Genomic DNA, 144,179 nt, shown 5'->3' with positions numbered 1-144,179 from the left:
AAGGATAACGATCTTTAATGGTGATTTTATTCAGACCTCGAAAATCCAGGCACGGACGAAGATCCTTAGTCTTCTTGGGCACAAAAAAGAGAGGGGCCCCAGCCGGAGACGACGATGGAACAATAAGACCACTCTGTATATTTTCGTCCAGATACTCCTTTAGAACTTCCCTTTCGGGTTCCGTGAGGGAGTACATCCTCCCAAAAGGAACAATTGTGCCGGGTTCTAATGGAATTGCACAATCATATTCTCGATGTGGAGGTAGCACAGGTTTTGACGGTTTTTGGAAAATATCCTGAAACTCCAAATAGTGGTCTGGGACCCCTTGGACCGTATTAATGGACATACCAGTGGCACCTTCAGTAGCTAAGGATCTTTTCGGAGACCAATACTTGTCGGAAGTAAAACAGTTCTCGTGACAAAATTGCGAAGACAAAGAGACTGTCCGGGTAACCCAATTTATATATGGGTTATGTCTAATGAGCCACGGAATTCCAAGAATGATGGTATGGTTAGGGGACGTAATAAGATCGAAGGAGATGTGTTCTTGATGGTTTCCCACCTGTAGACTTAACATCAGGGTAGTGGTGTCTACAGGACCAGAGGATATCAAAGATCCATCCACAGTGTGTACCTGTTCGGGTACTTCTTTTGCTTGAGTAGGAACTAGGTTAGCAGCAGCCCATGTCTTGTCCATGTATATACCACTAGCACCACAGTCTAGTAATGCCATAGTCTTTTCTTGACGACCGTCAGGAAGTTGTAACAGGACAGGAAAGATGAACAAGGCAGTTGTATTGTCATTAAAGGAGCTGATGGAAGGTATAGCTGTAGATCCCGTCCCCTCCCTTCTTACAGGGGACGGGAGGTGGCGTTTCCCGAAGGTCTGGACGGACGTACTGGACAGGTACGGAGTATGTGACCAGCAGAACCACAATACAGGCACAACCCTCTCTTGCGTCTGTCTTCTCGTTCACTAGCAGAGAGCGGACCTCGGGTAGTATCCACCTGCATGGGTTCCCCTTCGATGTCTCTAGCAGGAGTGCGAGGTTCCTCGGAACGCTGTAGGTATGCACGGGAGCTACTTGGTTGGGTAAACCCTCTACTCCTTTTCTTTTCCGATCTCCGTTCCTGAAGACGATATTCGATGGACAGTGCTTGATCCATCAGGCCACGAAGATCTTCCGCTCTGGTAGAATGCACTAGTTCATCCTTTATTTCTTCTTTGAGTCCTCTACGAAATAATGTTACCAGAGTACGTTCCACCCAAGTGGTCTCTGCCGCCAGCTGACGAAAACGGGTTATATATTGCAGGACGTCTTGGGAGCCTTGTTGGATGTCGCACAAGGCTTCTTCAGCGGAGGCTTCCAATCCAGGACGGCCAAACATTTGTTTGAAGCGACTCACAAAGGCGGAATAGTCTGACAATACAGGGTCGTCGGAGGACACCATCGGGGTTGCCCAGGCCAAGGCTGGGCCGGATAAGGCACTGATAAGATAACCCACCTTGGTCCTGTCGTGGGAGAATTGAGTAGGTCGGAAGGCGAAATACACCGTTAAAGCATCCAAGAACTCGCGAAGCTTGGTTGGTTCACCAGAGAAACAAGGGGTAGAAGCGGAGATTGTCGGAACATCACTGGTGCGGAGGGCCAAAGCCTGTCGTAACGCAGCATTTTCATTACGTAGTTGTTGCAACTCCTGGGCTTGTTGCTGAATCGTGGTTAACAGAGATTGCTCCGGATCTGCAGCAGCCGCCACTGTATTATCCAATGTGTTTGAGGACGTCGGAATGGTTAGGCGCTGCAATCTGTCACGACTCACGTGCTGCTTGCGCCTGGAATTTGCAGATCTGGTGGCGTGAATCTTCAATGTTCGGCTTTGGCCCAAAAAGGGGCGACTCTTTCTGGTAGCCACGGTGCTGTAGGCAATGGAGACACCAAGAACAGACCGTGCCCTTCAGAAAGTAGCGCCAGAGGGAAAAACCCCTTCCAAGGGGAAAAACCTCCAAACAGGAAAAGTCCTGGAGAAAAACAAGAACAACAAACAGGAATCCAAAAGGAGCAAAAATCAGAAAATACAGAATGCTGAGTCCAAAACCAAAAGGCAAGGAAATCAGGAGCGAAGACACCAACTGAGCAGAAAGTGTTGCAGCGCAAGGAAAGAGAAAAAACACAGCCCTTATATACCAACAAACAGGAAGTGACCCACAGGAAATTAAAAGGACACCATCTTAGATAGGGAAACAATATATAGAACAGAATAGTAGAGGAACCATAGAGAATAGGGAACAAGGAATGCTGGGAAAGCACAGGAATCTGGGAAGGAGGAAAAGACATAAAGAAAGGCACACAACAGACTGCAAACAGAAGAAAGGACAAAGAAACGAAGAAAAACAGGTAAGAGGGTTCAGAGACCCCTGGGACAGTGAAAGGCAGAAGGAAGAACGAGGCCCCAAGCAAATCTGGGGCCTCGAAACGCGCAGGAGAGGCTGGGGGCGCGCCGCGTCTTAATAACGCGGTGCGCGGCCCGAGCCGAACGCCCGGTCGAAGTCGAGCTCTCGGCTCGCGCCGCACCGCGCGGCGCGACACTTCTGTGGGTCGGTGTGAGTCTCGTGCATAGGGGCGTTCGGTGTCTGCTTCTGGTGCTCTCTGTCTTTGTTAGCCTAGTTTTGTTGCAAAGGATTGTGGGGTGTGTCTGTGAGTGTTTTATGGTGTTGTGTATGTGTGTCAGGTGTGTGGGTTTCTAGCTTATTCAATGTGTGTACTTCTTGCTGTTAGGTCCACTTGCCGCCCGTGGCGGTCGGCACCGCCAATGGTCATTCGACTTCCACTGTCCGCCAAGATGATTTGTGCATCATTATTTGGAGGGTGGGATGTGGGTGTGCTCAGCGGTGGTGGGGTGGAAGGTCCAGCATTTCATTATATGGCGGGTTTCTATTCACTGCCAACGGCAGTCTTCTGTTCACTGCTGCCACGGTGGTCGGCAGTGTTCACCGCCGTGTTCAAAATGACTGCCCTCGTCTTTAAAAAAACATATCTCTGCTTCCCAACATTGGATATTTGTTGCTTTGCTGTCATTTTAAAGATAGAACTATTTCCCATTTTCATAACTTGGTGTCAGATTTTTATTTTGTGCTGTGCTTTACTTATTTACTGTTTTGTTTATATTAAATGATTTACACCCATTTCCCCTAAATTAAGCCTGACTGCTTGTTGGTCAAGCTACCTAGAGTTAAGTAAGGATTAATTTATTGAAACCTTGAGTGGACTAATGGCAAATTGTGGCCTATCGCTAAGTGTATACACCTACCTGCCCTTACCAGTAATCCACTTTCCAAAATGTAAAAAAAACTAGAAGAGAAGTATAGTATAATCTAAGGAACAAACTAGAAGAGCAAGTCATCCCCTTACTCACAGTACATTTTGGATGCTCCGTGCCAAAACAATGAAATCTCAGAAAACAAATATCAAAATTGCTAATTGAGCCATCTTAGCTGCTTGCAAGAGCAGATCAATTCACCAGCTGGTCACATCTTGGACAGCTGAAGACTCACTCAACACCAATGAGCACCAATCAATGACAACTTTTTGATGGATAATGAGTTACTGAAACAATGTCATTTCAATAAAAGATACTTTTATACTGATCAAGACCCATTCTATCACTAGACCTCCATCTGATCTGTGCCTACGGTACATAGTCAAACCATATGGACCTCCCCCCCAAAAAACTCAAAATGTCCTCCTTAAGCTATGGGATGTACAGAGTTGATGAGTCTGACATTTTAAACTGCATACCAAACAAAAGGAAAATTCCTTGAGAAAGAGAATTAAAACTGCAGCCGTCACACACAAATATCTATTTCCTGATATCAAATAATCACCTCTCTAATATACAGACTGTTTCCTTTTCTAGAAGAAAGACAGATGGTAAATTCCATTAGTATGGCTGCCCCCCTTAATCTGTCATCAATATTTGGTATTCCAGATCATCAACTGTATCACCAACTGCTGACTGACAATGGCATCAAAGGAACCAGTCTGAATGTGAAAAAGATCTAGCATGCAAAAGGAACCCAAAACATCATGTTTATCTTGTTCTGCACACCATTGTTTAGTAACTTAGTAGGGTGTTGCAGGAAAGGACCTCATCAACATTGGGAACAAGGAGGAGGTCCATGGGGAGCCTTATCATCTCCTGCTTAATGATACATCAGCCTTAAAGGTAAGTCATTTGTATACATGCAGAGCAATCAGGGGAGTAATTTGAATCAGTACCAGGGTTACAAAGGGTCCCTCACCCACTGTTTCATCCGTGGGATCCTTCATTATGTGGACACTCACTCTGATTCTACAATGCCTTAAAAACTGAACCAATGGTGGGTAAAGCTTTAAAAAATGAGACCATTTAGGCAAATCACCTGATTCGCTAAATTGCATTTCATGTTCCATCTACCGTGGTTATAGACATAAAGACACTACTAACTGCCTATTTTGCCAAGCCTTAAACATCACCTTTGCTGTGGAATATTAACTCCCTGGATCAAAGTCTGAAGAAGAAAAATTATCACCCAATTAGACCTATTAAAATTGGGGTCTTTGGTTGGCAGTCAGGTTACCCCTGTCCAAGCAAGGACCCTCACTTTAGCAATTTATAAAGTATTTGTACCAACACACAGTAATACATTAAAACTCTGCAAAACGGACAACACACCAGTTTGGAAAAATAGTAAATATTTATCTAAATCAAACAAGACCAAAATTACAATAATTCAACAAACACAAGTCAGGATATGAATTTTAAAAATAATAAGGGTCTTCGGTCATCATTATGACCCTGATGGTAAATTCCACTTACCGCCATGCTAACGGCTGCCAACTTACTACTGGGGCCACGGATATCCGTTCACCATATTATGACACACATACACCAATCTGAAAGAATTCAGCCACAGACAAAAATCCGCCAGGTCAGTGATAAACTGGCGGTATCAAAACCCACAGCGTTACGCCAACAAAACAGCGCCCACCCCATTATGACCCACAAATCACCACGGCGGATATTCAACGGCGGTAAAACATTGGTGGTACATACCGCTGCACACAGAATGGGCGCCCACATACAAAACAACACTACATTGGACAATTCAAACAATACACATCTGACACCCATACATACACCACAACTCTCGTTTTCCTACCTCCCTCCCTTGTGTGCTAGGCAGCTGTATTCACAGTCGGCGTCTTCGCCGGTGTTGGTGTTCGTGGTGGAGCATAACGTAGAAGATCATCAGGAATACTTGCAGTTCCAGTTTCATGCGGTGTGGTTCTTCTCTGTGTCTCCAATGGTGAGTCCTTTCACTTCTGTGCTGTGTTTCCGCCAGGCTTTTGATGGTGTTAGTACAGCCCCGGAAAAGGTGGCGGTTTGACAGGACATAATATGGTGGGTGGTACTTTGTCTTCCGTCTGGCTGTAGGCAGCTACTGCCGTGGTGACTGTTGCTTCCGCCCTGACTGTCGATGTGGTACGTTGGCTGTCTTTCAGAGATATCACCACCATGGTCATTAATTGGCAGTAGTTACCGCCAACCTATTAGTGGTATTACCACCACTTCATCACCGACCGCCAGGGGTGTAATGAGGGTCTCGATTCTTAGAAAACAATGAGAATGCTGTTGTTATGCAAAGTACCTGGCTAGCATCAGAAATAAAGCCGCACGGGTGAGTGTGCATTGGAAAAGGGTAGCGATGTGTCGATTCCTTATGCACAAGTGAGGCAGTGCATCGTTTCCTTCTCCAGTCAGGTTGTTGTTGCGTTGATTTTCTCCCTCGTAAGAAAGCGATGCATTGATTTCTAGATGCAGCACATCGGATCGACGCAGAGTTGGGTTGACTTGGATGCACAAGGACAATGCGTGAAAAATCTGGTCGCATGGTATCAGAAAACCAGCGCTGTATGGAGTTCCTGTCATTATCAGCCTCCATAAGCAGGTGTTGCGTGTCTTTTCTCCAGCGATGCGTCGATCTCAAAGCCACAATGCAGATGGAGCGTCAATTTCAGCCGCGAAGCAGGCGGCGCATCATTTAACAGCTGTGTTGCGGATGGTGCATTGAACATTTCCCTGCATGGCATTCTGTGTGTGGATTTTCAGTTCTTGTCTGCCAGCTTCACCTTTCAAGGGCTCAGGGATTGGATAGGGCAACACTTGGCTGGGCAGAAGTCTCAGCAGAGTGTCCAGGTGAGGCAGGGGAAGTATTTGTTGGTCGTGAGACTTCAACAACAGGAGGCAAGCTGAGTTCAAGCTCTTGGAGATTCTTCTCAAGCTGTAATGCGCAACAAAGTCCAGTCTTTGCCCCCTTTCACAGCAGAAGCAGCAACTGAAGGACAGCCCAACAAAGCACAGTCACAGGTAGGGGCAGCACTTCTCCTCAGCTCTTCTCCTTGGCAGAGGTTCCTCTTGATTCCAGAAGTGATCTTGAAGAAATATAAAGTCTGGGGTTTAGGGTCCACTACTTATACCCCTTTCTGCCTTTGAAATAGGCAAACTTCAAAGGAAAGTCTATCTTGCTTGTAAGATCCTGCCTTTCCCAGGCAAGGCCCCAGACACACACCAGGGGGTTGGAGTGACCACTCCTCCCCTCCCTCCCAGCACAGATGGATTATCAGGATATACAGGCTACACCCCAGCTCTCTGTGTCACTGTCTAGATGAGAGGTGCAAACAGCCCAGCTGTCAAACTGACCCAGACAGGGAATCCAGAAACAGGCAGAGTCACAGAATGGTTTAAGCAAGAACTTACTTTCTAAAAGTGGCATTTTCAAACACTCAATCTAAAAACAAACTTAACTAAAAAATGCATTTTTAAATTGTGAGTTCAGAGACCCTAAACTCAAAATTTCTATCTGCTCCCAAATATAATTTGCACTTTAATTATATTTAAATGCAGACCCCATGTTAAGCTATGAGAGAGATAGGCTTTGCACAGTGAAAACTACATTTTTAAGTATTTCACTGTTAGGACATGTAAAACACATTAATATATGTCCTGCTTTACATGTACACTGCACCCTGCCCATGGGGTTACCGAGGGCCTACTTTAGAGGTACCTTACATGTATGAAAAGGAAAGGTTTATGCCTGGCAAGTGGATATGATTGCCAAGTCGAATTGGCAGTTTAAAACTGCACACGCAGACACTGTAGTGGCAGGTCTGAGCCATGTTTACAGGGCTAAACATGTGGGTGGCACAACCAGTGCTGCAGGCCCACTAGCATCATTTTATTTATAGGCCCTGGGCACCTCCAGTAGGGTCTTACTAGTAAATCAAATATGCCAATCATGGAAAGCCAATCACACATACTTTTTACATAGGAGCACTTGCACTTTAGCATGGGTAGCAGTGATAAAGTGCCCAGAGTAACAAAAACAGCAAAAACAGAGTCCAGCACACATCAACAACCTGGGAAACAGAGGCAAAAAGTTAGGGGAGACCACGCCATGGATGTCCCCCCAGCTGAAAGTGGGGAGCAATTACCCAACCTCATGGGAGGGCTCATCACTATGGCGGAAGAATCTGGACAGACCGTCAGCATTGGCATGTTCTGTGCAAGGGCGGTGTTCCACCGTAAACTCCATCCCCTGCAGGGAAATGGACCACCTCAACAGTTTTGAATTCTCACCCCTTACCTGCATTAACCATCTGAGGGCCCTGTGGTTGGTCTAATCCCAGAAGTGAGTCCCAAACAAGTAGGGTCTTAGCTTCTTCAGCACCCAGACCACAGCAAAAGCTTCACACTCTATTGCACTCCACCTACGTTCGCTGGGAAGTAACCTCCTGCTAATGAACGCTGCAGGTTGATCTAGGCCCTCTTCATTAAGCTGTGAGAGTACTGCTCCTATACCATGCTCTGAGGCATCTGTTTGCACAACAAATTCCTTGGAGTAGTCAGGTGCCTGCAATGGGTGTTGCTGTGGCACACTCACAGCAACACTCATTGCACGCCCCTTCCATGCAAAGGGCTCCGTGTGAAGAGGCTGTATTTACAAGGTGGTGTCTAGCCACAAAAAGTGACTTAGGGGGTCATTACAACACTGGCAGTAAATGCCGCTTACCGCCGTGCAGAAGACCGCCAACACACCACCACGTCTGCGGAATTCCGCCACAGCTATCACGACCCAGACCTCAGAATCTGCCAAAATCCAGACACCCACACAAGTCCGCCACACCAAAGGTCAGTGATAAACTATTGATAACAAAACCCACACCGTCACGCCAACAGGAATACGCCCACACTATCACGACCCACGAATCCACGCGGCGGTCTTTCAACACACCGCCGCGCTCAAAATACACACACATTTACAAAACAGTACCGCATTGGACAATTCCAAATATGCACACCTGATACACATACACACAACACTCCCACACACTCAATACAATATAAAACACACACCCACATCACCCACAAACCCTTACGACCAGAAATTTAGACGAAGGCCAAAGAGACAGCACAGCAAAGACAACCACACCATACAGAGGTACACAACACCATCACACATACACATCCACGCACAAAACACCACACCCCCCTAAAAATCAACCCACACATCACAACACACACCACCTCACAAATCACCCACATCACCCCATGGCACCGCAAAGACACCCCAGGTTTTCTGAGGAGGAGCTCAGGGCCATGGTGGAGGAAATCATCCGGGTAGAGCCACAGCTATTCAGATCACAGGTGCAGCACACCACAATAGCTAGGAAGATGGAGCTATGGCGCAGAATCGTGGACAGGGTCAACGCAGTGGGACAGCACCCAAGAACATGGGATGACATCAGGAAGAGGTGGAATGACCTACGGGGAAGGTATGTTTCGTAGTCTCAAGACACCACATCGCGGTTCAGAGGACTGGCGGCAGACCCCTATCTCCTCCCCCACAACTAACAACATGGGAGGTGCAGGTCTTGGCTATACTGCATCCTGAGGGCCTTGCAGGAGTAGCTGGAGGAATGGACTCTGGTAAGTCAAATAATTCACTACTTCATCCCCCACCCTACCAGCATGTTATCACATACCCCCACCATCACCCTCACCCCATCACTCCAACTCCTCACATATGTCCCACTATCACAATCCACCCATGCCAACACCAAGCCCTGCATGCAACACCAAAGCATGGACACCCATCACCAATGCATGGCCACCTCACATACCCACACACACCCCTAAACAATTATCACACAAGGTCCTACACAAGAATGCAAGCACTGGAGTACAGGGTCACCCACCCATTGCACACCATGGCACACACAGATGCAATAATTATGCCTGTACACCCCTTCAGGAGCCCTACCCAACGTCACCGGACAGGAGGTTCCAGACATGTCCACTCCCCCCACAGAAGAGGCCCACAGTGATGACAGCAGCTCTGCCCAACAGGATCTAGATGACCAGCCCGGCCCATCTGGGACCTCAGGACAGTCGGTTCCCCTCACACTGGCACAAGCCACAACAGAGCCTCCCCCCTCTGGAAACACCAGCACAGCACCCACCCAGCGGGCCCATACCTCTGTCCCCAGGACACATCAAGCAGCAGTGTGTCCTCCGCTACAGGGAACCCAGGCTAACCCACCACCCCAAGAACAGCTGGGACCTGGGGGCAGTGGCAGTGGGCACACGGTTCAGGGGACAGAGGCCCAGGAACACAGGGGAACTGGGAGGGCTGTTGTGCGACAGGGGGAGGACAGGCCCAGGGAACCCACTCTCCACGAGGCCCTCTCCAACATCATGGGAGCCTACCACAATTCCCAGGAGACAATGGCAACGGTACTGGCCAAGATTCAGGAGACCCAGTGGCTGCAGGAGGAGCAGTATTTGGGGTTCAGTGAGGAACTCAAAACCATCAATACCACCATGGGCACCATTGTAGGGGTGCTGAAGGAACTCGTGAAGACCAGGAGGGACACTGTGACACAGCAAGGGGCCCCTGACACTAGCCTGGACGATGAACTGGCCACCACTTCCACCGGCGCTAGTGGACAGGAGGCACCGCCAAGGACCACGACACCAGCACCCCACCCCCTGCAGATGGAGAACCACCCCGCAAGCGGTCCCTGAGATCCAGGACAAAGACAGAGAACAATGCCAAGACCCCCGCCAAGAAATGAGACAACCCTGATTGTCATCCTTTTGTCCCACTTTGTCACCCTGTCCATCCATCAACTTCCCCAGCTCCTCTTCCTATGCCCCTTTGGACAATGCACCTGTGATACTAATAGACTGGACTCTGCCATGGACATTCCTCCACCATCAACCCTGACAATTTTACAACCCCCTCCACTATTTAGCACTTAAATAAACACCCTTAAATCACAAAACTATCTGGAGTCAGTCTGTGCTTTCGAAAATGTGTATTTGCAATAACTGAGGAAAAATGCAATATCCATTGTATTGTCAACATACCTATGTCACACAGCTCTAGTCCATGAGGAAACAAAGCAGATGACACACAGTGGGACCCACATCTGTGAAATCGAAAGGGAAAGTGACAACTCAGGGTCCATACACTGGGTGAAAGTGACAGATAGATGAGAGGTAGAACAAGTGTATCAGATGTAGCAGGCAGTGATGTCTTCTTACCTGTGTCTCACTGGAAGTATTGATGAATCACTGTGTTTCTTTTGTCAATATCCTCTTCTTCTGCTTCCTCGTCTTCACTGTCCACAGGCTCCACAGCTGCCACAAGACCTCCATCTGGACCATCCTCCTGCAGAAAAGGCACCTGTCGTCGCAAAGCCAAGTTTTGAAGCATACAGCAAGCCACAATGATCTGGCACACCTTCTTTGGTGAGTAGAATAGGGAACCACCTGTCAGATGGAGGCACCTGAACCTGGCCATCAGGAGGCCGAAGGTCCTCTCTATAACCCTCCTAGTTCTCCCATGGGCCTCATTGTAACGTTCCTCTGCCCTTGTCCTGGGATTTCTCACTGGGGTCAGTAGCAATGACAGGTTGGGGTAGCCAGAGTCACCTGCAAATGTCGAGGGACAACTGTTAGACACACACTAACCCTTAGGGACAACCCCAGACCCAGACACCTAGTCACACTGTATAAGGGTCCATGTCCTCACCTAATAGCCCCACACCCAGCCTCTGGAGTTTCTCCATCACATAAGGGATGCTGCTATTCCTCAGAATGTAAGCCTCTTGCACTGAGCCAGGAAATGTGGCATTCACATGGGAGATGTACTGGTCGGCCAAACACACCATCTGCACATTCATAGAATGGTAACTCTTCTGGTTTCTGTGCACCTGTTCACTCCTGCGGGGGGGACCAAGGCCACATATGTCCCATCAATGGCACCAATGATGTTGGGGATATGTCTTAGGGCATAGAAGTCACCTTTCACTGTAGGCAAATCCTCCACCTGAGGGAAAACAATGTAGCTGCGCATGTGTTTCAGCAGGGCAGACAACACTCTGGACAACACGTTGGAGAACATACGCTGGGACATCCCTGATGCTATGGCCACTGTCGTCTGAAAAGACCCACTTGTCAGGAAATGGAGTACTGACAGCACCTGCACTAGAGGGGGAATACCTGTGGGGTGGCGGATAGCTGACATCAGGTCCGGCTCAAACTGGGCACACAGTTCATGGATTGTGGCACGGTCCAGTCTGTAGGTGACAATTACATGTCGCTCTTCCATTGTCAACAGGTCCACCAGTGGTCTGTACACTGGAGGATGCCGCCATCTCCTCACCTGCCCCAGCGGACGTGCTCTATGGAGGAGAACAGCGAGCAGAGGGTCAGCCAACACTGAGGTACGAAAACACAACTTTATTGCACACACTTTTCAATCCGCTATGTCCCTGTCTTAATGTGTATGCAAGGCCTAGATAGGTGTGATGCATTTAAAAATAATGTCATGTGGCCCCCTGAAATGGCGGCTGCCTGACCTGTAATCTGGGACAAGGGTATATGAGGTAACTGCGCTGGCGTTGTACACTGTCGCGGTAGGCGGTCTAAGACCGCGGCGTAATCCTGTATTGGTTAACATTGGACCATATGGGTCCCAGAAGCCAATGATGATTTACTCCGGCGGTGACGGTAAGCACCGCCGCGGACGTGACCGCCATTTTCTATCTGTTCACTCACTTGATACCTGATCTTTGACAGGAGAGGACCTACACTGCAAGCGCTGCTGTGACCTCAGTCTGGAAGAGATAATGGCTCATGTGTCTGGGGAAAGGGCCCCTGCCTTCACCACGGAGGAGTTGGAGAAACTAGTGGATAGGGTCCTCCCCCAGTACACGCTACTCTACGGTACTCCAGACAAACAGGTAAGTACACTGTGAGCTTGCTGTATGGGCAATGCCTGTGTGGAGTGGTGTGGATGGAAGATAGTGGGGAGAATGAGGCGTGCATGAAACAACAGTGTGTGCATATGTGTCATGGCAAGGGTAGGAACGCGGGCCAATGACTGTGACGGTCCGGACGGTTATATCTTCTCCTTTTCCTCTGTACTATTCCTGTAGGTCAGCGCCCACCAGAAGAAGGATATTTGGCGTGCCATTGCCAAAGAAGTCCGGACCCTGGGGGACCACCACAGACGGAGCACCCACTCCCAGAAAAGATGGGAGGACATTTGCCACTGGAGCAAGAAGACGGATGGCCTCCCAACGTGGGAGGGGTGCCCGTCGCACTATGACCTCCCCTGATGTTCTGGATTCTGGCGGTGGCGTACCCGTAGTTGGATGGGCACTTGAGAGCATCACAGCAGCCACAAGGGGGTGAGTACACTCTCATTCAGCTGAATCAGCGCGCATTACGAGGTGTCTGGGTGGGGGGGGTGGGCTGTGGTTTCCCCTAGGCCAGGGAGAGTTTAATAGGCAAGGTACCTTCGTAAGGCAGGCTATGTGGCACCAAATCCCACCAGTGTTCAGAGCAAACTACACCTAGTCAGGCTCGTGTGACTTCCATGTGTGCAGCAATCGGGCATAGGCCTTGTAACCCATGTCCCTGTGAATAATTAGGGAACTCTAAGTGCACAGCATAGTGCAGAGGTCTTCTGTGTCTGTAGTGTCCGCCAACAGTAGCGGTATTGTATGCACTCAACATGTCTTTCTTCTGTCTTTCCCCCCTTTTTTTGGTCTCCCTGTTATTGTGTGCAATAGCATCGTCAGGCAGAGGAGCAGTGGCACCAGAGCAGGAGGGAGCGGCATCCCACATGGCCCTGGAGGGCGAGACAACGGAGTCTAAAGGCACTGAAGTGGGACGGAGGGTGAGGGGAGCTCCACGGCGGGGACAGGAGCTGAGACCAGCAACACAGACTCCTCCTCTGATGGGAGCTCCCTTGCGGTGATGGGCCCCTCTGTGCCCCCCACATCTACAGGTACAGCCGCCACTCCCCCTACCAGGAGCGCCCTTCCAGCAGCCCCTCAGTGTGTGCCCCGTGGCCGCTCACCCATGGGGGTGGGCATCTCCTTCGCCCCAGGCACCTCAGCCCCTGCCAGCCCTGCTGGCCTCAGTGAGGAGGCCATTGACCTCCTCAGATCCCTCACTGTTGGGCAGTCTACCATTCTGAATGCCATCCAGGGTGTAGAGAGGCAGTTGCAACAGACCAATGCATACCTGGAGGGATTCATTCTGGTCAGGCAGCCCAACAGTGAGCTTTTGAGACTCTGGCCTCAGCACTGATGGCAGCCATTGTCCCTGTGTGCAGCCTCCCCCCTCCAACTTCCTCCACCCAGACCCAAACCCCTGTACCTAAGCCTATCCCAAGCACACCATCAGACCAGCATGCACACACCTCAACACACAAGGGAAGCTCTGGCAAACATAAGCACCACACATCCCACAGGCACTCACACAAGCATCATACTCATGCAGACATTCCAACTGCCAGTGCCTCCACTGTGTCCCCCTCCTCCACGTCTCCCTCCTCCCTCCCTGTCACGTCTCCACTCATACCTGCATGCTCTACATCTTCATCCACTACGTCCATCACCAGCACACCCATCACCACACACCACTCACTTGCACTCACCACCCCCACTACATTTTACACATCCTCTGTGTCTTCTCCCAGTGTGTCTGTGAGCCCACCTCCCAAGGTACACAAACGCAGTCACACACCCACCCAACAACCATCCACCTCACAACAGCCTCTAGCCCATGCACCTTCACCCAAAGTAAGCAAACGTACACCTCCTACAACCACTACCTCTTCCTCCACTCCCAAACCCCCTCCATCGACCTGTCCCAGTGTGTCTAAAAAACTTTTCCTGTCCAACCTTGACCTCTTCCCCTCATCTCCCCTTCAGTCCCCTAAAGCACTCCTTTCCAGGTCCCAACCCAGCACCTCAGCCACCACATCAGAGGGAACAGTGGTGCCAGCAGTAACCGGCTTCTGGAGTGCGCCAAGCAGCAGGGCAGCCAGTGTGCCAAGGAGCCAGACCATGGACAGTACCCCACCTCAGAAGCATAAGAAGTTGGTCACTGCCCGGAGGGAGAAAGGCAAAACACATGCCACCAAGGGCTCTCCCAGGACTACAGTTGGGAGTGGGAAAACAGCTGCTCCACCATCCAGGGTGGGGAAGGGGCACAGAAAGAAAGGGAAGTCGCCCCCAACCTGCACGGCGGACAAGACCGCCACCAGCACTGCTGCCAAGGACACCGCCGCCACCAGCACCGCTGCCCAGGACACCGCCGCCACTAGCACCGCTGCCCAGGACACCGCCGCCAGCGGCACCGCTGCCAAGGACACCGCCGCCAGCGGCACCACTGCCAAGGACACCGCCGCCAGCAGCATGCTCACTGAGCCACCCACCAGCACCGCAGGCCAAAGAGCACAGCAAGCACCGCCACTACTGAGGCCGCCACGAGCAGGATGAAGCACTCTGGGCACAAAGCCCCCTCCAGAACCAGTGGAGAAAGGCATCCACTACCTCAGTCCTTGGCAGGATGAAGCACTCTGGGCACAAAGCCCCCTCCAGAACCAGTGGAGAAAGGCATCCACTCCCTCTGTCCTTGGCAGGATGAAGCACTCTGGGCACAAAGCCCCCTCCAGAGCCAGTGGAGACTGTTATCCACTTGAGATACTGTGGCTTTTCACTCCCCAGGATAAAGCAGTGGGCAAACCACCCACTGGAGAGACTTGAGAGACTGTGGCTTTGCACTCCCCAGGATAAAGGCCCTCATTCTGACCCTAGCGGTTTGAAACCGCTAGGGCAGAGGGGCGCGGAAGCACCGCCAACAGGCTGGCGGTGCTTCATGGGCAATTCTGACCGCGGCGGTAAAGCCACGGTCAGAAAAGGGCAACCGGCGGTTTCCCGCCGGTTTACCCCTGGCCCAGGGAATCCTCCATGGCGGCGCTGCTTGCAGCGCCGCCATTGGGATTCCAACCCCCTTCCCGCCAGCCTGTTACTGCCGATTTACACCGCCAGGAAGAGGCTGGCGGGAACGGGTGTTGTGGGGCCCCTGGGGGCCCCTGCACTGCCCATGCCACTGGCATAGGCAGTGCAGGGGCCCCCTAACAGGGCCCCATAATGATTTTCAGTGTCTGCTTTGCAGACACTGAAAATCGCGATGGGTGCAACTGCACCCGTCGTACCCCTGCAAATCCGCCGGCTCCATTCGGAGCCGGCTTCCTCTTTGCAGGGGTTTTCCCTCTGGGCCGGCGGGCGATCTTCTTGAGATCGCCCGCCGGCTCAGCGGGAAAGCTAGAATCACCGCGGCGGTCATTTGACTGCGGTGTTTGGGCGGTTTCCGCCCGCCACCCGCCGGGGTCGGAATGACCCCCAAAGTGTCGTAGTTTGGACTCTTGCTCTGAGTAAGACTGCTGGTCTCAGGATGACAGTACTTTCCTTTGTAGGTGACTAAGGGGGTCATTCTGACCCTGGCGGTCATGGTCCACCAGGGCCAACGACCGCGGGAGCACCGCCAACAGGCTGGTGGTGCTCCCATGGGCATTCTGACCGCGGCGGTACAGCCGCGGTCAGAAACGGAAAACCGGCGGTGTCCCGCCGGTTTCCCGCTGCCCTGGGGAATCCTCCATGGCGGCGCTGCAGGCAGCGCCGCCATGGGGATTCCGACCCCCTTACCGCCAGCCTGGTTCTGGCGGTTTTGACCGCCAGAACCTGGCTGGCGGTAACGGGTGTCGTGGGGCCCCCTAACAGGGCCCCACTAAGATTTTCAGTGTCTGCATAGCAGACACTGAAAATCGCGACGGGTGCAACTGCACCCGTCGCACCCTTCCCACTCCGCCGGCTCCATTCGGAGCCGGCTTCCTCGTGGGATGGGGTTTCCCGCTGGGCGGGCGGGCGGCCTTCTGGCGGTCGCCCGCCCGCCCAGCAGGAAACTCAGAATAACCGCGGCGGTCTTTTGACCACGCTGCGGTATTGTGGCGGTTCCCGTTTGGCTGGCGGCGCCCGCTGCCAGCCAAACTCAGAATGACCCCCTAAGTCTCTTCCTACAACTAGTTGTAACTGTTGTCCAAACCTTACCGGCTCACTAGCAGTACCTCACCAGAAACACAATAGTAAAAGATGATTTGTAGCAGTCACTTACGCATGGACTCAAAGTAAGATATCTCAGGGTTGTCGTGGTTAAACGGAAATTACCCTTTTCTCACAGATTTATTATGTCTCATACAAACAAAGGTAATAACACAGATGCAGTGAAATTATAATAGTTTTTATTCAACATAACCGCAATTTGTGATAAGTTGCATGAACTGAAATGATTAGGATAATGAATATACCAAGCAACAGTATTGTGAAGAAGAGAGTCATTGTTATAAAGACCCCCACCATTGTGAAATATACAAAAGAAATATATGTATATGTGTAAGATGGAATATGCCCTAATACCCTAAGAAGAATAGGTCTAACCTCCTACCTAAAAGGAGAGCTGGGTTCGGTAAACCTAATCTGCCAAAGCCGTGTCCATGAGAGGAGCCCCCCCAAACCTCGTTACCTTGGAATGAGGTCTCTATCTCAGACTCCGCAGGGACACGAAGACTGGGTCAGCGTCAAGATGACTGCAGCATCGGTATCAGCGATGGTGGCGATGCCCTCTGGTCGGAATCCCTCTGATTATCTGTCTAAAGTGTGTTGCATTTATACAGATCTACAAGGTCCCCTGACATAAGTGTTATTCATAACAATAGATAACAGGCATGCTTGGGACGGCAATTAATATCAACAGTCCCTCGAAAGTATAGAGAGGGAAAATCTCTAAGTGTGAATACCTACTGTATGTTTGTCTTTCGTGCTTGATGTTGACGCCTTGGCGCAGTGACACTGATAATAGAACCCATAACAAGTGGCCTAACTATAAACAAGGCCGCCATCTTAAAGGAAATAAATAATTAAATGGACTAAGACAGAGCAATCTAAGTAGGTTAAAAGTCACTGGGTGACGGGGGCTCGAGTTTACAAGCCTACGGCTAAGCTAACTCTTGTTATCCCGTTAAAACAAACTAGGATTCACTACACCCGCCCCATTGCCGTAACAGGTATGATGAAGGTAAAGTAATCCAAATGCTAAAAAAGCTGCCACTGAACAAAAAGCCAAAAAAACGAAAACTCAAGCTAAAAAATTTACTAAATGACAAAACAATTGCTATGTGTTAAAATTCGTTTTCAAAAAACATACAGAGATGTTAATATCAACCATGACAAGTACAGCAAACTTTTAGTATAATCGCTTATTTTAGAACCGGGAACTGGTAAGCCAATTCATCAAATTATGTGCTATATGCAGGATCTTGAAGAATGTCATCGAAGTCACCATTTAAGGATCTTAAAAACGAGTCAACATCTTCTGAAGTAAAATCGAGAGCTGGACGGACAAACGGATCTACAGAGCAGAAGTGAGCCACATTCGGTGTATCGACACTCGCCGCAGCGCCCTCATTCATATCAGATCTTATAACAGAAAGTTCAGGGGTGGCCTCGCGGAGCAACCTCAGTCTCAAGGGGCATGACTGTGAATGAACCCTCATCGGGGACAACAGCAGTTCGTGGTCCACAGGAGATGTCGGAGCAACAGCAAGACAGACCATAGGCAGATGTTCAAAGAGGCAGCATATGCAGCGGAAGACCGGCTGTACACACCAGAGTAGCGGCCGGAATGACAACGACTAGTCAAATTCCAGTTCCACCAGCAAAGGTGTACCGAAGATCCGAACCATGCGTTCACGGCACAGTGGGGTTGACGGGAGCGGCTCCATTGCACTGTGTTGCTGGAAAGAAACAACCACTGCGAATCAGAAGAAATAGCAGTAGTAGTCTGCCAATTAAAGCCAAAATAATTGGAAAGCCACCAAACACACTAGAAAAGAGAGAATGGATGGCTGATGGGATGACTCCGAAGACAGTCTGGAAGATGAACACGAAACCATACCCGACAGCCTTAAAGAAATGCACAATCCCAGTGGTGCTTGAAGCATTGAATATTCTCGATACCAGCTCTCCAAAGTGGTTGGAGAAATCGGTATTTAAAAGGGATTGTATCTCGGCTGATGATCTCGCAATCTGGAGAGCATACGTCTCTTTTGCAGATGTCAAGGCGACCTGTTTCTGAAACAATAGCGCCTTTAGTCTACTCAACTTGTCATAGTTCACATTAATAGTATCTATGTGGAGCCACATTTCAGACACTTGTATCTCTTGTGTGGGGGGAAACAAAACATGTTCACAACACGTAACGACCTTGGTGACTGAAATTGCGTAGGCAACTCCATGTCGCAAGCCGCAACAGCTTTGATCATTCAGTAAAACATAACTTCCATTGGAAAGTACATGAAATACTGGACGAATCAAGGGGACGGGAGTACCCTTCAGAAAACAGGCCAAATTCGCAACCCCCGCATTGCAAAGACCATGAAGGGACACCTGTTTGCATATCATAGAATGACGAACAGCAGTCTCACATTCACTTCCGCTATGAAAGACCTCCTGTTCACTGTTCATACATCTGTAGTCAAAGGGCAACTCCCACTCTTCCTTAATAAAGATATCTCCCAGCTGCTCATATCGTTCCACTGCAAGATGTTTCAGGCAGCTCGAGAAACGAAAGGTTGAAATCGGTAAATTAATAATGCCGTGCAAAAGCCAGATAGTTGAAGGACTCTCTGCTACCGTGAAGGGCAACTTATCTAATTTCTCTACTTGAAGCAAGGCAAAACGAGCCTCCCTTTTAGCCATTGTCTCTTGTTCCCTGGAAAAATTAAAAGCAGCGAATAGTTCACTCCCATTAATGTATTTCCATGGAATGTGGCCACTTTTCAGTGTCTGTAATGTCCAACCCAGCTGCATGATGGAACGCAGCTGCGTTTGCCCATGATATAACCGGGACAAGTCAGTCTGAGTGATATCAATAGCAGATGACACTATATTAGATAGTGAATAAATCCTGTTGGACAGCGTGTTCATGCCATTATCGACAACAGCTAATGTTTTTTCCAAATTCTGTTTATCTAGTTGCCTTAAACGTGCAGCAGCCTCAATCTGGGAAAGTTTCCAAATTTCATTATAAATAGCATATAAAAACCGTTTCGAGCGATGTTTCCTAGGACCCAACAGAAAATCCTGTAAGTCTATACTGTCAGAAAGAGTTTTCAGGTGTTGCTTAAACGCTGTTAGCGCGTTTGTCTGCACCCATTGCTGGCACAGCTTACCCACACTGTATGTTGTAATTATACCTGTATGTTGGCCTGATAAAAAGCGAGGGTCAGGCCTGTGAATGGAAAAAAACCCTGAAGAGTTAAAAAAACGCTTACTACACTTATCAGTGTCGGAGGGCCAAACCAACCACCCGCCGGGACGGGAAAGTGAAGAATTATAGGTACCAGTCGTAACCATTGCATCTAGCCTGTCTTCTGAGACATTGAGAAATTGTTGCCAATCTTTAAACTTTGTCGGAGTAAGGATACTGGGCGTGTTCAGGTCTTTAATTTTCGCTAGCCCCAGACATGACGTCTGCTCAATAGTGTCATTCAAAAAGATCATTTGCACAGGAATCAGGCAAGCTCGAAACAAAGCCTCCCTACCCTGTATCTGCCAATCTTGTGTCCCCCATACACTTTTCAAATCAACAGTATCTTTCCAATATTCGTAACCCTCAATCGAGAGCCGGGAAACAAAGGGATCTGAATAAATCAGCTTCGTGTCTGTTAGCAGCAGTTTTCTAATTTGTGCCGGAGGTAATTTAAAATAATACGACTCTGCCTTTCTTGTATCATGCCCAGAAAAGTATGTACATTTTTTGCTGTAAAACTTCGGACTCCCCCCCTGTGGTGTCGAACAATGTTCCCATTGTGTATAATTCAAGAGAGGCCTATATCTAGTTGCACGGTGTAGGTAGTGATGTCCCCAATTGTTATAGCAGAACATTTCCCCATAATTCATTGTATAATCATATACATTATCACTTCCAAAAGTGGAATAGTCCTTCATTTCAGTTAGCATTGAATCAACTGTTTGGACATCCCAATCATCAGAGACAACATTAGGTGTAATAACATCAGACATTGAAATTTTGAACACGTATGGTATTTGAATTATCTCTGTAGGCCCATATATATCGAACGGAACTTTGTCCCACACATTCCCATCAGTAATTGGTATAGCTGAAATGTTGACTGGGGACAAATCACGTTGGACCTTATGTGAAGAATGATGTGGTTTTAAAATTTCATCAACAGGCTCTACAGAGGAGCGATCAGCGATATAGTGACCATTAATTAGTAAAAAGAAAACAGTCACAAAACCAATCCATAAAAATAATGCAATAAATGTCAAACAGAACCAGAGATAGTTCCATGGATATATCAAATAGTTCTCCTTAAGCCATTGATAGAATTTGCTACATCTCGAAATTTTGTCAGACTTAGTTGAGGATCAATCTGAAGAAAAATCATCAATGTCTACAAAATAGCCAGAGGAAGTCTCTGCAAACACAGGACCCGTCGAATTCTCATCCATTGCTCGTGGAAGTTCTTGATAGACAGCGTCATTCGCCATGGAAGTGTTCATGTAAAACACAGCCAAATCCTGAAGCGGGATGTTCTCCGAAGTTGTCACAGGAACCAACAAAAGTGAATTTTCCGCCCTCCCCATGTTCGAGGAAGTGTTTGGAACAACAGTTGACATAGTAGCATAGTCAGAAGTAGCGATATTCATCCTACTATGTAGATGGATGTCCTGTTGGGTAGTGAGAGGGGATGGGGAACTACCCAAGGGACCTCCTGGTCTACTGTGAAGAATCGGCCACATGGTGTAATTTGATGTCATCAATGGAGATGAATCTGTTAGATTTGGAACCAGACAATGGTGGAAGGATGACAGTCCTGGTGCCTTTTATCCCCAAGACCGGTACAGGTGCCCTGTACGATGGACCAAACTCCTTTTTCACAGCGATCTTCTCACGAGCCAGATCCCCAACGTTAGGAATCCAGCCAGTCGAAGTTTTCGCCAATTCCCTTATTCCCAAGGTGGCAGCACTTGTAGATGATTTATCATCACGGAATTGTTGAAGCTCCTGTAAAACAGCGAGACGTTCTTTTATGTCAAATGGTATTTCTGCTGCCACCATACCAGGAGCATCAAGATCGGGGACATACATAGGTGTCCCAAAGAGTACCTCATATGGAGACCTTCCCCCCAAGGACCGTCTTGGCAGATTATTCAGTGCTCTCTGGACCCCATATAGGTGATGTAACCAACTGCAGCCTGAACCTAATACTCGAGCTGTTAAGGACTGCTTTAGATCACGATTCCGCCTCTCCATGACCGAATTTCCCTCGGGATGGTATGGTGAGGAGTAATGGAGCTCAACACCCATCGTTCTCATGGAGTCCCTGAAAGCTTTAGAGGCAAATGCAGGGCCCTGGTCCGAATGGAATGCTGCAACCGCATATGTACCGATAAAGATCAGCAAATTGTTTATAACAGTCCGGGCGTCAGCCGACCGCTGTCGTCATACCCACAGGAATCTAGAACAGGAATCTACAGCCACTAAAATGTATTTATAAGCACCATCAGGCTGCAAGGGACCACAATGGTCCAGGTACACACAATGGAGTGGCTTGTCTGACACTAAGAGAGATGTCTGCCGAGGGCGTTTGATATTCGAGCCCTTAATCTGCTGACAAATGTCACAGCAAAGGACATACTGTTTAATCCGTCTGCATAGACCAGGCCACCAGTACCGTTGTTGTAGAATGGCGATAGTGGCCTGTATACCAGCATGTGCAGACGCGACACCCTCATGTGCAGCTGTTATCAGCTCTAATCTTTGGTCTTCATTGGGGATCACTCGATCACCTACCTCTGGAATTGTTGCAAAAGCAACATTCTGTGCACTGATATGATAAGTATAGTTCGTAGGGTATCCTTTCGAAAGGGTCTCGCCTGCAGCCGAAGCTTTAACGGCAATCAGTATTTCATTATCCAACCTCGTCCGGGAACGAGTCACTGCAGCCACAGAAGCCGTAGCTACTGACGCTTTGGCCGCTTCATCAGCCAATGTATTGCCGGCAACGTGTATTCCTACACGTTGGTGTCCTAATGTATGAACTACATGGACACATGGTAGCTTCTCTTTAAGATCAGCCACCCTTCCCCACAACATTTTTTGTTTAATGGTGTTCCCTTTAGAATCTCTAAACCCGTTCAGTTTCCAATGATTGAGATAATCATTGTATGACTGGACGCAGTAATATGAATCGCAGACTATCAAAGTCTGGGTTCCTTGCTCAGTATGTTCGAGCGCTAGAAGAAGAGCCTTAAGTTCGGCCAACTGGGCAGTGCAGTCCCCTAAGGTCTGCGTGTAGGTATTGTGAGGATGGAAAACTCCGCCTTCCATCGTCCCGCACACGGCTGCGCAAGCCGTCGAGTATTGATGTTTAGTACCTACAGCCGGTTGTGCCGACCCGTCAGTATAAATGATGGTATTATAACTGTCTATTGGCAAGATATGTAGAGGAGCGGGGTACTCCTGTTCATACTGGAGAAATTCTTGTGTCTGAAGTCTTGGATCAAACACATAGGGGGTCATTCTGATCCCGGGCCTGGCTGGAACCGCCAGAATACCGCTGCGTGGTCAAAAGACCGCCCCGGGTATTCTGGGTTTCCCGCTGGGCTGGACATGGCAGACACTGAAAATCTTGGTGGTGCCCCCAGGGGCCCCACGGCACCCCATACCGCCATCCTGTGCCTGGCGGCCAAAACCGCCAGGAACAGGATGGCAGTATGGGGGTCGGAATCCCCATGGCGGCGCAGTACACCGCCGGTTTTCCGTTTCTGACCGTGGCTGTACCGCCGCGGTGAGAATGCCCAAGGGAGCACCGCCAGCCTGTTGGCAGTGCTCCCGCGGTCGTTGGCCCTGGCGGATTTTACCGCCAGGGTCAGAATGACCCCCATAATCAACATCAGTGGCGGTCAGAGACGTTGCCCATTGAATCCAACGTGGATGTAATGCCTTAGCGTTTGGAACGCTCGCTTTAGTGACAGCCTCTAGGGTTGGCACCGGGGAGACAACAATAATTTGTTTCCCTTTTGCAAATGGCCTCTCCTTTATGACGGCCATCTGAACTGCTGTCAGAATCTTTTCTGTAGGTGCAAAACGTTTCTCAGCATTGGAGTATAATTGTGATTTGTATGCTATCGGCACCGTGTCATCCTCATTAAAGGTGACATAGGTAAACCCAAGGGCTCCAGCAATTATTCTGATGACCAAATTTGTTTTATTGTCCTGTGTGTATAAGTGTCTAGCTTCTAGCATGTCCCGTTGTATGTCCCTAAGGATGTGTGTGTGTTCAATCGTCCATCTTCTGCTGGAAAAGTTGGGCTGAATTAAGTCATAAAGTGGTTTGATGCGTTCTGCATAGTCTGGAATGTATGTTCTGCCAAAATTAAAGAAACCCAGTAATGACTGTAATTTCTTAAGTGTGTTTGGAGGCTGTAGCTGAGCACACTTTTCTAGGAAGTGCGGGGCCAGGCTCTTCCCCTCGTTTTATGGCTCATATCCCAGGAACAATAGACTAAGAAAGGCTATCTTGCTTTTCTTAAAATTAAATTTATAACTGAGGTCTGCAAATCCCAAAATGATCCGATCGACCCTCGCAAGATGAACGTCGAGGGCGTCGTCAGTGAGGTAGATATCATCCACAAAGGACAATGCATCGGATATAGGTGATGTAACCAACTGCAGCCTGAACCTAATACTCGAGCTGTTAAGGACTGCTTTAGATCACGATTCCGCCTCTCCATGACCGAATTTCCCTCGGGATGGTATGGTGAGGAGTAATGGAGCTCAACACCCATCGTTCTCATGGTGTCCCTGAAAGCTTTAGAGGCAAATGCAGGGCCCTGGTCCGAATGGAATGCTGCAACCGCATATGTACCGATAAAGATCAGCAAATCTTTTATAACAGTCCGGGCGTCAGCCGACCGCTGTGGTCATACCCACAGGAATCTAGAACAGGAATCTACAGCCACTAAAATGTATTTATAAGCACCATCAGGCTGCAAGGGACCACAATGGTCCAGGTGCACACAATGGAGTGGCTTGTCTGACACTAAGAGAGATGTCTGCCGAGGGCGTTTGATATTCCAGCCCTTAATCTGCTGACAAATGTCACAGCAAAGGACATACTGTTTAATCCGTCTGCATAGACCAGGCCACCAGTACCGTTGTTGTAGAATGGTGATAGTGGCCTGTATACCAGCATGTGCAGACCCGACACCCTCATGTGCAACTGTTATCAGCTCTAATCTTTGGTCTTCATTGGGGATCACTCGATCACCTACCTCTGGAATTGTTGCAAAAGCAACATTCTGTGCACTGATATGATAAGTATAGTTCGTAGGGTATCCTTTCGGAAGGGTCTCGCCTGCAGCCGAAGCTTTAACGGCAATCAGTATTTCATTATCCAACCTCGTACGGGAACGAGTCACTGCAGCCACAGAAGCCGTAGCTACTGACGCTTTGGCCGCTTCATCAGCCAATGTATTGCCGGCAACGTGTATTCCTACACGTTGGTGTCCTAATGTATGAACTACATAGACACATGGTAGCTTCTCTTTAAGATCAGCCACCCTTCCCCACAACATTTTTTGTTTAATGGTGTTCCCTTTAGAATCTCTAAACCCGTTCAGTTTCCAATGATTGAGATAATCATTGTATGACTGGACGCAGTAATATGAATCGCAGACTATCAAAGTCTGGGTTCCTTGCTCATTATGTTCGACCGCTAGAAGAAGAGCCTTAAGTTCGGCCAACTGGGCTGTGCAGTCCCCTAAGGTCTGCGTGTAGGTATTGTGAGGATGGAAAACTCCGCCTTCCATCGTCCCGCACACGGCTGCGCAAGCCGCCGAGAATTGATGTTTAGTACCTACAGCCGGTTGTGCCGACCCGTCAGTATAAATGATGGTATTATAACTGTCTATTGGCAAGATATGTAGAGAAGCGGGGTACTCCTGTTCATACTGGAGAAATTCTTGTGTCTGAAGTCTTGGATCAAACACATAGGGGGTCATTATGACCCCGGCCGGCGGCGGAAGCCGCCGGCCTGGCTGAAACCGCCAGAATACCGCTGCGCGGTCAAAAGACCGCCGCGGGTATTCTGGGTTTCTCACTGGGCTGGCGGGTGACCGCCCGCCAGCCCAGCGGGAAACACCCTTCCATGAGGATGTCGGCTCCGAATGGAGCCGGCGGAGTGGAAGGGGTGCGACACCCCATACCGCCATCCTGTGCCTGGCGGCCAAAACCGCCAGGAACAGGATGGCGGTATGGGGGTCGGAATCCCCATGGCGGCGCAGCAAGCTGCGCCGCCATCGAGGATTCCCCAGGGCAGCGGAAAACCGGCGGTACACCGCCGGTTTTCCGTTTCTGACCGCGGCTGTACCGCCGCGGTCAGAATGCCCAAGGGAGCCCAGCCAGCCTGTTGGCGGTGCTCCCGCGGTCGTTGGCCCTGGCGGATTTTACCACCAGGGTCAGAATGACCCCCATAATCAACATCAGTGGCGGTCAGAGACGTTGCCCATTGAATCCAACGTGGATGTAATGCCTTAGCGTTTGGAACGCTCGCTTTAGTGACAGCCTCTAGGGCCGGCACCGGGGAGAAAACAATAATTTGTTTCCCTTTTGCAAGTGGCCTCTCCTTTATGACGGCCATCTGAACTGCTGTCAGAATCTTTTCTGTAGGTGCAAAACGTTTCTCAGCATTGGAGTATAAGTGTGATTTGTATGCTATCGGCACCGTGTCATCCTCATTAAAGGTGACATAGGTAAACCCAAGGGCTCCAGCAATTATTCTGATGACCAAATTTGTTTTATTGTCCCGTGTGTATAAGTGTCTAGCTTCTAGCATGTCCCGTTGTATGTCCCTAAGGATGTGTGTGTGTTCAATCGTCCATCTTCTGCTGGAAAAGTTGGGCTGAATTAAGTCATAAAGTGGTTTGATGCGTTCTGCATAGTCTGGAATGTATGTTCTGCCAAAATTAAAGAAACCCAGTAATGACTGTAATTTCTTAAGTGTGTTTGGAGGCTGTAGCTGAGCACACTTTTCTAGGAAGTGCGGGGCCAGGCTCTTCCCCTCGTTTTATAGCTCATATCCCAGGAACAATACACTAAGAAAGGCTATCTTGCTTTTCTTAAAATTAAATTTATAACCGAGGTCTGCAAATCCCAAAATGATCCGATCGACCCTCGCAAGATGAACGTCGAGGGCGTCGTCAGTGAGGTAGATATCATCCACATAGGACAATGCATCGGAATCAAGCTCGTCCAAAATTTATGTTACACGGGCTGAAAACAGTCCTGGGCTATTTTTATAGCCCTGGGGTAAACAACAAAAGCGTTTCTGAGAGCCAAATGAAAATGCACTTAGGTCCCGACTTTCATGTGCTAAATTCTGGCAGAAAAAACCCATTAGATATATCCAATGTAGTTTTATATTTCTTACGCACTATATTGTTTATCAGTGCTATGCTGTGTGAATTTTGAATAGCATATGTGCGAGTATGACTATTTAAATGTCTATAATCAACCACTATTCTATATGAATGATCTGGTTTCGCAACGGGAAATAATGGATTATTCATGGCCGATGTACAGGGCTCAATCACTCCTTGATATTCAAGTTGTGACAGGATCTCTGTCACCGGAGCCTTTGCTTCATGCTTAACAGGGTATTGTGGCTGGGGGTGGGGAGTAGACCTAACGGGAATAACATGACAAGGAGAGTCCTTGTCCCACCCTACATGATTACGGTATAATGCAGGTGCCTGCGCTAAAGCCCATTCAGCAGCATAGGCTCTTTTGTCTGCCTCCGGAACAAGATCGGAGAAAGAAGGCAAAATGACATCTTCCCCATGCGGGAGCTTGCGGACATGTTCAGGTGGCCAGTCTCTCTCGGCCAACAGGATATCACTAGTAAGTTCATCCCAAAATATTACACTAATAATGCGTTCCACGTCTCCCTCTATCTGAATTGTTAAATCATAAACCCGATCGGGTGGGAGAACGCGGCCATCCGCCGTCCTAACCGCGATGTAATCGCTAGTTGCTGTCGCATCCAGATGATCTTTCAGACTCTGGCGACATATCGTGACCTCTGCCGCACTGTCCAACAGAGTCACGGCCCACTTCTTGTTCCTCAACAGTGTTCTCAATACTACTGGCATTTTTTACTGTGAGTGCTGCCACTTTCTTCTTTTTAAATTGTGGCTTTTGCTGAATAGTCTTTTCTTCTTTTTTAATGGTAGACTGCAGCGAGTCTTTTTTTTTCTTTCACATATTCCGGACGTCGATCTTGACGGCCCCCTCTCTCGCAACGTTTATCTGGTGCGTCCTGAAAGGAACGAGAAGGACGTGAATCAGTATATCTGTCTGGAGTTCTAATGTTATCCCTATTTCTGAGATTATACCTCCTTTCGGAGTACTCCGGATGTGGAGAATCAGCTCTTTTATTTCTCCTGTCTTTGAAATCTTTTTGTTTATTCCAGCACTTTTTACAGCCCTCTTGTGCTTGTTTTGTACCTTCCTTATGGGCGGTACTCGGTATGTCCAATTTTTTAGGTTTGGCTCCCAAGCCATCCCGTCCTATACTAGTATAGGTATCGGAAATTATTTTCGGTAGCTGTCTCTCTTGTTCCATATTTGGAGTTTCCCGGAGACGCTGGCGAATTGCCAGTGCCACCGCTTCCCCTTTATTATTACTTAGTATTATCGAGGAGACGGCGTCAAAGTTACGCATCAATTTCATCCCCAGATCCAGGGCCGGTGCATCCCCATGCTCATTTTGTATTTGTTTTAACACTTCCGGTAAATTGGCAAGTGTAGGGGTACCATGTGTGGTAGTATAAACGGCAGCGAAGACTGTACCCCATGTGGCACATTCATCCACCGAGGGAACCATCCCGAACGGCAAGCACATAGTGAGCAGTCTATGTTTTTCCTGTGGCCCCATATGGGGGAACACAGCTTCCAGCTGATTTGTTTTCTGGGTAATCCAGAACGGTATTTTTTCCCGTTCCGTGGGCACTTTACCCATAATAGTATGCACTGTTTGTGGATTAATCCCAGTAGCCAATTGATATCCACCAGCTACTGGTGGTGCTGGACGCGCTGGTGTAGTGTTCAATGTTCGCATTACGAACTGAACCAAACGTCTATATAAAGCCACTAATTCATTATATAATATGCGTAAATCTACGATCGGCATAGTTTGTATGCCCGGGTGAGGTGTATATGTGGCAAACATGGGCCATGTAGGCCCTTCATTACTTAAAGGACCTAGTCTCACCCGTCGTAGTACATGCGGTAGGGCGACATCAAACCAGTTCTGATGCTCTTGATATGTGAGTGATATTTCATGATACTGGTATGCTTTGTATCTTACGGGTACGTTCGCAATGTCATAAGTGTGAAATGTGTGCGTTCGGTGGTCAGCCTCAGGAAAGGTGACCCAACTGTAAAAAGTCTCTGTTTGGTATGCTTCAGTCGCTTCTATAATCATAGAAACTTCCCCGCCCTCTTCTGTAAGGCCATTTGCTAATAAATGTTGTGTAAGTGCATGTCTAGCATTTGCAGGAATGTCTATGGTATTAGCCATAGTTGTTTAGAGAAACGGAACACCAAAATAGGGGAAGTTTTTTCCTTTTGTGAGTTCGAGCTCGAACAACCTACAGCTTAATTAGGTGTTACCTGTTCAGCTGAGGAGGATTCTCCCAAAGACCACGGACGTCTTCGTATAATGGTACTGAGGGTACCTGTTGTCTGTGAGACAGTGATAGTCAGGGTATCCGTAAATCAGTGCCTAAACACCATCGTTAGTGGCGCCATGTCGTAGTTTGGACTCTTGCTCTGAGCAAGACTGCTGGTCTCAGGATGACAGTACTTTCGTTTGTAGGTGACTAAGGGGCTCATTCTGAGCCCGGCGGGCGGCGGGAGCCCCCCGCCTGGAGGGAGCCGCCAAATGACCGCACCGCGGTCAAAAGACCGCGGCGACCATTGAGACATTTCCTCTGGGCCGGCGGGCGCTCTCCAAAAGAGCGCCCGCCGGCCCAAAGGAAATGCCCCTGCAACGAGGACGCCGGCTCAGAATTGAGCCGGCGTAGTTGCAGGGGTGCGACGGGTGCAGTTTGCACCCGTCGCGTATTTCAGTGTCTGCATTGCAGGCACTGAAATACACAGTGGGGCCCTCTTACGGGGGCCCCTCGGTACCCCCTACCGCCATCCTGTTCCTGGCGGGCGAACCGCCAGGAACAGGATGGCGGTAGGGGGTGTCAGAATCCCCCATGGCGGCGCAGCAAGCTGCGCCGCCATGGGGGATTCCAAGGGCAGCGGAAAACCGGCGGGAGACCGCCGGTTTTCCTTGTCTGACCGCGGCCGAACCGCCGCGGTCAGAATGCCCTGCGGGGCACCGCCGGTCTGTCGGCGGTGCTCCCGCCGACCCTGGCCCCGGCGGTCTGAGACCGCCGGGGTCAGAATGACCCCCAATGTCTCTTCCTACAACTAGTTGTAACTGTTGTCCAAACCTTACCGGCTCACTAGCAGTACCTCACCAGAAACACAATAGTAAAAGGTGATTTGTAGCAGTCGCTTATGCATGGACTCAAAGTAAGATATCTCAGGGTTGTCGTGGTTAAACGGAAATTACCCTTTTCTCACAGATTTATTATGTCTCATACAAACAATGGTAATAACACAGATGCAGTGAAATTATAATAGTTTTTATTCAACATAACCACAATTTGTGATAAGTTGCATGAACTGCAATGATTAGGATAATGAATATACCAAGCAACAGTATTGTGAAGAAGAGAGTCATTGTTATAAAGACCCCCACCATTGTGCAATATACAAAAGAAATATATGTATATGTATAAGATGGAATATGCCCTAATACCCTAAGAAGAATAGGTCTAACCTCCTACCTAAAAGGAGAGCTGGGTTCGTTAAACCTAATCTGCCAAAGCCGTGTCCATGAGAGGAGCCCCCCAAACCTCGTTACCTTGGAATGAGGTCTCTATCTCAGACTCCGCAGGGACACGAAGACTGGGTCAGCGTCAAGATGACTGCAGCATCGGTATCAGCGATGGTGGCGATGCCCTCTGGTCGGAATCCCTCTGATTATTTGTCTAAAGTGTGTTGTATTTATACAGATCTACAAGGTCCCCTGACATAAGTGTTATTCATAACAATAGATAACAGGCATGCTTGGGACGGCAATTAATATCAACAGTCCCTCGAAAGTATAGAGAGGGAAAATCCCTAAGTGTGAATACCTACTATATGATTGTCTTTCGTGCTTGATCTTGACGCCTTGGCGCAGTGATACTGATAATAGAACCCATAACAAGTGGCCTAACTATAAACAAGGCCGCCATCTTAAAGTAAAAAAATAATTAAATGGACTAAGACAGAGCAAGCTAAGTAGGTTAAAAGTCACTGGGTGACGGGGCACGAGTTTACAAGCCTACGGCTAAGCTAACTCTTGTTATCCTGTTAAAACAAACTAGGATTCACTACAAAAGCAGTGGGCAAACCACCCACTGGAGAGACTTGAGAGACTGTGGCTTTGCACTCCCCAGGATAAAGCAGTGGGCAAACCACCCACTGGAGAGACTTGAGAGACTGTGGCTTTGCACTCCCCAGGATAAAGCAGTGGGCAAACCACCCACTGTAGAGATTTGAGAGACTGTGGCTTTTCACTGCCCAGGATACAGCAGTGGGCATGGAGCCCCCGTGTGGATCTGGCGTTGTGCACTCATCTGGCTGAGGTGCCCCCCCCTTCCCTTCCCCCTGAGGTGCCTGTTGTATTTCTATCTGATGCCCCTGCAGAGTTCTCTCCGTTTTGATCGGGTATCTTGTGTGGGCTTCGCCCATGCATTTTGGGCCCAGTGGTCCACGGACTATAAATGGTGCAGTACCTGGACTTGTATTCTTGGTGTATATATTTGGTAATAGTGTATATATATTTTTGAGTACTGGATTTTTATTGATTAGAATCGTTACAATCATTTCCTTTTGTCTTTGCATTCTTCCAGGGGTTTAGGGGGTGTAACTGTAATGTATCAACATGTATTTGTGTATGTTGTAGTGGGTGAGGGTGGGGGTGGGGGGTTGCGTGTTGCATGTGTGTGGGTTACTCTCTTTTCCCTCCCCTGTGTAGTAGGTGCAGTACTCACCGTGGTCTTTGCCGCCGGCGTTCGTGCTCCTGGTAGAGGAGCAGGAAGACAAAGGCAGGTAGAATATGGAGTTCTGGCTCCATGGCTTCCTGGTTCCTCGTGGGGTGTGTAGAGGTGAGCGTTTTCCCTTCCAAGTCCTGTTTCCACCGTGTTTTTGTTCACAGTAAATCCGCCCCGGAAAATGTGGCGGATTGGCCTGTTGTAATACTGTGGGCGGTACATTGTCTTCCGCCTGTCTGTTGGCAGTTACCGCTGCGGTGTTTGTACCGCCGTGGCGATCGAAGTGTTAAAGTGGCTGTCTTTGTTGGCGGTTTCCGCCATGGTCGTGATTCAATTTTTTTACTGCCGGCCTGTTGGCGGTTTTACCGCCGCTTTAACACTGACCGCCAGGGTTGTAATGAGGGCCTTAAAGCCACCTTGTCAACACAGCGCTAGGGGCTCATAAATATGCCCCTAACTTAGTTAACTTTTTTGACGTGCAACTGTACTAGCCTATTTGTGCGTCATTTCTTGCAAAGGAGGATCTATGATCGGAAGCAACGAAAACATTAGTAATTCACTCTTGTTGCCCAAAATATGTGGACACAGTTTTTCTGTGCAGGTAGCAACTCTATGGAAATATCGTCCATTTACGGAAATACATTTTCCAGTTCTTCCTGTTTCTAAGTGGCCCAGGATGTGTTCTTTTTCACCAAATAAAACTTCATTAAGACTCGAATGGTGCTAGATCCAAAATGCACATCATTATATGGAATGCATGAAGAGCTTAACGTAACTCAGGTTTAATACATTTTATTTTAGATTCCCAAACGTGAGACCCGAGGCAAGTGATGCTCAATCAATCATGGTAACAAGAATCAAGTTTTCATAAACTGATACATTTGAACATTTGCCTGTGTTGGTATGAATGAATGTAATATTTACTACTTTGAAGAATCGAATCTATTCCCTTACTGATATTCTGAAACCCAAACTGATTTCATGCCCACAGTGCAGAGAAAAGCTTAAAGTGCAGTCTTCATCGAGCTGATGCTGCCGATTACCGACTCACCTGAGTTTAGAAATAAAAGATGTCAGACTATGAGCTTTGTCCTTTGCTGGCTGATTTTCTTCCTACTATTACATTGATTGCTTTTTGGTTTCCCTGTAAGTGGGATCCTGTGAAATTTGGCCACTTCGCTACACCCACGTTAAAAATCATGTTTTTCCGAACTAGCATCTTTTGACTTGCACTGGTGAAGACGATGGAGCGAAAGGAAAGAAATGCTCACCCAACTTTGAATCAGAACATGATTGCATTTCAAAGTAGACAATTACAGGGAATGTTCAGGCAAGAGGTGGTAATTCAAAGACAAGATCTTTCCCAGGCACTGGCTGCATCGAGACTTAAGCACTTTCTCTGTAATTGAGGTCCCTGCCTCTACAAATCCTTAAGATATTATTTTCTGTTCAGTATAAAGACCACACTTGGATTCTGTGGAATGAAAAAAGAGGCCGCACACCTTTGAGCTTTATTAATATCTGCTCAGAACGGAATGCAGTAAAGCAACAACCTGCATTGTCAATAGGTCCTATAAAGATTAATGGGTAACCTGCAAAGCAACAAGGACTTTGAGTGATTTCAAGGATTCCAAAGACTGAAAAAATCGATTTCACGGAAAATGTCCTTGCTCATTTAACTGATTCCATTTGACATCTAGTAAGCCAGGAAGCAGCAGTGGATCAGAAAATGTGTTTAATAGATTTTGTTTACTATTATAAGCTGTGTCACACGACAAATCATAACTGCGTTTGTAGTTTTGCATGTAAAAAGCTTCGTCCATGGAGGCGAATGTCAACGAGAAAGGTGTAATCACTTTCAACTATTCAGCCTTTCCCAGTCTTCCGTATTCTGCTTAAATGTTACTGGCACCTGGAACAAGTTTACTGTGGTTAATTTTACTATACACTCTGGTTATATTTAAGAGCACTAAGGGGCATATTTATACTCTGCACTGAATTAGCGTAATTTTTTTTACTCTGATTCGGTGCAAAACTAACTCCATATTTATACTTTGGCGCTAGACCCGTGAAGCACCAAATTTATGGAGTTAAAGTCATTTTTTGGAAGTGGAGACCTACCTTGCTTTAATGATATGCAAGGTAGGCGTTCCCGTGCAAAAAAAGGACTCTATGGCCTTATTGCCATATTTATACTCCTGTGCAAAAATGGTGCACGGGAGGGAGGAGGGCTCAAAAAAATGTTGCAAAGCTTGCTTTTCCCCATTTTTTAAAGCCTGGGTCAGGGCAGGCATTAGGGGACCTGTGGGCCTATTTCCATGGTGGAACACCATGGAGTAAGCCCACAAGTGCCCTCCCCAGGGACACCCACACCAGAGGGACAGTGGAGGATGAGGGACCCCATCCCAGGTAATTACAGGTAAGTATTTAATTTAATTTTTTTAAGTGCCATAGGGGGCCTGAAATGGGCCCTCATACATGGCACAGGGTGCATTGGTCATTCCCAGGGGACCCTAGTCCCCTGTGCTGGCCATTGGGGTGGTGGGCATGACTCCTGTCTTTTCTAAGACAGGAGCCATGTGGTATGGATGGTTTTGCATCAGAAAATGACTCTAGGCAGGTTAGAGTCTTTTTTTTTACTCTAACCTGCCTAACATAATTTTTTGGTGCAAAACACCCTTCTCCCATACCACCAGCCCCACCTGACTAACATAATTATTTTTTTCTACACTAGCCTACCCTCTGCACTGGCTTGCACCATTTCATAATTATGCTGCCCGGCTGGTGCACAGAAAATGGTGCAAGCTGGTGCAAAGGGTAGGCTAGTGTAAAAACAAAAAATGACGTTATCATTTAAACCAACCACAAAGAATTTATAGCAATGCATAATTGTGTACCTTCATTCAGAATACATTTAAATGTATTTCTTTAATTTCACTCCGGTCAGGCTTTGCCAGTCACTCAGTGATAGTGGCTCTTTTTATAGGTGCACTTAATGAAATAATTATCTTTAGTGGGTAACTGTATGTATATGTATGCAGTATGAAACTGTTTTTAGATTATGGCTCGGACAAAGTGCGTAATCTTTTCATTCTTAAAAGTTTCACTGACCTCGGACCCTCTAATAGCTTCATTCACTTCTCGTCATTTGGGATCTCACACTCTAAGAGATCTATGCTCCTCCAAGGAGAATATTCTAAGTCCATACAGCTGACCCAGGTAGTTTATTTTGATTCAATGTAATTGTGCTTCAATATCATCTTTGCAGGAAGATCACTGAAAACTTGTCAATCTGTTACTGTCCAAAGATTTATCTTCAGATTATTCATGCAAGTATCTTTATGGCATACCGCTCCCTGTAAATCTAATGCATTATCATCAACTAGCTGTGCTGCCCCTGAGATTAACCCCAAACCTAGAAAGGAATTCATCCCTCCTGTATGTCTAAACTAGAGATACAGTAAACTGAGTTTAAAAGGGGGGCAGGGATGCTGGTCCCACTGGCACGAAAAGGACCCCAAACTTTCACGAGCTCCCAAATCTTCAGGGTGGCCTGTTCAGCCCAACATCAAAGAATTTCTGTGAGATGTGGGAATCCCAGGGGCCCACTCAGTTCATTCTGCAGGTGGCCTTTTTATTATGCGTTACACCACTGGGTGCAGTTACAGTCGCTATTTATCAGTGAATTAATTTTGATTTTGGTCTCTGTTGGAAATTGGGTTTTTGGTTGGCAGTCAGGTTGCCCTCTGTCCAAGCAAGAACCCTCACTCTACTCAGGGTAAGTCACACACAATCCAAAATCAGCCTGTGCCCACCCTCTGGTAGCTTGGCACGAGCAGTCAGGCTTAACTTAGAAGGCAATGTGTAAAGCATTTGTGCAATAAATCATACAATACCATAATATAACACCACAAAAATACACCAAACAGTGTTTAGAAAAATATATAATATTTATCTGGGTATTTGCAGGTCAAAACGATCAAAGTTGCAATATGAATTGGTAAAGATATCACTGAAAAGTGATATAAAGGGGGTGATTCTAACCCTGACGGGCGGCGGAGGCCGCCAGCCAGAGTTCCCCCCTCCAGAACACCGCTCCGTGGTCATAAGACCGCTGCGGTGATTCTGGGTTTTCCACTGGGCTGGCGGGCGACCGCCAAAAGGCCGCCCACCAGCCCAGTGGAAAACACCCTTCCCACGAGGACGCCGGCTCCGAATGGAGCCGGCGGAGTGGGAAGGTGCGACGGGTGCAGCTGCACCCGTCGCGAATTTCAGTGTCTGCTGAGCAGACACTGAAATTCATTGTGGGGCCCTCTTACGGGGGCCCCTGCAGTGCCCATGCCATTGGCATGGGCACTGCAGGAGCCCCCAGGGGCCCCACGACACCCCATACCGCCATCCTGTTCCTGGCGGGAGAACCGCCAGGAACAGGATGGCGGTATGGGGTGTCAGAATCCCCATGGCGGCGCAGCGAGCTGCGCCGCAATGGAGGATTCATTTGGGCAGTGGAAAACCGGCGGGAGACCGCCGGTTTTCCACTTCTGACCGCGGCCAAACCGCCGCGGTCAGAATGCCCTGCGGGGCACCGCCAGCCTGTTGGCCGTGCTCCCGCCAACCCTGGACCGCCGGAGTCAGAATGACCCCCAAAGTGTCTTAAGTCTTTAAAAAGCAAACAAAGTCTCTTTCCAGCACAAAGTACCTGGTTTCTGGTGGAAAATCTCCGCAGAGGGCCGCAGAAGAGAAGATGCGTGGAAAAATGGTGTGTGCATCGGTTACGCCCCTTCACACACAGACTTGCATCGTTATTTTTCAGGCGGGGAGACGTGCGTCGTTCTACAGGAGGAAAAATGGTGTGTGCGTCGGTTGCGCCCCTTCACACACGGACTTGCGTCGTTATTTTTCACTCGGGGAAGACGTGCGTTGTTTTTCGGCACGCGTACCGTCTCCTTCTATGGGTTGTGGGTATTACCAGATGTCCCGGGTCTGTGCGTGGATTCTCCTGCTTGTTTTCCGGCTGCGCGTCGTTCCGCGGGTCTGTGCGTCGGAATTTCACTCTCACGGCAGGCGTCGCGTCGATTTCTCCTTGGAAGTCGGGCGGCGTTGTCCTTGCGAGGCCGTGCGTCAAAGTTTCGGTCGTCCCGAAGGCGTCGCGTCGATCAGCGTCGGTGTGCGGCGTTTTTCTTGCCGCGGAACAAGCTGTGCGTCGAAAATTTCGGCGCACAAAGCGTCCAAGTGAAAAAGAGAAGTCTTTTTGGTCCTGAGACTTCAGGGAACAGGAGGCAAGCTCTAACCAAGCCCTTGGAAAGCACTTTTACAGCCAGACAAGAGTTCAGCAAGGCAGCAGGCCAACAGCAAGGCAGCAGTCCTTTGTAGAAAAGCAGACAGGTGAGTCCTTTGAGCAGCCAGGCAGTTCTTCTTGGCAGGATGTAGTTTCTGGTTCAGGTTTCTTCTCCAGCAAGTGTCTAATGAGGTAGGGCAGAGGCCCTGTTTTATACTAAGTTGTGCCTTTGAAGTGGGGGTGACTTCAAAGAGTGTCTAAGAAATGCACCAAGCCCCCTTTCAGTTCAATCCTGTCTGCCAGAGTCCCAGTAGGGGGTGTGGCAGTCCTTTGTGTGAGGGCAGGTCCTCCACCCTCCCAGCCCAGGAAGACCCATTCAAAATGCAGATGTATGCAAGTGAGGCTGAGTACCCTGTGTTTGGGGTGTGTCTGAGTGAATGCACAAGGAGCTGTCAACTAAACCTAGCCAGACGTGGATTGAAGGGCACAGAAAGATTTAAGTGCAAAGAAATGGTCACTTTCTAAAAGTGGCATTTCTAGAATAGTAATATTAAATCCACTTCACCAGTCAGCAGGATTTTATATTACCATTCTGGCCATACTAAATATGACCTTCCTACTCCTTTCAGCAGCTGCCACTTCAACAGTGTATGAGGGCAGCCCCAATGTTTGCTTATGAAGGGAGCAGGCCTCACAGTAGTGTAAAAACGAATTTAGGAGTTTTACACTACCAGGACATATAACTACACAGGTACATGTCCTGCCTTTTACCCACACAGCACCCTGCTATAGGGGTTACCTAGGGCACACATTAGGGGTGACATATGTAGAAAAAGGGGAGTTCTAGACTTGGCAAGTATTTTGAAATGCCAAGTCGAAGTGGCAGTGAAACTGCACACACAGGCCTTGCAATGGCAGGCCTGAGACAAGGTTAAGGGGCTACTGAAGTGGGTGGCACAACCAGTGCTGCAGGCCCACTAGTAGCATTTAATCTACAGGCCCTAGGCACATATAGTGCACTTGACTAGGGACTTATAAGTAAATTAAATAGCCAATCATGGATAAACCAATCAATAGTACAATTTACACAGAGAGCATATGCACTTTAGCACTGGTTAGCAGTGGTAAAGTGCCCAGAGGTCAAAAGCCAACAACAACAGGTCAGAAAAAATAGGAGGAAGGAGGCAAAAAGTTTGGGTATGACCCTGTCAAAAAGCCAGGTACAACAGTCTCATTGACCATTATCTTTAAAATGACACATTTCTTTACTGATCATCAATATGGCTGCTGTTTTTTGTTTGCCAGACACTGTGCAACTGCACTCTTGGTAAAGTGCAAACAATTACAGTTCAACTAGAGTCTATGCAACAAGTGATCTTTGAGGAGTGCATAACAGGCTGTGAGCTTTCCAGATTTTATGCAAGATCAGCATCTCATGTTATGATTCCCTACATGTTTACGTTTTTATTAGATGCACGCATTAAAACTTTTTTTTCCCATAATCTAAAAGGAAATCCAACCATGTTCTTGAAAACTGCAGTCCAACAATTGAGGCATTCCAAAACTATAACACCCTGCTCCTCCAGGAGGAATTCATACTTTCTTGATTCTGCATTCTAGATCTAATATAAAAAGATTTTTTGGGATCATAAAGCTAGTGCTTCGCAAAAACCCGGTACTTTCAACAGTAACGCATCTTTTTGTAATGTATCAATGAACTTGTCAGAAATGCCTTTCTGTTTCTTAAAGTTGCTTTTATGACTGCGTCGAAATTTCAAATAGAAAGGGACACTTTAGTTTGGAAGGGTTGCAATTTAATATGCTAATTGCATTGACTCCAATTGCGTTGCAAACCGTTGATCAGTTAGCAACCATGATTGAAGTGGTAATTTATTTACCAATGTGATGCCCCCATTGGAATTGGCAACGGTGACAGAGGAGGTGTGCTCTCCCATGCAGGCCTCCTTCTTTTTGATCACAGCCAATCACAGTGGTTTGCAAATTGTGACCTGTGCAATATATATTTATTCAGGAGATTGTTTTGTAAATCTTTGTGAGTGGAAAATATTCAGTCCAATATATTAGTTCATTGTAAACTACATTCCCATTCATAAACCAGTGAGGATGCAAACTCAACATTCCTCATTTGTGAATAGTAATAGGACAAACAATGTCAATGGCATTTCTCTCCAGAATCTATTATTATAGATTCAGTTGTTTTCAAGTCCATTTGCATTTTCACTTACAATGGTGGTTCTTTTGTGTTGTCAGGTGTTGGCTTCGTCCAGTGTTCCCTATAGGGTTCCAAACATGTGACTATAAATGAGATCATCTTGAGTCACTGATTACTTTCACTTGTGCTCTAGGATGGGAAAGACTCATGATTTGAAAATCAGGATCAACATTTGGTGCTTGTATGCATGGGAGAGAAGTTTCTTATTCACCAGATGGCTGCCACTGATCAATGATCAAGCCTAGTGTTTCAGCTTCAGATGAGAAAATAACTGCTTCGCTATATACAGCATCAAGAAATATGTCTTTGAAAGAAGGGTGGGGAATAATTATGGATTACATATTAATACTGTTTCAGCCATCTCAATGTGGTTTCTATTTGTGGTTTGCAATGGGAGATGAACTAGGATTATCCCTAGCGTTTGATTTGTTTTTGCATTATGTGGTTTTTGACATTAGTAGTTGGGTACTCTCAATAACATTTGTTATGTTTTGCATGAAAGGGTTGTTAGTTATTATCAGTCTTCATGATCTTAAATGTGCAGCGGGTAAAAAGAGGACATTCTGCTAACAGGGGAGTCATGTTAAACCCACAAACTATCCCCTTATATGTGAACCACAGTTTTCAGTGTATTGTTTGTTTTTACATTGTTTCATAGTAAAAGGAGTTTTCATAGTTCTTGCTCTTCTAAATAAAGCAAGAACGGGATTATTACAGTCGCACTGTGTCTTTAATGTGAAATGTCCTAAACAATGCACTGGGAGCAATGCGGACGTTTTACCACACAATCGTAACCACGATTGCCGGAACGACTGCCTTTTTCTCTGCCTTAACCACACATGTGCTGAACTATGCATATGCGTGGTTAAAGCAGAGAAAAAGGCAAAGTGGATAAGGAGAGGACACCGTCAGGTAAGTGGGGTTGGTGTTAGTTTGTAGAGGTGGGGGTGGATAAAGGGCTTAGCATGGGCAGGTTGTGCCATTTTGTTTTAGGAGCAGGTAGGGGGTGTGTGGGATTTTTTTTAAGGATTGAGATTAGGGTGAGGGATTGTGCAGGGTGGGGTAGTTTTTAGGGGTGGGATGAATAAAGGGATTCAGGTGGGGTGGTGGGTTGTTATACTTTAGGGACGGGGTGGGTTTTAAAAAAATATTTTTTTAGGGTTGATCGGGAGAGGGGGCAGTCAGGTAAGTGGGGCTGGGACAGGGTTGGGGGTAGTTTTTGGGGTGGGGAGGATTAAGGGCTTAGGGTGGGGTGGTTGGGGTAATTGTGTTTCTACGGTGGGTGGGGGGGTCGAGGTAGTTTTGTTTTTAGGGTGGGTGGGGGTCGGTTGTTTTTAGGGCAGATGGGGAAGTTGGGGAAGGTTTTAGGGCTCAGGGTGGGTGGGGGTGTGTCATGGTAGTTCAGTTTTTAGGGGAGAGGTGGGGGTTTGGGGTAGTTTTATTTTTAGGACAGGTGGGGGGTCTGGTAGTTTAATTATTAGAGGTGGGGTACATTTGGGCCTTGGGCGGGTGGGGGATTGGCATGATAGAACCACTTAGGCAATACTTTTTCAGTGAAACAAATATTGTGCACTTCAAAGGCAAGAACTCATTTAAGAGCTACAGCCAGTACTACATTATATGACTGGTAGAATTTTCAAAAAAAGAAGAAAATTGTTTCAAAGAGGATTAATACTTTCTTCTGTTTTTTTTACAGTATTATTTCTAACATTCCACTATTTAGTCAGGCGCATGCTGATGAAAGAATTAATTTATCCTGCCAGCATGTGAACCTCCAATATTTGGATCAGACAGCTGACTCGAAAGTTCTGAACCATGCTTCTAGAACGTCTCTGATATAATTGTACTACAAAGCAACAATGCTGAATACAATAATCTCATAAAGCGATACATTTATCATGTATATTAATCATCCGTGCAATAGTAGGGTAATCTGTCCAAACAGTCAACGCTATAAACTAGAATTACCTATGTATAAAGTATAGTTAATCAGAAATGTTTCCCCAAACTTCAATATGGTCTGATTACTTACTGGTGATCTTCATAACTTTGATTCCTCCTTATTCATCGCATTACTCACCACTGCCAAACCTGTTTGTATTTTCATTACTGCTCTTTCCCACTATGGGTTCAGAAACTGAAAGCACATGAGTGAAACAACACTGGCACCAATTCTGTTCTCACCCTCTGAGGTATTTGGACTTGGTGATGGAGGTAGTAGTCAGAATCATACTATCTCAAATCATTGACATTATACCATAAACAGTAATAAACACCATAAACAATTTACCTCTAAATCAAACTCCAAACCAAACAAAGTTTCAAAGCTTTAATACAATCTCAATATCAATGTCACATCAATGGTGTACAAGACTAAGGCCCTGCTGCCCCCCAGAACCCCACCTGCCATATTGAACATTCCTCTGGGCCAGAGGGCGGAATCATTGTTTCCACCCGCCAGCCCAGAGGAATGCCTGGCCAGGACATTGACGGCGGCTTCACATGGAGCCACAGCCAGTGCCTCTGTGCTGCGGGTGCAGCTGCACCCTTAGTGCAGATCACTGCCCGTAAATCAGGCTGAGACCTGCACGATGGGGCACAACACAGGGGCCCCTGCACTACCCATGCCAAGTGCATGGGCAGTGCAGGGGCCAACAGGGGTGCCCCGGTGCACCCCTTCTGCCAGCCTTTCCCTGGCAGGGAAACCCGCCAGAGAAAGACTGGAGGCTGAAGGATCATTATTCTCGGTGGGGCAGCACCGCTGCCCTGTCGGATGATGATGCCGACCACCGCCAGGCTGCCTGACGGAGGGTTCATTAAGTGGCGGTGTGGGCCGCCATGCCGGCTGGCAGGATTTCCCACCACCGCCGGCATGGAGGCCCACACCGCCGTGTTCACAATGACAGCCTAAGTTGTAAACAACATGAAACCCATAGGCTGACCAAAACGTCTGAAAAGATTCAACCTAGTATACTATATTACCAGAATTCAAAGTAGATGATGGTGACATAAGTAAATCATCAAAATACAGTTTCAACAAATAATTTCAGAGCTAGGCCATTCTTTATACTAACCAAAATTGGGACTTGCATGTGTGGGAACGGATTAACACATGAAGGCAAAAGCTCAAATAAAAGAACACAATATAATTTGGAAAACATCTAACTAGGGTAACTAAACATAAAAATATTCTGGTGTAAGTGACTAAGCTAAAAAAGGAAGCAAGAAACCACAAACCGTCACATCTCTCCTCATGGAACAGCAGACAGTGTTGATTCATCAAGACAGAGCGGTCACCATCTTCCGGCGACGGTACACTGCAGCATCCGGATGGTGCAGAACATGCGCTTCGCATTGAACAGATCAGCAGTTCAGAATTTCTGGACTGATCTCAAGAAGGTTCAGGGGGGAACTGACTTCAATTCCAAAGTTCTTCACTAATTAAAATAACCAAAACCCATTCAATTGTTTTTTCCGGTGGGCATATGCTGGGTGCCAGTTTCAGCACCCAATCACCTTAGATGGCACCACCAATTTCTGATACATTCAGGAATTCTCTCAGAAATAGTCCATTGTTTCTACTGTGAATTAATACAGTTCCACCAAACTATCACATTTTCTAATGATTTGTAACTTACAGTTCCTTTCACACGATCCATAATAAACTAAACTAATATTCTTTCACAAACTTTATGAATCTTCCTGTGAAATTCAGCAGTTAGAAATATTGATAAATTCACTAAACTTAAAACATGTTCTTTTCCTGCAGTACCATAGAACATTAAACATTTCATTTGCTGCCTAGAAAAATAATTCAGGTCAGAGAGGACAGAATAGACCAAGAATTTTTCCATTGCTGCTTACAAAATGAATTTTCAGGCCAAGTTAAGAGTGCCTAAATACACATTAATACATTTACTACACTAATAAACCTTTTGCACACTTTAAATTCAAACCAAATCTGCAAAGCAAATTAGTTAAAATATTATTCATGTTATGTCAAAGCAATTTAAAATGTGTACTTATTTTTCAAACACATGATTCATTATACAATCCAGGTATTTCAATGTGTGTTTAGTTATCATTCATTTAATACGCAAAATACATTTTATTTTTATTATTTCTAATTAAAGATAATACTTTCATTATTGATATTTATTTATAAGTCACTCAAAACACAAATGCATGTTTTCATATTAAATATGATGTCAAACATATGACTGGAAAGCACAAATGTCCACCACATTTAAAACATGCACATTTTCATTTCTGCATTATTTTCTGTGTTAAGCTTTTAAAACTGCAGATTTATCAGCTGCCGTATGCTACTTTTATGCCACTAATTTATTAATAAAACTTGATCTCTCTCATTCCCTTGTCTGATGGTAATCTATGCCATCACAAAGGAATTATTCTCATTTACAACGAGAGAAGCCAAAACCTTTTAGTTTGATAACCCATTGTCCTAGGTTTGCTATAATTGTCAATTCTCTTCATCTTCTGATAATACCTGTTTCTCATATTCTCCATTTCCATTTCTTCCCTTCTCTCTTTTTTCTTTGCTTTTTGTTTTCTCCAGGAATTGCAAGCTTTGTTAAATCCAAGGCACATGCCATGCATACTATCACAATCAATAATAGTTGCAGTACCATTTTCAGAGAACCATTTCAAAAGTTACCAAACTCGAATCCCACCTTCAAAATTCTTCACCTATTGTTTCCCAAACATTTGCCTCTTTTAAGTCATTTAAGCTGATTTTCAGACTTGTCAGATTAGATAAGTATCTCCTTATGTCTTTGCTGTTATTTGGAATGTACATGCAATTGTGTTGTGATTTCAAAACTCTGCAGACTCTGCCCTCTTTCGCTGAAAGAATGTCTAATGCAAGGTGATTCTAATAAATCATAGACTTTGCTGCAGCCATTTCTGTGTCCGTTAAGAGCATTGCACCTGAAAAATCTGGTGACATCTTATCTACAATTGTTGTTAACTTATCTTTATGTCATTCAAGATCACTCCCACTGATGAAAAAATAACTCCAAAAATATTTCCTATAGACTCTGAACCACCTTCTCCTCTTCTAAATCTCATTTTAGGTCTGTCAATCCCTTCAGGATTGTCAATGTTGCCCATGTGGTAAAGTTTTGGGAAACCACTCCCAAATAGCATGTACCTTAGCTGCCTTTTGGCAATTTGTAATAAGCGTTCTCACCACAGATGTGATAAACACCAGGTTCAGCAGGTTCTTGTCCATTCAGCATAAAATCCCATACACTCTTGAACAGGAACACATGTTTGCATTCACTCGGTCCTACAAACACATTGTCAGCTTTTGATTGCAGCCTATATATACATAGCTTTCCTTCTTGTCAATCTAAAGCTACGTATCCTTGTGTATCAGGTGTGTTGTGAAATGATTTTTTTCTTACTAACTACCCCCTTACCTATCCTTTTTTCATTGCCTTTCTTCTATCATCTACCTGATTAATTAACTCCTTTTCTACCTGTGTGAGAATACATGTCAGGTTATTCCTGTGTGCATCTGCTGTGCCAAAAGTCAGTGTAGACTCAAAGAAATATCCTACTATATCTATGTTTCTAGCCTTTGCATTGCTGCTCAAATGCTGATTAGTGAGAACAAAAGAAAAAACTACATTGTAGTTTGAGTACAAATACTAAAGTACTCCTGGTTGTACAAACGTGTTAATAATAGACTGCAACTAATCCTATAAGTTAGTGGTAAGCTATGATAAGTGATTCCTTCTTGTACTGACGAAGGAATGTGTGTACAAACATAAAAATCATGCACATTCATCGTATCCACATACACATAAACATAAAGCAAGCTATTATATACATTGGAAGATAAATCTCCCTTTGTGTCATCTAAATGAAGCAGTTACTCATCTTTATAAAACTTATCCTGCTCGGATGTTATCATTCTCAGCACTGGAGTTAGTGTACTTTGCACCTCTCCTTTCACTGAAAAACTCATTCCTGCAGTCAGTAAAATGCATACAATCATGAATACTACAATCAAACCAACAGACACATATTTACACCTACCGTGTTTACCCAGTCCAGGATTCATGGCTTCTGTAGACTCAAAGAGGAAAGAAAAAGAAAAATATTAAAAAGCAAGCAAAAATCAAAACAACATTTTATTTTCAAGGTATCTTGCATTATTTACAACAGTTCACAATCTTTTAGAAACTTCTTGAGCTTAGCAAAATTCATCAAAAATCAGTTCAAATGTTACACAGTTTAATGAACACTCATTGTTATTTTCATAGTGCAATGTCTTTGCTGATCAATTGGCCAGGTTATTTCAAAGTTCAGTTGAAATGCAATTTCAAGTTCCAAAATGTTCTCACAGTCAAAACAAATGACCATCAAAACTTGTCCATTCGTTCATTTGTGCCAAAAGAGATCTATTCAGGTGAAGAGTATCTGCGACTTGGCACTCTTTTTCTTTTCATTCTCCTAAGAACTGTCAGGAATCAATTGATTTTGACCTTGACTTGATTAGCCTGCACTTATATCTATTTGTAGGCTGCTTACATGCTTTTCTGCAACTTTATCTGTTCTTTTATCTGCTCTTTCATCTGTATGCAGACCACTTGTGCCTTCATCACTTTGCATATTTTCTACTTCAGCCACTGGTTCTGTCCTAACAGCTTGGTCAAGTCGAACAGCTTCTTCATCTGCATTCTCTCTTGCAGGATCAGACTCTGTGTTTTCAAGAGGACACAGGACTTTCTGCGTTTGGCTTTGGTGAATCCAGTTTGGAAGACCAGTACACTTTACATCTGTCGTCATCACCAAGATGATATGAAAAGTGCCTTTCCATCTGGCTCCAGGCAGGTCTTTCTCACATGCTTTTTCCCTACAACCCAGTTTTCAAGCTGTGACATTGTTCTTCGGTTGGTTGAACTGTTGCTGCTTCAACCTGATGAGACAAAAAAGTGAACCACATTAGCTAGAACTTTGCAATAATAAAGCACTAAGTCAGATGTTATGTTCACAAGTTCATTTGCAGGTACTTCTGGCAGTCTCATTGTACGACCCTCCAGGACTTTATGAGGAGACAGTCCTGTCTTCCTGTCAGCTGTGCTGCACCTGCTCATCATGACAAGTGGCAATGCATCAGGCTATTTCAATGCTGAGGTACCAACCTTTCCCATTCAGGCTTTCAGTGTTCAATTCATCTGCTCCACCAATCCAGAAGCCTCTGGTTTTTAGCTGTAGTACAATGTTTGCTCAATGTGCAGTGCTGCACACAACAACTTTATGAGTTCATTATTAATATGAGCTCCTCGATCTGATTCCAAAGAAGTTTGGAATCCATAACGTGGTTTAAGTTCTCTAAGCAGCATCTTAGCTACAGTGAGACTATCATTCCCACATGTTGGATACGCTTCTACCCACTAGCAGAACACATACACAATGAACAATACATACTTCAATCAATTGCAAGCAGGCATCTCAATGAAATTGAGTTGCATTCTGTTAAATGACGACCTGATCTACTTATGTGGCTCAAATTAACTACTGTGCATTTCCTTACATTCATTTCTTGGCACATAACACATCTGTGACAAACTGCTTCTCCAACCAATCTAAATCTGGAGTTGTACCATATCTGTTTGAGTGTGTGAATCATTGCATCTCTCCAAGATGAACCTGACCATGATAATACCTAGCCACGAGTTCAACAAACAGTCTGGCAACATGACTGTCCCTTCATTTAAAATACAGACATCGTATCCCTGTCTTTGTGCACAACCTGCTTAAATCCAACCTCTGTGTTCTTCCTTTGCTGCTTCTTCCTGCAACCTCTTAATTTCATCCCAGGTATCAACCACTGACAACAAGAACGTTTGGTTTGTCTCACTGGTGTCACTTTCATTACTTCACTCTTCATAGAAGGTGACACAATGAAGTGCACAATATCTGTCAATTTGGTCAGCATAGACATTACCCTATAGTGCATCGTCATCCAATCTTACATATGCAGTGCATTTTACAACTGTGATCTTCCCAGGTAACTATAGAGCATTTACCAAATCATGAATTATTTCACCATTTTGAATGGGTGATCCAGATGAGGTCATGAAACCTCTCTGGTGCCATAACTGCCCAAAGTCATGCACAGCTCCAAATCCATATTGACTATCTCTGAATATTGTCACTTTGAGCTGCTCAGACATGCAGCATGCTCTTGTAAAAACAACCAATTTGGCTACTTGGGCAGAAAGAAAATCTTGAAGCCTTAAAGCTTTGACAACTCCTGCCAGGGTGCAAACTGCATAACCTGCTCCTAGAGTACCTTTGATGTCTCTTAAACAGAAGCTATGAACAAAAGCAACATGGTCATTCTCCTCTGAAGGTGACATTAAGGCAGTCATATTTCATTTCATTAACATCAACTGTGTCATCAACATTTACAGGCATTAATGTGGTGAGTTTCAAAGTTGAACACCTCTTAATTACAACATTGAGAGACCCAAGAATTAATAAATTATAATGAGTAAGTTGGGAAATAGTCAAATAATGGGTCTTCGACCTGGTCAAGAGTATTTCTACTGAGTGTGGGACAAAGACAGTTAAGGGATGTCCCATCACAATGCCATCACATTGACTGATGCTCACACAAGCAGAAGCCATGACTTTTAGACAGCCGGGCAAAACAGCAGCGACAGGATCCAATGTGGTGTAAAAAATATGCCACTGGCCTGTTCATTCCTTTGTGTGACTGCATCAAAACAGAAAGAGCGCAACCATCATGTTCATGACAAAACAGTGCAAAACATTTCATATAATCAGGCATTCCCAAAGCTGGAGCTCTGCAAAAGCTCTCTCTCAACTCAGTGAAAGCTTTCATGCACTCTTCATTGAGAGGGATTGGATCTGTGATTTTCTTGTGTGTTAATTTCTTCAACGGTTTGGAAATTACTGAAAAATGTGGGATCCATTGGTGATAACAGCTCAGCAAGCCCAAAAACATTTTAACATCACTCTGTGTAAGTCGGGGATTCATTTGCATAATTGCTGCAACTCGTTCTCGAGACACTTTCCTTGCACCGTTCTCAATTTGGTGACCCCAATACTTTACTTCTGTCTGGCAATACTGTAACTTTTCAGGGGAACGGTATGGTGTCTTGCCTGCAAGCTTCACATGTATTGGACGCAACCATCAAGTCATCAATATACTGCAGTAAAGCAGACTGACATAGGATGTTCAAAGACTCTAAATTCTTCTTCTGGATCTGATTAAAAATGGACGGTGATTCCAAAAACCCCTGTGGAATACCACACCATGAATACACACCGTTGACAAATCGGAAACAAAAGAGGAACTGTCTATCCTCCTGCAATAGAACTGAGAAAAATGCTTGTGACAAATCAATAAATGTAAACCATTCTGCTTCACATGGAATCTAAATAAAATTATTGGTGTATTTAGCACTACAGGTGAACAATATACTACAATTTTGTTCACTTTTCTCAAATCCTGAACTATGCGATATTTCCCATTTGGTAGACCCACGATTGGTACATAAACTGCCCATTAATTCTTTTAACACACCCTGCTCAACAAAGTGCAATTACTGGGGTTATACCTACAATCACTTCTGGGATCCTGTGATACTCCGGTGTTTTATGGAAAACTGCATTTGGCTTTACTGTCACTTTGACTAGATCAACAGCTCCAATAAGTCAAATGTTCAGAGAAATCCCAAACTCTCATTGTTACTGTCTCTTGCAATTCATCAGGCAAATCTTTAAGTGTCATGACAGGAAACACGTAATGAGCGGATACATCTCATCAGCTTGACTGAACGTTTCATCATCGCTATTGATTTGAATTTCTATTCCTTCTTGTGTACAAGTAATGGAACATTTTAATTTGCACAGCAAGGGGCATTTTTATGAAAAGACACGCAACTGCGCTGGCACAGTTGTGCGTCATTTTCCTTAACGCGAGATAGCATTATTCCTTAGTGACATCTTTGCACCATATTAAAGAAATGACGTAGGTTGGGATTAAGGAATGGTTGGTGTAAAAAAAAGGTGCTAGCAGCTGTCCAATGCAGTAAGGAAGAATTACGTTAAAGCTGTAAAAATGGTGCAACACCGTTTTGCGGCATGTTCACATGTTGCAAAAGGGGTAATGTCACTTCAGCACCGCAATAGCGTCAAAATAAAACACAAAAGCAGGTAAGAGTGAAATTGCAACAGAAGATGGTGTCAACAGGCCAGGAGAGACCCCAGGGAGACCTCAAACACCCAAGTACCAGCCAGGAGGGTACAGAAAAATTACAGGAGAAGGAGAAAAGAAAGGGCAAATGTCCCTTTAGTGACGAGAAGCATTAGATCCTGGTCAGTGAGGTGACGGAGCGCCAGCATCAACTATTTGTCACCTCCAAATTGTCAGTTGGGGAGAGATGCAATACGGCAGCAAATAATGTACAAAATAAACAGTGTCGCTGAGGTGAAGACAACTGTCACTGAGGTCAAGATTGCAAGGACTAAGCAGAAATTTACCAGGAACAGTAAGGCAGCACTGCAGACTGGAGGTAGAAGTCCTGCACCACAGGAGGACCTGGATGAGCTGGAGAAGATGGTTGCAGCAGTCATCCCAGAGGAGCTGGTCACTGGAATTGCAGGACATGACAGCGCAGACTTCCAGGAACCACCACAAATGCAGGGTAAGTTGCAGAGGGTGATATCTGGAACTCCACTAATAGCAGAAGGGGGAGCCACATAGCACACACTCAATGCATGCTAAAATGCTAAAGGGTTCAATCCGAACACACAGGGTCTGAGTCAAGACGTACCGTCCTTACCCAAGCCACATATGTCTGATGCTTTAGGAGTGCTATGCACACCAACATATACACAACATCAACATGGGCCAATCACTATGGCTATACTGCACCATGTAAGTATGCATCACATTGCCTGGTAGGCATGTGCAAATAGTGTGGCTGTTTCTGTGCCATCACAACACCCATTGCATATAGTCAAAGCCCCTGTACCGACATAACATAGACATCAGACACTACGATGGAAGTCAATACCACCCCAGGTCGGGTGTCAGGGTGGTGGATCACACCAAAATGCTTCTCTACCTCAATGTCACATTGCCTTTACTCAGGAGTCCAGCATCTTGTGGCACACATTGAAATGTCATCTCCCTCAAAATTGCTTGTATATATGCAGGAAGGGACATCTCCCTGCACATGAACAAATCACCACTTCAAGGCAGCCACCCTGTCATCATGCTGCAACAATGCCTGTGTTGGATGCAGAGATCACTAATCTGGGCAGGTGCAGGGGGAATTGCAGGGCTGTACTATATGCAGGTAAATATGGCACATCACTGCGTATTGAAACTGCTGCAGTGTACTGCAACATCTTGCGGCTGCCCAGAGCCATGCCAAATGAGAAAATATCTGCCCTAAAGCTTGCAACCTGTGGAACACACCCCATACAGGCTGAACACACAACACTACACACACAACCGTATGCATCACATGGGACTGGCCACAGAATAAATGCATACAACACATTGTGCATGTATGTGAACATCATGTGTGGCTGCAATCTCACCATTTGACAAGTTAGAAGGCTAGATCAAAAAGAAAAGGATGGTGTGTGCTGCTGTGCAAAATTATGCAGCATTACGCACTGTTGTGTTAAAAAAGGCAGGGATGCACCATATATATTAGAATAGGCTGCTGCCCTGTATACCTCGCTGTGCAAGTGGTAATCAGATGTTGTGCACCAGTGCAGCCACCCTTGCGCCATAGTGCAAGGGTGTCTGCATTGAGGGGGAGAATGTTTCTGTGCAGAAGGTATCACAATTCAGCACAACAACAACCTGAAAGTGTGATTTACTCTCAGTCTGTGTGCTGCATAATGCAGTACACATAGTAAAAGCAAGAAATACAGTACAAATGTAAGCATTACTCTGGGATCTTGACATGCAAAATGCACCCCTGGGCTGGTGTCAGTTATTGGTCCAATGTCCAGAATACAAATAGTCAAAAATCTGAGGCAGTGACAAAATGCAATGGGTGTTGCTGTGGTACACCCACTGTAATACCCATTACACACACCTTCCACTCAAAGTGTTGGGTGTGATGGTGTCATGTGTACAAGGTGGAATCACAGCACATAAAGTAGCTACATGCCACCTAGTACATGTGGGGCAGGGTATTGTGCTACCTGAGCCTCACCAAAAGAAACACTGAGGTGGCATTTGGGGCACCTACATATGGCACAAAATGCCTAGGGGCAAATTTATGACCACCAAGCACCACCGGAGCATCACATTTTGTGATGCTCCACTGGTGCAATATCCTGTGGCGTATTTACCAGGTGGTGTTAGGCCACTTTTTGTGCATTAATACCATCCTGTAAATACAGACCCTTCACACATATCAATTTGTGTGGAAGAGGCATGCAATGGGTGTTGCTATGGGCGTGCTCAGCCTCCTGTGCACATGCATCCGGCCCTTGACAATGGAATGCGTTAATGCAGTGAGAGCAGTGGTGAATGGGTTTATTGAGCATGGACCTAGCCTCTTCATGATTGCTACTGAGAAGAACTATGCACACTCCTCAGCAGAGAGACACATGCACAATTGTGGTCATACAGACCTGTATATCACATTTTCCTCTACAGTACTTGATGTCTGCTTTTCCCTCTGATGTACAGAGCTTGGGTGCTTACACATTTGGGACATGTGACAATATTTGGTGTTCTTAGTGGTTTCCTTAGGCAGCTTTTTGGGCTTGTATCCCTGTTGTGACTTCAATAATGGAAACATCCCAAGGTACAGATGATTTTTTCTCTTACAGCCTCCTGTCATGGTGGCATGCTATGGGCAAATATCATAGTATGCTACTGCCCAGCATGACTGAGTTATGTACTGACCTGCCCACCCTCTCTGTACATATGTGAAATGTTGCAATGTAGACATTGATGTGTTGTACAGTCAGTGTTGGTCTATTTGTGTCCCTTCTCCATGTATTCCAGCACTACTAGCAAGGCATGTATTGTCACCTACATTGTCCTCATTCTTTAAGCTGCTTGTACTTTGTACACAACTTCTACAGCAACATTGTCTGGTCATAAATGGACGTGGTGCAACATGTGATTTGTGTAAATGGAAGATGTACACATCTCATTCTACTTGATAGTTACGGTTCCATTGATGGTATTTGTGAGATAACATGAGTTCCACACACACACAGGACATTACTCCTGCCACAGCACTTGTGTTGTCTCCATTTCACCTCCCATGTTGTATTTGCAAGTATCTGTGGATGCCTCGAAGCTATCCATCTACAACCTGCATTGAACATGGGTATGCATTTCTTCCAGCATGCCACAACCTAGGTCACTCTTACTATGACTGAATAATATTGAGGTGTGAAACCATCTCAGTGCTGTACAGTTCATTTGCCATTTGCTACATATATGGCTAGGTCTACTCACACTGAGATTGGTGTTGTGTCTCAGATATGTTTGAACAATGCTGAACATAGTAGCACATCCCAAAGCTGATTGCGATGTTGGAGGCCACAACATGTATGGGACAATTTGCTACTGTTGCTTTCATGCACTTGTTCTGTCATTTTAGAGACAATGAGTGGTGTGTAATGCTTTGTGCTATGTGATGTATTTATACACAGCATACTAGGTATACATGCATACCTGTCAAGAAATGTTGATACTGGCAAACCTGTTGCATACTTAGGACATACACCCATACATCAGTCTTCACATGTTTGCCTGGATTTGCTCTACTCATGTGTCAAGACAGGAGATAATATGTGCCAAGTGTACACCTCTTGTACATAGTGAATATTAGACACTCTAACTAAATTCGACCCAGTGATAAATGTAGTGGTGCATTGTTCCAATAAATCCATCGATTGTGATTATGGGTCATGTGTTTGGACAATGATTCTGCACCCATAGCTGATAATTTAGTCAGACAACTTATTGCGCAATCCACAGCTAACGTGTGTGTGTGTGCCATATGTGAGGTAAAGTCCACCATTTGCCAGGGTTGTGCCCAATGACAGTGCCAGGACACAATCCCATGGGTACACTGTGCAGTCTCAGCATCGAACATTGGTTACAATCCCTGGACATTTACTGAAGGAATTGTGTTCCACCCTTGTCACACATATACCATGCAGGCAAAGCTACTGTCACCATGAGTTGTGACAGTGTTCTGTTCTACAGTAAATAAAGAGAGAAAATAACCCATGGAATTACAAATTCATTCACCTTTTTAAAATCCTGAACTATCCTGAGCTTTCCATGTTGCTTCTCTAATCCCATAATCAATGAGTTGCAGGGACTCCTGATTATCTCTCTTAGTATCCCTTTTTGTATCATATCCTCAATTATTTGTGATATCCCTGCTCTTACTTCATGAGTCATTTGGGAAGGTGCTGTTCTTGGCTTGATATTTATTCTGACTGATGCAACTCCTTTGATTAATCCAATCTATTTTCCAGTAAAATTTCATACTTATGTATCCTCTTTTAAATTTGGAGGTAAGTCTTTTGGTGTCATGAATGGATAGAGCCCTACTGCTTCATGCTGAGCAGTTTAAAATCATCAACCTCATCATGAGTTTGAATTTCGACTCCAGGAGCCACCTAACAGATTCACAAGACCTGAATCACAAATAACAAACTGATGATTTTCTACAAAGGAACCTATTTTACAAGAGCATCTTATGAAATTGGATTTGTAATCTACTTGTGACTCCTGCAACTTGTATCTTCTTTCCCAAGAGGGGTATGCCTGGGACTGCTGCTGCTCTCACAGTGAAGGAGTAGCTCATGTGTTAATAAGAAAAGACACTTGATGGCCATTTACCTCACCTTCAACAAATGTTCCTCTCTGGTCTACCCCTAAAACTGCTCTAAGTACGTATTCTGCCTCCTCTCTCAGACTTCGTTACTGTGACGTGCCTGAATCCAAGCTTTCATCATCAAACATAGGAAATTGTTGAATTTCTTCTTGATTTTGTACTTGGAGCAATCAATGTGGGTTCAGTCTAGTTATACCCATATTTTGTGAACCATAGGTGCTTGTGGAACATTAATGATTTGTAATGATTTTACCTGCATTTGCTGCACATTCACATTTCTATTTTATTTACTCCCTGCATTTGATTATTGTTTACTCTATCTCAATTGAGCCTCCAGTCATGCTTCTAATGAGCCACCCTGTTACAAAGATGACAAGGAGTCATTTTCTTCAATATAGTTGTACCAACACCTGTATTTGGATTAATCAGAGTTTTTCAACCTCTGCCCTGAGATACAACCATGCCTCCCTGAACATTTTCATTCCTGTTTGAAATCCAGCTACTTGCATTCCATTTGAAACATTAGGCCTGCAGGAGGAAATTATGACCTCCCTCTCCTATTCAGAATTGAAATCACTGTTCAAACGTATTACAAGTTCTGTTAGTAAGCAGAGAGAATTTATGTGTTGTGAGAGAAAACAAGGTTACATGTCATAATTAGGGAGAGTGGTCTGAAAGTTGCTCAGAAGTATTTGATTTGGAATTTAGATCATGGTCTCTGCCCCTTTATGACCTTATTTCGAATGAATCTGCTTCCATTAAATGATTTAATTGCAAATGGAAAAATGGGGAAACATTGTCAATTTTGTGATCTTGGATGTTAATCGTGTACTATTTCTTTGCCCTGCTCTGCTGCCTCTGCGTCATCAATATTTATGTCCAATGTTTTACAGAACAAGATACATTTTGTTGAGATAGCGCAAGAGTCTCTCCTTTTTCTAAGAATAAAGTAGTTAACAGGAGAATTTTTACATTTTAAGGGATTTATATTAATGTACTTTTGTTGCTAGGAGGGGAGATCCTATGTTTACAATTAGCTAAGGTAATGGCATGAGAACCTCTAAATGTTTTAAGGGTTTTATAAATGTACACTAATGGACATGTGTTTGCTGTTAGGAGGGTGGTTTCCAATGTTTACATCCAGGGTGTGTTGCTGGTCTAGTGGGGGCTTATTATGGGAAGAATCTGGGTATGAGAGTTCCTCTTCCAAGAATGCTGCATTTGCATGAGATCTTTTAAGGCATTCTGAATTTATATTATTGTACCTTTTGCTGCAAGGAGGGGGAGTTCACATGTCTACATTTATTAAAGGTAATTACTTTTAAATTGTAAGGGATTTATGATTGTATAAAAATTGACATTTGGTTGCTGTTAGGAGTGGGGATGCTTAGGTTTATTTCATGGGAATGTGTACAGTATATACAGCACCTTCCATGGTGCATTTTAATTTTTTCTGTGTCCCATGTGTCCATTTTATCTAGGATTCTAATTGTTATGTTTATTCAGGAGTTTTAAATAGTGGATCACCCCACGACCACCGCTGCCAACGTAAACCCCAACGCACCCAACCACACCAACCCCCTGAGTGCCTAGACAAACACCAACGATGAGGAAACCACCAAGACCATGAGCACATCCACTCCGGTTCACCCGCCGACCCCTGCTCTTACCATGTCTTCTATGAAGCTAGCCAAATCATCGCTCCACAGCTCCGTACCATCATCAACAGCTCCTTTGAGACAGGCACCTTCCTGGAAAGCTAAAGACACGCCTAAGTCAACACCCTGCTCAAAAAACCCAAGGCCGACCCCAAAGACCTCAAGAATTACTGACCCATCTCCCTACTCCCCTTCCCAGCAAAGGGCATTGAGAAGATAGTCAACAGCCAACTGTCTCATTTCCTTGAGGACAACAACCTACTCGGCATCTTCCAATCCGGCTTCTGCAAGAACCACAGCACCGAGACCGCTCTCATCGATGCTACCGACGACATCAGGATCAGGCTCGACAAAGATGAAACGGTGGCCCTCATCCTCCTTGACCTCCCAGCAGCCTTCGACACCGTCTGTCACCACACACTTCGCAGACGCCTCCACGACGCTGGAATCTGCCACAAGGCCCTGGACTGGATCACATCCTTCCTCTCCGGCAGAACCCGGAGAGTCTGCCTCCCTCCGTTCCTGTCAAAAGCCACCAAGACCATCTGCGGTGTACCCCAAGGATCCTCTCTCAGCCCCACCCTTTTTAACATATACATGGCGCCGCTCGCCAACATCGTCCGAGCCCACAGCATTAACATCGTCTCCTACGCGGATGACTCACAACTGATACTCTCACTCACGAAGGACTCCGCCACTGCCAAGACCAACCTCTACAACAGACTTCACACTATCGCCAACTGAATGGAGACAAGCCACCTCAAACTGAACTTGGATAAGACCGAGATCGTCATCTTCGGCTCCCACAAGTCAGCATGGGATGACTCCTGGTGGCCTGCCATTCTAGGAGCCGCTCGAACTCCCATCAACCCATGCACGCAACCCCGGCTTCATACTGGACTCAACGCGGACCATGACCCAGCAAGTCAACGCCACCTCATCCTCATGTTCCAACACCCTCTGCATACTTCGCAAGACCTTCAGATGGATCCCCATTGAAACCAGAAGAACGGTCACCCACGCTTTCATTAGCAGTAGACTGGACTACGGCAATGCATTCTACGCAGGAAGCTCCGGAGAAAACTTCAGCACATTCAGAACGCCTCAGCATGACTCATCCTTAACCTCCCTTGCCACAAACACACCTCAGCCCACCTCAGAGACCTCTACTGGCTACCCGTTAAAATAAGGATCATCTTCAAACTCCTGATCCACGCTCACACGGCTCTCCACGACCCCTGCCCTGCCTACCTCAACGAGCATCTCAACTTCCATGTCCCAACACACCAGCTCCGCTCCGCCAACCTCACCCTCAACACCGTCCCCCGCAGCCACCATACCACAGCCGGCGGCAGATCCTTCTCCCACCTTGTTGCCAAGACCTGGAACCCCCTTCCTGTCAACCTACGTCTGACCCAGGACCTTCTGACCTTCAGGAAGCTTCTCAACACCTGGCTTTTCAAGCAGTAGCACCCCCCCAGCACCTTGAGACCCTATTGAGTGAGTAGCATTCTTAACAAATGATTGATTGATTGATGGGAGGTTGGTTTTATGATTTACTTATTATGATGATTTATAGTAGGTGTTATTCATGTTATGATCATTCAACTTTTAAGTATGGCTTTGTTTCAAACCATGATAAACATTTAATCAAATTGAATCGAACCAGTAACACCTTTTACTGTACCAACATTTACCCTAAAAAACTGATTCTAAGATCCTCTTTGTGACAACTTCGCTGGCATCAACATAAACCTTTCCATTAGTTTACACTCTTCATTTCCTTCTCATCACCGCAATACTTCACATATTTCAGAACTTCATCCCAAAATTTTGTCTGCCAACAAATTCACATTCTGCTGCATGCGCTGACTTCAGGTCCCAATCCTAGCAAAAACTGTGGAATATTTGTAGGTTCAAAATGTGTTTGATCCAAATGCTGTTGAAATGCCTTCAACAATCTTTCATAATAATGATTTACAGACTCCTTCACTTCCTGCTGAATTTGTTGCCTGTGTAATAGGATCTCTAGCTGGTTCTGCATCTGGCCATCGACCAGCTATTTCACATTCAACCCACAAGTCATTTGGAACAACAACCTCAAAATATGTATTCAGATCAACCCATAGTGCGATCGAAATCATGACAAATCTCCTAACCTGTGTGTACCACTGCATTGGATTTTCTTTCAGCCTTGGAATATTGTTCATAACTGATGCAAGGTCTCCTCTAGTCCAAGGTACAGGAACATAACCTCCACCTAGTACTTCTCTCAAAGGGTAAGCAGTAGTCCCTTTGTTCTCATCAGTATCTGCAGTTAGTTTTCTTTTTCCCTCAGCTCCTGTCTGTTTCTTTTTCTTGTCATGTTTCTGTAACCATTCCCTTTCTAATTTATCACATTCACTCCATTTCTGTACGCATCTTATTAATTCAGTGAGATGAATTTGCATCCATGAAGAATGTATATTATGAATTGATTCATCATCCAATTGTATCCTAAAACTTCTCTGTACTGGAACACTTTTTAAAATGTTGACATCATATCTATTTTGCCAATTCAGTTAATCTGTCATGAATAATTGCAGCTTTGCCCATTATGGGGGTTATTCTAACTTTGGAGGAGTGTTAATCCGTCCCAAAAGTGACGGTAAAGTGACGGATATACCACCAGCCGTATTACGAGTTCCATAGGATATAATGGACTCGTAATACGGCTGGTGGTAAATCCGTCACTTTTCCGTCACTTTTGGTACGGATTAACACCTCCTCCAAAGTTAGAATAACCCCCTATGTCTTTACTTGAATAAATCAAACCTTTCCCTTGAAACTGACATACATGATCAAGATACAAACTTCCTCTAATTATTTCTTATAATTCAATATTAGTCAATGCTCTTTGCATCTCTGCACCTGTACTAGTGCTCGGTTTTTCTGCATTTTCTGCTTCTGCACCCTCCCTTACAGCTACCTCAAACCATGGGGGGAAAACCACTTCACCTACCAAATCTGTTTCACTCTGTAATTGCTGTGTTGTTAAAACAAGTCACCTTTCTTCTACTAATGGTTGTAATCTTTGTGGTGGCTTACACTCAACAATCTGTGAATTTTGATTTGTCCCATTGACGATGTACCTCCAGTAGCTTCTTGAACTACTGTACCTGACATACAGACAATCTGTGCAGGCACCTCTGGAATCATAATTATTCCAGGAAGTGGTGCAGGAATCTTTATCACAGAAGATAGTTTGTGATGTTCCCAACTGTGCTGGAACAATTGTAATTGCTTGAGAGATACAGGCTGCATTGTAACAGACTGTGCTACGAGCAACTGTGACAGAGCTGATTGTGCAACCATTGGTTGTACCATCTGCATTGAGCCAGTAACCTGGGAAGCATTAAGATCTACACAAGCTGTATATACTGTCAATTGTGCTCCAACATTTGAATGTGGTCCCACAAAAGGTGATGGACGTGTAGCTAATAATTTATCTAAAATAGCCTCACCTAAATCAGATTCAGAATCAGATTTGGTCTCATCTCCAGTTCCTTTTTACCCTCTAATCTTTTCCTTTTTGGGTGTTGCACATTTGAACTTATTTATCGCCTTTTTCAATTGACATCATGGGATAGAATCGTATTCCCTCTAATCTACTCTTTCTCCCACTCTGATATTGATTACTCCATACTGCTTCTGCATAATTTTTCAATACTCTTTTTGTTCATCTTGGGTATCTTTCTCTCTCTCTATTTCGAGCAATTTTCTCACAAGTACCAAGTGCTCCAAAATGTGTAGGTCTAGGTGGTGGCTTCATTTTACAAAGTTTTTCTCACAATTTCTCAATAATTCTCAAATTAAATGTACACCATTGTATAAAGCTAAATGTATCTTCTTTCCAGTGATCTTGCATCATTGACAAAGCCAAACATATGTATGTAATCCTTCCTCAACCATCATATGGTATGTGGAAAGGAGGTACTTCCCCACCCTCCCTTAATGGAATTGTCACATCACCTCTTTATGATTTCAATTTAATTTCAACAGATAAATAGCAATCAAATTACAACATCTCAATGTTTTGAAACTATTCTGTATATGTCAAAATTCAGAATTCCTTTCTTCAAATCACAATGCAGTTTGGCAATTCAACCAACCAATGATTGCACAATTCTTGACATAAATCAACCAATCACAGTGTAGCGTTTACTCCAACCAACCAATACCAGCACAGCACAATCTGATGCTGAACTCACTCCTTGAAGCGGCTCACCCTCCTTTAAAAATGTTTCTATACAAAGCTTCAATTCTAATAACTATGCAAAACAGAATAATGCCAGACTTTGCTTCTTCTGAAGAAAATGATAGAGCAAATGAACAATCAAAACTTTATGGTTTTTACACCCTCTGATTTTCCAACCACAAGTCTTTTCAACTCACAGGGATAAGTTATCGACCTGCGGGAAATTACCTAATCAATGTTGCGTCACCTTTGCTCATCAGGTTTCACAAGCACTGATCAATTTTAGTACAACCCCAACAGTTTTATTACATAATTTTCTATTTCTTTAGTCGACAACATATCATGACTTGAACTTCACCTAGTAGACAAGAATACCATAAATCCATATACCTTTATCTCTATCCCGGTACCTTACACTACTTCTTAGTCCAATAACCTTTCTATCGTCTTCAATAAAAGTGCATAAGCATCAAGAATTCAATTAAAACATCACTAAGCAATTGTCATGTAATTCACAGGTTTTATTAATCATTAGTTCATCAAATCTCTATTTTCAGATCATGTTATTTTCCAAGCCGAGGAGTGTCCTAACTAGAGGGGCAGAGGGCCATATAAAATGGCCAAATGGATGGTTAAGTGAATAGCAAAAGCACGTCTATGACTAGCTATAAAAAGGGGCATTCCCAATCTATGAGGGCCTGTAGGGTGATCTATCAGGCCAGTCTAAAAGCATCAACAGTAGCTTGGGAGGAACACATGTGGGTTGATTTGTTAGACTCTGCTGTGAACAAGGACCAGAAGAAGTTCTGATCCATAGCCAGCAAGAGCGAAGGAAAGTCAGGACAACTTGCAGCATCATCTATCTTGTGAGTGGGTTGTGCATTTTATCCTACATCTGAGGGACCTCATGGGAGCGAGTACACCTGTAGCGTGAAGAACCAAACCCATCTCACAATAACATTTTCCCACCAGGAAACCCAACATGCAGTGGTTTTGTTTAAATCTGGGACAACCCCGGGGCTTAACAAAATGCCTGCTGATATTTTTAAAGCAGATCCTGAGGTTTGGGTCCCATACATCAATATGGCCTCAAATATCATTGCGGCAGCAGGAGCAATCCCCCCTCATGGAAAGGAGCAAAGAGTGTGCCAATTTTTAAGACAGGGGACCATGGTATGCCCGCTAACTATCGTCCGGAAAGTTTAATATCATTATTTGTAAGCAGGTCTTTGAGTGCCTCTTAGGATGATGTGAGAACAAACCGATAATGTTAGACCTCCAGGATGGGTTCAGGTACAAGGTCAGTGCCATTGACCAGGTCTTTATGTTCCTTTTGATTAACTGGAAGGCAGATGACCTAGCCAAGGGCAACCTATTTGAGGTATTCATTGATTTACATGCTTCATTTGACCTGGTGCCCAGGAGGAAACTGCAGGATGTAATCTCTGGGCTGGGGATTTTACTGGACCTCTTACATATAGTCTGATTATTGCATGAGGAGAATTCTGCCAAATGATGGTGTGGAGTTAAAGGAGAACTAACAGATGCATTTTTAGTTAACCAAGGAGTTAGGCAGGGCTGAGTTCTTGCCCCACCCTCTTCCTCCTTTACATTAACAATTGTATTGCTTTTTGACTAATTGTGCTAATGATTCCCCCTTGTTGGCAGTAGCAGAAATTCCAGCCCTCCTCTTTGCGGATGACACGCCTATGTTGTCTGAAACTAGAGGGGGTCTGCAGAGGCTGATTGATAGCTTCAACTAGTTTTGCAGGTGTTTTGGTCTTGAGATAAACACCTCAAAGGCAAGTAAGGCAAGTGGGGTCAGAAGTGCTTGTAAGGGTCCAGGAATTTCATTACCTGGGTATCAGGCTAGATGATTCAGGATCATGGGACCTACACATTCAAAAAAAGTACTCTAATTGTCAAGCGGCGTGCGGGAACCATACATCCATGGTCCCCTGTACACCTAGCAGTGGAAATATATAAGGCCCAAGCAAGGAGGACAGCCCCTTTTGGGGCAGAATTATGGGGGCATTGTAATATTAACACCGTGAGCGTAGGTGAAAACAATATTATTAGAAGCTTGGCAATCTTAGGGAAGGGCATTTCGCTTGTCTAGCTTTGTCTGGACCGGGGGATTCAGGAAATTTTATCTTTGGTGATGTTACAACCCCTATTGTATTGGATTAGGATTTGGGGCACTTATGAACTGTGCCTCTTAACAGAGGGGTGCAGGATATCATTTCACCAACAGTGGGAGGAACATCAAATGGCTGGGTACACTGAAAAAGGGCTGGTGTGTGTTGGGCCTGGATAAAGTCTACATAGACCCACAATCCATCAAGAGAGGGAATGTTGCCTTAGTCAAAAAGACGATGGAAGAGAGGAATTCCTGGATTTTATTTGCCCTGTATGAGCACAGTCACTATATCTCCAATTTAGGTATGGCTCACTTCCTTTGGACTCCTTTACCACTAGTTAGAGGGAGATGATCCAGGGATCCGACCATTGTCTGCACTGTGAGAATGTATAAAAAAGTGATGAGCACTTCCCATTTTTTTGCCTACTGTATGCAAAACCTAGGTCTAAATGGAGCGTGCCTATGTAGAGGATATTGAGATTACCAACTAGAGGTGAAACATATAGGGGATGTAAAGGTGAAACCACTTCAATTGTAGTTGTGGTTGTTTCTACATTTCTCCATCAAGCTTGGCTGATTAGATGCATAATGCAAAACATCTTCTGACATCATATTCAAATGATCTACTCAGTTTTGTACTCGTAAGGGGAGGTGCTTGCAAATGGTCAATGAACTATGAGCTTATGTATGTTTTCCCTCGTTTAACTCATGAATCAATTTGTATTATTTTTATTGTTGTGATTTAATGATTTAGGGCCAGATTTAGGAAACTGTTTGCGACTCGCAAATGGCAAAATTTGCCGTTTGCGAGTCGCAAATCGCAGTTTCCTATTCAGAAATGCATTTTGCGAGTCGGGACCGACTCGCAAAATGCATTTCCGACTCGCAAATAGGAAGGGGTGTTCCCTTCCTATTTGCGAGTCTGAGTGGGATGCAGTACCATTTGCGACCGCGTACGCGGTCGCAAATCGTATCGCAGTTACCATTCACTTCAAGTGGATGGTAACCAACTCGCAAATTGGAAGGGGTCCCCATGGACCCCAAACATTTTTTTCAAGGCAGGTAGTGGTCCAAGGGACCACTGCCTGCCCTGAAAAAAAAACGAAACTAAAGGTTTCGTTTTTTTTTTTAAGTGCAGCTCGTTTTCCTTTAAGGAAAACGGGCTCCACTTAAAAAAAAAAAAAACTGCTTTATTTAAAGCAGTCACGAACACGGAGGTCTGCTGACTACAGCAGGCCTCCATGTTTGCGAGTGCCTTGACTCGCTATGGGGCCGCAATTTGCGACCCACCTCATGAATATTCATGTGGTGGGTCATTGCGACCCCATAGCGAGTCGCAGTCGGTGTCTGAGACACCGTACTGCATAACATTTTGCGAGTTGCAAATATCGAGTCGCTATGACTCGCTATTTGCAAGTCGCAAAATGTTTCGTTTCTACATCTGGCCCTTATTTATTTGTTGTCGTGTTTAATGTAATGCTTTTATGAGTGGATTTCTGACGATGAAACAAAATGTTTTAAACTCTCAGATAATAAGTAAAAAAATAAAGATTTATTTTTAAATCAGTACAAATTACAGAGGGGCCGAAAACATGTCGCAAGAAAATCTAAGAGATGTCTTTGCGTCATTTTGTATGGCACCTTTGATGCCTGCTCAGAGCAGGTGTTAAAAGTGGGCTTCCATTATTTATAATTGGCCGCTATGTACTCTGCAGGAGTAGCGCCAATTTGATGGTGCTACTCCTGCAGAGTACATCAATACCATCATGAAAAATTATGCTATTGCCCCCTACCCTGAGCCATGGTGCACCATGTTTTAAATACAGTGCACACATGTTGGTGGTAGGGGGGCTGTAAAGGGTGCAAGAAAAGTTTTCTTAAATATGCCCCAAAACTTTTAACACTACACTATCTAGCTAGATTGCCATCCGTACTGAGTTTCTGAAAGAGGGAATAGTAATGTACGTTTTAGTTACAAGCACATTTCATCATTTCCATTCTCATACATCTTCACATTAGAAGTCTCTTCATAAAATGTAAATGTGCATTGTAAATGTGACTTAGGCATAAATAATTTGTTAAAAATGAGAAAGAAGTATTTTTTTCAGTGTTTTGTGAGAACCACAGATCCACCCGCAGATTCACACCCAGGGCCACCATGAACCCTGCAAATGGATCCACAGATCTCGGAAAATGTAAAAAAATCACTATTTATGCATTTTTTTACAACTTATTTACAGGTAAGACATATTTATATGATCCTTCTGGGGTCAGGGAACACCTACCCTGACCCCATCACGTACATTGCCTCTCACATTTTAGCCCTGGGGACTATTCCCTGATAATTCAAAATGGTGGTTGCAGCGGTTCCCGGGACTGAAATGGGGGATGTAATCATGTAGGTGTCACGGTAGAAGTTCCCTGACCCCAGGGGGTTGATAGAAATGCATTGAAATTGTAGACAATTCTGTGAAAATGTGTAAAAAGTATTTTTGGTAACGTTTTCTGAGATCTGCAGATACATCAGTGGGGATCAGCAGGCCTCCAGAGTAAATCTGTAGGTGGATCCGCAGGTTTCAGAAAATGTAAAAGAATATGTAAATACTGGCTCACACTTAGGCATCCATAGAGACACTCTAATACTCAGTCACAGACACAGTCATACTCACTGTAACAGCCAGGCACACACTCTCATATCCATCCTCACAGTCAGACAACCACTTTCACACCCAGTCTTACACTACCCACACCTTTCACACCCAGTCTGACATTCTAATACACCCTCTTACACCCAGATAGACACTCTCACACCCACTCTCACATCCATGCAGACCTCTCACACACACTCTCATACAACACAGACTCTCACACCCATATAGACATTATCACGCTCGGAAAAACACTGTCACACCAACAGAGACTCTCTTACAATCATACAGACACTCTCATACTCACTCTCACTCCAAGACAAACACTCTCACATCCATTCTCATAATCAAGACAGACATTCTCACACTCCCTCTCACTCCAACACAGGCACTCTCACACCAACTCTCACGTGTAGACAGATGCTGTCACAGCCACTCTCACACACAGACAGACACTGTTACACCAGACTGAAATCCATACAGACACTCTCACACCGAGTCTTATGCCCAGACACTCTCAAACCCGCTCTCACAACCGGACAAGACACTCTCCCACCCACTTATGGCAGTGTCTGTGATTGAGTGTGAGACACCCAGACAGACACTCTCCTACCCACACTCACACACACAGACAGATGTTCCACCCAGACTGAGATCCATACAGGCACTTTGACATCAGGATCACACCAAGACAGACACTGTCACTCCCATTCTAACACCCAGAATCTCTCATACACACTCTCACAGCCAGACAGACATTCTCACTCCCAAACAGATGCTCTTTCTCCCACTCTGACATGTATACAGAAATTCTCACACACACTCTCACTCAGAGAGACACTCTCACAACCACTCTCATACCAAGACCGATACTCTCACACCCACTACCATATCTATACAGACACTCTCATACCCACTCTCATACCCTGACACTTTAACACCCACTGTCACAGCAACACATATACTTCCACCCTCACTGTCACAATCAAGACAGACACTCTCACACCCACTCCCACATCCAAACAGACACTGTAACATCCAGACTGAGATTCATATAGGCACTCTCACACACAGTCTCACACCCAGACAGACACTATCACTGGCTCAGACCTGCCACTGCTGTGTCTGTGGGTGTAGTTTTAAACTGCCAATTTGACATGGCAAGTGTACCTACTTGCCAAGCCCAGACCTTCCCTTTTTATACATGTAAGGCACCCCTAAGGTAGGCCCTAGGTAGTCTCATAGGGCAGGGTGCAGTGTATATTAAAGGTGAGACATGTACTGATGTGTTTTACATGTCCTAGTGGTGAAATGTTGCCAAATGCATTTTTCACTGTTGCAAGGCCTGCCTTTTAATAGCTTTTAAGTGTGGTTCCTCGTTGGGAACAGATAGAAATGTGGAGTTTGGTGTCCCTGAACTCACAATTTAAAAATACACCTTTTGGTAAAGTTGTTTTTAAAGTGTCAGTTTGAAAATGACACTTTAAGAAAGTGGGCATTTTCTTGCTTCAACCATTCTGTGACTCTGCTTTTTAGTGGATTCCCTGTCTGGGTCAGACTGACAGTTGGGCTGTTTGTGAATCCCCTCTAGACAGTGAGACAAAGGGGGCTGGGGTGCAGCCTGCATATCCTGAAGGGCTTTCTGAGCTAGGAGGGAGGAGTGGTCGTTTACACCTAAATGGGCTGTGCTTGCCCTCACACAATGCAGTGTCTAACCCCCTGGTGTGTGCCTGGGGCCAGGCCTGGGCAGGGCAGGATCCTGTGAACAACAGAGACTTTCCTTTGAAGTTTGCCTACTTCAAAGGCAGAAAGGGGTATAAGTAGTGGACCCAAAACACCAGATTTTTAGGTTACTTCTGGAATCAAGAGGAATCTCTGCCAAGGAGAAGAGCTGAAGAGCTGGAGGAGGAGTACTGCCCCTTTGCTTGTCTCTGTGATTTGCTGGGCTGTCCAGCAGTTGCTGCTTCTGCCTGAAACAGGACAAAGACTGGACTTTATTGTGCATTGCTTCTTGAGAAGAATCACCATGGGCTTGAACTGAGCTTGCCTCCTGTTTTGAAGTCTCAGGGCCATCAAAGACTTCCCCCGGACTCTCTGCTGAGACTCCTGCCCTTGCCAAGTGGTGCCCTGTCTAGTCTTTCGTCCCTTCAGAGGTGAAGTTGGCAGAACAAGGACTGATATCCATGCACAGAATGCCACAAATTGACGCACCATCTGCAACAAAGCTGACAAACAACGTGCTACTTGCTTCGCTTCAAAAATCGATGCTCCACCTGCATCGCGGCTGGGAGATCAACGCATTGCAGATGGAGAGACAAAGCAACACCCGCTTGCTGCTGTTGATAACGATGCAAACCCCATGCAGCGCGGTTTTCTAACACTGTGCAATCAAATTTCTCACGCATCGTCCCTGGGCATCAAAGTAATCGTAAACCTGCACGGATCCGAGGTACGCCGTCTGGAAATCAACAGATGTGAGGGAGAAAAATTACGCATTGCTGACCCAACCAGAGAAGAAACGACGCACAGCCTCACTTGCAAGGAAGGAATCAACGCATCGCTGACTTTTCCGATGCATGCTAGCCCGTGCAGCTTTATTTTTGACGCATACTTTGTGTGAAATCAACATTTCCATTGTTTTCAATGGAGTAAGGGGGTCATTCTGACCTCGGCGGTAAAAGGCCCTTACCGCCGGTCAGAAGTCCGCCATTCTACCGCCGCGGTAAACCGCCACGGTCATTCTGACCACCAACTGTGAAACCGCCAAAAACCCGACATCCACGGAAGGCCGCCTCATCAGTGGGCAGCGGAAAACTGGAGATGACCAAACCTCCACCGCCACGCCAACACAAACACGCCCATGCCATTCTGACCCACGAATCCACGCAGTGGTCTTTCAACCGCGGTATTCCATTGGCGGTACACACCGCCGCGCTCAAAATACACACACAGCTCCAAAACACAGCCACATTGGACAATTTGAAATACACACACCTGATACACATACAAACACCACTCCCACACATCCAATCAACTATAAAACACACACCCACATCACCCACAAACCCCCACTAGTTGGAAATCGGAGAGAAGGCGATAGAGAGAGAGCGAGCGAGCACAGCAATCGAAAACCCCAACACACACAGGAACCCAACATCATCACCCACACCACATCTACGCACACATCACCACAAACACCACCCCACACCTCATCCACACCACCCCATGGCACCCCAAAGACACCCCAGGTTCTCGGACCAAGAACTCAGGGTCATGGTGGAGGAAATTATAAGGGTTGAGCCCCAGCTCTTCGGCACACAGGTGCAGCACACCACTATAGCAAGGAAGGCTGAGCTATGGCAAAGGATCGTAGACAGGGTCAACGCTGTGGGACAGCATCCCAGAAATCGGGAAGATATCCGAAAGCGATGGAACGACCTACGGGGGAAGGTGCGCTCGATGGTGTCGCGACACAACATCCCTGTGCAGAAGACTGGCGGCGGACCCCCACCCACTCCACCCCAATTCACAGCATGGGAGCAAGAGGTAGTAAACATCCTGCATCCTGATGGCCTCGCTGGAGTACACGGAGGAATGGACTCTGGTAAGTCGAATCTCAACTACTTCACCCCCCCCAACCACCAGCATGCCAACTCCCACCCCCACCCTCACCCCTAATCTCAACCCCCCAGCACACAACCTCCCTGCCAATGTCTCACCAGCACAACCCACCCTAAACAACACCAACCCCTGAATGCCAGCACAAACCATAGACAGCCACCACCAAAGCATGACCATTGCACATACCCATACACCCCCCCCCCCCACCACCCTCACAACACCTCCCACAAGGGAATGCCAGCACTGGGGGACAAGGGCACTCAAAATGCACACCATGGCACACACAGAAACAATAACCATACTCTTTTACCCCTGCAGGGCCCGAACGCCAACACACCGCCACGGAGGGTCCAGATTTGTCCAGTCCACCCCCAGAACAGGCCCCCAGTGGACAGCAGCTCTGTCGACCTAGAACCTGATGACCAGCCCGGACCATCGGGGACCTCTGGACAGTCGGTTCCCCACACACAGACACAGGCCACAGCAGACCCAACCCCCTCTGGGAACACCAGCACAGCTCCCACCCAGCGGGCCCATGCCTCTGTCTCCAGGACGCGTTATTCAGTGGTGTGTCTGCCACTACAGGGCACCCAGGCTGACCCAACACCCCAACAACAACAGGGACCTGGGGGCAGTGGTAGTGGGCACACCGTCCAGGGGACAGAGGCCTGGGGAAACAGGGCAACTGGGAGGGCTGCTGTGCGACAGGGGGGGGGGGAGGACAGGCCCAGGGAACCGACTCTCCAAGAGGCCCTCACCACCATCATGGGAGCATACCATCACTCCCAGGAGACGATACTGGCCAGGTTCATCGAGATCCAGGCACAGCAGGAGGAACGGTACATGGGGTTCAGCAATGAACTCAGGAACATCGGTACCGCTATGGGGACCATAGTCCAGGCCCTCAACCGGATAGAAACCACATTGCGGGACCATGTGGCACCACAAAGGGCCCCTGTCACTAGCCAGGACCAGGAACAGCCTACCACCTCCGCCGGCGCTAGTGGACAGGAGGCCCCACCACAACGACAGGCCACCAGAACCCCACCTCCTGCTGAAGAACAACCACCCCGCAAGAGGAACCTGAGATCTCACAGGAAGACAGAGTAGGATGCCAAGACCCCCACCAGCATAAGATACCCCCTGATGTCATCCTACTGTCCCACATTGTCACCCTGTCCAACCTTGAACTGCCCCTGCTCCATCCTTCCACAGGCATATGGACAATGCACCTGTGAAACTGAGAACTGGACTCTGCCATGGACATAACTCCACCCTCACCCATCACGTTCTAATATCATGTACCAATATCTAGCACTAAAAATAAATCACTCATTGCACTGAAATCATTCAGGAGTCAGCCTGTATTATTTACAAATGTATAACACATTACTGATCAATAATGTTCAGTTAATTTTGTGATGACAACATACCGATGTCAATAAGCATTAGTCCATGGGCTAACCAAGCTGAAGTCATGCAGTGGGTCATACAGCACTGAAAAGGGAAGGGAAAATCAAACATCAGTTTAAAAGAACTGGGGGGAAATACACAAAGTAAAGATGCAGGGGGCTTTCAGCAAATGTTAAATGGCGTGGGTGATTCTTACCTGTGTGCTACTGAAAATACTGTTGTATAACTCTGTCCCTGTTGTCTGGGTCGTCCTCTTCGTCTTCCTCCTCTTCACTCTCCACAGGCTCCACAGCTGCTACAACACCACCATCTGGACCATCCTCCTGCAGGAAAGGCACCTGACGTCGCAATGCCAGATTGTGAAGCATACAGCAGGCCACGATGATCTGGCACACCTTCTTTGGTGAGTACATCAGGGATCCCCCTGTCATATGCAGGCACCTAAACCTGGCCTTCAAGAGGCCAAAGGTTCTTTCTATGATCCTCCTAGTTCGCCCATGGGCCTCATTGTACCGTTCCTCTGCCCTGGTCCGGGGATTCCTCACTGGGGTCAATAGCCAAGGCAGGTTGGGGTAACCAGAGTCACCTATTAGCCACACACGTTGTCTCTGTAGCTGTTCCATCACATAAGGGATGCTGCTATTACGCATAACATACGCGTCATGCACTGACCCAGGGAACTTGGCATTTACATGGGAGATGTACTGGTCAGCCAAACAGACCACCTGGACATTCATAGAATGGTAACTTTTCCTGTTTCTGTACACCTGCTCATCGTCTTTTGGGGGTACGAAAGCCACATGGGTCCCATCAATGGCACCAATGATGTTGGGGATATGTCCAAGGGCATAGAAATCACCCTTCACAGTGTGCCAAATCAACCTCCTCAGGGAAAACAATGTAGCTCCGCATGTGTTTCGTCAGGGCAGACAACACTCTGGACAAAATCTTTGAAAACATAGGCTGAGATATTCCAGATGACATGGCCACTGTTGTCTGGAATGAGCCACTTGCCAAAAAATGGAGGACTGACAGAACCTGCACTAGAGGGGGAATTCCTGTGGGTTGGCGGATGGGGGACATCAGGGCTGGCTCCAGCTGGGCACACAGTTCATGTATAGTGGCTCGGTCAAGTCGGTATCTTAGTATGATATGGCGTTCTTCCATTGTCGACAGGTCCGCCAGCGGTCGGCACACGCAAGGATTCATCCTTCTCCTCACAAGTCCCAGCGGACGGTGCCTAGGAAGGACAACATGGAGCACAGAGTCAAGCAAATCACAGGTACGTTCACCACAGCTTGCATAGCACACGATTATCTATGTATTGAAAGGCGTGTATGTGTGGCAATGCAAGGCCTAGGCCTGTGTGACGCAGTGCAAATTATGCCATGTGGGCCCTTGAAATGGCGGCTGCCTGACCTGTGAAGTGGGACAATGGGATGTGAGGTCAATGCGCTGGCGTGGCACACCGTGGCGGTCGAAGACCGCTATATGAAGCTGCATTGGTTAACATTGAAGCCTATGGGTTTAGGAGCCAATGACGAGGTGCGCCGGCGGGCGCGGTACGCACCGCCGCGGTACGCACCGCCGCGGGCGTGACCGCCATTTTCTATCTGATTAATCACTCGAGACCTGATCATCCACAGGAGAGGACCTATACTGCAAGTGCTGCTGTGACCTCGGTCTGGAAGAGACAATGGCTGCTGCGACTGGGGAAAGGGCCCCTGCCTACACGTCTGAAGAGTTGGAGAAACTAGTGGATGGGGTCCTCCCCCAGTATGCGTTACTCTACGTCCTCCAGACCAACAGGTAAGTACACTGGGTGCACATGGAATGGGCTATGCCTGTGTTGAGTGGGGTGGATGTAAGATGGTGGGGAGCGAATGAGGAGTGCAACGCACGACAGATGAGAGCATGTGCCACATGGCAAAGTTGGGGAGGGGGGGCAATCACATCTAACATGCAGATAAATGAAGAATTTTCCTTTCCCACCCTGTACATGTCAAATAGGTCAGCGCCCATCAGAAAGTCGACATTTGGCGTGCCATCGCCAAGGAAGTCCGGGCCCTGGGGATCCACATCAGACGGGGCACCCACTGCCGCAAGAGGTGGGAGGACATCCGCCGCGGGACCAGGAAGACTGCCGAGTCACTGCTGGGGATGGCCTCCCAACCTAGGAGGGGTGCCAGTCATACCCTGACCCACCTGATTTCTCGGATCCTGGCGGTGGCCTACCCTGATTTGGATGGGCGCTTGAGGACATCACAGCAGACACAAGGGGGTGAGTATCAGCACATTCTGCTATCTTTATGCGCAGTGGGGCGTCTGGGTGTGGAGGAGGGTTGTGGGTGACATTAGGCCAGGGCGTTTTCTGTAGTGCAGTCCTCTCCTTTAGGCATGGCCCTGTGCCCCCGCCCCCCACCTCTGTAGGGTGCCGAGTACAGCTATCCATGGTCCTGCATCATCCATGTGTGTATTTGTTGTGCATAGACCTGTAGGCCTGGTCACAAGTACTGAGTAGTATACCCCGATTGCGCAGCGTAGTGCATGAGGCTCCTGTGTCTGTCCTCTCCGCCAACGGTGTTGACATTGCATGCACTCAACCTGTTTTATTATTTCTCCCCCCACCCTTTTTCTTGTTCATCTTGTGCATGTGTGCATTAGCATCATCAGGCGGAGGAGATTTGGCATCGGAGCACGAGGCAGCTGCAAGTCACAAGGCCCCGGTGGGCCGTGGTACAGACACCGAGGGCACCAGTGATCCGGAGGGCGAGGGGAGCACCACAACGGGGACCGGTGGTGACACCAGCGACACCGACACGTCCTCGGATGGGAGCTCCCTAGCGGTGGCGGCAACATCCGGGCCCCCCGCCTCTACAGGTACAGCCGCCACCCAGCGCACCAGCCCCGCCCTCCCAGCAGCCCCTCAGCCTACGCTCCGTGCCTGCTCGCCCAAGAAGGCGGGCATCTCCTTCGCCCCAGGCACCTCAGGCCCTGCCCCCGTCACCCCTGCCGCCCTCAGTGAGGAGGTCATTGACCTCCTTCAGACCATCATTGTTGGGCAGACTACCCTTTTGGATGCCATCCAGGGGGTAGAAAGGGAGGTGCATCGGAGCAATGCCTACCTGGAGGGCATTCATTCGGGTCAGGCTGCCCATCAACGATCGTTCAATGCTCTGGCCTCAGCACTGACGGCAGCCATTGTCCCTGTTTCCAGCCTCCCTCTTCTAACTGCCTCCACCCTGTCTCTGTCTCCTGTTCCTCTGCCTATCCCATCCACACCATCAGACCAGCCTGCACACACGTCAACACCCAAGGTCAGCTCATCCAGATACAAGCACCACAGATCCCACAAACACTCACCCAAGCAACATCCAGATGCAGACATGCCAACAGTCACTACCACCTCTGTGTCCCCCTCCTCCTCGTCTCCCTCCTCCCTCCCTGTGACGTCTACTCTCACACCTGCATGCACACCACCATCAGCCAGTGCTTCCATCACCAGCACACCCTCCAGTACAGTCCGCACACGTGCAGTCACCACCCCCACTGCCATTTACACGTCCCCTGTGTCCTCTCCCACTGTGTCTGTCACCTCCTCTTCCAAGACACACAAACGCAGGCAGCCACCCACCCAACAGCCATCCACCTCACGACAGCCTACGTCACAATCACCTGCACCCAAAGACAGCACACCTGACTCTCCTACAACCACATCCTCTTCCTCCACTCCCATCACCACTACTCCCACCCTTTACCTTGGTCCTAAAAAAGTTTACCTCTCCAATCTTAACCTCTTTCCCTCCCCTGACCCACCCCCTCCATCTGCTAAGAGTCCCAAGAGCACCTCAGCCACCACCAGCCCAGCTTCGAGTGTCACTGTGGTGCATGGGTTCTGGAGTCCACCCTTTGGCTGCAGTGACACTTCTATCAGCAGCAAGGGGACAGCCAGCCCCCCCCCCCAGGCAAGAGGACCCGGAAACTCAAGGGCCGCCGTGAGAGGACTGACACGGCTGCCCCCAAGGACCAGAGTTCGGCCACTTCACCTTCCACAACATCCAGGGGAGGCAAGGGCCAGAGAGCCTCTTCTAAGGAGAGAAAGGGCAGCAGGGCGGAGAAGTCAGCCAGCAGGAGCGCGGAGCAGGAGGGCCCCACAAGCCCCATCCCGGCTGTAAGGGAGGACACCAAAGGGCCCAGGACTCCGTCACCGAAGGGACCTGCGACTGCACGGTCGGAGGGCGACTGAGCAGGGAGTCCAGGCCAGGTCTGGCTCCCTTGAATTACTGGACAAGCACCGCTGAACAGGGCCCCGCCGTGCAGAAGAGCACCGCTGAACAGGGCCCCGCCGTGCAGAAGAGCACCGCTGAACAGGGCCCTGCCGCGCAGAAGAGCACCGCTGAACAGGGCCCCGCCGCGCAGAAGAGCACCGCTGAACAGGGCCCCGCCGCGCAGAAGAGCACCGCTGAACAGGGCCCCGCCGCGCAGAAGAGCACCGCTGAACAGGGCCCCGCCGCGCAGAAGAGCACCGCTCCGCTGGGCCCCGCCGTCTCAAGCACCGCTCCGCTGGGCCCCACCGTCTCAAGCAACGCTCCGCTGGGCCCTTCCTGTCAAGCACCGTTCCGCTGGGCCCCGCCGCCTCAAGCACCGCTCCGCTGGGCCCTTCCTGTCAAGCACCGCTCCGCTGGGCCCCGCCGTCTCAAGCACCACTCCGCTGGGCCCCTCCTGTCAAGCACCACTCCGCTGAGCCCTTCCTGTCAAGCACCGCTCCGCTGGGCCCCGCTGTCTCAAGCACCGCTCCGCTGGGCCCTTCCTGTCAAGCACCGCTCCGCTGGGCCCCGCCGTCTCAAGCACCGCTCCGCTGGGCCCTTCCTGTCAAGCACCGCTCCGCTGGGCCTTCATCTCAAGCACCGCTCCGCTGGGCCCCGCCGTCTCAAGCACCGCTCCGCTGGGCCCTTCCTGTCAAGCACCGCTCCGCTGGGCCCTTCCTGTCAAGCACCGCTCCGCTGGGTCCTTCCTGTCAAGCACCGCTCTGCTGGGCCCCGCCGTCTCAAGCACCGCTCCGCTGGGCCCCGCCGTCTCAAGCCCCGCTCCGCTGGGCCCCGCCGTCTCAAGCACCGCTCCGCTGGGCCCCGCCGTCTCAAGCACCACTGGCACAATGATAGTGCCGGATCTGTGTCGAGCTACTGTTCACGGTTCACTGTGCCCACCATGCCTCCTCCTTGACCGGTGGAGACTGTTATCCACCTGATGGACTGTGGCTTTGCACTCCCCAGGAATGGTCCAGTGGGCAAGCCACCCACTGTAGAGACTTGAGAGACTGTGGCTTTGCACTCCCCAGGATGGCACAGTGGGCAAGCCACCCACTGTAGAGACTTGAGAGACTGTGGCTTTGCACTCCCAGGATGGCACAGTGGGCATGGTGGCCCCTTCGTGGATCTGGCGTCGTGGACTCGTGGCTGTGGTGCCCCTCCCTTCCCTTCCCTTCCCCCTGAGGTGCCTGTAGTTTTGTCATCAGATGCCCCTGCAGTGTTCTCTCCAAAGGACTCAGGTCTCCTGTGTGGGCTTTGCCCTTGTGTTGATACACTTTGGCCCACGGACACTTGGAATTTCGTTATATGTGCAGGACTAATTGCCTCGGTTTATCAATTGCACTAAATATTGAATTGATTTTTTAACATTTTTATTGCTATTTGACCATGACTTATCAGAGGCTATTTTTTAAATAAATTTTGATTCACAATTTAATTATGTCTTTGCATTTTTCACGGGGGTTTGGGTGGTGTCACTGTGACTTGTTGCTCTGCATTGATGTGTACATAGTTTGGGGGGGGGTGGGGTCGCATATGTGTGTACAGTAACCTTTCCTCCTCCCCCCTCCCCTGTGTCGTAGGTGCAGTACTCACCGTTGTCGTCTGCGCCGGCGTTCGTACTCGTGGTAGATGAGCAGGTAGACGAGAGCAGGTAGGATGTTTAATTCGGGTTCCATGCTGTCCTCCTTCCTCGTGGAGTGCGTAGAGGTGAGCGTTTTCCCGTTCGTAGTCTGTTTCCGCTGTGTTTTTATCGGCGGTGCTCCCGCCCCGGAAAAAGTGGCAGATTGGTGAGTTGTGATAGTGTGGGCGGTACATTGTCTGCCGCCTGTCTGTTGGCGGTGACCACTGCGCTGTTTGTTTGTACCGCCGTGGCGGGCGGAGTGTTAATGTGGCGGGCTGTGTTGGCGGTTCCCGCCAGTGTCAGAATTCCATTTTTTGGACCGCCGGCCTGTTGGCGGGTTGGCCGCCGCTTTATCACCGACCGCCAGGGTTAGAATCACCCCCTAAGACTCTTATTCTATTGAAAATTCCTATCTTGACTTGTATATGTTGGATTTTTGTCAGTTTGGTCTTGTTTGATTTAGATAAATATTACCTATTTTTCTAAACTCTTGTGTGTCCATTTTGTAGTGTTTTCACTGTATCATTGTGTGTGTTGGTACAAACACTTTACACATTGCCTCTGAGGTAAGCATTTCTGCTTGTGCCAAGCTACCAAGGGGGTTAGTAGCGGTTAAAAAAGTGTGTTTTTTCGTTACCCTGACTAGAGTCAGGGTCCTTGCTTGGACATGGGGTAACCTGAATGTCAACCAAAGACCCCATTTCTAACACATTCCCACACTCACAGACATCACACCCACTTACACAACCAGACATTCTAATACCCACTTTCACACCCATACAGAAAGTCTCACACCTACTCCCAGATCCAGAGAGACACTCTCACACACACTCTCACAATCTGACAAAATCTGACACACCAACTTTTACACTCAGACACAGCCCTTCACACCCACTCTTGCAACCAGACATACAATCTCACATCCAATTTCATGCGCAGAGACACTCTCATACTCACTGCCACACCAGATACTCTGACACTTTCTCTCATATTCAGAGACACTTGCTCATGCACTCTCTTAAACGCACACAGACATTCTGACACTCACTCTCATGCTAAGAGGAACACTCTTACACCCACTCACATACCCAGATGCATACTCTTATAGCCATTCTCATATTCAGTCATACACTGCCATGCAAACTCACACACACACGGAGGTACTCATTCAGAGTAGGGTAGCAGTGACCTGCTTTGTCGGTGCCACATTTTTTAATGGGAAAGGCTTGAGGGGCAAAAATGTGGGTAGTAATACATATGAAGGGGTCAGGGTAGGAGTTACTTCGCCAAAGAGTTTGAAATAATTGTGGCACATTATGAATAAAAGGGCAAGAGAATGTCAAAATTGTTTTTTTTTTGTTTTCATGATCCACGTATTTGAATGTTTTTTTTTTTTTAAATGAAGTATTTAAAACCAAATGAATATGTGTATGGTAAAAGGATTGTCTCTGAGAAGAGCCTTTGTGTTTATGATATGTAGGTGATTAGAGGGGGCCAGCATAGACATGAGAGGAAAGGAAATGAATGGTCTTTCCTTTCCTTTCATGTCTCTGAAAGTATTTCTGCTGCCCACTAGACACCAGGGATTTTTTTGTGTGTGAAATAAACATGAGGGGAGCGGCCCCTTGGGCAAGGGCCACTTCCCAGGGGGGCAAATACCTTTTAAGACCTTTCTGCCCCCAGATCGGCCTAATATAATTAGGCCAATCTGCCCCCAGAGGGTCAGAAAACCCTCTAGAAACCAGGGATTTTTTTTTACTTTTATGTTTAGGAAGTGACCCCTTCAGCAAGCGTTGCTGCCTGGGGGGCCAAATGGTTTATAGGGCATTTCTGCTCCGGGGGGGAGGGGGGCAGAAACCACTAGACACCAGGGACTTTTTTTTTAAATGAACATAAGGGGAGCAGCCCCTTGGGCAAGGGCCACTCCCCAGGGGGGCAAATCATTTTTAGGCCACTTTTACCCCCCCCAGGGGCAGATCGGCCTAATACAATTAGGCCGATCTGCCCCCAAAAAGGGCAGAAAACTCCCTAGACACCAGGGATTTTTTTTTCTTTTATAGAGTGACCCCTTCAGCAAGGGTCACTCCCAGGGGGGCCAAATTGTTTCTAGGCCATTTCTGCACCCCCAGGGGGCAGAAACCACTGGACACCCGGGATTGGTGTGTGTGTGTATGTGTGTATTTTGTTTGGGGGTGCTGCCCCTTGGGCAAGGGCTGCTCCCCATGGGGGAACATTACTGTTGGCCAAATGGGGCAGATCAGCCTATTTTTGGAAGGCCCATCTGCCCCAAGGGGGACAGAAAGCCCACCAGAAACCAGGGAAGGTTTTTTTTTATAAAATAAGAGGGTGGGGTATGGCCATACCCCCACCCCAAATAAATGGGGCCACATTTGTTCTGCCCACCAGTGGGCAGATGAGGCAATTACCCCTGATCCACACTCCGGGGGGGTAGAAAGTCTACTAGATGGCATAGAATTTAAAAAGAAAATAGTGGGGTGGTGGCTACCAACCAGTATGGGCCTGGTCATGCCCCCACCCCAACTGAAGGGGGGTAACAGTCTTTCAGCTCTCCCTCCGCACAATAAAACATTTTAGCCCACGGCAAACAAGAAGACATTTGATTGTTTTGGGTTTTGGTTTTACATTTGGGCAATGAGAGCTTGGTCACTCTCAAAATCATCCAACTTTGAATGGTGAGGGCTGTACTTTTTTGACTTTGGGATGCTGCCATGTAGAAAAATCCGCAAGACTCATACACATCTGAAAACTAAACATCTGGTTGATTCCAGGGTGGTGTGCTTCACATGCACCCCGCACCATTTTCTTACCCACAATGCCCTGCAAACCTCCAACTTTGCTGAAAATCACACATTTTTCCCACATTTTTGTGATGGAACCTTCCGGAATCCACAAAATTCATACCACCCAACATTGTCCCATCTATACCGATAAAACTTCTGCTGCACTTGTCAGCCTAAAAGTGTATTTTTTTCAAACTACCCTCTTGGACCCACTTTGGTTCCCCCTCAATTTCAACATGTTTTTGGCTCTTCCCTGTCACAGGCACTTGGCCCACCTACACAAGTGGGGTATCATTTTTACTGGGAAACTAAGGGGAACGTTGGGTGGTAGGAAACTGTGTCCCTGTGCGGTGATCCCACACAGAAATGTGGGAAAAGTGATTTTATAGCTAAATTTGAGGTTTGCTGAGGACTCTGGGTAAGAAATCATTGGGGGATCTATGCTAGTCACACCTCCCTGTACTCCCCCGGGTGTCTAGTTTTCAGAAATGTCTGGGTCTGGTAGGTTTCCCTAGATTGCTGCTGAGCCCAGGGCCAAAAACGCAGGTTGAGCACCCCAAAATAGGTAGTATTGTATTGGATAATTTTGATGTGCTGGGCCTACCCACACAAGTGAGGTATCATTTTTATCAGGAGACTTGGGGGAACGCTGGGTGGAAGGAAATATGTGGCTCCTCTCAGATTCCAGAACTTCCTGTCACTGAAATATGAGGAGAAAGTGTTTTTTTAGCCAAATTTTGAGGTTTGCAAAGGATTTTGGGTAACAAAACCGGGTGAGAGCCTCACAAGTCACCCCATCTTGGATTTCCTTGGATGTCTAGTTTTAAAAAATGTGCAGGTTTGCTAGGTTTCCCTAGGTGCCGGCTGAGCTAGAGGCCAAAATCTACAGCTAGGCACTTTGCAAAAAACACATCAGATTTCAATGTAAAAATGTGATGTGTCCATGTTGCTTTTCCTGTCGGGAGCATCAGGCCTACCCATGCAAGTGAGGTACCATTTTTATCGGGAGACTTGGGAGAACACAAAGGGGGTCATTCCGACCCTGGCGGTAAATACCGCCAGGGCCGGGGTCCGCGGGAGCACCGCCAACAGGCTGGCGGTGCTCCTTTGGGCATTCTGACCGCGGCGGTACAGCCGCGGCCAGAAACGGAAAGTCGGCGGTGTACCGCCGACTTTCCGCTGCCCAGGGGAATCCTCCATGGCGGCGCAGCTGGCTGCGCCGCCATGGGGGATTCTGACCCCCTCACCGCCATCCTGTTACTGCCGGTTTCGACCGCCAGGAACAGGATGGCGGTGAGGGGTGTCGTGGGGCCCCTGGGGGCCCCTGCCAATGGCATGGGCACTGCAGGGGCCCCTGTAAGAGGGCCCCACTTTGAATTTCAGTGTCTGCTCCCACTGCAACCGTCGCACACCTTCCACTTCCCCGGCTCCATTTGGAGCCGGCTTCATCGTAGAAGGGTGTTTCCCACTGGGCTGGCGGGCGGCCTTTTGGCGGTCGCCCGCCAGCCCAGTGAGAAACCCAGAATGACCGCCGCTGTCTTTTGACCGCGGTACGGTCTTCTGGCGGTTCCCGCTTGGCGGGCGGCTCCCGCCGCCCGCCAAGCTCAGAATGACCCCCTAAGTGTTATTGCCCCTTGTCTTTCTCTTCATTTTTCCCTCCAAATGTAAGACAGTGTATAAAAAAGAGGTGTAATTGAGAAATGGGCACCCCGGAATTCAGAGATGTGCAAATAACCACTGCTTCTCAACACCTTATCTTGTGCCCATTTTGGAAATACAAAGGTTTTCTTGATACCTATTTTTCACTCTTTATATTTCAGCAAATGAATTGCTGTATACCCGGTATAGAATGAAAACCCATTGCAAAGTGCAGCTCATTTTTTGGCTCTGGGTACCTAGGGTTCTTGATGAACCGACAAGAGTCCAGCAGAAGTAACAGTATATTGCTTTACAAAATCTGACATTGCAGGAAAAAGTTACAGAGTAAAACGTAGAGAATTTTTTTTTGTTGTTGTTTTTTTTTACCTCAATTTCAATATTTGTTTCTTTCAGTTGTTATTTTCTGGAGGAAACACTTGTAGGATCTACACAAATTACCAGTTGCTGAATTCAGAATTTTGTCTACTTTTCAGAAATGTTAAGGTTTCTGGGATCCAGCATTGGTTTCACACCCCTTTCTGTCACTGACTGGAAGGAGGCTGAAAGCACAAAAAAATCCTAAAAATGGGGTATGTCCCAGTAAAATGCCAAAATTGGTTTGGTTTTCTGAATCAAGTCTGCCTGTTCACGAAAGCTGGGAAGCTGGTGATTTTAGCACAGCAAACCCTTTGTTGATGCCATTTTCAGGGGAAAAAAACACAGGCTTTCTTCTGCAGCCCTTTTTCCCATTTCAAAAACAAAAAATCACTGTATTTTGGCTAATTTCTTGTTCTCCTTCAGGAGAACACACAAAGGGCCTGATTACAACTTTGGAAGAAGGTGTTAATCCGTCCCAAAAGGGACGGATATACCACCAGCCATATTACGAGTCCATTATATCCTATGGAACTCGTAATACGGCTGGTGGTATATCCGTCACATTTGGGACGGATTAACACCTCCTCCAAAGTTGTAATCATGCCCCAAGTCTGGGTACCTCTAGAATCCCTCGGATCTTAGATAAAAATGATGAAAATTTGGTGTGGGCAAAAAGTTATGAGGGCCTAAGCGCGAACTGCCCCAAATAGCCAAAAAAGGCTTGGCACCTGAGGGGGAAAAGGCCTGGCAGCGAAGTGGTTAAACATGCACTTGCAGACTGCTATTCTTACTTATATATTCAGTGTCCCACCCATACTTCATCTGATATTTTTATTAAGAAAAGAATAGAGCCACTGAAACAGCACTGCAGGAGCTGAGAAGGCTGCTCATGGACTCATACACACACCCATGCAGCAGTTATGTTTCCAATAGTATTTGAGTTAGTTACACACACAGTCGGAGATGCACCAAATACTGATACACCCTAGTCTCCCATCCACATAAGTACTACTTTAAACATGGCTCAGGCCTACTACTGAAGACCCAGAGTATGCAATTTTACTGTCAGGAGGCCTTGCCATTAGAAAGGTTGCTTGCTAATCCTTAAACTGTTGTTTTACTGGTGAAAGTTCAGTACTCAGGTAAGCTGTAAGTGGCCCATACATAAGGGATTTTTGTAGTTAAAGGACAAAACATGTCCTTTTAAATTTCACTGATTAAGACATGCACTTGCAGACTCCCATGCACACTTAAATATGAAGAGTCCAACTGACACTGCAACCTATACCTAATAACAAAAGGATGGAACCACTGACACAGCCAATCTGAGAGTGAGATGCCGGCTTATAAAGTCATGCACAAACTCTGACAGTAGTTATTTAGCCAGCAGTATCAGAGCCAGTTGTACAGAGAGTTACATACTATTGTACTCACAACAGAGCCCAATCTGTGGCGTAGTCCTATAGTCGCTGAGCTAGGGTGAGCAATAGGTTTTCCATGTCTAGTATGTGCCATAGTTTGTGCAACCAGGCAGTGTGTTGTAGAGGTGTACCGGTGCCCCAGAGGGTGGTTATCACCTGATTCACTGCACCAAATGCTAGAGCCAGTAGTTTGCCTCAGCTGAAATTTTGGTGAAACGTGCGGGGTTTGGCAGTCCTAAAATTATGTATGCCGGGAACCATGGGATAGAGATAGTAAAGGCTTTCACAATTACATCTAGTACCTTGGACCAAAAACAGGAAAGTTTGGGATAATGCCATAATAAATTGAGGAGGGTACCAATATTCCTGCACCCTCGATAACACTCTTTGGAGCTATGGGGGTTTCTGGCTCCAAGCCAGGAAGGGGTTACATACCAGTATGATATTATCTTATCTGCTGTCTCCCTGCTAGAGGCATTGGAACCCGTGTGTAGTGCTCTGTAGTATATGTCAGACCATTCATTGTCGGACAGTGTTTTACCAATTTCTTTCTCCCAGCTTCTTTGCCCTGGCGTGCAGGTGTTTTTTTTTGCGGTTGCGAGGAGTGAGTATAGCTCAGAAATCAAGTGGCTGTCGGATGAATTTGAATAAGCCATTTTCAAAAGGCATCAGGGCCCTTTCGGCATGAGGTCTAATCGAGGGGTGGAGCACCCAGTGGCAAAATTGAAGGTATTGGGCCTGTCTGTTTCTGCTGATCTATAGTCCTGCCATAGCTGGTCAAAGGGGATCATCCGTTGTGTGCCGAACAGGCAGGCAAAGCACTTACAGCCACCCACCCGCCAAAGCCGGAAGTAGGTAGCATCCAGCCCTGGAGTAAACTCCAGATTGCCCAGAACTGGTGTCAAAGGGGAGGGGAAAGTTGCTAGGCCTGCTCTCTCCGCCAGATTGTCCCACATTTGAAAGATAGCGTTCTTTACTGGTGAGGAGTAAAGTCCCCAAGCTCTGTGCTTTTTGGGAAGCCACGGCTCCTTTCAAATGTGGGAGCCCACCACAGACTGATCCATGAGGGGTCTGCTCCTCTGTACCAGGAATCGAAGTTGTGACAGGAGGGAAGGAACCGTGAGACCTGCTTTGTGTGTGGATCAATAGATGAGGTGCCGGTGTAGGTGCAGTCATCGCTGCCCCAGATGAAGCAATTGATATCTGCCTGTATGGCCCCTGTGGCCTTTTTTGGTGGGGTCAGTGGAAGAGTATGGAAGAGGGAGAGGGCGTGCAGGAGAGTGGTCATTCTAATGGCTGCAATTCTGCTAAACCAAGAGAGCCCGAAGCGCTCTCATGAGCAGGTATCCAATCGGACCTGTCTAGCAAGAATGCTGCAATTAAGGGAGATTGTTTTAGAAATGTAGCCACCCAGTTGAATCCCAAGGTAGGGTATATATGAGGAGGCAATTCAAACAGAAAGCGGGTCTTAATGGCAGCCTCTGTTTAAGCAGAGGAGAAGAGGTTCAGGATAAGCGATTTTCGCATATTGACTTTAAAGCCGGAGTAGGTGCTAAACGCATGGAGCTTTGTCGGCATATGGGTTAATTAGAGGTTAATTCACCCCAAACGGGATTCACCCTGATGTCAGGATGCGCATGGATGTGTTGGGCAAGAGGCTCCATATGTAGGGCAAGGAGAAGAGGGGACAAGGGGCAGCCCTGTTTCGTCCCCTCCTATTAGGGAATGGTAGGGAGGATAGTCCATTACCGCTCACTGTGGCCCTCGGGGAGCTATATATGCTGGAGACCCAGCCACAGAACCATGGGCCAAAGCTGAAGGCCTCTAAAGTCGGGTGCAGATAGGGCTAACTGAATCTATAAAAAGCCTTCCCTGCATCTATGTAGAGAAGGAGAGCTTCTTTCTGGGAATGGGTAACTTTATCCATGAGGTCGTAAAGTGGTCTAGTATTGTCTCCACAGTGACGTGATGGTATGAATCCTGCCTGGTTGGGGGAAATCAGCCCCAGCATAAGTGGGTTGAGGTGGTGGTTCAAAATACCGGTAATAAGAGTCAAAATGCCACTGCCGTCACATTAGAAGCCGCCAGGCTGGAGATTCTTATCTCCGGCCCAGTGGCTGCTGCGGCCATAGCGGTCGGTGTGGTATATGTAGCGGTATGTACCACCAGCCTGTTGGCAGTACCACCGCCACATTATCTCCGACCACCGGGGTCATAATGACCCCCATAATGTTTACAAGGGAGGTATTCCCCCACTAGAAGGCCCACGGGGATGGTGCAGTGAAATCTACAAGATTCCACTGCATCATTCCAGCTTCATTCTTAACCCTCTGCTCAGGGCAGGCGTTAAGGTGACACTAGGCTGTTTTCAGTGGGCCCCCTTAGCATTGCTGGACTAGCATCAACATTTTACACGCTAGTCCAGCAAAGTGCCACCACTGCATCAGAAATTCTGATGCAGCTGTGCTAACGAGCTCCATTGTGTACTGTACTGTAAATACAGCTCTCCCATGGTGCCATTAGGGGGGGCACAGGGGGTGCAAGCAAACTTGCGCATCGTGATCGATGTGCCAGCTTGTTGTAAATGAGGCCCCATATATACTTAAATATCTGGTGGGATACTCATAGAGGTACTGATACACAAAGTCAGATATGCACCAAATAATAACACAGCCTGATCAGCTATCCACACAAGTACTATTTTATACATGGCTTAGGCCTACTACTGTAGAATATGTAGTTTTACTATCAGTTGGGCTTGCCATTAGAAAGGCTGCTTATCAGTCCTTAAATTGTCATGTTAGTGGTGAAAGTTCAGTTCTCAGGTAGGCTGTAGGTAGGGCATAAAGCAGGGAGCTTCATATTTAAAAGATAAAACCTGTCTTTCTAAGTTTCACTGAGTTAGATGTGCAGGTATAGACTCATGATTACTTATATATGCAGTGTCCAACTCACACTACAACTCATATAGATAGTAAGAAAAGGGTGGAGCCACTAGCACATCCAGTCAGACACTGAGAGAGATGCTTATACATGCTTATACACACCCAAACTTATGTTCCCATTAGTATTGGAGCCAGTTAAACACACAGTTACATAACCCTGTGGGTACCATATTTACTCAACCATTTGGCGACACACCCATAAAGGGACTCATACACTCACTCAGATATGTAGCCAGGTACTGCCACAACCAACCCACACATACAGATAACTATTTCTTTAAACATGGGTTAGGCCTACTACTGTTGACTCTAAGATGAGATGCATATTTATACTTGGCTTGCAGCATCTCAGCATCCAAAATTTTGACACCTAAACACCATATTTATACCTTGACGCTAGATCTGTCTGGCATCAAAATATTGGGGTTTGCGTCATATTGAGGATGTGGCAAACTACATTGTGCTAATTAGATGCAAGGTAGGCATTCCCGTCCACAATATCACGCTAACCCCCTACTGCCTTATTTATTCTCTGGGGCAAAAAATGACGTGCCCGGAGTAGACAGACCAAAATGATGGTGCTGACCAGGGATAGGGGACCTGTCAACCCATTTTTATGGCTAAGGCCCATGGAATGAGCCCACAGCTGCCCATCCCAAGCCCCAGGAACACCCCCACCTACACCAGAGGGACGCCACAGGATGGGGGACCCCCATCTTGGGTAAGTATAGGTGAGTATAAAACAATGTTTCTGCGCTATTGGGGGCCCATTAGATGGGGCCCTCTGCCTGGCACTGGGTATGATGGCCTTCCCAGGGGACGCTGGTCCCCTAGGCTGACCGTTGGGGTGATGGGAATAACTCCTGTCTTTACTAAGAAAGGAGTCATGTTTGGATGGTAGTGTGTCAGAAAATGACGCTAGGCTGGTTAGCGGCATATTTATCAGTGAGTTAGACATGCATTTGCAGACTCTTATGCTCCTGTATATATGCAACACCTCATCCATCCTGCAACTGTTATACCCATTAGCAAAAGGAATGAGCTAATGACACATCCAGTCAGACAGTGAGAGGGCTCTTTCATGGACTCACCCAGACGGCAGTTATGTTTTCACCAGTATTCCAGGCAGTTGTACACACAATTACATACGCTTGTATTTACCATATTTACTTAAACATATGGTGGGGTACTCATAGAGGTAGTGATACTCTCTGTCAGATATGTAGCAAAGTACTGACACAATCTACAAACCCATCTAGGCAAGAAGTCCTTTAAACAAAGCTCAAGTCTATTACTACAGAGCCTGAATGAACAGTTGTACTGCTAGCTCGAATTGTCATTAAAAATCCATTTGGCAAGCCTTAAAGTCTACGTTTATTTCAAATATCTCATCCTTCACCTAGCCAGTGAGTGACACACATATAGTTGGCAGTAGACACACTGACACACCTAATTATTTCTAGTATGTAATAAATTACCATTTTTGTGGAACTAAATAGTTTTTTTATTTAATGAAAACAAAAATATCTGAATGTCTGATAGGACACAAAGCGGAAAGACACAGAGGAAACAATACTATCTAATTTAAATTGCCAGTAAAAAGACAAATACCGTGGAAAACGTGGAAAGGAAAAAAAATACAGCTGGTAAGTGTACTAAGATTTTTAAGTATGTTACAAATTGCAAACTGAAACAAATGTGTCCATTGAGTGTAATAGTTGTGAATCAAATGATAAACAAAAAGGACTGCATATTGCTAAAAGTAGAAAATGTGATAAGGAAAGGAAAGAGTTGACCTGGAAACAAAAACAGATTAAGGCTATAAGACTAAAAAAAATTCACATCAGAGAAATACACATTTTTGTGAAAAAGAAGTATAAAACAAGAACTGCTATAGTTAAACAAAAGCAACTAATTTAGAGTATAATGGACACAGCTTTAGTTCTTAAAAGGAAACTTTTTATCTTAAAATTGAACAGAATGAAGACACTAGAGAAAACAGTACTATGCATGAGGAAAAGAACTTTAAGGAAAAGGCTTATTCACAAAAGTAATTGTTGTAAAGTTTGAAAGGTGAATGGATACACACATCTAGCATAGAACCATTTTTTATGATGAAAGCTACAAACAAGAGAACACATTAGTTGACACAAGTGGTTGTTGCTATGAAGTGAAGGATGGTACCGCATAGAAAAAGAAGAGATAGTTAATAGGAATGTAGAACAAGTAATAGCTGAGGAAATACAATAAAGGCATAAACAAGCTCATGTCTACAAGTGGAAGTGTAGCAGTATTTGTACTGCCCATCAGGAATCTATTTATCAATTCAAAACTTTCCTAAGAGAATTTTTATAGGGAAGACTCAAACAGAAAATTAAAATGCTTCAAGAATTAGATGCATCCAAGGTTAGAAAATACACTAAATTAAAAAGTTATTAATTGGCATGTCTTTCGAAGAAAGTGTGTAGAAGCACATTTCAACACTTTATAATGTTAGCTGTGCATCATTCGAAAATTCTCAATTTAGTTAGGAGACTTTATTATGTAAAGACTCCAGCTTTACGTTTCGGATACAAAACCTTAGTATGTTTGTATTTGTTGTCCCTGTACTCACTACAGAAACCAAATTTGTAATGTAGTTGTATTTTCTAAACGTGGACAAGAAAATGATGAATGACAGCAATTTACTGCATATCTATTTGTAGAAGAACATTTTCATTTAGAAACAAATGAAATAATATTTAACTATTGTTATGACAAATTAGAAAAAAATAAAATGCCAGCTAGAGCAATTCATGATTGATTAGAATTGGTAACAATGCCACAAGAACTTGAGCATTTAAATGTGTATGAATTAATTCTACTACAAATTGTTCATTCATTTCAAGCAATCATTCAAATGGAGCCAAAGACGAGGAAGCTGCCACCAACAGAACTCCAGAAAGGACCTAAAGGAAGTGTTGCACATTTACTCTTAGATTTTAAAAAGAAATGTTGCCTCTGTGGGTGTTGAGAAAGATATAGAACAACCACTCATTATTCTAGTGAATGACGTGCCTACAAAAGTAAACAAAAACAGGCAAGTGATCGATGATCTGAATAAAGTTTAAAAAAAAGCCACACTATACTTGAAGGAAAATAAGGGGCAGATTTAAGAAAAGTGGTTCTGCACTTAGTAAAGCACCACTTTTCTTGCACCCCTTAGCACCTCCCTAGTGCCACATTTAACATACAGCGCATCATGGTGCCAGTTAAGGAACTAGCATCAATATTTTTTAAACTAATTTAGCACTTTTCAGGAATAGCGTAAAAAATGTTGACGCTAATCCTGCAAAGCTCCTAGAGGCCCATCAAAAACAATGGGAGAATTCTTTTGACACCTGCTCTGAGCAGGCATTAAAAATGCTGATAAAAATGACGCAAAGAAATCTCTTAGATTTTCTTTATGCCATTTTATTGGCTCCCTTAATGGGGAAATGTATCCCCTAGCATACATTATGCCTGTCACTGGCATAATGTGGTGCAAGAGGTTACAAAGTGACACAAGGCAAGCATTGCACCACTTTGTAAATATGGTCCTGCGTTTTTGGACATCTAACACCACATTAGAGTTAAAAAATGACACTAGTATGTCAGTCGATGGCCCTAGGTCGTCTTAAATCTGGTCCAATGTTTTTTACAAAAATGTTGACTATTGATCTATTTCAAATAAAAACAAGCTAGAGGAGCTCCAGTGAGTGTGTGGGAAAAAAGTTTAGATGCTCGCTGTTTTCCTCAGCTATTTCCCACAGTACTAGTTGGCCACTACAATGAGCGATGTGTATAAATGCCAGCAGCTGAATACAGGCCAACAAGACTCTATTCAGAGGACCATAGGTTTTGATGATGTATTCCCTATAAACTCCATCTGTTATTTGAGAGTGACTTGGCAAGACTCTCTTATGCTGTGAACCATATTCTTAAAACAGAAGTCAACCTGCAAAATCTTTCTGCAATGTGGTTTGTTGATAAAATACAAGGAAAGGATTAAAACCTGGAGTACAAGTTAATTAATTTGATGAAATGTCAACAATGGACTAGTGAACACTGGTACTGTCGTCATGGAGAACTGAAATGTATCCTCCGAAACGTAGGTCCACCTACTTGGTTTGTAATGCTTAGTTGGCAAAGTATGTATGGGATGTCTAGAATTTGTAAGACAAGAAAACTCTAACCTTAAAGATATCCATTTGAAAACAGCATGAGAGCTTTCCTCTCTGGATCCTGGTAATATATGAAGCTTTTTCAATCACAAGTTTCAAACAAAGCTGGATTTTATATGCAATAAAACAAATCCAAAGAAGTTACAGATTTGCTTGGAGAAAAGAGTACCAGGAAAGAGGTGTTCCTCATATACACATGCTCCTAAGGATAAAGGATGTACCGAAATGTGGAAGTGATACTAATGAGTGTGTACTGTCTTTCCTTGAACAGTATGTCACATGCACAATCTCAGATGAGAATAACAACAAATCTCTATAAAAACAAGTTTTATGCTTCCAAACAAATAGATGTGACAAGTATTGCTGCCGAAAATGCAGATGTAAAGGAACGTTTTATATAGGATACTGATTTCCAAGGCTGATTGTTTCTAAGTGAAGAGTGAACAGCTTTTTATCTATAGTGCGGCGTAGACTGACAAGAAAATCACCAAAGACTACATATAATCTGAAAGGATCAGAGGCCTCCAAATATATCAGCAATAATAATCCTGTCATTCTGAAGTTATGGAATACAAATATGGATATACAGTTTGTTGCAGATAATTCCATTGCTGTTGCTTGTTATGTCACTTCATATATCACAAAACCAAAAAAAAACAGAGGTGAAGAAAACATGGGAGGAGATTCCTGCAGAAAAGTCCCTATCAAATAATGTTTACAATTTCAGCTTGAAAGTGCTCTCACATAGGAGGATATGCTCATATGAGTGCTTTGATAGGTTGAGTTCGGCCAGCTTGTTCTCAAAGTCTAGATGAATTGTTTGAGTTAGTCCAGGCCTTTCCAACACATGAAACAGAGTCTTGAAATCTTTCCCAGAATTTCAGTACCTAGCAGAGTTTGATTCAGACAAAACAGATATTGTAAAAACAAATATGTTGGATACCTACTGCTCGAAAAGAAATGCACATCTCGAAAATATGTGCCTTTATTAAATTCTGCACCACTATAGGTCCAAAAAATGTTGGGAAAATATTGATGAAGGTAAATATGGTGCATTTGGTTGCTTTAATAGTACGACTGCTATGAAGGCTCTTGCAATGCTATAAAAGACAACATTGAGGACCTCAGTATGAGATCAGCGTTTTTTGGGCCGGACTGCCGTGTGAAAACCTGCCACCAGACGTCAGTGGTGGCAGTACAGTGCCAGCCATATTACAAGTCACAAAGGAAAAACTGCCATAAAATAGCCCAAAATTCAACACCGCCAGGCTGAACAAGGGTGTGATAGAGGGTGCCCCACCACCAGCACCACCACAACGTCACGAATCCACCCATCATATTATGATGCATTTTTGTGCATGGCCGTCACTGCATGGTGGTGAACTCTTGGCGGTTCGCATCGCCATGCACAGTCCAATAGGATCGCATTTCTGCAATGAGGGACAGGGGCCCATGAAGATCGTTGCCAGTGGTGATGGTCAGGTATGTGATAGCTGTCACTGCCAACATCTTACCCCTCCCAGATGACCGCCTCGATGTGGGCTGCAGTGTGGTTCAGTCAGGTAGGTTGGTTAACTGCCATGGAGAGGTGGATGTGAGGTCTGCATGTGTGTGTGTGTGTGTGTATGGGTGCGTGGAGGTATGCATAGGCGTGACAGGAACATTTATTCCTCTCACCAGGTACATTACCGCCAGGGTTATCATAGCAGGGCAACTGCCACGAAAACCCTGACAGTAAGTACCCTCATAATACATCTGGAAGTGTGGGGTATGCCTACTGGCCCACACTGGCAGGTCAGACAGCAGTGTGGCTGTATACCTTCGGCCAGACCACCATGCTCCTAATATGGTGGTCTGCACCTCCGGGCCTGCAGGAGTCCTCGGACCACCATGGTCGTAATGAGGGCCAGAATGTCCAATATTTCCTAACTGCCTAAAAATGCTAAATGAAGAAATTGATCAAGAAGAAACAATGCTATAGAGTTGGCAAAGGATAGTTCACAAAGCAGCCAGAGTCCTTAAATTCTCAACCAAGATCATCTTGGACAACCAATAATTGACATTGAAGCTGCCATGGCGATGAATGAGGTGCAGACAGCAATGCAACAAGCAAGAGAAGAAAATGTTGACTTAGAACATCTAGTAGTCAATGATGAGCAGAAAGAAATATATACAGCAGTTAAAGAAAAAGTCAAACATAGATTCCTCCACGAAAACAATCAATGTAAATGTTCAACTTTTAAGTCAATACTTTTCTATGTCAGTGGACAAGCCAGCACTGGAAAATGTTTTTTTTTTACACAAGTTCTAGCCACTTATCTGAAAAAGACTACAGCCTCCTTTTTAGTATGTATAGTAACAGCCCCTACTGGATTGGCTGCACACAACATCAAAGGATTTACATTACATTGCCTACTTATGCTCTCTATACACAGTAGTAAACTGGAGTACCAAAAGTTATCTGGAGAAGCTTGTCACAAAGTTTCATGAGTGCTGAACAAATTAAAACGTTTAATCATTGATGAGGTGAGCATGTTCTCAAAAATGATGCTCGCCTTTTTACATTTCACAAAGCAACCAATACTGAAGACGGAGTATGATTTCCTTTCTGGACATCATACTCCGTCTACTTGTTTTTGGTGATTCATTACAACTTACCCCTGTGAAAGCACTACCTGTGTTTAAGACACTCTTGCATGAAGAACCTCATAATTCTTTAGAAAGTATTGGAAATGTTTGGTTGAATTTCCATTACAAAGAACTTATTAGAAACATGCATCAAGCATCTGATAAGCAGTATGGAAATGTTCTGAAGGATATTACAGTAGAAATATTGCCAAAAGAAAGAAAATACTGCTTGGAAACCAGAGTTATAAAGAACATTTTTCCTTCCAAAACATCTGCAGCACACCTAATGTTTCAATTTGTTCAAGAACAAAAATCCATTGTCTGTCTAATGCATACTCTTCGAGAATGTACCTCTTTCAATAAAGATTTGTTACAACTGGAGAAAAAGCATAAATTGGAATTAATAACAATTGATAAAATGGAACACCAAGGAGTGACAATACTATTGAGTGAAAAACTCAGGAGCATATTTATACTCTGTTTGCGCCGAATGTGCGTAAAAATTATTGACGCACAATCGGCGCAAACCCTGCCCCATATTTATGCTTTGACGTCCGACCCCTCGGGCGTCAAAATTCCACCATGTGCGTCATTTTTTGGAAGGGGGAACCAGCCTTGCGTTAATTATATGCAAGGTGGGCGCTCCGTTCCAAAAAATGACTTTAAGGCCTGTGCCCCTTATTTATACTCTGGCGTCATTTTGACGCACAGGAGGGGGTGGGCCTTAAAAAATGGCCTGATGGGTGCCGTTTTTTAACGCCTGGGTCAGGGCAGGCGTTAAGGGACCTGTGGGCTCGGAAGGAGCCCAGAGGTGCCCTCCCCTGCCCCCAGGAACACCCCCTGCCACCCTTACCCACCCCAGGAGGACACCAAGGATGGAGGGACCCATCCCAGGGAAGGAAAGGTAAATTCGGGTAAGTATTTTTTTCAGATTTTTTTGTGGCATAGGGGGGCCTGATTTGGGAGCCCCTACATGCCACTGTGCCCAATGGCCATGCCCAGGGGACATAAGTCCCCTGGGCATGGCCATTGGGCAAGAGGGCATGACTCCTGTCTTTGCTAAGACAGGAGTCATGTCAATGGAGGCTGGGCGTAAAAAAACAATGGCGCAAATCCGGTTTGAGGCCTGAATTTTGCCTCAGACCTGATTGCACACACAACCCCCATTTTCCCATACGCCGGCGCTGCCTGGTGTGAGTCATTTTTTTTGACGCACACCAGTCCGCAGCGCCGGCTAACGTCATTCTATTAATAAGGCGCCCGCATGGCGCGTTGGAATGGCGTTTGCCGGTGGTAACATTTTTGACGGACAACTGCGTTGGCGCAGTTGTGCGTCAAAAAGTATAAATATGGGCCTCAATTCTTTGAAAAGGTCTGTTTCCAAAACTGCAGGATTAGAATAGTGTTTATGTTTTTGTAAGACCTATAGGGTGATTTTGCAGCATCATTTAAATGTTGAAGAAGGATTAGTTAATGGAGGCAGGGTTAAAACTACTGATTTCATTTTGTACCCAAACAGAAATGAGGGTCAATATCTAGCAATACAATGTGATGGGCCTGATGGTGTAAAACGGATAGCAAGGTCTGTTGCACATTTCTTGCACGTAAAAGACTTGCATGGTCACAGAACGCAGTTTCCAATATCTCTAGCAAATGCTGTAACAATACAAATGTCTCAAGGTCTAAGTGTAGATACAGCATTTATTAATATTGGTAGCACCGTATTCAAGGAAGGTATGGCTTATGTAGCAGTGTCATGCATTAGAAATTATACAGTTTGGATCTGATAGAGTTTGATACATGCTGATTCTTGTGTAGTCGAGTACAACCGTTTGTGAAGCCTATATGTTCCTCATCTAGGGCAGTACCTAGTTTACAAAAAGCCTATTATCTTACTGAAACTAAAGATTTCATAGAATGAGAGTGACGTTCCTGACAAAATGAAGAAAAGAGAGGAGAGAAAAGTATTGGAGAAAAATAATAATACAAATGGTGGTGAAATAGTAGGTTACCAGTTATCAAATATCTCTGGAATCGATTGCTATGCTAATGTAGTTTTCCATGCACTATTCTGTGTACCTACTCTGGTTCATAAAATTAAACAGAAAAGGGGACAAAGCTTATGCTCTGCACTCCTTAGCTTGTTAGAGCATTTGTGCAGTGATAGGACAAAACATACTCTGCATCTTGTATCAGAGCCACTGCAGATCTGTGCACTGGATCACTACATTTCACTCAAAACAGTCAAGAAGATGCAGGAGAATTTTTGATGGTCCTCCTTGGTATCTTAGAAGAAGAGATGGTACCTATTGATCAGCTGCTTGGAATAAGTTACTCATGGCAGTATGATTGTGAAAAATGTTTGTTAGAAATGAGGGTCTTTGGTTGACAGTCAGGTTGCCCCCTGTTCAAGCAAGGACCCTCACTCTAGGCAGGGTAAAGGAGAATCATTCTCAGCTAACCCCTGCTTACCGCCTTGGTAGCTTGGCAGAACAGTAGGCTTAACTTCAGAGTGCTAGGGGTAAAGTATGTGTACCCACACACACAGTAACTCAATGAAAACACTACAAAATGACACAAAACCAGTTTAGAAATATAGGAAATATTTAGCTAAACAAAACAAGGCCAAAATGAAAACAATCCAACATACACAAGTCAAGTTATGAATTTTTAAAGATTGAACTCAAAAATAGTGCTTAGAAACACAAAATACTTCGATGAGCTGTTAACACGGCGTTGTAACGGAGTCGTTTTCAACAATCCGACACCAGTGACACCTCACACAGAGTCGCATAGATCCCCAGGTACAGTACCTTGGTGAAGAAACGTAAACAAGCTGATGCGTGAAGTCGGGGATCGCGGTATCTGTGCAAAACGTTGAATCCACACACTTCAAGTGGCGTCGGTCATGACGTGATGCAGCGACTTCCATGGAGTCGCAGACTTCGGCGGGGCTGCAGCGATGTCGGGCCTGCGAAGGTCGTCGCGTTCAAGCGAAGATCATGGAGTTGGTTGTAGGTGGCGTCACCGGATTCAGCAGCAGCGTCGGTCTGGAGTCATCTGAAGTTGATTTCCTTGAATTTTCATCAGCTTTCCTTTCAAGGGCCCAGGGACTGGATAGGGCACCATTTGTCAGAGCAGGAGTCTCTCCAGAGACTCCAGGTGCTGGCAGAGAGAAGTCTTTGCTATCCCTGAGACTTCAAACAACAGGAGGTAAGCTCTAAATCAAGCCCTTGAGATTTCTTCACAAGATGGAAGGCACACAAAGTCCAGTCTTTGCCCTCTTGCTCTGGCAGAAGCAGCAACTGCAGGATAGCTCCACAAACCACACTTACAGGCAGGGCAGCTCTTCTTCCTCAGCTCTTCAGCTCTTCTCCAGGCAGAGGTTCCTCTTGTTTCCAGAAGTGTTCTAAAGTCTGTGGTTTTTGGTCCCCTTCTTATACCTAATTTCTCCTTTGAAGTACGCCTACTTCAAAGTAAAGACTCTTTTGAATGTGAAATACTGCCATGTCCAGGCCAGGCCCCAGACACTCACCAAGGGGTTTGAGACTGCATTGTGTGAGGGCAGGCACAGCCCTTTCAGGTCTAAGTGACCACTCCTCCCCTCCCTCCTAGCACAGATGGCTCATCAGGATATGCAGGCTACACCCCAGCTCCCTTTGTATCACTGTCTAGTGAGAGGTGCAACCAGCCCAACTGTCAAAATGACCCAGACAGGGAATTCACAAACAGACATAGTCACAGAAATGGTATGAGCAAGAAAATGCTCACTTTCTTAAAGTGGCATTTTCAAACATACAATCTTAAAATCAACTTTACTAAAAGATATATTTTTAAATTGTGAGATCAGAGACCCCAAACTCCACATGTCCATCTGCTCCAAAAGGGAATCTACACTTTAATCAGATTTAAGGGTAGTCCCCAGGTTAACCTATGAGAGAGGCAGGCCTTGCAACAGTGAAAAAACGAATTTAGCAATATTTCACTGTCAGGACATATAAAACACATTACTATGGCCCTCATCACAACCCTGGCGGTCAGAATTAAAGAGACGGTAATACCGCCAACAGGCTGGCGGTAAAAAAAATGGGATTTGGACCCTGGCGGTTACCGCCATCCAAAACTGCCACTTTAACACATCGACCGCCAGGGTGGTAACGACCGCTGGGCTGGAGACTTCGGTCTCCAGCCTAGCGGCCATCACTAGACCACCAGCGGTATCAGGACTCCATTGCGGTATGTACCATCAGTGCCAGGGAAATCGTTCCCTGGCACTGGTTGAGGTATTCCCCTCCCCCCCGAGTCCTCCCCCAACACGTACGACCCCCCACCACCCCCCAAAGTTGGTAGGAACCCCACCCCACCCCACGTCCCCCTATGGAAATCCACACACATACCCCACACCCCCCTTCACGCACGCTCACACAACTCACACACATATATGCGCACATACATGCACACATGCACACATACATACATGTTACATCTCCCATACACACATTAAACCCCCGCATGCATACACGCACTCACACAACTCCTCTACACACTCACACACACACATGCACGCACACAACACACATCACCCCACCACCCTCCCCTAACGGACGATCACCTTACCTGTTCCAGTGATCCTCCGGGAGGGAACGGGATCCATGGGGGCTGCTCTGCCGCCAGCACCCCATCACCAGAACACCGCCATGCTGAATATTGGGTTGTATTATGGTGGGCGGTGTTCTGATGAGGTGGCGGTGATGGTGGAGCAGCCTCCACTTCACCGCCGACCGCCAGTATGGCTGCTGGCTGCTCTCCGTCCAAAAAAGGGCAGAGGGTTGCCAGCAGTCATAATATGGTTGGCGGAAGACCGCCTACACTGGCGGTCTTCGGCCCGGCGGAACCTCGGCGGTCTTGTGAAAAGACCGCTGAGGTTGAATTGAGGGCCTATATGTCCTACCTTAACCATATACCCTCGGGGCTACCTAGGGCCTAGGTGTCTTACATGTAAGAAAAGGGAAGGCTTAGGCCTGGCAAGTGAGTAGACTTGCCAAGTTGAATTTACAGTTAAAACTGCAAACACAGACACTGTAGTGGCAGGTCTGAGACATGATTACAGAGCTACTTATATGGGTGGCAAACCAGTGCTGCAGGCCCGCTAGTAGCATTTGATTCACAGGCCTAGGCACCTCTAGTGCACTTTATTAGTGACTTACTAGTAAATAAAATATGCCAATCATGGATAAACCAATTACATACACATTTTGTAAAAGAGCACTTGCACTTTGGCACTGGTTAGCAGTGGTAAAGTGCCCAGGATAACAAAAACTGCTAAATCAGAGTCCAGCACACCTCAACAACCTGGGGAACAGAGGCAAAAAGTTAAGGGAGACCACGCCAAGGAAGCAAAAAGTATGACAATGTTCCTTTTCTTCAAAAACAGGAATCGGTTCAGAACAATCTATCTACCTAACTTTACCAAACTGTAATTCTGTCAGTTTTTAAAAAATGTTTAAAGGTGCATCACAGAATAATACCTGCACAAAATGTGAATCAGACCTTCTATCAACTTTGAACATAAGAAAAACTGGCAAGTATATCATCTCGATGGTACAGCGATGCAATCCAGATGGAACTGAACAGGAAATTCAAATACATTTTTATAAAGCTGGACAAATCTCTATTTCTGGTAAAACATATACCTGTATAAACATTATTTTTAATGAAGGAGTAACTGTTACATCTGGATATTACACCATCTACATGAAAAATAGAACTGGGTGGACAGAGTGGAATGATAGCAACCTTATATTTAAGCAGAGATGACCCTACAAATTAACAAATTCTTACCTTCTCTTTCTTGAACCAAAGATTTAAGGAGGATTACTACTGGAAAATGGAATACTACACATCTGGAACTTGAAATACAATAAGTCAACACATTACACAGCCTAACAAGGGTGATATCTTCATAAGGGATTGTAAGTCTTGAAATCTACTAACTCTTGCACGGAAACAACAGACATAGCACTATATTGCAAACACAGATCACAAAGTATAAACCAGAACAACGATCTACTGAAGAAAAAAGGAATACCGCTAACTTTCTGTTTCAAGAACAGATGGAAAACTATACATAAAAATAGTAACACCACTGATATACTCTACTCCTGTTGAATGGATTACCAAATTTTATGACCAGATGAGGCCTCCCAAGGGTCATGTCTTTAGACGCCTATTCACTTACCACTATCATTCATACGCATTAATTATATTATAAAACTATAATATACTTTATATTATTTAACAAGTATAGGAAAACTGTTTGCTAAATATTTGTCGTGAGTGTGATACACAGTAATGTTGATTTGAAATAGCATGCTATGTACATATGGGTTTTTTCACAGTCCATATGACAACCCCACTGTTCAAGGATGAGTATCTATACACACTTCTTTTATAGTGCAAACGTATAGAAGCTAGGAACAGTGGCTAATGGAACATGACATGCTCAAATAATATTTACTGCTGGACAATTATATATTCTTCTTCTGTCTTGTTATTATCAATGCCTTTTTTTTATAACTGGTTGTGAAGTTTTAATAGAAAAATTAATAATATGAACCTTTAACTTCTAAATATATTTTTTCTTTTTTACACAGAACAAAGGACCTATTTATTGCAGTGATATAGCTAAATAATAATGACATCCTTGTTCATTCATAGATCATCCATTTAAATACCCAAGTAGTCATAGGCCCTCATCACGACACCGCAGGAACGCTGTGGTGGTGTCACTGCTGACGGGCTGGCGGTAAATACTACCAAATTAGGACTTTGGCAGCAGCCAAACTGCCAAGCCTCCACCCATCCCACAACATTACTGCATTCTGAAAGACTGGAGGTCAGCACATCCAGCACAGCAGAAGGCGAGATACCGCTAGTAGGATCACGACATGGGAGACCGCGAACATTGTTCTACTGGTCGCACCACCACCAAACTTTCCTGTTGCCAGGATACGCTCGCACACATGTCCACGTACCTGCACACATGCACCCACATACTCCCCCACACAAACAATTACACCCCCACTCACCTGTGCACTTGCATCATTTTCCCCAATTCACACAAACATACATACACAAACACTGCACTCGCGCATGCATTCACTCCCCCTTCCCATTCTACCCCAGTGCATACATACATTCACACCTGTGCCCCTTCACCACATACATACATTCACACACCCTCCCCCCTGCAACCCCACCCCATCCACTTATACAAACACTCACCCCCTCCCTGTCCACTTACTCAAACATTCACCCTCTTACTGTCCACTTACATACACATGAACATGCACAAATGCACTCACGCCTTCCATCTGCTCATTCGTACTCAAGCACTCAATCACTCACACCTGCATACATGCACTCACGCACTTACCCTTTCCCCATCCATAAACGCTCATTCACTCCCACCCCATCCACAAACACTCACTCACCCCCACCCCTATCAACAATCACTCACCCATGCAGACACACACCCACATTCATAACATGCACACACATACTCACACATGTAGACACGCACCAACAAACACCCCCATCCCCGCATTCATGAGATTCCCACATTCACACATGCACTAACACATGCAGACACACACACACACACACACACACACACCCTCCCCTGTCAGACGATCCACTTACCTCATATGTCGAGGAGGTCATCCGGGAGGGGACGGGTCCTGGCGGTTCCACCACCCGCAGCGCCTCGCCATCTGGACACCGCCACACCATATATTGGGTTGTAATACGGTGTTTAGTGTATTTTTGACATGGTGGTACCGGTAGCAGTACCACCTCTGCACTGCCTACTGCTAGCACGACTGGCCTTGGAATTCCACCCAATTTTGGTCAGAATTCAGAGATCAGCCGTATTACAGCCGTCTTAAGACCGCCAGCACTGGTGGTATTTTGGTGCTAGTGGCTTTGGCAGTCTTAGGAAAATAGCGCTGTAGTTGTGATGAGGGCTATATTTAATTATACTGATAAACGAATGCACACTAAAAGGAAACACACCTAGGCATACACATATGCATACACTAACACAAGCAGGAAATAACTCTGGCATAACCTCATATACCCGGGCAAACAACAATGTGTACAATGTGTACACTGACATACCAAGATACACACTGATACATAATCTAACACAGCCAGGAGATACTGATACATACACAAACACACATAGCCACACACTCATACATATAGTAACACACCCAGGCACATACTGATACATACACTAAAACACACACACACAAATCTGTACACTGATACATGCAGGCACATTACTAATCCAGACACTATCATACCTAAATGGACACAGATTCATACACTGACACACTCAGACAAACACTAATGCATACACTAACATAGCCAGGTACACACTTATCCAAACACTCATTTACCCAAGCATACACTGATGGACAGACTAACACACCCAGGCAGTCAATAATGTATACACTGACACCCCCAGGCATACACTGGTATATACCTCAATATACCCAGAGACTCACTAATGTATACACTGATACATGCAGGCACATACTAATGCAGGCACTAACACACCCTGACAGACACTGATACATACACTAACATACACAAGCAAAGACTAATGTATAGACTAACACACCCCGACAAACACTAATACATACACTAACACCCCTGGACAAACATAGATGTATACAGTAACACACCCAGGCATACATTAATGCATACTCTGAATCATACATAGACACACCCAGGCAGACACAGATCTCTACACTGATACATGCAGGTACAAAGTAATTCAGATAATAAAACATCCAAATAGACACTAACATACCCAGACAAACACTGATACATTACATCACAAAAATAGCCAGATAAACAATCACCCATGCACTCATACACCCAAGCACAAACTGACATACACTCTAACATACCCATACAGACACTAATGCATATACTAACACACCCACACTGGTATATAACCCAACGTACCCAAGGACTAACTTATGTGTACAAATATACATGCAGGCACATACTAATCTAGACACTGACACTCTCAAATAGACAATAATGCATACACTGAGATGTCCAGAAAAACACTAATGCATATACTAACATAACCAGATACACGTATACACCTAAGCACACACTGACGTGCAGACTAACACATCCAGGCAGACACCAATACATAAACTGACAAACACAGGCACACATTGGTATATACCCTGACATTTCCAGGCACTCCCTCATCTATACACTGATACACGCAGGCATACTGACCCCGACACTGACACTGACACACCCATATAGACACTAACGCATACACTAACATACCCAGGAAACACTGATGCATACACTGACATAGCCAGGTGCATACTCTTCAATACACTCATACACCCAAGCACACACTTATGGTCGGACTAACACACCCAGGCAGCCACTAATGCATACACTGACACTCCCAGGCCCACACTAGTACATACCCTGACATACTCAGGGACTCACCCATGTATGCACCGATACATATAAGCAGAGATTAATGTATATACTAAGACACCCAAACAAACACTAATGCATACAGTAACATACCCAGAAAAACAATGATATTTACAGTGACTTGCACAGACACACACATATCCATACACTAACACAACCAGGCAAACACTGATGCATACAGTAACATACTGAGGCACACACTGATGCATACACTGACACACCTAGGCACACACTGATGCATACACTAACACACCTAGGTACACGTGGATAAATATGCTGACACACCCACACACACTTTGATGCATACAATGAGACACCCATTCAGAGAAATGGGAAACAAAGCCACACATTAATGGATATTCTGAGACAGACAGACACACACCTATGCGTACTTATCCATACAGCAACACAACCAGGTACACTTACATGCATACACTGACACACGCAGACACACAGATATATGCACTGATAGACCCAGGCACAGACCTATTCATACACTAACACAGACATACTGACACGCCCAAGTACACTTTTATGCATACTCAGACACACCCATGCACACATTGATGCATACACTGCCACAACTATATAGACAATGATGCACACACTGACACATCCAGGGACACAGTAATATATACTGTGACACTCAGAGGCACATGTATGCATATACTGACACTCCCGGGCACACCTATGCACACACTGACAAACACAAGCACACACTGATGTATATACTAACACACAGATACACCTGCATGCATACACTGACACACCTAGGCACACACTTAGGTGTACACTGACATACCCAGATCGACTCTCATGCATACTCACCCAGGCACACACTTATGTATACACTGACACACCTAGGCACAGAACTATGAATATACTGATACAAACAAGTACACACTGATGGATATACCGACACACCCAAGTACACCTGTATTCATTCACTGAGAGACCCATGCACAGATTTATGCATACACTGACACATTTGGATAGACACTGATGCATACACCGACACACCCAGGCACCCAGGCACACACTAATATATACTGGGACACACTCAGGGACTCAGGGACTTTCTTAGGAATATATTGACACACCCATGCACACACCTATGCATTCACTGACATACCCAAGCACACACTCACACGTACACTGACACACCCAGAAACACTTCCATGCATACACTGACACACCTAGGCACATACTTATGTATACGCTGACACACACAGGTACACTCTCATGCATACACTGACCCTCCCAAGCACACACTGATGCATCCACTGACATACCCATGCACACTGATGCATACACTGACACACCCAAGCACACGTTGATGCATATACTCATACACCCAGGCACAGACGTATGCATACACTGAAACACACAGACACACACTAATACATATCCTGCCACGCCCATGCACAATCTTCTGCATACACTGAGACACTCAGGCATACAGTTATACATGCACTGACATACACAGGTACACTCTCATGCATAAACTGGCACACTCAGGCATACACTGACATAGCCCAGCATATTCTCAGCCATACACGGACACACCCAGGTACATACTGTTGCCTACACTAACACATCCAAGTACACTCAGGCACATACACGTATACACACATGTACACAGTGATGGTTTACACAGTCACTCATATACAGACTAACACATCCTGATAAACATAAACACATACACTAAGAGAATGACAGACAGAGTTTTTTGCACACTAACCACCATATCCACAAACATATAAAAGATTAATAAAGATTCAAACACAGTTCTTGGTTTGATTCAATGGTGGTTCTAACAAGAACCATTGTTCTCAGATTTTTTGTGGAAAAACTTTTTTTCCTTATTTTCAATAAAAATTTGAAAACACTTTAGAAAAAGCTAAATACCAAGACAATTGCATTTTGAAAGCTCAAAGGTGCTGTAAAAAAGTTGCTTAAAACAATAAACTGTCTAAAAAAATTAGCAAAGGTGCTTCTTTACCTGGGAAAAAAATCAATCACATCCTTAACCTTTGTGACAAGAATATTGTTGCACATGGCACAGGATGTTACCATTTGACCTAATTCTGTACATATGGCTTTCATAGTGATGGGTGCAGGAGGGACATTGTCAAATGAAGCTGAGACAGGTTCAGCACTTAAATCTAATCTCCTCTGGCTCATCATTTGGAGATATGTGCTGTTTGTGTATTGTGCGCACATGCTCCCACATACTTGATGAACCATGGCTATACTTTTTTGAAGTTCCACAAGACAATATTTTGCCACGCGAGTTGCACTTAACATACTGACCCATAACTTTCTTCTCTCTGATAGGTATGGTAAAAAATTGCGATACTTCACTCTCCTTTTGTGAACCAGAAACAGTGTGTTCTTATACTTCTTCATGTTCACCATGTTAGCCTTCCGCAGGTGGTGGTGCAGCACTGCCTTCCACCAGTATAAGCAAGTGTTTGAGGACAATCTCCAAAATCACCTTCCTCTCACAACAGCCAGATCAATAGTAACTGTTTTAGGTAGTGATCCTACTCAAAAGTAGGTGTGGTCCAGAACTAACCAATCAAATTGCAGAATCTTTTTGCAATATTGTCCAGATCCGTGGTTCCCTTCATGAATCAGTAGATCGGGAATTAACTTAAAATCACAGATTTGAAACTAGAATAGCTATTGGGTAACTTATATATACTTACATATAGGTGCACCCCGATTCCAATATGAAAGCCCCACAAATCAAATAGCTGCAACTAATAGTGATGCTTATATCACTATGACCCCCTAAGGCCTTCAGGATTCACTTGTAGTTATTCCCAGCTCTACTCCACCAGCTCTATTTGGGTCATAGGCAGGTCATCTCAATGAGGGCCATAAGGACAAGTGGCCTCCTGGATGCTCAGAGGACAGTACTAGTGAGCCAGCCAACCCCGTGATTTTCCCAACTGAAGTAATGAATGATTGGACCTACTGCCCTCATTCTGTCCTTATGTCTTAGTGCTGGATGGGGTTCCGTCCCCTCAAGAATTCTCAAACCGACTCATGGATACTTAATAAATGTGCAGATTGGCTTACTGAATATAAACACTTTAACCTAGCCAATATGAATGAGATTATAATGGTACAAAAAGTGGGGTGGATGAGCCACTTTAAAAAAGATCTTGCCAGAGACTGCATTGTTGTGAACTTTTCATGACTGTCTTGTGTAAAGATCTTGTTGAGACTAGAGGACGTTTTGGGCCAAAGAGGCCATGATTTGTACTCTCCTTTTGCGGTATGTGTACAAACCAAATGCTGGAAGCTCCCTGGTAGTTATAATTGCCATTCCCCCTGCACACAGTTTGTATCTTGTAACAGATTTGCCGATCTGAGAAAATCTTGATGATTTAGATTGATGGTGTCCAGTTCCATTGACAGCACAGCACCCACAGCTGACTTATTAGTTCAATTGCCACAACCTGATACTCCCTCAGAAGAACTTGGTTTCTACTAACTCTACGTTGAGGATACTGAGTTGGAATGTGGCAGGCCTTCAATCCAAGATCACAATACCGGAATGGATAGCCTTCACCAGCCAATACGATGTACTTATGATTCAGGAAAATTGGGCAGCACAGGATCTGTTATTTGATGGGTTATTGTATCCCAGCTTTCACTTCTCTGTCAAGGCGAGCATCCGTTGGGTTGGCAAATTGGGTGAACTTTTTTGCTGTTGTCAGCTCTAAAGCAATTGAGTCCAATAACATAAATTTCCAGGTTGTGAGATTTAAAAGGCTAGTACCTTTGTATCTAATTATTTTTTATAATAATGACTGAATTACCTGTCCAAACACCAAAAACCCAATTTTATATGATTTGATCACTTCTTTGCAAAGCAATGTTAGCACCAAAGGGAAATTGGCAGGTTTTTGTCTAGCTGGAGACTTCAAGCATGGAATAATTAAATTGTAGCCTTAACAAACTTGTTGACACCTTGAGCGACACTGACACTCAGTGTGGGCAACCCAGGATGTAGCAAGAGCCGGCCCCGGGGTGGCAGTCCCTGGAGCCATCAATGGTTCCTTGGGGCCCTCCTCCAACAAGTATAGTCCAGGGGAGGTGGTGGTACCTGGGGCTACAGTTGGTCTGAAATGGACCCCCTTAATTTTTTTTAAATCTTTGCCCCAGGGAGTTGATGGTCCCTGGGGCAGCCGGATGCCGTGCACCCCCCCCACACACTCAAATAAATGAATGCCCCAGGACTTGGCCCACCCAAAGCTTAAAAAAGATGAGTCAGATTGATTGCTTCTGTGGAATGCTGTGTTGGCAGTAACTCTCTTTCTGCTTCTGATGTTCCCAGGGCTTTTCTTGATAATATGCTCCAATCTTGTATATCTGCTAATTCCCAATCACTTGAAATAGTGTCCCCCTGTATTTCCAGCACTGGCGATCTTATGCCTGGGGCAGGGCATCTCACCAAGCTACTTTTCTGGAGCCTTGTCGGTTTTAGTAAAAAACGGGCATGTAAGAAGTGCGGTGATTTTGTGGATCAATATGACATATGTATGTTCCAGGAGAGCATCTTTCCGGTGAGGGTTTGCTAAATTTGCTAGCTTTGACTGACCTCGTCTGCCTTCTCGGAAGGCAAGGCCATCAGGCAGTCTTGCAATTTGGTTGAAAACTACTTTGGTATGTGCCACTAATGTCATCGATCTTGGCTCACCAGATATGTTGTGTGTCACTTTACAGCTTCCTGAAGGGGTTGCAATATGTTTAGTTAATGTCTAATGCAGACATGACGGGAGCAAATCAAGTTTAGTTGCGATTGATGCAATTAATGCCTACTCATAAACTCTTCCGGTTGGGACTTACAGGGTTATTGTCAACACCAGAGCAGCACGTGCTCTATTGGCGACAAAAATGCAAAAACCCAGCACTCTCAAAACAACGTAATTTATGCATTGTGCTGATATGTTGTGGTTTAACCTTTTGCATTGCAGAGTTCAATCCTGAAAACTTATTTTTAATATGCTTACAAATACTGTTCCTTTGCAATGTATTGCTGCAGGTTTTCAGAGTGTGTTAGGGTGTGGCCCCTTTCCAGGGCCTTCCAGAGACTTTCCCTGCAACATGCCTGGGCGTGGTTCTGGGCTGGGCCAAGACTCTATAAAAGAGAGCCAGCCCAACTCCCAGTGCTCACTATTCAGAGGTCCCAGTGCAAAGCAGCAGCTTCTTCCTGAGCTCCTGCCCCGCGGCCTATTTGGATCTTCCAGTCTTCTGCCCTTCATCGGTGATCATTGTTCCAGGCGGTAAGACAGTGGTTGGACTGTCCCGACACCGTTATTGAGAATTTTCATATTCTTGGTTTAATTCTTAAAAGAGTAACAGATTACTTGTGTGCTACCATTTCTTGACATTTATATGGTAGTTTACAAATAGGCAAGACGCGCGATTTGTTTCATAAAGGTTTGGCTTTGTTATTCATTGCTTGCTACCATTTCTTGACATTGGCATGGTGGCTTAAGAATCGGCAAGACGCGCAATTTGTTTTATGGTGTTTAAACATTGTTGTCCATTGCGCGCTACTATTTCTTGACATTTACATGATGTTTTACGAATTGGCAAGACGCGCAAATCATTTCATGAAGATTTTAATTTGTTGTTCATTGCGTGCTACCATTTCTTGACATTTACATGGTGGCTTAAGAATCGGCAAAAGAAGCGCGATTCGTTTCATTGTACTTTGATCTTGTTATTTATTGTGAGCTGTTTTTTCTTGACATTTACATTGTGTTTTACGTATCGGCAAGACACGCGATTCGATTAATGATGATTTGACTTTGATATTCATTGCGTGCTACCATTTCTTTATATTTTACATGGTGACACTCGAATCGGCAAGACGCACGATTCTCTTCTCAAGTTTATTTCATGTTGTTTATTGTATGCCACTATTCTAAGATATTTATAATGTAATATTCGAGTTGACAAGTTATGTGATTTGTTTCCTGAATCCATATTGTGTTATTCATGGTGCACAAAACTTTTATGGTGTTTACTATATATACATATATATATATATATATATATATATATATATATATATATATATATATATATATGCAATATGCGCAATTTGTGTTGAAACATTTTAAGAGTACACAGAAAGCCAGAGTTTCTAGATGCAATATTGTTTGGTCCTAGTATACATTCACTAAACAGGATTTATATGACTGGTTTAAAATTTTGTCAGAATGTTTTTCTGATCCTCATGTAAAGGAAAGTACTTGAATAAGAAAGTTTTCATTTAATTCATCTTGCTTCCCCTACAGGTATCCGGCCATCTTGAAACTTAGTCATTTTAAACTTAACTCTTAGATTGTTCATGTTTTCAGATGACTAGGTTGAGAATCACAGTCTAGTATAGATTTCAAGAGATATAGGCCCTCATTCTGACCCTGGCGGTCAAAGACCGCCAGGGCGGAGGACCGCGGGAGCACCGCCGACAGGCCGGCGGTGCTCCAATGGGGATTCCGACCGCGGCGGTAAAGCCGCGGTCGGACAGGCACCACTGGCGGGCTCCCGCCAGTGTACCGCCGCCCCATTGAATCCTCCACGGCGGCGAAGCTTGCTGCACCGCCGCGGGGATTCCGACCCCCCCTACTGCCATCCAGATCCCGGCGGTCCGACCGCCGGGATCCGGATGGCGGTAGGGGGGGTCGCGGGGCCCCTGGGGGCCCCTGCAGTGCCCATGCCACTGGCATGGGCATTGCAGGGGCCCCCGTAAGAGGGCCCCTACATGTATTTCACTGTCTGCTGCGCAGACAGTGAAATACGCGACGGGTGCAACTGCACCCGTCGCACAGCTTCCACTCCGCCGGCTCGATTCCGAGCCGGCTTCATCGTGGAAGCCTCTTTCCCGCTGGGCTGGCGGGCGGTCTGAAGGCGACCGCCCGCCAGCCCAGCGGGAAAGTCAGAATTACCGCCGCGGTCTTTCGACCGCGGAACGGTAACCTGACGGCGGGACTTTGGCGGGCGGCCTCCGCCGCCCGCCAAGGTCAGAATGAGGGCCATAATTTTCATATTGTGTATTCTAACCTTTTTCTTACTACAGGTATCCTTCCCAGCTGTTCCCTTCCTAATCCTCTCTTCTCCTCTTGAACTCTCTCAGTCTCTGTGATTTATCTATCAGAGTCTTGGAGCTGTTCAGTGGTGGACGTGTTGGGAACGTGCACAGACCCTGAGGATCTGGTGACTCTGATAGTTATGGCAAGAAACTTTAAATGTAACTTTGAGACCCTTGGTATTGCCTCTGATTCACTCTCTGGAGTGATGGGTGAAGTGTGGGCTGTCCCTGAGCTATGTTTTGAACCTGAAAACATTGGTTGGGCTGTTTTGCTAATTAATGCTTTTACTCTGAATAATGTTTTGAGAGCATGCAATGGGAGAACACTTTCAGATAAGGAAGTGAAGATTACTTTTAACTGTCTATGAGGAACTAGTCGTATAGATTACATTCTGGAGGATATAAGGTTGTGGAAGCAAGTTATAGATATGGATTGTGTCAAGACAGTCATCATAATGCCCTGAATCTCTCATCCAGTTTAGTAGGATCTTTTATTTCACCTCATGAGCAGGAACCCTTTGATAGGAGACTTCTGCCAATCAGCAATCGTCGTAGATTGAAATGAAGTACTATTGCTTCCACTCCCACCATTCATGTGCATTTGAATGGGTTACTTGTTGTTGTGCCCAGGAAGCAGTTATTGCCTTGTGAGGGAGTTATGTTTCAGTAGGTTTAAGGGAAGCTTTTACAGATATTCATAATACCTTGTTTTGGTCCCTAAAGTAACTTTTGTCTGGTGGAGGTAAGGTAGCTCCTTAAACGGGCCACTGAGGCATTTTGGGACACTAAGGCCTGCAGGTTCTCAAGATGGTCCTTGATGACTGGAATCAAAAGTGGCATTAGAGCTTCTATTCGGAAAGCTATAGCTTCCTACAAGGGTAGTATAGAAAAGGCCAAACAAGATTATGAAGTAACTTGTTGGGAGGCTTTACTTCTTGCTGCAAAAGGGAAAGGCCATTATTCTTTCTGGCAAATGACTGGTGTCTGGGTCAAACATTTTTCAGGTCTTTAAGCATTTGATTCTCAGTGTAAAGGGTTCAGTGCAATCTCAGATAGCATGACATCAGAAGTCTTGTTTTTTCTGGCTCTGGAAGTGGTTGTGTGGACTCTATGGAATCAGTAGAGTCAGGTCTACTACCTAATACTCAGCTCAGGCTCATCTATTTAGCCAGCTTGATTGTGCCATTCGCCCCATTACTGTGAGTAAAGTTATTAATGCTATCAAGTGGATTACACCAGGGAAAGCACCAGGTTTGTTCTAAGGTCCAGGGAGTTCTATTTAAGGCAGAGAAGAAGATTTTTTTAAATAGCATCACAAATGGGTTATCCATGCCAAGGTCTTGGGCTGAGGCCAAAGTAATTCCAGTTTACAAAAAGGACCTAAAGGCCCTTCCATCAAATTATGAGCCCATCAACTTAATGGACAGCTTGCAGAAGCTTCGTAGCTGTATCCTATTGAGTTGATTGAGGACGCAGATCTACTCACTTCCCTCAGAGTTGGGCTTATGACGGGGATTAGGACAACAGACCACGTTTTTTAGCTACAACTAGTACACTTGAAACTTGTCATAATGGGTGGTGGCCATTTATATGTAATTTTTGTTGACCTTTGGTCTGTGTTTGACATTGTCTTTTGGAAGGCCCTGTGGGAAGCCTGGACTAATATGAGTGTCCCAAAATATCTTGTTGACATCTTTAGAAGTCTCCACATGAATAATTATGCCCAGGTCAGGTGTGGCTCTTCTCGGGAAATGACAGACCCTATCCCAGTGCTTTGGGGTGTGAGACAATGGTGTGTCCTAGCCCCAACTCTGTTACTTTTTATTAATGACTTGGCGGGTCATTCCGACCCTGGCGGTCGGTGGCCGCCAGGGCCACCGACCACGGGAGCACCGCCAACAGGCTGGCGGTGCTCCTACGAGCATTCTGACCGCGGCGGTTTAGCCGCGGTCAGACGCGGAAAGCCAGCGGTCTCCCGCTGACTTTCCGCCGCTCGTAGGAATCCTCCATGGCTGCGGAGCGCGCTCCGCAGCCATGGAGGATTCCGACTCCCCCTCCCGCCATCCAGTTCCTGGCGGTTCTCCCGCCGGGAACCGGATGGCGGGAGGGGGAGTCACGGGGCCCCTGGGGGCCCCTGCCGTGCCCATGCCTATGGCATGGGCACGGCAGGGGCCCCCGTAAGAGGGCCCCTAAAAGTATTTCAGTGTCTGCAAAGCAGACACTGAAATACGCGACGGGTGCAACTGCACCCGTCGCACCTTCCCACTCCGCCGGCTCTATTACGAGCCGGCGTCATCGTGGGAAGGGAGTTTTCCCCTGGGCTGGCGGGCGGTCTTGCGAAGACCGCCCGCCAGCCCAGGGGAAAACTCGGAATACCCTCCGCGGTCTTTTGACCGCGGAGCGGTATTTCGGAGGGGGGAAGTCTGGCGGGCGGCCTCCACCGCCCGTCAGACTCAGAATTAGGGCCTTGGTGTCTTCTTTGGAGTAATGCAAACATGATATCCCCATTCAGGCTGGCAGAAATGTTCTGGCCCTACTATTTGCAGATGACACCTTACTGAAATTGAAGTCCCCCATAGGCAATCAAAATCTGCTCGATCTATCTGGTGTCTTCTGCAGGCAAAATGGGCTAGAGATCATTCTCAACAAAACTAAGGGGCATATTTATACTCTGTTTGCGCCGAATTAGCGTCGTTTTTTTCGACGCAAATTCGGCGCAAAACTAACGCCATATTTATACTTTGGCGTTAGATGCGTCTAGCGCCAAAGTATGAGGAAAGAGCGTCATTTTTTGGCGTGAACGCCTTCCTTGCGTTAATGAGATGCAAGGTAGGCTTTCCCGTCTAAAAAAATGACTGCGACGCAAATGCGTCGTATTTATACTCCCGGGCAAAAATCACGCCCGGGAGTGGGCGGGGCAAAAAACCCCACATTTGCGCCTCTTTTTAACGCCTGGGTCAGGGCAGGCGTTAAGGGACCTGTGGGCTCAAAATGAGCCCACAGCTGCCCTCCCATGCCCCCAGGGACCCCCCCTGCCACCCTTGCCCACCCCAGGAGGACACCCAAGGATGGAGGGACCCATCCCAGGGACATTCAGGTAAGTTCAGGTAAGTATAATTTTTTTTTTTTTATTTTTTTTTGAGGCATAGGGGGGCCTGATTTGTGCCCCCCTACATGCCACAATGCCCAATGACCATGCCCAGGGGACATAAGTCCCCTGGGCATGGCCATTGGGCAAGGGGGCATGACTCCTGTCTTTACTAAGACAGGAGTCATGTAAATGGCGTCTGGGCGTCGTTAAAAATGGCGCAAATCGGGTGGAGGCGATTTTTTTGCCTCAACCTGACTTGCCCCATTTTAAGATGCCCTAACGCCATTTTTCCCAACGCCGGCGCTGCCTGGTGTACGTGGTTTTTTTCCACGCACACCAGGCAGCGCCGGTCTGCTAGCCCCGGCTAACGCCATTCAATAAATACGGCGCCCGCATGGCGCTTCAGAATGGCGTTAGCCGGCGCTAAACTTTTTGACGCTAAACTGCGTTAGCGCAGTTTAGCGTCAAAAAGTATAAATACGGGCCTAAGTGCATGGTCTTAAACCCCTACCATACCACTTTGCCCTATCCAATGTAAATGATGTCTCTCTGGAGATGTTTCGTCCCATTGAATATCTGGGGTTTACCCTCACTGGGTCCTTGGATTGTCCTTCACAGATTCTGAAGTGTAAGCTTAGACTAGAGCATTGCACAGGTGGTATCTTGAGGGCAGTGCAGGGTTCTAGCTTTTGTCCCATGACCCCTGCCTTACAAATCTATAATCTGAAAGCTTTGGGGGGTCGTTGTATGGTGAAGAACTTTGGGGGCATTGCAAAGTAAACAATTTGGAGATGGTGGAGAATCAATTTCATGCCTCCTTGCCAATATGTATTTTTGTGAGTCCCTCTTCCTCACCTCTGGCTAGACCTGGGTGTCTGATCTCTTGTCCACAGAGGCTAGATTTAAGCCTCTGTTGTATTAGAGGAAGATTTGGTTCTCTGTTGAACTGGCACCATTTTGGTTGGGCCTCGATTATATCTTAAAGCTCCCTGAAGCCGCCCGGATTTCATGGTTGGGTTATGTGAAACAATGTTTAACAGAGATTGTCTGTGAGCAGTTATGGGTACACCCTGAATCTGCATGCAGGGTCTCTATGTCGATGTTAAAGGGGATGCACTAGAGACACGGAGACAAAGGGCTACATAGTGAATGGGAGAGTGGTTTCCTTGTCCACAGCTTTCTCAGAGTTTAAGGATGTTCATCTTTGGAGGAGTACATGGATGTTATTGAGCATTGGGCTTCTAGAGCCTTGTACATTAAGTTTCAGATTAGGACATTGCTGTTTCGGTCTTCTGCAGCAAAGTGGCAATGTTCCCCTTCCGTAAAAGAGATGAGTTTCTCATTTTGCCCTGAGACAAAGGAATCCATAGAGCATATTAAGTTATTTTGTCCTGGATCCTCCCTTTACATCACCACCTGGGTGCCAGGGATTTTAGAATTGCACTAAGAATACTCAGATTGAATATGGCACTTCCAATTGTTTTTGCGGTCTGCCACTTTTTATTACATATGTGGAGATGCATATCAAAAGGTGTTGCCTCCCTACCATTAGACCAGGTTTAGAACCCTGATTGTGCATTTTGCTACTGTCTTTCACTGTGTAAATGGTGTTTTACCGCCTCAAGCACCGTTGAACAGAGCACTGCCGCTACAAGCACCGCTGAACAGGCTGCCGCCACTACAAGCACCACTGAACAGGGCACCTCCGCCACAAGCACCGCTGAACAGTGCACCGCCGCCTCGAGCACCGCTGAACAAGGCACCTCCGCTACAAGCACCGCTGAACAGGGCACCGCCACTACAAGCACAGCTGAACAGGGCACCACCGCTACAAGCACCGCTGAACAGGGCACCGCCACCACAAGCACCGCTGGCCCATGAGCGCCAAGGGCACTGATGCTACTGAGTCCGTCACGAGCAGGATGAAGCACTCTGGTCATAGAGCCCCCTCCAGAATCAGTGGATATTGCCATCCACTACCTCTGTCCTTAGGAGGATGAAGCACTCTGGGCTCCATGCCCCCTCCAGAACCAGTGGAGAAAGGCATCCACTACCTCTGTCCTTAGCAGGATTAATCACTCTAGGCACCATGCCCCCTCCAGAACCAGTGGAGACTGTCATCCACTGCATCTGTCCTTAGCAGGATGAAGCACTCTAGGCACCATGCCCCCTCCAGAACCAGTGGAGACTGTCATCCACTACCTCTGTCCTTAGCAGGATGAAGCACTCTGGGCACAATGCCCCCTCCAGAACCAGTGGAGAAAGGCATCCACTACCTCTGTCCTTAGCAGGATGAAGCACTCTAGGCACCATGCCCCCTCCAGAACCAGTGGAGACTGTCATCCACTTGAGAGACTGTGACTTTGCACTCCCCAGGATTGAACAGTGGGCAAACCACCCACTGTATAGACTTGAGAAACTGTGGCTTTGCACTCCCCAGGATTGAACAGTGGGCAAACCACCCACTGTAGAGACTTGAGAGACTGTGGCTTTGCACTCCCCAGGATTGAACAGTGGGCAACCCACCAACTGTGTAGACTTGAGAGACTGTGGCTTTGCACTCCCCAGGATGGAACAGTGGGCAACCCACCCACTGTATAGACTTGAGAGACTGTGGCTTTGCACTCCCCAGGATTGAACAGTGGGCAACCCACCCACTGTATAGACTTTAGAGGCTGTGGCTTTGCACTCTACAGGATGGAACAGAGGGCAACCCACCCACTGTATAGACTTAAGAGACTGTGTAAAATTTTGTAAAGAATCGTCAAATGGTGCCAAAGATATAGGCACGTCAAAAAATGCTTTTTCGATTGAAACATGGCCCTAATTATAACTACCTATTGGTGACCACCACTAGGTATATATTGTTTCCACAATGCGGTCAAGTGAAGTGATGCGCTCAGCAGCTGGTGCTCGTGCCAAGAGGGGAGACCGAACCCCTCATAAATATTATAATCCAAAGGAAGTTTGCATCGCACTCCATGAACTCATAAGGTTATTTCTTCAAGAGTTGCAACATGTTGAAGAAATATATATTCTGAGGAGTTCATGGAGTGCGGTGCAAACTTCTTTTGTAATATATATATATATATATATATATATATATATATATATATATATAAGATGGAATAAAATAATTTCAAAGAATCAGAGGCCAATGTGTGTGTCACATTACATATATTCATATATTTGAAAAAGAATGACCCAGTGTGAGGGGCCCGAGCACCACAGTTACTACAATGAACATTTAAGCATAGATCTTTGTACCGTGTTTTATCTCGTCATTCATATGACAACAGTAACCCCCAAGGCTGTATGCTTGCACTCTAAGCATTCACTCTTCAGCTCTCTGAAGATACCGCATAGTGGAATCTAGTGCTAAAAAAATGACCCCTAGCATTCATGGTTCAGACCTAACATTGACATGTGAATCTATATAAAAACATGAGTACATGGAAAATATATTCACCAGCTGAAATCTCATAATGCATTTGTTTCACTTCTTGGTGTTAGAAGGATCTGTATAACTCACTGATGCAGCATCACTGAAATAAATGTGAAATTCACTCACACATTTACTGTCTAGGTTACCAACCCACTTTCTTGTGCATGTCTTAATAATTAATGCACAATCCATTTAAACACACACAAATTCCAGTTTTGAAGTTGTTTCATCGTTCAAACAAATCAGTAGAGCCACACAGACAGCTCAAAGGAAGACATACCTGTGGACTTGATTTAGAAACTTAGTAACTGCAGGTGCACCTAAGGGTCACTTTAAAAACTGTGTGCCTGCACTAAAATTCCAGGTAAAATTCACAAGATAGTTTTTAAAGTAATATACCATGTGCACTAATGTGAACAGTTCATTGGTTTACATATGTTGGACTGTTATATATTATTTACTGTGAAATGTTGCATTTAGATATATATGGAATGCTCTGCTCTTGTTTGCTTCAACAATAAACTGATTTTGTTAAAAATATATGTGAATTGTTGTACAGTGCTCTGATGCCCATGAGGCCTGGCACATGCTGTGGGTGAAAAACCATGAAAATACATAAATAAAGAAAAACGTAATCAAGTGTTACTGCCATTCTCTACCCCCTTGACTGGACCTGAGTCTTGGCACTGCTGCAGGCCCTGCACCTTGATCTGCGTGGATTGGGAGTGTAGTGGATTCTATTTAGTTTAAATGAGAATCGGGAGTTAGCTTAGCCTTCTGGCTTGCAGGCCTGTGCCACTGTCACCTACTGACGTTTTACCTACTTAGCTTGCTCTGTTTTAGCACATTTATTTAATTAATTCTTACAAGATGGCTGCCATGTTTATAGTTTAATGTTATCAGTGCCAGTCTGTAAAGGCGTCACTATCAACATCAAAGATAAGTGAGTTACGTAGGTTGTCACATTATGTACTTTCCCACGTTCGTGTTCTAGTAACATAAGGTACCTTTTCAGGAAATTGTTTATATAATTGCTGCCCAAGCATGCTTTATAATCTATTGTTTGGGAACATACCTGCTTCAGGGGTCCTACCAGATCTGTATGAATATATCTCACACAGAAAAGATAATCAGAGGGATTCCTTCCAGATGCCATCAACGCTATCTGAGCTACACATCACCTTGATGCTGAGCCAGTCTTCGTGTCCCCATGGAGTCTGATCTAGAGAACTCATTCCAAGGTAACAAGAGTTGGGGGACTCTTCTCATGGGCATGGTACTGGCAGATTAGGTTTAACACACCTATCTCTCTTTAGGTTAGAGAGTAGGTTCATCATGCTAATGTATTAGGGCCTACTTTGCATCTATTTCATATTCCATGTTGTTGCAAGATGGTGAGGGTCTTTGTATTCATGACTCTTGTTTTTTACCATTCTGTTCCTTGCATTGTTCATTATCCTAACCATTGTAGCCCATGCAATATACAGTAGATTGCAGTCTTGCTAATTAAATCTATTGTGACTTTACTGTATCTCCTTCATTGCTTGCGTTTGACTGAGACATGCTGTTCATGTGAGAAAGGGGTACATTTCAGTTTAACCACAACCACCCTGAGATGTTGCAATCTTAAGTCCATGCATGACGGCAGCCACAAATCAACTTTTACTGCTTGGGTTTTTGGTGAGGTGCTGCTTGTGAGCCAGGAGGGTTGGGAAAACAGTTACAACTTATTGTATGACTGGCCTAGTTGCCTACGAACATACATACCGTCATCCTTAAGCCAGTAGTCTTGCCTAGAGCAAGAGTCTAACTACAAAAAGAGCTGTGCACAACAAATGCACTATTATGAAGCCAAGCTGCTTAACAAAGACTGCCATGGGGTCTCACCTTGTGGTATAGAGGAGGCACCACTGTCGGGGCTCTGAACCCAGAGACCACCTAGGAGCCAGCCTTCATCCCCAGAGATGCTGGTCAATGGGAACCTTGAGCTATGTCTGTTTTAATTCCAGATCCCCAGGGACCAGAAATGGTGTGTTCGGGGGCCCAGCCCTTCTAACTAACTAGGGCCATATTCATCAGAACCCTGCCAAGCCGAGCCTACCACTTTACCTTCTCGATGGTTTCTCCTATTGCAACAGAGATAACTCAGGTGAGAGAGCTCCTTCGCCAGATATGCTTGCAGCATCCGTCACCATCTTGTTGATGTAGAGGGTCTAAGAACAGGAGAAGGGTAGAAAGGCAGGGAGAAGCACCAAGCACTCAAGTGAGAGTAGTGTCCGAGATAAAACACAGTCAGAACCAAATTCTTGCTGATCATAAACATAAGCCCAGACTGAGCATCAACAATGAACACAGTACAGAAGCAATCCTAAATGAAAAAGAAACACTTTGCTTGTCCACCAGAACTAGGGGGACAGGGTATTCCTACCCTGCCCTTATGTACTTTTTTATTCCTGTTTCTTCTTGGAACCCAGCTGAGTCCAAGTCCCAAGATGACTGCCAACACTTCCTGGTTGAAGAGTTTTAGCCAGTCAGACCTCACTATGAGATCTGTGCTGAGACTCTGCCCAAGTATCTATAATTTGTTTCTCTTTAACAGCTCCAAAACTATTGAATGGATTTACTCCAATTTATGAAAAGGGCTTTTTCTAGACCAAGATCTACCTTTCTGTCAGTTTTGATGTAATTCTTTCCAGCGGTTCAGGCTGTAGATGTGTCTAAAAATTCCTATGGAAAATTGCACTGGGGAAAAGTGTATTAGGACCCCCCCTTTTCTTTGATCCCCATGTAATAAAGCACCCCAAAACCTTCAAGACAACAGCTGAAGTGAGTGGCAAACAAGTTTTAAAAATGCCATAAGGATTTCATAAACAATGCCAAAGTTATTGGCACAAAAAAAAATGCTTTTCCTGTGGAAATCAGGTCCTAACTGTACCTATCTACTGGCAATCGTTATCTCCTCGTTTTCACTGCAACACAATAATGTGCACTCCATAGATCCAGCAGTGTAGCTGTGTTTATGAGAAAAGGCTCACAACGCCTTTTAGCCACACCAGGGTGGTGGTGTTCACATACACAGCCTGGTTAGCAAGGAACATCTATATAAACATTATCAAAAGAAATAATGGACTCAAAAGCTGTTTGGTACTTTAAGCTAATGTGCTCCATCTTGGAACATACACCTCAGTATTTAAACAATAAGGGAATCAGTTCACGTCAAGACACTGTTCTAGGACTAGTTGTGTTCAGAGAGTTACCTATTTAAACTCATGTCACCAAAGTAGGCAAGAATCAGCATGACAACCTCACAGCAAGGGTACATTTTAGACATGAAAAACTTAATAGAGGTATGTATATGTAACAAAAAAAATACAAAATACCACCAAGACAGGTCTATCTTTTTATGTGTAGAGTTCTCCACACCCACTGTCAGGTCTTCATGGTTGTAAATTTTCTATTAATTTGTAGTTTGTGAATACCAAAAAAATATAAACTTACTCAAATGTGTGCCTCTACCTCAGTTAATAAGGCCTGATGTTTGCGTAGGCGCATATTGTTCATGATGTGGCCCAAGGTCTTTACTTTCTACAATTCTACAGCGCTTCCTTTCGTCATTTCAAATAAGCATTTCTTTCATTAAGTAGAATCCTAGCTGCTTTCTTACAAAAATAATGTGCCACTTTTTCTCTGCAACTTATGTCTGTCCATGGAACCTCTTAACTTCGTTCTCATTACGCTTAATTGAGGTCTGACATGCTTCTGTAATAAAATATTTAATACCAGGCAGAGGTTGAGATTGAAAGTCCTTTTGCATTCCGTCTCATTGCTGCACATCACATGGCAGTAGTAATCCCTTTTACTGTATTTCTCTTTATAATTGGGATTTTCACAGCTGTGGGTTAGGTTTTATTTTACACCACACAATAAAATGTACAATTATTTTGTAATTACTGTTCTAATACAGAGTAATTACACAGTTCTTTTTACCCAGAAAATGACATGGTAATTACGCTTTGAAATACCATTCAAATTTGGAACATCAGAAGTCATTGCTAGTAAATGATTTCAATATAATTGCATGGTGCTTCCAGCACAAAAAAGTAGCATAGAAATTCCTGCAAGTATCCATTCAGTACGAAAGGCGACAATAGCTCAACTATTCCTCATAAGAACTATGTCCCTTGCATTTCTCCTCATAATTTCAAACCTTTATATCGAGTATAAGTAGGGAGAGTTCTGGACAAATGAATGAGGATGAGATTATGCCACGAAATTATTAGCACAGAATTAAAAGCAATTTTCGGAAACCCTGCTGATCGCGCACCAGATGTTATTGCTGCACTATCCCATGAAAACGAAGCCTGCCATAATTAAGTTTCCCAGTGAAGCATCAATAAGCATGTGTGTACACAATAATGGCTGCAAAATCCTTAACAAACCGAGCGGCAGTTCAACGCCACGAGAAATGAACATGTTTATATACTAGAAAAACACATTACCTCATTATTATATGATTTACTAGAGCAAAATGGTGGTTTAAAATTTGCTGTTAGGATGCACAGATGGCTCAAAACAGTGTTAGGATATTGTAACAATCCAGTATTAAATAATGGCACACGGATGACATATTTGCTTTAATGCCCTTAATAGTATTTTATACCAAAGTGTTAAAAGTGATTACGTAACTACTCTGTATACTCTGAACATACACATATGGATATATATGGGTATACAGGCAGGCTTAAAGAATCATTAAGACTTAAGTGAAAGCCACTTATTAATTGATTACCGGCGTATTAGCGTCCACCGTGTTTTACAAAATGTCAAACACTAAAAGAAAAAGTAAACTAACGGTAATAACCATAGCTAAATACATTCTTATCTTTCAATCTTGGATGACTTCTAAGGAAGAAGTGGGTAGACCGGATGTGTTTATAAAAGAGGGAAGTAAGCGAACAGCCACGAAAAGAAGGAATTATACGATTGAAAGTAATAAAAAATGAAGAGAAGAACATTTATGCATTCCTGTATACCCGAAGCATGCCTGTTGTGTAGTAAGTTTCGTGAACAGAAGAATCAACTTGGTTGGTCTGCTTATAAGCCTTATGCCCCTACTACTCTGTTGCCAGCAGGCAGGAATGAAGGTTTACAATGCGGCTTGAGTCACAGTTTGTTTGAAGCTTGTTCTATTGGAACAGCAATGATCAGTGGACGACTTTAATGCTTGATGAATCCACTCTTATCATGTATCTGGGAGCACTTTCGACAACAAATGGTGACATGACATTGAGCAATACCCGCTCTGGAATGCGCATTATCCCCAGAAGTTTCAATAAGGGTTCCACTTTCTACTGGGGAAGTTCTTTGCTTGAGCCACAAGTTGATTTTGTTGTGGCTCCCTCATTTCCTGATATGTTGACTATGAGAAATATATTTTGCCCTGCCTCTGTCAAAGTCCATACCTTTTTGCCATTTACCCTCACAATTACCACATTTATCTGGATTTTATCAAAGCCGGCTTCGCATTCAAACATAGATGGAAGGGTTTCATCTTCAGGTTCATTGTAAAGAAGAATTGAAATTTCGTCTACACCAAGATTTATAGAAACAGCAGGGGTGCCATTTGAATCTGGTATCAATGCTGGGCAATGGGGAACGTTGTTTTCCCTTGGTCCATCTAGGGATAGAGTTGCCTTTTCTACCGCAAGTGATTTATTTTCTCTTGAAGTAGTGGTTTTATTAGCATGGACTACATACTGTGGCTCTTTATCTCTGTGTTGATCATTAATACGTTGGCGTCATACCCTATAACTCCAACACTTCATACCCTATAACTCCAACACTTCATGAAGTCCTGTTGGAATCCTGATGATCACCTTATTTTGCAAGCCTGCTGTTGCTAGTTTCTTTAAATACGAGGACGCACCAGTGTCTTTACAACCCCGTTTTCCATTGTTAATTTCCGAATGGATAGAAAATAGCCCTTAATCATTATTCTGCCTCACTGAAAATGCTTTTTCACTGATTGATTTAGGAAGTATCTTAGGTATGCTCAGCTAGAGGTAATGAGACCACAAGAAGCTTTAACTTTATGTCATTGAAGCAAGCAATTACAAGAGGTGTCTCTAAAATCTTCTAGGGATGGAGATCAGGGAAACATCCACTTCTAGGGCCCCTCTTTGATCCAGTGGTTATGCCAGCTTTGATCAAAAAGAAAGTTGGTTTTCCGTGTGCATTTTAAAAATGTCATTGAAGACATTGGGACTTCCCTCTTGAGTCCCAGGACCATCTAGATTTACAAAAGTATATCACTTAAATTGTTTGCAGGCTTTAGTATGTGTTCACACTGAGCCCTTACCTCCAGTGACAACTGATTTGAAAAGACCTTATTTGTAGTAATTGAAAAGACTGAGCTGTCATACGGAATTGCTATTGTTTGCCATGATCAGCCACATTCATGTGTCTGTGGAAAAGTTTTTAAGGTTTATATTTTTGTGCATCAATACTATTGTGTACTATCATTCTACATATACAGATTGACTTAACTTAATAGCTATTGAAGCAAACTTCCTAATTTCTATAGAAATATGTTTATTGATGTGTTTCATTTGGGTAAAACCTCCTTTTGAACAAAGTGGGAGCCATTCGTGCCATTTACTCATGCTCCCCCTGCACATATCCTCTCCACAAAGGCTATTCAGAGTGCAGTTAAACTGAGTTTTGAAATTTCTTTCTACTGCTTGTGTTGATTTGCTAGTGTTGAATCATCCATGCCGAGGATGTCAAATTGTAACAAACAGATATGTTTTCTGTTACTTCACTAGTCCTATTGTTAAATGTTTTATATTTGTTCAAACATCTCTGGATTTCATTAGCTAAGATGGTGTTGAATAATGTTAGGAGAAAATGGGATGGTGATTAGGTGTTAAGGCAATGACGTTGAGTTATTTTGTATTCTGATCTGTTAAAAGAATTACACTTTTGTTAACGCTGTAATTGCAATTGCAGAATTGATAACTTCCTATGCAAGAATTGTGTATAACAACACCTTAGTTTTGAGGATGAGTCAGTAGTCTTTCATATTTTACTAGGAATGCTGTCCAGTTTTTTATTTTATTTTATTTTGATGCCTATTGGAGCTTAGACTATTTTCTGACTTTGGCATACTCTGTATAAATTTGCATCTGCAAATCATAATGGCATTGACTCTGAATTGCTTATTTTTATTTAGTTTTTTGTAATAAAACTCTTTACATTTGTATTGGTTTGGAACTCAGTTATTTAGTCAACCCCATTATTTAATGAAGTGCTTTACTCTGATGATTTGATATTTGGGGCAGTGCCTTAACACAGGGACACATTGCCTCAAGAAATTGAGCTTTAACACCAATTCAGTAACCTGTGGTAAATCTGACTGAGGTCAATTTTGGGGCATCTAAATTTTGGGGTGCAGTTTTGCTCCCACAAATCATAGTAGCAGAAAATGGTTTCAAGATAAAAAGCATCTCCTTATGCCAAGCGACCCCTCAAGCTTTCCACGTAGTCCCCGAACCTTTCTTTGCCCAGTCCATCTAGATACTTTTGTTTCTTGGTAAAGTTTTTTGATCCTTAAAGTTTATTATGAAGTCTGACTTGCAGTGCTGTTCCAGAATTATTTGGAGTGTAAGTAGGAATAGGCCAGTATGATTCTGTAAATTGAGTGTGTTTCTACAGTGTTTATAGAGTGCTGCTGAAATCTGAGCTATGAGATGGATGCTGTGTTATGTGTGAGGTGCTTGGATATGTGATTTTGATTTTGGGTTCTATTGGTCGTATAATTATTGCTGTTTTGAAGTATTATCTTTATTCGTGATTTTGCTTTATGAGGACTTGTCTCATTATTGATTGGTTTGGTTATTGGATCCACCAAAATCAAAGATATTGTGGATTACTTGTCTGCATACGATAGTGTGTTCTGTGTGGTGCTACATTCACACAGTTGGAGGTTTTCTAAATTAACTAGTTTTTCCTTTTCAGGAGACTGCGATCTAATCTAAGTTGGTGTCTTTTGCTTCTAAGTGCACAGGAGTAATCACATTAGCCAGTGCAGAGTGCCCCTGGATGGGGTCCGCCTAGTGTGAATTGGGTAAATAGTAGCATTTTTTGTGCTGTTACTCTTGCTTTGATTCTTTCTGAAACTGGTTTTACTCGGGCTTGGATATTTTTCTGGGTTAGGTTAAGCATAAAAGTTTTTTTTGTGTACATTTATTGAGAAAATGCTTTACAATTGTTTTCCTCATTCATGGATAAGTTGTACTGTGATTGGTTAGTCAGTCAGGGAGCCACACTGGGATTGGTAAAATGAAAGCACAAAGGTGCATTGTTATTGGTTGGGTGTTGATAGAGCCATGCTGTGATACATAACATTTGACAGAGCTGCACTTGAATTGGCTGCTGTTCACTAGAATGTTCTGTGTGTGTTTTTCAGATCATGACAAGGAAATAAAATGGGTACTGTGTTGAAAAAGTTTTTTTATTTTCTATTATGGGTTTGATATTACCTGCAGAGGGAACACCTGCATATGAAATGTTGATGAATATTGGGTTTTATAGAAGTATCTACATTTCTTAATATAATGATTTTGAAAATTACCCTCTCTGCAAGGTGATCCCCAAACCTTGTGCCTTTCTTCCTCCATTTTTTGTTAAACTCATTTTGGTGGCCTCAGGACTTCGAGCACTTTACTACTGCTGAACACTGCTAAAGTGTATGTGGTTTCTTCTTAAAACATGCTTCAATTGGTATATACCTATGATCGGCATATTTAATTTGATTGTAAGTTCCTAATAAAGTGCAATACATATGCCCAGGGCACGCAAATTAAATTCTACTGGTAATCCTGCAGCACTGCTTGCGCTACTCAATTACATAGTACTTGAAAACATGCCCCAGGCCTGCCATTGCAGCCTGAATGTAGTGTTACACTGCCATGTTTACTTGGCATTTAAAACCCCTTACCAAGCCCTAAACTCCCCTTTTATTACATATGCCACCCATAAGTAGCTCATAGGGCAGGGTGCTCTGTAATTAACCAGCAGTAAATGTACTTTTCAATTCTACATGTCCGTGTAGTGAGAGAGATAACATACTCCATTCAGACAATCAAGTCCATTAAAGTGCCATATGCAAATAAAACAGCGTCATATTTCATGAATGTAAACAGACTAAAATAGAATTGAGGACAGATAGCCATATCCCAATCATGGAATTTCTATCAATTCTTGTAGAGAAAACACAAATCACAGCATAGAACATACAAAGTGTAAAATGTGCCTTGCTGATTCCATATACAACAGAACATTTGGCGCTTGGCAATTAATTTCTACACCTCTAAAAATAAGAGATTGAACAGCATAAGGTGGTAGTTAGTGCAATTTCATGACAGAACAACATAGTTTGCTCACTGCAGTGATTCTCTAAACATTGGAAGGTAAATAAAAAAAGCCAAGGGCTTAAGAAGTTGAAAATCCACTTCAGATCTTGAAACTGGACCTATAACTCTGGGGCATTTGAAACATTTGTTTTTGCCAAAATAATGTATCCACTTTCCCAGAAATTATATGTCTGGTAATAATGCGGGGTTGAGCATCAGTCAAAAGAATTTGGCAGCTGCTGGGATTGTCCGTGTCCCTTCTTTGATCAAAGGATGTCAGAGGAATCCTCTGCGGTCATCAAGTAAGGCAGGACATATACAGGGAAATTGTGTTAAAGATTCCTGGAACAGGCCGCATAAGTGGCACATTTTGGTAGCTGGCTGACATACCCAAGGGGGCAATGGGTCTAACGATAAGAAACAGCCCATTTGGAGTTGGCAAAACTTGGTGAATATAATCCAATTTTGAAATGATAATAAATCCAAGAACATCATATCCACAGAAAGATTCCATTTAAATTTTGGCCACGTCTCATTTTAAAGCAACACACCAATGACCCTCGAGAGAGATCTTCCAATTCACAAGGTCGAAAGTTACATTCTCATTTTATATTTACCATTTGTTAAACAATTTTGTTTAGTGGAATCTTCCTGTGGATATGATGTTCTTGGATTTATTCTCATTGCAAAATTGGATTGTATTCGCTTGATAGACGATTACCTGAAAGTATTTGTGGTACAAGAGAGGAAAATTGACTACTTGTTATACTTAGAGCCTTGAAAAAGTCCTACAATAGGACGAAACACGTGTCGGCTGATACCAGTCAACTTCAAACCACTGGCTGAATCCTGTCAATATCGGCAAAGATTGTTTTCAGTTGGACTTCTTATTGAACTGGTCATAGAAGTGATCACATTTTTTGAATTTGGTTTTGAAGTCATGTAATCCACAATACCATTTTGGGTTTGGTTAGGTGATTTGTGTCTTTTGGATATGGAACTGTTTCTTTTGTTTAATAAAATGTTTGATTTGAATCAATTTACCACATACCCATTTTTATTTCTATGTAACATTTAATTTGTTATTTAAAAACATAAGTCTGCATTGATACATATTCTTATTGATACTGTCTTTGATCTAATTTAGGAACTGTGTTACAGGTGTGCTCCACTATTTACTTTTTTTTTTGAGAATAACTGGTTTAATTTTATTTTCTTGCCAGTATATGTACTTTGGCAGCAGGTACGTGTATAGTGTTTTGAGCACTGTTTGTTCAACTAGTTTAACTGACACGAATGTGCGGATAAACAAAAGTCATTGTTGCCATATCTGTTTGAAAGGCTAAGGCTGTTGTCCGATAAAAATTCAAGCCAGATAAGGATTTTCAGAGTCTTTTTTTGCGGCACATTCTGAGTGCATGTATTTTACAACACAGACCTTCTGCATGAGGATTTGGTCACTCAACTTAAATTCATCCTAACCTGGGCTGGAGAAGTATTATGTGGGGGTTTGAACAATGTCCTTAATACTTAATCCTGTGAGTTGTTCAAAAAGGCACTACATTTCCTTTGGAATGCTTCTGTCTCATATGCCAAGGTCAGAGTAAGTTTGGCAATAACTATTTTCAGCAATGGCTCAAAGGTGTACTTTTGTGCACTTTTTAAGATGAAATGAAGTGCAAATTATAATAATGCAGCTTTTAGTTTTAATGAATGAAAATGCAATATGTCATTCAGCCAGCACCCCAGATATTTGTATTTATTTGATATGGACAGACGATGGTTGATAAGATGCAGTGAACCTCCTTTTTTCTCTTCTTTGCCAAAAATCACAATATTTGTTTTTTCATAGTTTATTGTCATGCTGTTTCAGTGACAATGATTGTGTAAGACAACAACCAATCGGTGTTTGGCTTAGAAGAACTATGTCATCTGCATAGAAAAGCAAGGTGCTATGATGATACACTAATTTTGGTGCATGGCTGATTACTAGGTTTAATGCGGGTACCAAGTCACATATAAACAAGTTAAATAGAGCCAGAGCTAATACACACCCCTGCTTGACACACTGTTAAATATTTATTTTATCAGAGACTACTGAATTGTTACCCAGTTTTACTCTGGCCCATGTTTCAGAGTAGAATATTAAAATGCCACAAAGTAATGGTTCCTGGATTTGCCAAGCTTTAAGCTAAGCCCATAGCAGTAGAACTTTAACATAAGCCTTGCTGTAGTCTATAATACAGCAGTAGAGCAGCTCCTTTTCCTGTATCTATTTTCCTGCAAATATCCTTATATCCACAATATTTTTGACAGTGACATGGAGAATAGTCTAAAGCCGGTTTGATTAAACAGCAACAAGTTATTTTCGGTTGCCAATTCTTCTAGATCCTCCAGCAGGAGCAACACAAAATATTTGGTCTCAAAACCCAATAGTGTAATATGTTGATAACTGTCAGGCAGTGCGACTGGTCCCATTTTAAAAATGGGGTGTAGGATCCAGCCTCACCAGATGGCCAGGATAGAATCAGTTGTTATGCAGAGGTTAAACAAAGTTTCCAGAGACCCTGACCAGAACTCAATGTCTTGTTTGTATAAATAGGCTAGAATGTCATTAGGGCCTAGGGCACAATCAACTCTGCTTTTCTGAATCAAATTTGCTATTTTTGTGGCTGTAAAGGTTGTTGATAAATTTGCTCTTCTGTTGCAGTAGAACTCAAGTTTTTTCTCACTCAGGATGAGTTGTTGGTGGGACCTTTTCATTGTGTCTTTGTACAGAGTGATGACATGTTTTATCCAATTTTCTGGGGTCTCATTACTCCCTTTTATGGTAGTTGGTTCTAATTCTGAGTTTAAATGCTTGATTATTATCCAAAAGTCTTTGGGTTTTTATTTCAGTATGCCAGGAAAAGTTTGATCTGAAGTGCTTCCTCGTATTTTTGTTTAGCTTGCCAGATTAGTTTTTTGTACTCACTGCACAGGGTGTCAACTTCTGCAGCCAGCAGGATGAAAGATGATCATTGTTTGAGTGATCATAACTTCTTGCTCAAGATTCTTTTCTGGATCCTTGAGTCTTTTGTGGACCAGGGATGTCCAAGTAGTGAAAAACTCTCAAAATAGTTTTTCACTACTGTGAGGCCTATCCCTCCCATAGGATAACATTGGGGATTCCTTATTATGTGTAATACACTGTGATTCCTGATTGGGAAGGGGTAGACCTGACATACTTAGTAGCTATTCAAGTGCATTGATAATGATAAAGTTGGATTCATTGCTACAATTTTGAAAATAGAACTTTAGAAAGATGGCATTTTCCTGCTCTTATCCTTGTTAGCCTGCAGCTTGTCTCCAATACATGAAATGAAAGTGAAAACAGGTGTATAATGCCGAAAATGCTTGCACATTAACAAATGTTTTAACAAATGTCCATCAGTAGTAGTCCTTTTCTTGCGCAAATGTTAGTAGTGGGTGCCAGGCTAGCCAAACACCTCCCAACTCAGGTGTACTAAGGCTCACACACTGAGAGCAGTGAGTGGAAACCTAAACCATAAGAACACAAAGGCCAGGGCACACCCAACGTATCATATTCATGTAGAATATCCAAGTGGTGGTTCAAGAATTGAGTCGAAGTCCAGGTAAGAAGGTGACACAGGATATTTATTGAAGGTGAAAGCAAGTGGTCACAGTTCCAGTCAGATGACCAAATATAATATAAGTCCAAGACAGCAAAACAGCTGACACGTGTTTCGTCTTCAAGACTTTGTCAAGGCTGTGAAATAGATGAACATAAATACCAATGCATGAAATGGAATGTGAACACAGAGATGACCAACATCAAGTAAAATAACCAAACGACGGGGGAAAAAAGGCCCAACCAGTGCCCCGTGTGACAAAGCAAAGTCACATACGGGTGAGTATATATAACCGGCAAATCACTAGATCCTATTGTGCTTGGCGGGATGCAAACAAAAGCTGGAGAATCATATTTGAAGGAGAGTGCACAGTATAAGAGTGATGAACATACTGAATGAGAGTGAAGGAGTGGGAAAGGCCCAACAAAAAGTGGCGTTAGAGGACTGATTAAAGCCGAGACAGCAAACCTACCCAGTGAGTGCACCATGCCTTATTTGTGCAGAGAGTATTGTTGATTAAGTTTCTGCCAAAGAGAAAGTGCAAAGGTGGATACGTGCAAACATAACTGAAAATAAAAGGTCAAATACCTTTAGCTATGTGGACAAATGAGGATGAAGAGAAATAAATGGGAGTTCCGAAGATTCATATGAAAGAAGAATAGCTCCTGATGAGCCAATCAAGTGCAGTACAGGTAGCAACAAGGGCTATGATAAGCCTAATGTGAAGGAAACAAAAAAGCTATAAAAATATAGATAAATGGTGCTGTAAAAATTGCGGTGAGTGTCATTCAAACAGTAAACAGAAGTTGAGTCAAAAGGTGTGAACTAGGTCATAACATCCTAGGTTAAGGTATATGGGTGCCAAAACTGTGGACTGCAAAAATGAAGAAGCAAATAAAACTAGGTTGTACCACAAAAAAGTTCCATGCAAGACGCAGGAAATGAGAATACAAATAAGGCACTCTCATAAGACCTATATATAACTGTATGAGTGTATATCAAACAACATATTAAATATAAATGCCGTAGGGCAATAGATTTGTTAAGCAAAATGACTAAGCGTGGTGATGGTATTAGAGTCTAAAATAGAAGTGGCTGCGTGAAGATGAAAATTGCCTCCTTGTAGAATGCACAAAAAATTGCTGAAAGCTGGTCGCGTCGGGGGAACGGCAAATGCCGTCCAAGCGTGGCCTGTTTAAACAATGTTATGAGTATGCGGGGAGCGGGGGGAGAGGTACAGCGCGGTAATGGTAACCATCAAAGTTGCTGTGCGAGGAATGCGCTGGGGAGAAAAAAAATAGCCTCCTAATAGACATGCATAGAAGAAAGATGAAAGGCCAGTCGCGTCGGGGAAACGGCCCAAATGCCGTCCGCGCTTGACCTACATAGACATAAATACGAGCATACGGAGAGAGAGGGGGAGAGGTGGCGCTCAGGGAGCTAGTGTGTTCGTACCTCAAAAGTGATGTAATTCATGCCGTGCCGATCGCGTCAGTGCAATGTTGATGTGCCCTGCCTGCGCGTACGGTCGGTATTTAAAGGCAGAAAAAATATAGGAAATGGATGTAGAAACTGAAAAGGGACCAAGTCCACTGCACGGATGAAGAAATAGGTGGACCAAAATGGGGGCCATATTGGAGTAGTCAGAACAAAGCATGTATCTCAACAAGAGCGGTGCATAGACCAAGACAAATGTGTGAGGACAAGTGAAGATGTTGGTAAGAGCCCGAATAGTGACTTATATAAACAACAGTGTAGTGACATGATTCATCCAATTAAACAAAGGAAGTATAAGTTTGATGGATGCTATGGTCATCAATATATGGAAGGCATTCAGTGGGTTCATATGACAGTAAAACATTATTAGAAGAATGTCAACTAGAACAACTAGTACAAGCAAAAAAGTGGCATACATACATAAATATACCAAGTGAAAACAAACACATATTGCATATCCAATATAAGTGAGTGTGAATATGTTAGTCAAGGCATGAATAGTTTTTAGTTAACAACAGTCGAGTGAAATGAATCATAAAGTTGACAAAGTAAATATTGGTTTGGTAAATAAAATTATCAACAATTACACTATATTAAAGGCATTCGGAAGAGTCGTATGACAGAAAATATTTATTAAAAATTGTGCTGACTAGACATTTAGTAAGGGCAAATGAGGAACATATATACAAAAATATATAAATTATAAACAGAAATATTATTACAATAACCAAGGGGTGTCTCAGACATGAGCAGTAAATTAAAGGAAGGTATGTAAATCTTTATCGATGTTAATCCCCTCCTCCACAGCTCTGAGTTTAATAATCCAGCTACTCTCAAGCTGTCTCAAAATTCGGGTTCTGGTGCCGCCTCTGGGTAGTGTATTAACCACATCAATGCCATGTATACTAATGCCTAAAACTTCTCGCTGTCCATGAATAGCATTGTAGTGAACCGCAAAGGGGTAGTTAACATTACTGTTGCGGATAGCTCTAATATGTTCTTGTAGCCTCTCTTTGAGTGGTCAAATGGTGCTGCCTACATAAATAAGGTTGCAAATGCAGATTAAACAGTAAACCACATATTTGGTGTTACAATTGATGAACTTATTCATCCTATATGTGATTGGCGTGTTGTATTGGAATTTCATCAATTTATCTTTGATGTAACAACACATATTGCAATTTCCACATTTGTAGGATCCATGTGGTGCTGAAGGTAGCCAAGTCTCTTTCAAATCAGGTGGTAGGAAACTATGACAAAGATAGTTGCGTATGGCAGGTCCCCTACTGTAGGTGACAATCGGTTTGGGGGGAGACTGTTCTTGAGGTGCCCATCGGCTATTAAGAATGACCAGTGTTTTTTGAGAATTTTGAATATATTAGAACTTAGTGCGTTGTAAGGGGTAATAAAGGAGAGAGGTCTCGATGTATCAATCCTCTTGGTGGAAGAAATCAGTAGATCGGATCTTTTAACATGGTTAATTCTATTATTGGCTCGTCTCAACGTGTTGTGTGAGTAACCCCTCCGAATGAAACGGGTGTTCATTGATTTTAGCTCTTCCTGAAAAACCATATCGTCACCGCAGTTTCTCCTAATCCTAGTAAGCTCCCCATAAGGTATAGCATTGATTTGTGCGGCTGGATGTGAGCTTGTGGCGTGTAGGCTGGAGTTACATGCTGTAGGTTTTCTGTAAAGTTTGGAACAGATTTTATCACCTTTGATATATGGGGTGGGATCCAAGAAGTTGACATGTGATGTGCTGTGTTCGCTTGAGAAGGTGACATTGAAGGTGTTGGTGTTCAGATGATGTAAAAAGAGCTCAAATGCGTCACGGCTACCAGACCAAAAAAGGAGGACATCGTCAATGTATCTGCCTCAATTTAGAATGTATTGTGTCAAATCCGGAGGACACTCCCTCCATAAATGGGACCATTAAAAAAAGCCCATGTATAGATTGGCAAAAGAGGGGGAAAATTTGGCCCCCATTGCCACCCCTTGAGTCTGTCTATACCATGTCCCATTATGCACAAAGATGTTAGCATGTTCGAGTGTTCTAGAAATGAAACTTTGCGGGTGTCTAAGAAGTGCTGGATGGCATGCAGGACCATATTCTGCGGTATACATGTATGGAGTGAAGTGACGTCTAGAGTTACTAACAGATGTCCATTCGTCCAATCAAAATCGCTCAGTTTGCTAAGAAGGTCTTTTGTATCCCTGATAAAGGAAGGAAGGTTAATAACCAATGGTTGCAGAAATAGGTCGATGTACTCTGAGATTCGTTTGGTCCGTGAACCAATGCCTGAAATGATGGGTCTCCCAGGCGGAAACAGACCCGGTTTGTGTATTTTGGGTAAAATGTAAATGCAAGGGGAAGTTGGAGTAGGATTACACATGTATTTGAATTCTAAGTCTGTGAATAGACTTCTGTCCCTCCAAAACGTTAATGTTTGTATAATATGTGTGTTGACATCCGCCAGTGGGTTGTGTGATAAAGCTAGGTATGCGGTTTTGTCCTCCAATTGGCGATCTATTTCCTTGATGTAATCATATTTGTTCATGATGACAATGTTGCCCCCTTTGTCAGCTTCTTTGATGATTATGTTTTTGTGGTTAATGAGAGAGTGTAGGGCTTCTTTTTCGGCAATGGTAATGTTGTGTGTAATGTTTTTGCGTCCTGAACTATACAAATCTTCAAGTCGATATAAGTCTACCGTAACCCGTTTATAGAAAATATCAATAACGTTGTCACTTCCTAGACTAGGTGTAAACTTAGAGGAGGTTTTGAGACCACTGTCACAAAATGAGTAGGTATCAATGTCTAAGTCCAACACAATATCAGATAGACAAGGGGACATACCCGACATCTATTCTAGAGATAGAAGGGTCTGAATGCCTTTCACATCTTTGATGGTAAGATTACTGGCAGGACATGTATCTGGCACATGGGAATCAGTCCGAACAGGTCTACCCCCAAAAAATTTACACAGTTTGCACTTTCGAATAAATTTGAAAAGGTTAACATGTAGTTCAGTAAAGTTAGGTAAAGAAGATGGCACAAAACCCAAACCTTTGCTCAAGATGTTTATTTGATGTGTACTCAGTTCGACATGGGTTAAATTCACGATTGCAATCTCATTTTGAGTCAGAATGGATTACTTCTGATTGCGGGTGGTGGATCTCGTGGTCATTCCCTCTCTTTCCCTTGTTGTGTCTGTAAGTTTTTCTCTTGCCTCTCCTGATGGGTTTGTGTAAAGTTCTTCCCTCCTGCGATTTAGTGTTTGACCCTTTCTGTACCTTTCTAATTCTAATAAAAAAGGGGATTTGTGACTGTTTGAAATCATGGCCTGGCCTATTCGATTGTTGGTGTCACTTTCACTGATACTGGAGGTACTTGAGAGATCTGTCTCACTTGTGGAGTAAGTAGAGGTTGCACCCTCATTAGGTAAGTGTGGAGGAGCTTCATGTCTGTCCAATTTGATGTTGTCAAAATTATGTGAGTAGGTGAAAACCCTCCCACTTTTATAATCTCCCTCATCTTTTAAGTTTGCAGATTTTTTTGTCCTTAATATATTCTTGATGTTTGAGTAATACTTCCTTGAGTATCTTGTAATTTTTCTCTTTGGCCTCGGGTAAGTTAATATCTTTGATTTATTTTTCTAACGCAAGAATGTCATCAATTAGTTTGTCCCTCTTGGCACGTGCATCTCTTAATATGTCCATCATGCCAAAGGAACAGGTGACTAAGAGGTGTTCCCACTCCTTAAGTAGTTCTGGACTGAGATCTTCAAAAGAGGGGAAAAGGATGATACGTAAACCTCTGGGAATGTGTTTGTTATCTACGTATTTCTGTAAAATTGTGTAATCCCACCACCTTGATAACTCTTGTTTTTTTAGACGTTCAAGTTTCACAAACTTCATTTTTAGACCTTCTTGTCTTGTGGGCACTGAGTGGGTGGTGGAGTGACTAGTGCCCATTTGAAAAATTTATTTGAGTAGCGCATCCCTATTATCATCAAATGTATCCATGTTGTATAATCACAAAGCAAAAACACAAAGAGCAACACAGTCAATAAAATACATGAGAATAATAGAATCACAGTGCTGAGTTTTTGCCTCCAATACATGTCTGGGGTGATGTGACAGATGAGTTAAGTGGCAGGGGGAGCTGACGATGAGACCACTTCTGGAATTCGAGGAGTGCTTCCAGGGTATGGGAGCCACGGGCAAGAGGCATGCAGCAAGTGGTGGAATGAGCAAAAGGAGGGTGAGCTAACGAAGGGCAGCAAGGTGGCAAGACAGCAAGACAGCTGAAAATAGTCGGGGTAGGCAGCGGAGCACCCTGCCATTTTTCATGGCCCCAAAACTGGCCTGAACCCGCTCAATCCAACCCAAAATGTGGCCCCCAGCTGTCCTCCATCCCTTTCCCTTCCATCACCTGTCCTTAGTGGCGGTTTGCAGTTGGTTGAAAAAGGTAGCGGTGAGGGTGGTTGAAGTTATCGCTGTACATTAATCGGATTTTCTGGGGCACACCACCACTGCACTCTTTCAGCACTCTTCCAGCTTCCATCCTTCAATCTCCCCATTTTCTGCTTCAAGTCTACAGCTTTTGCTCCTGCTCTTGTTTTGCCCCTGCTGTGTACGACTCTGCATTGACGCTGCATTAACTCTGAATTCTTGGTGCTCTGGCAATTTTCAGATTGAGTGGAGAGGGGGAAAAGAGAAGGTGATTAGTCAATTAATGATTCAATGCTATAAGGATGCATAAGCTTGTAAGGGCTGTAAGATCATTAAAAGAAGGCCCCCACAGTTCGGCTGACTGGCCTGAATGATGAGTTGTGCTATAAGGACATACAGAGTACACTATAAGATTCATGGTCGGCAATACATGATGGGCGTGGTGTGTGTGGCTCTGGTGTTAGAGCTAGGGCCTTATGGTAGAGCCGGAGAGGCACGGAAGGGGCTGGGCTAGGTCTTGGTGTGGCTTGCTCTGCTCTGTGTGGATACTGCAGCAATTCTCATAATCTCAGCACAACTGTTGGCACCGTGTGACATCGGCGTAATAAGGTATACAGCTGTTGGATATTAAGACAATTGGCCACTAACTAGGGTCTGATCACTGCGCACAACGCTCCAGAAAAATTACGGGAAAAAGCAGACGAAGTACCAATGCAAGGCGCTCAATGAGATTGTTTAATTGACTGGTTATGACACATCCCAAGAAAAAAGGATTTGGATGGAAGGAGCCTAGGACTGTTACAGGGGCTGTTGATGCCCCCTATGGTTCTGGTCTACAGGGCCTGATTCCTCCTTCCCTGCACTTTCACTGGATGATAACCAGCATAGTTGCAGTGAGGTCACAGTGAATATGGCCATTCATAGACCTTCCATGAGGCTAAGAACTACCTTCTACCAGAAGGTGGATACGGTGCTCCCCCCTGCAGCAGATTGCTGAGCAAACAGGACTAGAGAAGCAAGTAGTGATGCAGGGATATGCCTCAGAGGAGGATGACAGGACAGAACCCTGTGGCGGAAGTACAGAGGGAGTCAGTGAGATGGAAGCTAATGGAGAAAAGTGACTATCTCAAAAAAAGTTCCCTCATGTTTCTTGTCTACACACTGCCTGATGTACCTTCTAGCCCAGTAGCTACTAGGAACAAGGCAAGTGCAAGAAAGGTTGGATCCTGTGAATCGCCTGATGCTCCATTGACATCAGATGATGGCTTTCAGGCCTGGATGGATGTTGTGCTTGGTTCCAAATCCGCTAATAACAGCACTTCCCCCTGTGGGGGTCTCCGCTTGGATAACTCTATATTCCAGAGCATCCCTGTTAGGCAGTACTCGAGGCTCGCCCTATATCTACAGAGTCCTCACAAGGGTTTGTAATTTCTGAGGCTATAACTGCATTAAACAATGTTTTAGCATCAATCCTTGCAATACTGGGGAAATTCCTTGGGGATCGGACCACATTGAGTCACTATTAACTATGATACTATAGACCCTAGTTACTGGTGGAAGAGTGGGTGAAAGGAATCAGGATACACCCACAAAGTATCCCTGGTGAGATAGCCATAGCCGGATCCGATTTCTAATACTTTAAAGGAACAATGTCCACGTGCAAACTTCAGATTCAAACCCTGCACAAATTGAGAGTCAATTACAAACTGAGGTGATCATGGCCAACCCCTGCAGTGATGGTGACTGGCAGTGGAGAGGGTGATGGGACTATCACAGCAGGGAGACAGAGCCAGCTCACCGATGAGCATCAGGCTAGTCGCCCCGAAAATGCCACAGTTACTAGATCTAAGCAGTCACTGGTAGGTACAGGGGAGTCCAAAGTAAGAACCTTGAGGCAACAGGGAAAAGCCCTAGGCAAAGCAGGGGAAAAGCCGAGTATGGGTACCAAGAGGAAAGGAACTGCTGCAAAAAATTGAGAAGTGGGCTACCCTGTTTCCAGTGTATTCCTTAAAATGGTTGTTCTCCAACTCGAAGAGCCATGCAATAAGTGGGGTAATTCCAGCTACCAGCTTTTAGGATTTGCCAAATGTGGAAAATACAGATCTAGCAACTCAGCCACTCCTCTGCTGAATAAAGCCTCATAGAAGGAGGGATGGAGCTGGGATGAAGTAGAGGCCTCTGGCACCACTCAAATACTCTACTGAGAGGATAGTCAAAGTGGGGGAGGTTCAACTGGAGAAGAGGTAGCCCACCCAGAAAACCCCTTAAGAGCAAGGCTGCCCAGTTAAAAAAAAGTCTAATGGAAAAGAACGGTTGTGAGGAAGGGCACGAGAAGAGCAGCTAAGGCTTATACCCCTTCACCTCACACTCAGGAGATTATGATAGCCCAAATCAGACAAGAAGATGCATGTATTCCTAATAAATTGGAGGTGCCTTCTAGCCTGAACCCCGGTGCCCTACAATTTCCTGCACCCCCAGTAAATTAGACACAGAGACAGTCTACAAGAATGCGATCTGTATTATCACAGCACCTCTGCTTCTGTTAGCATCTTGCCTAAAAGAAGGAACCGTGGGCGTTGCCTGAAGTTTGTCGATCTCTTTCCTGATGTAGGGTTAAACCAACCCCTAAACAGATCAAGGCTGCTAGCTCTTTTTTACACAGTTCCAGAGCTAACAGTTCTTTCTTCTATCGAAGTGAAACTGGTGAAGCTGGGGAGCAAGTAACAGCAGTTTGACCATGGTAGGAGGTGCGCTCACCCAGTCGCCTTCCCAGGTGGCCCTGTTGTCTCCGGTCCCTCTGCTTTAGTTGAATTTTCCCTGCCAGGCATAGCTAGACATATCCTCAAGCACACACACTGTTTCCGTATAATGGGGTTTTGGCGTGTTGACATGTCCTGATATCAATTAAGTACAAATTGCCTCGGATGAGCGGTGCAGGAGTAATATGAATATGTTGAGTACTGGTAGTCCGTATGGATACGGATCTGCAACATGGGGAAAGACGAGGGGGTCTTCAGCCAAACCCTGACCCTCACTACCCATAAAAACAGAAGGCAAATCAGAATCCCCAATCATGGCGAGAAAAAAAAATGGAACAATTGTGAGGACTGGTCATGGGTAGCAGTTGTATTGGCTGGAGACTTGGGAGCCCCTACTAGAGTGAGATTTGACTGAGTAAAGAAGAAACTCCCCCTCTATTCTGCCACTCCCCCTGCACACATCGTCCCCACACCTCCATATTGTAATAACTTAAAGGGGGGGTTGTATACAAATTCTGTCATGGAACATAGCAGGCCTTCTTATCAAAATTGAAGATAATGATTGGTTAGAATTTGTTAACTTATATGATTTTTGTTGCTTCCAAGAAACCTAGGCTCTTGGTGAAAAATGTGCAAATGGGTTCTGGAGGATTATTACACTGGCTGCCCATTCTAGGAAGGGGTGGCCATCTGGTTGTCTTTCAATATGGATTTCATGGAAGTTAAATTGTAAAGTAGAGCAAGTATATTTGTTACCCTTGTTGCTTTCTGCTAGTATTCAGCATGTGAGACTCAGTTCTATGGGAGCCATGGGAGGGTGGTTGACATCTTGAATGTATACATCCCACAAAGATAGTACCTGGAGGTCCAGACACTCTAAAAAGATTGTTCTGCATATATTGGAAGTGCAAGATGGGATGTCATAGATGATAAACTAATGAGGGGGAATGAAGGAAGCAGGAATTTGATGTTGATCTATGGATATTCCAATACACTACCGTGCGATGCCATTTATAATGGTGAAATCATGATGGAAGATTGCAGTTTAGGAATCCTTGAGTGAGCTATATGCTGTTTCAAGTCCACAAGAAAGGCTGAGGCATTTACTGATCTTTTGCTAAATGACCATCTTCGCTTTGCCAAGGGGCATATCAAGTCAGATGGTGCTGCCAAGGCAACCTTGGACAATAGAAGATTCACTTTGGTTGTTGATTAAATAATTTTCAATGAGGAGGCGTGGAAGTCCATCCTTGATATGACTGTGATCAACAGAGTGGAGAGTGATCATAACCCATTTGTCCTCAGTATGAGGATGGGTGTTATGGGGTTAGAAAATGTGACAAGGCAGGCCCCAAGGTACTATGAGTGCAAGATTGTTCCGTCTAATTGTAGAAGGAGAAAATGATGAAATGGTGAGAAGTATCTGTGAGAACTCCTGCAACTTGAACATATAATGGCTAACTATGGACAATCCATTACAGACTCTTTCACCATTGATAGCCCCTCAATCCTAGCTACATATGACATGATGATAAGGGAGTCGAGGGCCATGTTGTCTAAACCTGCAGTGCCTAAGTTAGTTGGCAATAATAGAGGAGGGCGGTCTGGGTGGAAAGGTTGGTTTTATAAAGAGTGTGCGAGGGCGATGAGAGATGTTTCCCATGTGTTAACAAGGTGCAGTGATAGCTGCACCAGTGAAGAGAAATTCAGAGAGTGTAGAAGAGAATATTAGTGTCATCTGGGTGCCAAGAAACTGCTGTACTAAAATGCTTTATGAGCAGAATTGAGGGAGTCTGCAGCTGAGAATAATTCCAAGAAATTCTGGGAATTGGTAGCCAGAGTGGGGAAGGGGACAGTGAATGCTCTGGAAACTTGTGTAAGTCCATCTATTTGGGTTCACTATTATAGTACTCTATATAGTACTGCTCCGGCTGGTCCCTTGGATACCAAGCAGACGCGAGATGTTCTGACCACCTCTCCAAATGCGATTGAAATATTAATCCTGCAAGTAATCAGACCATTGGGAGCTATGAAGAGGCTCTTGGCCCTGATCTGGTGCCCGTAGACCTTTATTGTAAGGCACCCTATTACTGGGCTAGACTACTCACTAAGGTGTTTAACACAGCCCTTGGGGGAATTTGGTACCTCAGTCCTGGCACTGTGCCATTATTGTCTGATTTACAAGAAGGGCGATCAAGGCTGTCCTGCTAACTATCGGCTGATCTCCCTCCTTGATGGAGCCAGGAAGGTTCTAGGGAAAGTCTTTCTTAAGCACCTGCAAGTGTGGATAGATGCCAAGGTGGTGATGAGAGAAGTGCAAGCTGGCTTCCGATCCCAGGTGGAAACTATTGACTAGGTTATCCGCCTCTCTATGGTTTCATGTAAATTCACAGTAATCAGGAGGTCTTCATTGTACTTGGTCTTTCTAGACCTAAAAGCTGCCTTCGACTCAGTGGATGGGGCAAATTATGGAGGTCATTGTTAGGCTTAGGGGTTGATGCTTCCTTAATGAAAGCTATAATGGCACTGCACTCAGACAAAATGGCAGTGTGAGATACAGGATGAGGGGGACTGTACAGATCCCTTCCAGGTACAAAAGGGCATCCAGCAAGGCTGTGTTCTGGCACCTCTACTTTTCAGCCACTTCCTGAATGACGTGGTTCACTACCGCCTAGAAGAACAGTTAGATGTTCTTGTTGTAGCCGGTAGGAGGGTCCCAATATTGAAAATTCAGCCCATAGGCTACTTGGTCGCTTTGCAAAATACTGCGTGGAAACATCATTGACCATTAACTGTAGTAACACTGTGGGTATGACTTTGCAACCATCTGCTAGCCTTAAGTGAAAATTAACGATTAATGATGTACCAATCAATGTCATTAAGCACTTCAACTATCTGGGCGTGTGGTTTTTAAATAACTTGAATTGGAACAGTCATGTACAGAAGGCATCTATAGTTTTAAAGCAAGCAGTGGGGGTAATACTGAAGTTAAAGCATAAGGCAGGAGCCAGAAGTATTAGTATTAGTACCATCCTGAATATATATGTCCAAAAGGCAGTGGCTGCAGCACTCTATGGGGCAGAGCTTCGGGGAGACGCAAACACTAGTGTGCTGCAAGTAGTTGACAATAATATCCTGAGAACCTTATTGGAGTTAGGTCCGGCAATCCCTTTGAAGGCTCTCTTCACAGAGCTTAGCCTGGTGCCAATATCAGAACTAGCAGCCCTAAGGCCAGTGCCATATTGGGTAAGGTTACTACGCAACTCCATGGCAGCAGTGTATTTGGAAACTCTTGAACAGATCACCACGAGTAGTGGATCTGGGGGGCTTTCATTAGAGGCTCATGTTAAAAAGATTCTAGGAAATTTCCACCTAGGGGCTCAGTGGGCAGATCCAGGCAGAGTCAGACAGGACACTGCATGTTAGGTAAAGGACTGGTTTAAAGAATTCAATTAGATGTGGGCACGCCAGGAGCTTAGGCCCAAATCAATTATAAGATACTACTTTAACAACGTGTATGACCCTGCCCTCTCAGATTATCTAGATCTGTTGTACCCCAAACTGAAGCACTCTCAATATATAAAATATAGGTTTGGATGTGCTGCCACAAAGAGGCTATTTAGTCCGCACCCAAAGGCTAGCGGCTGGACTGGATTACTGTGACTGTAGCACTGGGGATGTTGTCCACTTTGCCCTGTTTTGTAGGAAATTTGAAGCAGCTCATCATCAGTGGCTTTACCCCCTTTTTAAATCTAGTAGGATGAACTGCACCAAAACTGCACTAGCACTTTGGATAAGGCCGGGTAACATCAGTGCATACAAATTGGTAGCCTTGAATATATATCGGCTGTTTGGCCCTGTTTGAGGGAGTTACCAGCTAAGCTGGGGTTGACTGAATTATATGATTTTATAAGGCCCCAGCTTGATGCCTTTGTGAGATGGAACTATCTACTCCCTCCTGTATAAATGGGGCTCACCTCAAAAACTATATTCAATGCGTTGCTGCAGGAAAACTGTTGTATGTTTCAGCACCTCCTCTCTGCATTTCCTTTTAATACCTTCTGCATAATGATGGTCGGCCCAGTAGCAGATGTTTTTTAAATGTTTTGTTACTATCAATTGCTATACGCACAACCAGTTTTTATTCTCTGGGTCCCCTTCATACAGTGTTTGACATAGACGGGGGGTTGTTTGTTTTTTAGGTGTAAATGGTGGTACTGTATTTGCACACATACGTGCAAGGTGGTTCTATGATTAGTGAACTGTCTGTGTGGAGGTGCTGTACTGCTGTTTTATCTTCTTAAATAATGATTATTTGTTTTTATGTGTAAATTAAGTTTTTTTTTATTGTTTTATGCATACTATTTTTATACTATTGTAAGGCTTGTAGCTGAAACCATTAACTAAATAAATAAATAAATATGGAGTTGACCTGCTGTCCTCTTGCCAGGGGAAGGAGAGCTGTACCTGCAGCCTCCATCATGAACACAAGACCCCAGAGTGACTCCAAGGGCTAGTCTGCTCGCCTCTTAATATGAGCCTCAGGGACATAACAGGCTTTCCACACCTCCTGGATACTTCTTCAACAAGCTTCTGATCACCAAGAAGTACCGCTCAGGGCCCTTGGAAGTAGTGTTTGGCTCCTGAAATCAAGCTTTTGGGCTCTTTCTGACCGCAAACTGGCCCATTAGCACCAGAACTGCATTGCTTGCCCGAAGAATCAGTGTGAGCTGCCACAAGTTTGTCTTTTCACACAGCAATTATTGCCGTGTGTGACCATGGGGCTCCAGCCTGCCCATCCGCAATGCCCAGTTGCCTTTTCATGTTCACAGACCACTGCCTGTGACATTCTCATTGCTCCCAGGGAATTTCTTCCCCACAAACTGGACCCTTGACCAAATTCTTGTGAAGGTAAAATGTCAGTAGGACTATCAGGGAATGTATCAGAACCGCGCTCCATCACTGTCGGCCTGAACCTTTGGATTAACCTAGTGTAGCACAACCAGATATTCCCAGTTGGTGCTTAATACTTTTAAGCACCGTATTGTCTTTTAATCTTTAAATATTCATGACTTAAGTTCTACCTATTACATTTTTGTCATTTTGGTCTTCTTTTATTCATTGAATTAAACTCAATTTGTGTGACCTGGTGTGGTGTATCCACTGTTTTACTGTTTGAAGTGTTGCACAAATACCTCACACATTGCCTCTTGAGTTAAGCTCGATTGGTCTGTGCCACGCTAACAGAGGGTGAGCACAAGTTAACTTACGAAGTGTTTGTGACTTATCCTGACTAGGACACGAAGCATACTTCTGCCAACCAGAAACCAAGGGGCATATTTATACTCCGTCTGCGCCGAATGTGCATCAAAAGTTTTGACGCACATTCAGCGCAAACCTTACCCCATATTTAAACTTTGACGCCCGCGGACGCCAAAATCCCGCTGTGTGCGTCATTTTCTGGATGCAGGAAACTACCTTGCGTTAATAATATGCAAGGTAGGCGTTCCCGTCTAAAAAATGACTTAAACACCCGTGGGTTGTATTTATGCTTCTGGGCAAAAATGCAGCATGGCCTGGAGGTGGAGGCGGAAAATGACGCACAGCCCGATTTGTGTAAAAAATGAACGCCTGGGTCAGGGCAGGCGTTAAAATGGGGCAAACACACCTGCATTTAATCAGAACACACAGAAGCAACAGCAGAGCAGCAAAAGGGAGACATGGAGGTGCTCCTCATCCAGCGTGCACACAGACGCAGAGCCCAGCAACAACAACAGCAGCTACCATAACACCAGCAGGGACCTCAAAGGCAGCGCAGAAGGCAGGAGAGGATATTCCGCACCAGAACAACCCTTCTTGGCCTCAGTGAACATGACATCATCCAGAGGTACAGGTTGAACTAGCAGACCATTCAGCAGCTGTTGCCCAACATAGAGCCACAGCTGGCACCCACCTTGCTGACACCCCGAACCATCCCAACAGAAACCAAGCTACTAGCTGTACTTCACATGTTGGCAAGTGACTCCTTTAAAAGCATTGGCGCCCTGGTTGCCGAAATATCACAGCCATCATTTTCTGCTTTCTTGCCCAAAGTACTGGATGCCATCATTGGACTCACACCCCACCACATCTGCTTCCCAAACACACTGCAGAAGCAGCAGGAGAAAAAACAGGGGTTTTACCTCATTAATGGATTCCCACACATCCTTGGTGCCATCGACTGCACACATGTACGCCTTGTGCCACCTGAACACTTCTACTGCAACAGGAAGCACACACACTCCATAAATGAGTAGGCCATTGTCGATCACCAAGGATTGATCACCAACATCGTGGCAAAGTATCCTGGGAGTGTTTATGACTCATTCATCTTCTGTCACTGTACCATCAATCAACACTTCCAGGATGGACGATATGGCAATGGACTACTTGTTGGTAAGTACAAAAACCTACCTATTCACACACTGCACAGCAACCCTCTAGGACACACAACACATACCCCACGACAGCAACATGTGGACAGGAACACACAGAGTTCGTGACATCGCTAGCCATGTTTGATAGGTTTGCAGTGAACCTGACACACAAATGAAATTAGTGTACAGTCAAATGTTAAGATGTCAATGATCACAACGTATGGAGAGGTTTGGCTAATTGTTACTTGCAAAATGTAAGCGTCTCACTGATGTTTAAATTAATCCATTGCCTAAGTCTAAAGGCATGGGATGTCCAGGGTACACAGATGCTAACGTGTTACCACCACTGTCAAAATGAATCTGTGTATGGAACTATCATCTCACTCCCAGTGAAGACACAGGGACACCTGTATCACAAGTCACAATGCTAGGGAGTGCACACTGTACTGCAAATCCCAAAACATACTGCTGACAACCGGTCAGCAGGCACACACTCATTCAGCCAAGGAAAGAACACAATGCAGATGGTACATCCTACAAGCCTAGAAAGCAACACAATAACACAAAAGAGTCACAGACAACACAAGAAACTACTGCCATGCAAGGTGATATTAATGGGGCAAGCTACATCAACAAAATCCCATTCATTTTCTTTTTCAGCTGATCAGGGGTATGGGATCCAGCCATGGATTATGACAACATTTGGCAACCCAAGCACTGCAGCAGAGCGTGCCTACAATGAGGCACATAGGAGGACACGCAGCATAGTCGAGAGGACCTTCGGCATCCTCAAGTCGAGATTCAGGTGCCTCGACATCACTGGTGGCAGCCTCCTATATTCCCCAGAAATGGTCTGTAAAATGATTCTAACATGTGCCATCCTACGCAACATTTGCATACGAAGGAACATTCCCCTCTTAGAACCAGAGACACAAATGCCTGAAGAGGAGGAAGAGGAGGATCCTGGCCTGCAACATGAGGGGGAACAACAAAACACAGCTGCTGGATTGCGTAGGTGCCAACA

The 144,179-nt window shown here is 45.1% G+C and overlaps 1 long non-coding RNA gene across 1 annotated transcript; it reads right to left on the bottom strand.

Moving 5' to 3' along the window:
- Window positions 1-41,540: 41,540 nt before the first annotated feature.
- Window positions 41,541-129,581, bottom strand: LOC138282463 (uncharacterized). The gene is made up of 3 exons (XR_011200955.1): window positions 129,484-129,581; window positions 41,698-46,172; window positions 41,541-41,646 (listed from the first exon to the last, which is right to left on the bottom strand). It is a non-coding gene; the product is annotated as an uncharacterized lncRNA (long non-coding RNA).
- Between the last annotated feature and the right edge of the window lie 14,598 nt (window positions 129,582-144,179).

The sequence above is a fragment of the Pleurodeles waltl genome, chromosome 2_2 (genome assembly GCF_031143425.1).
Source record: "Pleurodeles waltl isolate 20211129_DDA chromosome 2_2, aPleWal1.hap1.20221129, whole genome shotgun sequence".
Classification (NCBI taxonomy): Eukaryota; Metazoa; Chordata; class Amphibia; order Caudata; family Salamandridae; genus Pleurodeles; species Pleurodeles waltl.
The sequence above is the reverse complement of the archived record's forward strand: the minus strand, read 5'-3'. Positions and strand labels throughout refer to the sequence as shown.